The sequence below is a fragment of the Colias eurytheme genome, chromosome 20 (assembly GCF_061535395.1).
Source record: "Colias eurytheme isolate Ceu_HAF_F1 chromosome 20, ilColEury1 Martin Lab GWU primary, whole genome shotgun sequence".
Classification (NCBI taxonomy): Eukaryota; Metazoa; Arthropoda; class Insecta; order Lepidoptera; family Pieridae; genus Colias; species Colias eurytheme.
The window spans coordinates 9,784,811-9,897,071 of NC_142999.1; the positions used below are offsets into that span (position 1 = coordinate 9,784,811).

The window sequence follows — 112,261 nt, forward strand, 5'->3', positions numbered from 1 at the left end:
ATCAGTTTTTTGTCATGTATGCATGCCTTTATAGTAAAATTTATGAGTTAAATGGCAACACCGAATGAGATGTGGCAACCCAGCTTGTTTTTGAGATGTCATTTTCGGCGGTTACTTTTTTCGAATGTTGGCGGTATGAAACTTAGTGCTACGGAACTTTTACAAAAACAAACGGGAAAAGCATTGCCTACGTAAGTATTTTTTTGATATTATGTTAACATAATGTTCTTTAGCTAAATAAAAGCTGATTTACTGTGCTACAAGCTACCTTTACTTCGCAATTGGTATTGGTAAATTCAACAACCCCAATCACAACGTCTAGTCTGTGATGGTGACTTTGCCATGTTTTGTTGGAGGTTAGGGCTGCCACAAAATTTCTGATGAATATTTTATCAAGTTTAAAATAACAACAATTTTTATATTCAATCAAGATCATATAAATAAGAATTTGTCATTGTTTAAATCTTTTAGGAATGTCGTGTAATGTGTGATATTAAAAAAAAAGTTAGTTAGTTTAATGAATACTATTTTTTTTGTTTTATTATGTAAAACAATTCAAAGTTAAGAAACTAACTAGAAGTAATTGATTATGTTTTTTTTTACTTTTACTAAATTGTTCCTACTACGAAAACATTTTTATTTGACAACCCTAACCCTAACTTCTTCTTATATAGGAAATATTTTGGAAAGGTTGGTGAATTTGCCACCTTCTTAGAGAGTTAAATTACCAGTGCTAAATAATATAAAGTTTTTACTTTATTTTACGGGATATAGGAAGAGTGCAAATATATTACTTTTTAACCTCATAAACTCCAAAAATTTCATTTTTTCTTTCATATGGCAAATTTACCAGAAGTGACAGCTAACTTTGCCATAATTGTTTTTATGCTTAAAATATTATAATTTACAAAAATGAAATAGATATTTAGTAATAATGTAAATTTTCATGAAATTTACTACGTCTAGGTGCAGGTTACTCATTACATTCTGTGCTCATTACGTTTTCATACAATTATATTTTTTTAAAGCGAATCAAACTTTTTGACACATGAAAAAGTGGCAAAGTAAGCAGGTTTCACGGTACCTCATTATCTTAATATAATAACATGACAAAGGATAATCAAATTATTATAATAGAGACTGACATTTGATTCAATATAATTTTAAACCCTTTTCTCTCCGTAATATTATATCAAAATAAAATTAAAAACATAATTCTGAGCCAATACATACGCATGGAAGATTTAATTTGGGATACCTACAATCTAAATTACAATGTGGAACGACTTTGATACAGCAATGTTTATTCTTGAGTTCTTAGCTGCACTATGTGCGGTGGCGGTGTGTGGACCGTGCTTACTTGCTTGTGCAAGAAGACTTATTTTAGGAGACGAATTACTGCAGGGAGGTGGCCATATCATCCACGAAGCTGAAGTTTTAGGTTGCGATGAACCAGCCTGTCCATATTACAAGAAAAACGTCAGATATCTTTTAGTACCTGCGACGAGACGACGACAGTATAATTCACCAGCTCGGCCTTGTTCCTAGTTAATGTATTTTATTTATTATGCATTATATCGATAAATTAATACTTTGTCTTTGTTGTATAATTGGTTCCTAACAACAAAACTTCATCATAAAATACGCTACTAATGAAGTATAATATATGATATGAGATATCTAACCATTATCTAACGTAGACTCTACAAAAATTATTTATTTCCCTAAGCATAATTGTATGGTTATAATAATATCATAGCTTTAGGTTGTACAATGTACAGTTAAATTGTCTTTAATTGTTTCGCAAAAAATAAACCTCAATTTTTTTCTATATATTTATTGTGATTCAAGACACTTTATTTTGCGGGCATTAGCTCAATCTTCACAAGGACGATGTCCGATTTGTTCGTTGTCTATGTTTATTTCTGGGTCTCTCTTGTACTTGGGTCTCTGGAAGAACGAAGTCTGCTGGGCGCAATGCATCAGCTTGCACGATCTGATCGCTGGCTTGTCGCAATACTTGCTTTGTAGTTGTGTTTCAAGTTTCAGTTTCCTCGGCTTTATGCTGCTCTGTAAAAAAGGGAGGAATATGAAATTTTAATAATATTTTGTCCACAAGAGCACCGAAATATGTAATTTGTTTTTATTAACAAATGCTGTGCATGTTGTATCCCGTGGATTTTTACACAAAGTTATCAGTACATATCCTAAAAGCGAAGTGCTATGTTTTCATGCCCTACTAATATCTCGAAGGCGTTTCGTCAACATTTCGATAAAACGACATTTATTTTAAAATTACTATAAAGCTTACAACTAATAAGCCTGAGAGTATTTGAATAAGGGAATTAATTGAAATTTCGTCTCAATTTCAAGATCGAACCGCAAATTAAATGTCCTTCAAAGCAGTGGGCTTCAAAAACGATTTTCGGTTCGTAAGGGTTATTAATTTTGGAATTAATTTCCACGAAAGCAAACAACTATAATAAATACCATGTTAATATTTTAGTTGATTATGATACGAGTGGAAATTTCGTATGTACGTAAAATTATTAACATTTTTACTAAGTATACAGAAATATAAGTAAGTAGGTACTATAAACTTAAGAAAACTGGGTAAATAAATATATGCACAAGGCCTAGGATACGGTTACAGCAGACATCAGCAGCAGCAGCAGCGCCGCCAACGCGTGAAGTAGACTCGTCTTCGTGTACAAGCAACCTACAGAGCAGACAGCCGCCAGCGCGTGCCGCTGCCGCACCACCAGCATCAGCACAGTCAGCAGCGCCGCCAACGCGTGCAGCAGACTCATCTTCATTTTGCTTATTTCATTTTCGTGGTTATTTTGCGGATTTTGCTTTGTGTTATGTGTTTTGTTTGATTGACATTTATGATTTATTTCTTTCTCGCAGTTCAAACATTATGCGTGATTGCAAGGAGTTTGATAAAAGTAGGGCTAGAGCGCTAGAGCCTTGGTTAGAGCACTAGAGCTTTTTCAGAACGATTCGAATTATTGTAGATTTCATACTCTGGTAAAATAAGTACTGTACAAAACTTTGTAAATGACGATGATTTTTACCAAAAGTACCTATATTATATGTTAAGAAGTGTTTAGGTTATAAGCTGTTATAAGGTTATAAATTAATTATGAATCATATTGAATTACACTAGATATCAAATATTACCAATTCGCTCTATGAATTCAAGCGTGAAGAAATTGCTAACATAAACAATGCATTTAGAATATTAGCAGTTATAACACATGTTATCTAAAAAAAGTATATAAGATCCTAGAACTAGCTGCTATAATTGTAAATAATTTGGAAAATCCAAAAGTGCACGCCTCATAATTTTTTTTTATATAAATATTTATTAATTATTATTTTTGTTTATTTAATAACAATTAAACCACATCGAATCAGACCCTGAAAAATGAAAGGGTTCTATTCCTGAGCATACTCAAGCGTAAGAGAAAAAAAAAAGACTCGATTAGTAAAGTATTTCGGTCGCTATCGTGTTAACAAGAAAAAGGATCCGCACATACAGACACACGGACGTCCAAGACAGAACTTTTTTAAACTGTTTTTTAACTAGTTTAAATAAGAAAAATGACATCAAAAATATCATGAACGTTAAAAATAGTGTTTTTTCTTAATATGTGTGTGTATGTATTATCTTACAAGTGCAATGTATGATACATAAAGACATTTTAAGTTTGAAAAATCAGATGTTTTGCGCGAAGTGACAGTAGTACCCACCTCAACGCTTCGCTTATGAGGCGTGCAAAACAATTAACTAAATGGCTTTGTAAGGTCACCTTAACACGTAAGTACATAGTTTCTTTTCTATCCACGTGAATATGGTATATTATAGGTATACGTTTATTAGAGGGTTGGTGAACCCCTATCATGATCCATCTAAACAAAATAACGAACGAAAAATCGTGTTTCGTTAATTAAATTTTTTGATAAGTACATACTATATTTATTCACCTATGACCTAGCTGAAAACCCCTTCCGAAAACCGCGTAAATATTGATTTAAACATGCACATAAAGAAGAAAAATAATTTGGAAAATCCAAAAGTGCACGCCTCATAATTTTTTTTTAATAAATATTTATTAATTATTATTTTTGTTTATTTAATAACAATTAAACCACATCGAATCAGACCCTGAAAAATGAAAGGGTTCTATTCCTGAGCATACTCAAGCGTAAGAGAAAAAAAAAGACTCGATTAGTAAAGTATTTCGGTCGCTATCGTGTTAACAAGAAAAAGGATCCGCACATACAGACACACGGACGTCCAAGACAGAACTTTTTTAAACTGTTTTTTAACTAGTTTAAATAACAAAAATGACATCAAAAATATCATGAACGTTAAAAATAGTGTTTTTTCTTAATATGTGTGTGTATGTATTATCTTACAAGTGCAATGTATGATACATAAAGACATTTTAAGTTTGAAAAATCAGATGTTTTGCGCGAAGTGACAGTAGTACCCACCTCAACGCTTCGCTTATGAGGCGTGCAATTTATCCATGCTGATAAAAATCAGAGCTCTTCCTTCTTTTTTATTTTGATTGTTTTAAAGTATACATAATATTATTACAATATAATATTATCAGGTTGTAATTGAGAACTTTGACCTCTTATCTATTGCCATCACTAGGTACCTTTACCATTATTCTGAGCAATTTAGTGCCATAAACTTTATGGTACCTACGGCCTACGTAGTACATACTATCTCGATGACGGCCTACCGTTAATTTATTTTTAATTCGCAAACCGTTATTACCGCAAAACTTGGTGATATTAAAAGCCTTCCACTTCTTATAGTTCAGTTTTAAAATATCACCAAGTTTTGCAGTACTAACGGTATACAGCTCCTCAGAGCCTGTTAGAATATTGTATAAGCAAGGTTTTACGTTTTACGATTGTTTGTAAAATATTGTGTGTTTCTCAATTTTTGGTTGAGTTGGCTTCAGTATCTATATTTTCAATAAAGTAATTTGTAGATACTTTTTCATTTTACAGTCTATATAAAATATTGTGAATTACTCATAGCTTACAAACCAATCTATGATTATTATGATTCAATAAACTCAGTATAATTCCAAGGACGTTGGTGGAGGCGCCAGTTAGCTCTATTTAAAGTGTAGGGTTGTGTTTTATGACCTATGATATCCTTAGACCTAATACATAACTACTACAATAGAAAGATAAGCCGTCTTACTAGTGTTTTCTGCGTATATTTTATTTTCAATTAAATAAAACAAATGCCAATAAACAAAGTTTGTATGAACGATTATCGCCACCCCTTTAAATAATAAGTTGATGAGCCCATTGTTCATATTATTTTATTGACAAGTGTTTTGTATGCCAAGCGATCACAATCGAACACACGGATATAAATTGCAGGAAATTCCATAAAGCCTCTATAAGAAGTGAATTAGGGTAAAAAAAACATAACCACGCAAAAATTAGGGAAGTATAAAAATCGGCAAGGTCGTGAAAAAAAATTGTGATTGTTAATTTTTTCTATGCATATTATGGGTGCTCATTTTAAACATAATAATATGTATGTATTATCTTTGTAGAAACGAATGTGACATCGCTTATAATAATTGAATATCGTGAGCTTAAATAAAAGTTGTCTGGTAGAAATCGCTGTTGAATGATAAGGCCGCCTGATTGAGCAATATCTGTCTTGTCGCATCTGTCTGTAATAAAATGAATAAATCTTCAGAATGATTGTCCAAATACGTAAATAGATAATGATTAATGACACATCCAGTCTCGATATACATAATATAATATTAATTATTATATCAGGAAGTCACTTATTATTCTACGAGTGCGAGTATCGATGGTTTGCAGATTTTTTGCGGTTTTTCATTGAGATTTTCTTGTAGATTTTTTGTACAACCACGTGGTCGAATTTCGTTATTCTTTTTGTATGTTTGTTGTTGTTAAACGATTATTACTATACTTAATTAAGTAGAAAAAAAAGTAAATGCTGTATATTGGGTATATAAATATATGTAGTAGGTATCTCCCTGGTAAATTATAAAATTGAATAATATAAGAAAGTGCAAAACACTTAAAAAATAAACATATAAATTTAATTCTAGTATACTAATTACTAGTATAGGAATTATCTGTTGTAATCATTTGCTGACCTTGAACAAGAATAGTAACAAAAAGTGCATCTATTGAGATGTTTTGCTAATATTTACAAATACACCGAGAATCGAGACAAGGTCTTCAATTAAAGGTCACTTAAATTAAAGGTTGAGGACCTGTAAATAGATCTTATTTATTTATTTTTCAATGTTATTTTTGTTATTTCCGCTAATTTGAACTCTCGCTGGATGAATCTGGACCGATCACCTGAATGTGTTCCGCAATTTTCTATGAAAAAAGTAAAACGGATAGAATACAGAATGTGTTTGAAAATCAAGAGATATGAGAAGAATAACTTTTCGTTAATTTAATTATAGGTACCAACGACCGCGCCCAGAGCGGTATCATCAGCGCGTAAATTTCAAAGTTTTTCCAAATCGGTGATATGGTTTAGCCGTAAAAGCGTAACTGCAGATAAATTACAATAAAAATGCGTCATCGATGAACTTAGCACCAGATTTACATACAATGTAATAATTAGTTGCATTAGGCATTAAATCCTTTGTATTGAGAGCGTATCACGCGATACCGCGAATGAAGCCGTGGGCGGAAAAATAGACTTGCTATAAATTCATCTTATGAATCGAGACTCTCCATTGAATAAATAGCACATAATCTTATTCTTAGTAGCTACAACATATTGTCGTCTCTATTTCTCTACGAGCATTATGTATTTTTCCACCCCCATTCCGGTCACTTCGCCTAAATAGATAATCGCATCGAACAAAACACAATATATCGTATAATGACACTATAGCTGGCCGTAAATGGGACAACATGGCATTATCATAAAGGAAGCGAGCGATGGAGTGCGCGCTATAAAAGGACTCCGCTCGGCTATTGTTCGCGAATCACATGCTGAAGGGGCTGAAACATTGATGACAGATTAGCATACAACTCGGTAATGACTGTCAATCACTTTTAAATAGAACAGCGGCCTTGAGGTCCAAATCCTTATTGTAATAGCAGGGTGCAAGAAAAATAAACTTTCAGGAATACAAATTCAGAAGTAATGTACATATAAATTGGACACATCACACACATACATTACCTACCTACCTATATGATCGAAGCTTTCGAGTTTCGATTAAAAATATAAAATGTAATTTGGTATGACAAATAATAATAGTTTAAAAAAACTAAAAAACACGCTTTTTATAGAAACCGAACTAAAAATATAAATTTTTATCAAATTAGTGTATTGTCATCGAGCCCAAAGAAGTCGGTTAAAAACAAACAAACATACAGGTGAAGCTAATATAAAGCGTGTAAAAATACGATAAATTCAACTGCGAGTTTTATAATATTGATTGAATTTCACCGTAGATACAAAATAGATACAGACCAATTATTTTTTATATGAAATGAAGTCGTTTTATTCCAATGTATATAACTTTTGGTGTAACAAAAGTATAGACTATATAGATTTCCATATTTTATTCTCTTATGTAAATATTGAAGAAGCTTTCGAGATAAACATTTATTTTTCTTTATTTATCTTTTCTTATGAAAGTTATACAGATCCTAAGTTAACATAACTCGAAATCGTAAGTCTTTGAAATTGTATTCAAATATAGTAGTAGGGGAGCCCAAGAGGGGATTTTGGGATTTACTCGAGCGCGTCAGATTACTATAAGGGACGGTACCTTAGCTATTCATTAGTACCTCTAGTCAATATGAGCAGTTATGGTTGGTGGGTGCGCTCAGGGGCCCCGCTGGAAAATTTGAATAATCCATAATTCCCTAAGGTTGAGCTCGAATCGTCAGATTAGCGAAATGGGGACTTCTTATATTGTAATTAACCCCCCCATATATTAATCTGACGCGCTCGAATAATATTACTTTAATTTTTTACCCTTTCTTCATAGCGATTAAATCGCCACTTAAATCGTCAGATTAACGTATACTTTTTTTCAGTGACGTCCTGGAGCATGCAAAATATCAATATCTAACGCGCTTGAGTATTTCCAAGCCAATTTTTTTCTTTTTTAAATTAAAAAAAAATCAAAAAACCCTTCCCCACCGCTAAAAGTGAAAACATTATAGGACCTTTTTTTCTCGCTATGGTCTAATCTACCAATTCTAATAGGTTCCCGTGACGCTCGAGTAAATCCACATTTAGCATCCTGGGCTCCCCTACTATAGTTACTATGAAAATATTTTTATATAAGAATTAAGTAAACAAGTTTTTCACTCAACCTGTTGTCATCCGAGAGAAGTTACAAGAGTAAAACAGAATAATACTTTCTACTGGTGATACAATTTTCAAACTCAATTAAAAACTGTTTTATTTAGTGTTGACACATCACAATAATATAGAAAAATAGAGGTAGATAAATCTCAAAACACATTTGTGCATAAAGCCTGAATTCCTTTTATTTCATTATCGATTCAATAACATAGTTAACAAAGAGACTCGTCACTAATAAACATAATTAAAACAATGATACAAAAATATCGCCATTTGAATTCACTTCAAGTCAGCGGCATATAAAATTAATTATTATTATTCCGCGGCGCCCATATAATACTACATACTGACGGCGTATGTATCAGTATGACACACAACTTTGTATGTACCTAACTCGGTGCATTGAATATGCAGCGCTTCCTTACTTATTTTTGTTTGTATTGTTGCCAAAGCTAAAATACAAACAAAAAACTTCATACACACCACACCACACAAACAGTTAATATAGTTCCTTTAGGTAAAGTAACTAGATATTATGCTATATATTACCTAGATAACTAGATGGACTTCGTTTCACCTAGATTCCACGATTATTTTCTTACTTTCATCAACTGAAACAAACCCATAAATCCATCCACCTTTAAAACTTTCACGAAAAGATAGAGATAAATAGATGTGATTATGTGTTGATGAATATTTTGATATAATAATATAAATAAACAAAAAATAGATGAGAATGAAAAAGGTTCTTCTGGAGCTTTCCGCGAATTTTCAGGTTTATCTTGGAACTGTAATAAAAAAGTTAGATTACGTTTTTCCAAGTGCTTGTGTACTTATAGAATAAGTTGAATTGCCTTAGCAAATAGTAATAGGAGTTTTATATCATTAAAATATGTCGTGCTTCGAAATGCTGAAACGACTTGTCAACATATTGGCCCCTTGGCTATTTTTATAATTATATTCTGAAAAATCTTAGAGTATGTAAATATCATTTTCTCGTTAAAAAATTTAAATCATAGTACTTACAAATATATAAGTAATTGTGAAAGAAAGTTAACGGAATATCTTCCAGAACATATTTCGCAAACTATAATTATAACGGGTGATTTTTTAAGAGGTATAGGATTTGATTTAAAAAAAAAAACACAAAAAACTTGAAAATGTTGATGTAATCTATAATGGAATTGATAAAACGATCAATATAATTTAATGTTTGAAGATGATTTCATGCAAATGATGGCCACGGCTCCGGTTTAGATGGCCCATTCGCATTTCGGCACACTCTCTACAACATATCGGCCGGTATATCACGAATACTTAAATGCTTCAATATTGGCTACCAGTGCGTCAATCGTTGCTGGTTTATCCCTGTAGGCATTAGAAATAGTCCAAAGACGTTTGATCACGCGATCTAGGCGGCCAATCGACGGGCCCAAAACGTGAGATAAACTGTTCGCCGAAGACGGCTCTCAATTGGGCTATTGTTTCGCGTGCCGTGTGGTATGTGGCACCGTCTTTTTGAAACCACGTGTGAGGCATGTCCAATTCTTCCATTTTGGGCAAAAAAAAATAAAATCGCCAATCGATGAAGTGCATCGCGCACTTCTTAACCGACTTCACACTCTCTTAACCGAGCATGCATTTTGATAGTAAAATTCAATAATTTGCAAGCGTTGTTCGTTCGTAAGTCGATTCATGGTTAAATTATAGACCAAACTGAACAAGTTTGATAAAGACACAAGACACGGTTCACGCGTGATCTATCAAAAACAGTATTGCCAAAAAGAAACCAGCAAAAAAATCACCCTTTATTATAACATCTATACTAGCGACACATCTAAGAACATTCGTTTCTACTCTAGTTGGCATCTTCATTACGAAACTGATGATATTACTTACTTGTAATAGTTCTCCTTCTTGATACAGTGATTAGCGCATTGTAAATTTAACTGAGCGAAGGTTTGACCATAAGTGGAGACAAAAATCAAATGGCAGGTAATAAAGATTTAAAATGCTCCATACTCTATAAAATTACACACGGTATTTCAGTCATTCAAATCACATCATGAACACGAATAGTCTAAACGTTTTAAAGAAAACCTTAGAGCATTAAGGGGGCGCATAAAGCAAAATAACCAATCTTCTATTAGATGATACGTGTAATATGCAAGACCAAATCTAAAAAATAAAATATATATCAAACTAGATGATATGTTCAACGATTCTGTTTAATCAAAAACATAAAATATTAAAATTTACTCGATAAAAAAAAATCACCAAGTTAGCTCGAATTTTCACACTTTTACGTTTTCTACTTGACATGGTAATACTTATTATGATTTTTTTTCATAAACAATTATATTAAAACATTTGCAAGATATTTGTCAGAGCATTTTGTGTAATTACTTTTAGTTTTGGTTTTATCTGCGATAAACCACTTTTATCGTGACAAAATCAAACGTTTATCTCGAGAAAAAAAGGGCGCCAAAAAAAGCACCGTTTTCACTCATAATCGAATTAAATACTTAGTTTTATAAAATGTTTCACAGCCCAAAATAAATATTTGAGCAACTAAGTATAATTATTGCTACCTTGTGTCGTGGAATGAAACATAAAAGATGAAAAAAAATATCCCCTTACCTTGTTGATATAGACGCTAGCAAATGCTAGGTAGGTACTTTGAAAACCTTCGCAATATATTTCACAAATTAGTGTCTTTATAAATCCATACTATTATAAATGCGAAAGTAACTCTGTCTGTCTGTTACTCAATCCTTAACTACTGAAAGACTTTGCATGAAATTTGGTATAGAGATATTTTAATACCCGAGAAAGGACATAGGATAGGTTTTATCCCGGAAATCCTACGGGAACGGGTTTTTTTTGAAAACGCGGGCGAAGCCGCGGGCGGAAAGCTAGTACTGAATAATACGGTCTACAGTATCTACCTAGTTGGAGAGCGGGCTTGAAGCGGTTTACTACCTTGAGAACTTTTATCAATTAAAGAAAAGCTGCGTAGGCGGGTTGCTACCGATATAAAAAATAATGAGCAAAAAGTAATGATCAAAATTGTACATTATATCATATTTTTATCAAAGGAGTGGGTTTCCCTGGGTGGTAATTCCAATGATAGGTAATATATCAACGGGCAATATTATTTATATTACCCAAATAGGTAGTTACTAACTAAACAATTTCTTAAAATAATAGCCATAGGTATAAATATTGCTCGATGGGAAAGTTAAAATGGTAATATTGAATCTATCCTATTATTATAAAGCTGATTATATGTAATTAGTTTGTTTGTTTGAAAGCCCTAATCTCAGGAACTACCTACGTGTTCGAATTGAAAAATTATGATTTTCCTCATAATTTAGATATTTATACAGTACTTAGTAGTATTTGCTATGAAACTGTATAATAAAAAATAGGTAATGAATAAAACTTGTCTTGGTATTTAAAATTTAACAGGCATTAAATATTAGCTTTAGAAGTTAGATATAAGCTGTTCCAATAGTAGTTATCAATTACGATAGATGTTCGATTGTTATATTGTATGTAATGGTTTGTATCCTGGTTTCATTCGCGTATACCTAGCCAGCGTTTGGTCCACTGTTCCTTGTTCACTCTGTGGCCACTGTTTTGTCGGATTTCGGCAGAAGCGCGCGCGTGTGCCGTAGCCGCAACTTTCGACGCTCGCGATCCTAGCGCGTAAACTTTTTTTTTTATCACAGATTAAAAAAACTTCCGAAAAAATTGATAGACAATAGAATCAAAAAATATTACGCAATATTTCGAAATAGCTGAGTGAATTTTGTGACATTTGTGATTGTGCCGAAAATTTAAATTACAAATAAGGTAATATTGTAATTTATATTCTGTTATTGATTTAATTTTGTAATATTATTGAATTTTTTAAATTATTTTGTGTTAATTAATTAATATTTAGTTACTGATGTCCTATATTATTATACTTAATAGATTTTATATTACCTTCGTATATTTTTTTATTATTATTTGTTTGATATTCAAGCATTATATCTAACTAGATTTATTATATATTCTATACAAAATAAATTAAATTTTAAAAAGATAACGCTGCAAACGATCGTACCTACCTGTAATTAGAAAACTAGCGAAGCAAAGTTGATCTCCTGATAAGTTATCTCAAGTTTTGTTTGTCCTTGTAAACCGCGCATTCTACTGCATTTTACAAATATTTTTATATCATATCTTTTTTTACAATTATAATTAGTGATTAGGTTTTGAATTACTAACTTTATTTTACACATGAATTTAATATGTTTATTCTCAACGTTAAATTAAGATAATTATGTCATACCTTACAAATTTCTAAAGGAAAAAAAAATCGATCACGACGCGGGATTCTAATTTCAAAGTTCGAACATGCGTATTGCGTCTCCCGCCAATAATATGTCATAATATATTATTATGTTGAAGACGTTTTACAGCGTTTTACAAAAAAAGAAAACAATAACAATTTTCGTCTATAATACATCTATAAAATTATTATTTATGTTTTATCACTTAAATTTAATAATAAACTATCGAGTAAGTGTGTGTGGACTGTGGACGAGTCCCGGGTCGTCATCTAGTGACTGATGTAATTTTTCAAACATTTCTAATTAAATTAAATAATATATATATGTACTTAGGTACACATACTAACTACCCAGGTAAGTAAACATGTCTACAACCTATAAAAATATAGGTAGGTAACGAATTTTCATTCGAAAGAAGTAATCATCAATTTTTTTTAAATTTAAAATTGTATACTTAAAAGTTGAAACTAATTAAATAAAGAAGCCCTTGAATTTCAATCACCTTCTCGGTCTAGTAGCTGATAATATCAAAGCAGCGTAAAATCAGGTCGCAGATTCGAACCCCGGTGAAGTCATAAAAACTCCTAATTTGTCATAGGTACATTGAAAGAGATCAAATACAATTTTTTCCCCGTCAAAGAGCAGTAATTCCACAAAAGGAAATTTTTAATTAACAATTGATATATATTATTATGTATTATAATATGACGTGGTTATTTAAATAATTCATTGCATCAAGTAAAATCTTAGGGTAAAATTGAATAATAATTAATTAAACACTTGACCGTAATTTGAAGCTTACTTCATTGAGAAGGCACCTAGCTTTTTCCGCCTATTTTGCCCTCTCTTTCCGTTGTATATATGCTATCTCTCTCGCACACCTCTCCACCAGGTGGCGGGGCGCACGATAATGTGCGGGCGCTGGATGTTTTTTCATTGGCGTCTAGCTTCCGCCGCGAGAAGGTTGTCTACAAGACTACAACCTTGGTGCTATTAAGTATTGCTTAAAGCAAGTGCTAAAAGTGTTAAAAAAGTGTATCCCGTCGGATCGGTACAGTGAGTTATTTTTACATCTATTCTAATAATATTTTACTTAAAAATGAGTAAAAATCTTTAAAGTCAACGGTATAATCGTTGGACTTTATTTAAAATGCTGAGGTTTTTAATGAATCCTTCAGCAATACTTTATTTTTCAATATGCTTAAATACTTAATAGCATGAATAAAGATATTTAAAATTAACGATACAGCCGTTACATTTTACTTGAAATAGTAACTTTTCTTTTGAAATATTTCATTATGCAATATGTACTAATTAATATTTGAATTTTTAATACTGTGAGTAAAGCTATTTTAACGGTGTTACCGTTCGGCTTTACTCGAATCGTTAATATTACTTTTGTGATTATTTGATATTACTAGATATATCAAATACCCTCTCTTGTATATAGATATTTTTAATTATTTATTTCATTTTTAATAATGTGTTTTTATTACAAGGTTACAAGTGAATTTTTCTTGGAAAAATTACAATTAATACCTACTTAGTATGGATATGAGCCAACTCAAAGCTTTACAGGCATACAATCCATTGCTACGACTTTATTACATTGTCGTTATCGCTAGGAACGGTTCGGAATTCCTATAATAGTTTATTACTAAAAATTATCGAACGAGATGAGTCAGCTCCAAGAAGTCACGACATGTCAGAACATGTTGTGATATTATTTTATAAATCGTACGGGAGTTACCGCTCAACTGAATAATGATGGATTCGCTCATGTATAGTAGATACGTACCATGAATGTACCACACATTCAAAACTATCCGTAGTCTATACGTGTCCTTTTATGAGTATTATTCTGATCCGTTTTTATGTGAAAATAGACATATTACACACGGCTAATTTGATTGAAAATTACGTTTCCTATGTTTCAAATGATGCAACTTTTTTGTTTAAACGAGTAAGTACCAAAATTTTACAATTAAATTCTTTGGTTTACTGAACTTGTGCTGAAAGGGTTATCGTATAATAATTATCGAGATACCTTAATATAAATTAGATTTAGATACATTTATTTCAAAGGATTTACAATTCACTTCTAACGTTTCAGAATAATATTATAAACTTGTACACCTTGACAAAAAGTAAAAAATTGCGGGTGAGTGGAGATTATTTTGTTCAATTAAATATAACGTCCTACGACGGTATGGTTGCGTTCGTAAGGAATGTTAACGGATATAAAGCAACTAAATGTTACATCGATTGCATGAACAAAAATAAATATGAATCGAAGTTCATTTTAAAATTTAGTGAATTGATTTGAATTATGAATTTATTAAATAGTTAGTTCTTTTTTATATAAACATAATAATTAATTACCATTGTCAAATCAATTCTTATTAATTCATCCTGGACAGTTGTCGCTAACATTGGAAAATAAGTTAAAGGACCTTGTTAATTGCTATATCATTTAAATGATTATTTACTGCTAATTTTATATTAGCAATAAGGTGTATTCTTGCTCGAAGCAGAATACATAAATGTGGCCACTACTCCTCGCAGGGGTTAGCCAGGTCAAATCCACCCTCGCAGGGTGTCTCTTAAGCATTTTTTGGCAGGCCCTACTTATTTCTAGTTACAAACATCCCTCGCGCAGCTGTCGCTCGCAGGGAAATGGTGCAAATATATATCGGCCCTCGCGGGGCTTTGATTACAATCGTCCCTCACGGAAAAGATGGTGCAAATATATATCAGCCCTCGCGGGGCTTTGATTACAACAGTACCTCACGGAGAAATGGTGCAAATATATATCAGCCCTCGCGGGGCTTTGACTACAACAGTACCTCACGGAGACATGGTGCAAATATATATCAGCCCTCGCGGGGCTTTGATGGCGATTGGTGCAAATATACAAAGGATTGATCATTAAAATGATCATAGATATTTGCTTTCGTCAACGAGGACCCACGAAAGAAGTTTTAGATATGACCGTATCGGATCTTCACTCTTCTAAGGTAGGTAGAAAAAGGTTTTGAAATCTTCTTCACAGTGGGCAGTATAAAGGTTAGAGACATCAAATAATGGGCGCATGAAATTGATACTTCGTATCCTTAAAGTTTACGCTTCAGGAATCAGGAAACCACCATTGGTTTACCAATTATGGAAATTGGAATTGAACAAATCGTATTTACCAATGTAAAGCCTATTCACAACAAAGGAAGGCGAGTCGGATCAAATATCATCTCGCAGATGATTTGTGGCGGTGGTTTCGAGGATTGTCACCAAGCCTTGTGTCAACGGTATGTTTGGTATCGTCATTCAATGGCACTAGCCGACCAATTTTCATATAAAAACATCGGAAGAGATTTTTTAATCGCAAAGCGATTGAATGTAACAAATGACGATTGATTCAAAATCAAAGGAGAATGGGCAAATTGGGCCTGAAACTTGGAGTAAGACCAATACACACGAAATATTGTTTTTGTGATAGATCATTACACATACCTAACGAAAAAAATAAAATAAAAAAATAAATCGACCGGGTTCTTGTACAGTCAAGGCAAAAAGTTTTATTTATTTTGCGCACAATAACGGTGTTTTTAATTCGAGTGAAGTAAATATAAACCTAAATGTCATTGGAGTGACTGAGTTTAACCATAAAAAACGTCTAACTACGTTGAAATATAATAAACACGGTATAGGTACCTGTTACAAAACATAATATTAGTGTATTTTGGTTATTAGAAGGCTTCAGATTAGTACGTCTTTGTAAGTGAAAGTGAATAGGAGTAACATAAAGATATTGTCATTGTCTTGCAACAGTTATTAATTGCAAAAAATAGTATACACAAAGTAATAAAACTTGATGTGACTGTACAAAAACCCGGTTGATTATTTTTTTATATATATTTTTCCCGTTATGTATGTGTTATGATCTATTATAAAATCAATATCTCATGTGTATTGGTCCAACTCAAGTGTTCAGGCCCAACTTCCATAGTAAAATGCCCATTCTCCTTTCAAACGATTGATTACGTATATTTGACCTATCATAGGCCTATTTTAGTTGCCCGGTCTTGTAGGCAATTTATTTGACTCGTTTTTCAACCCATTTGACTTCATTATTGCACCCATGAGATTTTTCTTCAGGGCTCAAACAATAAATCGCTGAGGGATTAGGATAATCGTTTGTTAGACAAGTTTCTTGTCATCCCACCAGGATTATTATATTGTATAATAAAGTTATATACAACTATTTACGTAAAACGTTTAAGTACTCAACGAATACTGAGAATACTGACTGTTGAGTTACATAGGATAGAGGATAAATAACGGAAAGTCAATCTATCCAAACAAAAGCCTCTTATTATTAGATATTACTTGGAACCCCTACCCTAACGAGAAAGCTCTGCCAAATGACTGTTCATTTCTTTGCTTTGAGGGGGGGGGGGGGCAATAAATGAAATGCAGTAGGTACAGACTATACGGCTTTTAAAATATAAGTCTGGTAAGCGAACTAAACTTTGCTAGTTTTAGTTCTTGCTATATCGCTGTCCGTGGCTGCCTCGCGTGTTTACGGATGAATAAAGTAATGTCCTGTCTTCGCATCCACAGCTAACTGTCCTATACTGTCATAATCTTAACACAGATTCATTGGACATAGCTCCCCACGAGCTCTGTTCTTCATTTTTGCACTCGCACAACTGTGGACAACACGAGAGCAATGCCTGCATTGGTAGCAGTTACAATCAAGGGCTAGCAAGGTAGGCTAGCCATATTACGGATGTTGGAACAACCGACTATATTTAGGGCAATTTTCTTTGTCCAGTATAACGTTTAGACTGTCGTAGCATTCCTACGGAACAAAGATGGGATCAGATCTGCATCCTTAATGAAGTTAATCGAAAGGAGATACTTTCAGACGACGATAGTATTCAAAATCCACCATATTCATGAGCATAATAATGCATAGTTAAGCTTATAATCTCTCTTGCCATTATCCTGCAGCAGAATTCCTTGGCGATAATTTGTTCTCGTAATGCTGGGGCCACACTAACGTCTAACGTCTAATGCCCTTTATCGCGATAATTATTCCGATAATTTTTAAGGCGTTAAGTGGGTGGCTACTGGCTACACTTGAACGGTCAACGTGAATGTCGATTGTTGGCGATAAAAACAGCGTTAATTTTTACTAAAATTCTAGCAAGATGGACGTAGTGTGACCGCTTCATTGCGTTAATTCTCGCGATAAAGCTATCGCCTCGCCAAACGGCATTGTTAATGCCGTTGTTAATACTGGCTACACCTAAAGTTAACGTCCATTATCGCGTTAATTAATGGCATTTCCCGTTAGTGTGGCCCCAGCATTAGAACGAGCGAGGTTGTTACGATAATATGAGAAATCCTGTCAGTTAGAGACCTGAACGACGCGATAGAGTACCGCTATTTCAGTAGTAGTAGCACCTAGAAGGGTGAAGGTATTCTGGAAAGCGGAACTGAAGGCCCGGTCAGCAGCACCAGCCACCTAATAGACAGTGTTCAGTGCTGCACCACTATAATCTGCAAAATGACTCTGACGGTATGAAAATGTGGAGTACATTTTCAAAATATCAAATGATATAGTTTGAATAAAAATCCTATTTGCCTCCGTCTACCCAAAAGACGTACGGAGTAGCTAGTAGTAGTTGGTTGAATTATAATAAGTATAGTTAAAATCTTTTATTACTGACTGGATAAATTTGGCTCTTTTCCTATCTGACGTTCATATAGCTGTTGACTGCCTAGTGTTATGCACAAACACTATTATAAATAAGTCACGTTATGTAGTCCCGAGACTTTCGGTATATAAGTTCTGATGTAAATCATAATTATATCTTAAAACTGAATTGATTAAAAGTAACGTACTTAGCTGTAGTAATTGCAATTTTGGGACACAGATAAGCTCTTTATCATTTTAGTCTCTTGAGTTCAGTATATTTGTTTCCAGTACAGAGTTTATGACCTATCAGTTTTAAATAAATAATTCATGCATTGTACTGAAAGTACCAGCCATGTTTAGATTATGATTGCGACGTTGGCTCTAAACATTAAAAGATACCGCACGGTTTAGTTGGATGTTAAAAATCTGTATTATAATTTAAACCATTTACCTGTTTTTGTTATTTTATTGCCTTATTCAAGGGGTGACCTTTTAAATTTACTTCTGACCCCAAAAGTAAGGACCAAGGTCTCTTCTTGTCCGCTTGTAGCAGGTTGGGTTAAAACTGTGTGAGTTGAGACATTTGGTAATTCTATGTTAAGATGATTCAATGATGCTTCTGCAGAGTTCTAATTGAATAAATAAAGGTTTGAGTTTGAGGTATTTTTGCCTCGTCGGGATCAGCTGTTGCTTCATTTTGTAAGTAACATCTAAATGCGTAGTTGAAAGTCGTTACTGGCGCTTTCGCAGATTTACGCTAAAGATAGTGGAAATTGTAGTAACTTTAACTTTTCAAGCCCAAAAAGGTTAACTAAGGTACGCTTGAACCTATCTCATAAGTTCTAATACTTTTAATCATTATGATTAACTTTTTGGTTCTTATTTGATTAACTTTTCATCTGGGATTGTTAATATATTATATAATATAAAAATTTGTGTGATTTATTAGTAGGTATACTATCTGCACACCTTACTCTTTCAAATAAAGAAATAAGTAATTACTTATGTATTCAAATTCACATTGGCGTCACATTGTACACCAGGTGGGTAACAAACAGGTCTCAATGAAGTAAGCTTCAAATTACGGTCAAGTGTTTAATAGCTGTGTTTTACCTGAAAATAAAACACATATTAAATACTTACCTATATTTGAAGCTTACACTTAACGTCCACCTGTTGTGGATTTCGACTCAATGAAAAAACATCCAGCGCCCGCACATTATCGTGCGCCCCGCCACCTGGTGGAGAGGTGTGCGAGAGAGATAGCATATATACAACGGAAAGAGAGGGCAAAATAGGCGGAAAAAGCTAGGTGCCTTCTCAATGAAGTAAGCTTCAAATATAGGTAAGTATTTAATATGTGTTTTATTTTCAGGTAAAACACAGCTATTATTGCTGTACACTTCTTTGAATAATATTGGTACCGGTTGTTTTACACACGCCATCTCATAATATTAAGAAATGAATTAGGAGAAAATTATATTTGTAAAATATGATAGACTAGGCAAACGTCCCTGCAGCACCCGGGTTCATCTGGGATTAATACCTAATATGTACCTACAATAAAATAACAAGAAAAAAGTACATAGTTATTCTTCTATTGGAAAATATTTTTTGAAATCAACTCAGTACTAGATTTACTAGGTACCTATAAATAAATTATAATGTTTCCTCTCTTAGTATCTCTTGTGCAGGATCAGAATTACGTAACTATTTCAACACAGTAACGGTGCTCTCACAATCTTGAGTAACACAAGCATTATTCAAATAAAATGACCCAAATATTGTGTGCATTTGCAATTCCGTGGCTTCAAAAACATGATCCCCGAGAAGATGCGTTGGACTTCGTTCATAAATCCATATCGTTTTCAGATAACTACCTACTCACTTTATCACTTGGAAAAATCGCATTGCTGTAACTTTGTGACTTACACCTACGTACCAACATGGTACCAACCTATATTTTGCATACTTTTACTCACGAATTATTATATCTAGAAAGATTCTTATCTATTTGTAAAGTAAAAAAAATTCGAATACTGAATTAAAAAATATGCAGCGCATGATTTGTAAACGCAAAATTCTTTTGCACCATTAACATTTTCTATAATTTATGGTTCATATTATAACGTCGACGTCGTAAATAACCTACATGTAGTGGGAATTGGGATACAATTATGTTTTCACCTTGTTTACAGAGGTAATATTTGCCTGCCAATATGAATATAAATCGCTAGTAATATCACCTTTCAGCACGCAATTTACTTGTCACTGTGGATTGATAGTCGTTGGCTGATAAACACCATTCAATGATTCACGTTTGGACTTTTGGTTATCACTATCACTGCGTAGCTGTAGCGCGTATAAAACAAATTCGCTTTCTCTATCCCTATATCCCTATGTATATACTATACTGTATGCTTAAATCTTTAAAACTGCGCAACGGATTTTGATGCGGTTTTTTAAATAGATAGAGTGATTCAAGAAGAAGTCTTAGTTTATAATTAATTAGGTTGTAGAGAAAGCGAGCGAAGCCGCGGGAAGAAAGCTAGTTTTGAAATCATTATCTAAGCCACAGCGAAATTATGTGATGTCAATTTCAAAGCTCATATTTGTCACGATTCTTCTTTATTACAGAAATAGTAGGAAAATATTTACAATAGATATAAAGATACAATCGCATTATTGCAACATGACGAAAAGCTTTCGCACTGAAACTTTTCCTTTTATAAGTTCCCGCAACCTTGACTTCCGAGTGAAGATCAAAGTTATTATCGAACTTTGATATGTAATCCTACGTTATGTTAGTATAGTATTAAAATATTATCTGTGGTAATTAATAGGACCTGAAAATAGAACTTATTATATTATGAAGATGAAAAAAATATTTGAAACTACATTTTTAATCATATTTATTTTTAACGAACATTGTTACTTGTTAGTGTAGAAAAACATTTCTAAAAATTTTAAAAACAGTATTTATTATATGTTCTTCTTCTTGGTAACATTATAAATATATATACCTAACGATCGATAAAGCGTAATATGAGAACCATTTGATGTAAATAAAGCCCGATTACGGACAAGCGTCGACAGCTATTCAAAATATTTACAAATCAATAACTTCATCGGAGAGCAATTACTTAATTGCCTGCTGAGCTCTGTGTGTGTACACACACACACACACACTAGTGAGATCAATTTGTTTTATTGAACATAAATGTAATTGGAGAGAGTAGGAACGATGTAAAATTAAACATTACCTATACTTTAATATGATGTAGTTACTAGTGAGGTGTAGGCCTAAATTAAAACGTATATGTAATAAAATTATAATATAATAAAATCTGTTCATATATTCAATTAAATACTAAGTACACAAAGCTTTTCTATGCTACAGTCCTGTGAATCTTTTTCATCCTCTCGAATTTTCTTGTCGTGCTTTCCATGTTGTGCTGTGGCATGTGTCGTGAGCAAAGCCAACGAGTTTTATATCAATCGATCTCTTCACTGAAGCTATCATATTTTCCCTGTTGTTAATTGGCAGAAGAAAAAGTAAAGATATAGACTTTAAAATTAAGATTTAAAAAGCGATGTATTCAGAATTACTTTGCTGGTAACGTATGTCTAAAACACTTGATTTTGGTCGTAGCTATTCCGAGATGTCCGTAAAATGTCTACAATAATCACTATGTAGAGCGATAGAGCAACACAAAGTACAAATAAAAACACATGAGGTTTATATAGAAATTAGATATAAACACAATTAGGTGATAACTGGCGCCTCCGGGAGGCACGGGCCGCACGGGCCACGGGCTGCGTCATCCCTCAGATATTATTTTTAGATAACCTTATCACGTCGTTAACGTTGTTATCACAACAGTCAGCTGTTTGAAATTTGATAACGTAACATTAATTGAAATATTTGGAAGTGTTTGACATACAATAGAGATAGAGCTTTATAGAGCTTTCGTAGCGATGTAAACCGCTGCACTGCTAACAATGATTGTCACTCATTTAAATGCAAAACTAGCCATTTAGATCATTTTATCATCAAATAATCCTTAATTCTTAAAATAATCCACTTAAATTTAAATATTAAAATGTTTATCAAGTGGAAAGCTGCACTATGAAGAGTAGCTTTTATAAGTTAAGGTTCAGCATCGTGACCCTTAGACCGGGAGATACTGACACAAAATTTCGAGTCATTTGTAACAGGATGGCGGTTCTACAGGGGTCTTAGTACGCAATGACAAAAAGAAAAACGATAGTGTGAACGCTGGTACCGGCGGCTTAGTCGCGTAGGCGTTAGTCGAACTCATTGGAAAAATAGCGAAGTCAAACGATTTGTAACACAAAAATTTTAGAATTTACCGATAGCCCATAAAAAGAAGTAGGCGGTAGTGTCATGCCATACTTTTCCAGTGTGACTTACAGCCCGCCATACCGACGCGAATGTGTTGATTTAAAAAAAACAATTCAACCATTTGTACCAGGCTAACTTTTGCACAGGTAACCATCGTCGTGCAGCCATTTACGAAAATCGCCATGCCATACTTTTCGGACGATTCCAAATGGTCGCCATACTGCCGAAAATCTGCAAATTTTTTTTTCGCCGAACCATTTGTAACACCCTAAATTTTTTTTTCAACAACTCCTGAATGATTATAAATAGAAGTGTGATAATGCCATACCTGTGGGAGGTGGCGAATGTGTATAAGATTTTTTTTTATTGTATGATTTTATTTGTATTTTGAACGATTTGTAACAGTATGGCATTAATCTTTCCTATAAGTTTGAGGTTCAACAAATATAAATACAAAATTTCAAAGATCTAGGTGGTAGAAATCTTCACTTCTATAAATTAATAATAAATTTATTTATGAAGTATGGCAGCAATTTTTCCCCCTACTAGAAGTATGGCAAATATAATAATGATCACATTTTATCAAATACTCTCCAAAAATCCAAATGCAATACTGGTACAAAAAGTTTGGCGAAAAAAAAAATTTTTTGCAGATTTTCGGCGGTATGGCGACCATTTGGAATCGTCCGAAAAGTATGGTATGGTGATTTTCGTAAATGGCTACACGATGATGGTTACCTGTGCAAAAGTTAGCCTGGTACAAATGGTTGAATTGTTTTTTTTTTAAATCAACACATTTGCGTCGGTATGGCGGGCTGTAAGTCACACCGGAAAAGTATGGCATGACACTACCGCCTACTTCTTTTTTATGGGCTATCGGTAAATTCAAAAATTTTTGTGTTACAAATCGTTTGACTTTCGCTATTTTTACGACGAGTTCGAATAACGCCCACGCGACTAAGCCGCCGGTACCAGTGTTCACACCATCGTTTTTCTTTTTGTCATTGCGTACTAAGACCCCTGTAGAACCGCCATCCTGTTACAAATGACTCGAAATTTTGTGTCAGTATCTCCCGGTCTACTTTCATAGTTGTGTGTCTAAATACAAATTGTAAATTTAATATTCCAACAGATAAAAATATGATGATTCTGAATTTCTGTAAGTGCCTATTGCAACCGGTTAATACTTTGCTACCTTGTCAATCGCAGTCAGATCAATCGCAGTCAGATATAGATATATAATATAAACTAACAATACTATTTGTTTAATTCTGTTTGGTTATTTTTAGATTTTAATATACTGACTTTAAAGTATTTTTTACTTTTCGCTACGCACTTAGAATATCTTAAAGTAGTCACTAAATCGACGTATTTATTGCAGACGCAGGCACCGATAATGTTCATCAATCGATAGACATTCCATCACGCGCCACCTCTGAGCTGACTGCTAATGCTGTGAACCAAAATGGAAATGCTGTCAACATTCGCTCCCGAATACAACACGAGTACCACAGATTACGCGTTCGACGCCACTTTTGCAAACGCCACTTTTAACAATGCCACGTTCGAGAATGCCACGTTGGAAACCACCTCGAGCATTAGATCCCACAAACATGTGTTCATGTATGTGGTCAAAGTGGCATACGCTATCGGCATAGTGGGCAACGCGGCGGCGATAGTGGCGCTGAGAATCGGCGAGAAACGAGTCCGAAATAGGAAACATTTGTTGCTGCTGACTTCGCTAGCTGTTAACGACCTGGTTGCGCTGGTAAATAATTTTTATATATTTTTAATAATAGTGCATAAAGAAATCGCAAGCTTGGTCAAAAAAAAAATATCATGAGAATTCGATTTTTAAACGCGGAACAACAATATCACTTTTTAACACAGCTTTTTAACCTACTCAGTAGCTCTTGGCTCGAATATCATACCATAAAATTGCTCCGTTCCGACGGGAACGAAAGATAAACAAATAAAAACACTTTCGCATTAATAATATTACTAAGGATTCTAGTTTAAATGAACTCTTCGGAAAGTTATTTCAAAGAGAAAATTCATGAGCAACCCTCATAACTCATTAAGGATGCTACATTCGATTTACTTTCTGTATTAAGTTTAAGAATTTTTAAATTAGCCTCTTTGAGATACTTTGAAGCCATTCAGTTGAAGCTTATTATAGGCTGGAATGGCCGCCTCCTGTTGACATTAGAAAACCCGTTTTTGTCACAGCTTAGCGACGGGAGATAAGTGAAATAATTGGCTGCATGGGATGCCCCATGCAATATTAATGAGCTGCAAGATTTTAATTTAACGAGACTAATAATTCATGCCTTGCAATCTGGGTGCATCTATGAGGCGGTTACAGGACTTTATAGAATTATGAGCTATAAATGATGTATTATTATGATAAACGCGATAATAATGTATACTCATATTACTTGCACATATTAATACGAATTACGAGCTTGGTTTTATCGAAGAGGAAAGCCAATAATCTGAATAGTCACTATAATAAGTAGGTGAATGTAGCCGCAGCGATGAGTTACGTCTGTAGTATACAACCACAAAAGTATAGGTATTGCATATTGCCAGAATAATTTAGTACACGTTCTGAGTTTTGAAGTTCATTCAGTAATAATTGATAGTAGGCGAATTATTCAATATTACAAGCGTCTTCTTCGACAAGTGACAAAGAACCGTCTTTCGGCATTGGGTTAACATCCATGGTGCAAGCAAATTGTAGATTAATGTAATTGAAACTATAAAAATAATAATTATTTATACTAACATAGTTTTAACGACTTTACTAACAAAATACAGATGAATAATCACAAGTAAAATAAGAAAATTCAATAACAAAAACTCCTTTACTGATTTTAACTAATTGATTGCTACTTATATCTATCGATCTACCTTCAATCCCATGAAATTCCCAGGTGGGCATGCTAAGCGCGCTCTTAGTAGCCGAGCAGTTCCCATCTCTGAGCAAGACGCAATACTACTGCGCCGCGCGGGTCGGCCTGCGCGTGTTCGGCATCGGCAGCGTGTGCATCGCCGTCACTATGGCGCTCGAGCGGTACCTGGCGCTCACCAGACCCTTCCTGTATCAGAAGGTAGGCTGAACATTCATGCATGCATGCATTCAATTTAACATGTAAATCTTTGTAAGATGAAACATAAACCCGCATTTTTGCAGCCATTTCAACAATCAAATTCCTTCTATCATCGGTAGGTTTACATATTAACTATATTATTCAAAACACTTTTGTTCCTGCAAGATGTTCAAATTTTATCGAAGAATAATTAATAGGAACTGCTGTCATACTGCTGCTCAATCATTTGTTTGTTTGAATAAACATTATAGTTATTAAAACAATGCCCTTGCAATTCAAACTCTAACCTTATATTCTGTACTCCGAGAGCTTTCAAGAGCCATACAAAGCTTCATTGTTAAGGTATTATTTACATTCAACTCGATATAGTTCGCCACTGAAACATTATTTTAAATAGTTATGTGAAAAAAAATTAAGAACCTACAAATTTTGTGAACCCTGGTCTGTGTATATTGTAGCCAAATAAACTTATTTTTTATTTCATGTCTGTATCTAGTCGTACAATTTGATTGCAAGTTATTACAATAAGCTATCAGCAAACAACGTCGCAAGTGCAAATAAACAACATAAACTTTACGACCCTTGTTATGTACAGGAGCTGACATGACTTTCAAACACACCCTAGTTTCAAGCCAGTATTTTTGCCGATACAGTAATATATTATCTGTGCTCATATCTTGAGTGCAAATGTCAAATTTGACAAGCAATAGTGAATCGATTCACAGCTGGCTACACCGCTTGATTCATAATCGATAAAATATTTTCTGTTTGGAAAGATATTGGAAATGGATATGGAAATTAGAAAAATAGTTTGATAAAGTGTCTAAGAGGGGGAAGAGGAACTTTATTTAGATTGATCCTGCATACTAGCTCTAACTACTAATTTTACATCCGGATTTTTTGCGAATAAGCAACAAGTACCTATACACACCAATAACTAACTTTTTAACAGAGGACCCTACCCTCGCGTTTTACAATATCCATACATACGGTTAAGGCTTGGCAAGGGGATGGCTAATACCACTTGAAAATTTTAATATTTTACCCTTGACAAGACCCGAGATTACCTACCTACTGTTTAGTAGACTGTAGAGCTATCTGCGTAAGCGAATTCGGTCATAACTATTAATCCTTTTAAGTTATTTTAGCTTAACTAGATACAGTTTGATAGTCAAGATTTTTGAACTGATTTTATATATCAAGGTTATAAGGACTAAACAATTATATCCCTGTATGGAATCAATAGCTTTATTATGCTTATCATCTCATACCATATAAAGCTGCGTAATGTTGACATGACTATAACAAAAATATCGCAAACGAAATTGCACATTGTTTCGACCACGAAGGACCAAGGTCACTTCTTGACGTCATTCTTTCGTGCTTTATTGTTTACAAAAACATTATCCAAGTTGGACATTATTCTAAGCACACATATTTTAAATAAAAAAAAACTTATGACGTGTCGTCGAAATCAGACCTCAAGATTGAATATATTTCAAGTTCTAGAATCTAGATTTATGACTCCATGCAGTTACGAAAATCTAATTCAAATAAAGTCATTTCGTAATTTAATGATTGCATATTTGCAGGAAAAAACAAAATAATTTAATATTTTCGCTAAGGGAAAAACTTTGAAAATGTTTTATAGTATTTTATTAATTATTATCATACATTGAAACAAACGAGGAAAAGTGTCACATATTTCAGGTTGGTATTTTAAAATGAATGACGTCCAAGAAATTCAATTTTTATATACAAATGGATGTACTATTTTATAACATGACTTTGCTAAACAATCATTATAGAAATTTGCGTAAAATTAAGTGGTTTACCACAAAAACTGTAATTTATGTGTGTATGACATCATTATCCGCCTGCCATGAATAGCAGGACCTAACTCAAGCTCAAAGAGCTCAAGCTTTTTAAAATTTAATTTGACACACATTAACCATTATACCACAGAAGTCGTTAGTCTTGTATGTGGCAGGGTGCCTGTGGATTCATACCTAATATAAACGAGAACACTTACGACAAGAGCTATTTTGCGTAAATAACGATAATATTATATTCGTGATTACCCTAATGTTCTATACCTATTAGATTATCATAGCCATTCAACAGGTTTCGTTTGCAAATCGTAAAATTATAATGTATTTCTGTTTAATAACTTTACACTGTAAAAACCCAGCTATCCTTATAACTTTCAACACTGCTTAACCAATAGACTGAATTTCTAAAGATAAACTAAATTTATTGACTATACTATATTTTATTGACCGTTTTCCTCTTCACTTGGCAATATTTTCTTTGATCTGGGTCACGGTTGATACAGTGAATTCAGACGTATACGATACCTAAGCTAAAACACCTCTGAAATACGACGCTGTCAGTTGTCACGTGCTAAAAGCTTTTCTTTGAGTAGCCGTTTAGTTATTTGACCTGAGACTTAGAGTATAATATTTTATACTTGAGACTTATATCCATCTTAAAAACAATACACGTGTCCCGGGATAACCGGCGCGGCGGCGAAAATTTTATAAAAATTCAACATTTGATTTAATTTGTCTTAGTTAAGTAGTTACAAATTATTAATTTTTTTAAGTTTAGTCAATTACCAGAAAGTTAAATTATTAAGTTTTATGTTAAAAACTTTTCATTCCAAGGAAACAGAACACTACAATGCGGTCTTCCTCGCGTTGGTTGTGAAACAAACAATAATAGACTCATTATTTTTGATACCGATATCTTGGCCATCTGTTCTGGTTTTGCTAAGGGTCTGGAACCTGTATAAAAGGAAGCCGCCGGTGAAGCCATCCAAGTTATAACTGATTACTGAAGGCAATACGACACCAAGCGTTGTTCACTTTATTAATGTGGTGAGCTGTTGGCAGCTTTTTATTTGTGAAGAACGCTCAATAATAAATAATGAAATATAAAAGTACATTTCCGACTGATCCATGACTTATCAATGATCACTATGTTAGTTTTTGAATTACTGGAAGAGGTCCATCAGCCTGGGTTTCTTGTTCTTGTGTAATTTTTTTGGATATTTTGTACTTTCATAATATACCTACCGTTGATTTGTTATCAAATTGTTAGGTACTGTCAATATTGAATAACAGTACGCAAGCAATTCATTATGTGTTTTCTTTGAACATGATTGAATACAACATATTGTAGGTCACATCCATAAAATCAATCCAACAATATGCAAATAGCGATACCTACAGCGAAAGTATTTCTATTTTCGACCAAACCCGCCTAACCCCGTCAAAACAAACGCATAAAAGAATGCGAAATGTTCCTATTTATTGCTCTCTATCATACTTACATCGGTTTAAATTGATAAAGCGCACGTATTTTTCTGATTTACATGCAGTATAATAATATATTGAATCATGAAAATACCTGCTTGTAACTGATACTGCCTATACGGAAGCACTTTTAGCTTATTAAGATTTTTTGAAGTAGATTTTTAGTTTTTTATCTTATTCGATAAAAAAATATTGTTGGCATGTTAATCCATTGTAGGCTTGTATGTTTTTAAATCTAACATAAGCAAGTACTTATGCACTTGACTTTCTCGCGATATACTTATTTCATTTTTATTTTCTCTCTCCTATTCAGTTAATACTTTGTTTGTTCTTGATATCAAGCTATCTTTAACTGGAATATCTATTGGAATGTGCTACATTGTGGCTAACAACAATTTAACAGGCTTGTAGCTGCAGAGGAAATACCAAGAGGCTAATTGTGTAGCGGAAGTTCGTGGCCCTGAACTTGCCTTCTTAAGATAGGCCAGTTATATTATTATATTAAGAAAATGCTTTGATATGTTATTTTTCCTTATAAAATTAATATTAACCAGCAAAAGTTTTTGTAGGATAGCGTATAAAGGGTAGATAGTTAAAATTAATTAAATTATTGTATTATATAGCAATAATATAGATAGGTCATCTGTTTCTAGGATGACAGGGACGGTAGGTAGATATTTTTGATAAAAATCGAGATAGGGCACAACATTGAAACTAAGTGCTGTATGCATATTGCCTTCATATTACATAGTGATAACTTACAGCTTCACAACTGAAAGTGAATTTACCTAACTCATATCAACCAATTCGTAGATATAAATAGAGTCCCGTTATCGATGGCACAAATCCATCAATCATAGGACCGCATCTCGTCACCTACTTCCATTGATTGGCGACATGTTAGCTTAATGGCTGGTTCACACTTTGATTAGTGTGAGTGCAGGTGATTAGTGCGAGTGCAGGTGTGTAGTGCGAGTAGTGTCCAATTGACTGCGAGTGCAGGTGATTAGTGCGAGTGCAGGTGATGGCTGGTTCACACTTTGATTAGTGCGAGTGCAGGTGATGAGTAGTACTACGTGTGGACAGCGACTGTTTAGTGCGAGTGTTTAGTAGGCTGTGTAGTAAAGTGAATAGAAGCGTGTTCTATTTTTTTGCGAGTGGACTGCGAGTAGCCACGTCCCGCGCGCCCTCCCTTCCCCCTCACTCGCAGCGTGCCTGCAGTCGCACTAATCACCTGCACTCGCAGTCAATTGGACACTACTCGCACTACACACCTGCACTCGCACTAATCACCTGCACTCGCAGTCAATTGGACACTACTCGCACTACACACCTGCACTCGCACTAATCACCTGCACTCACACTAATCAAAGTGTGAACCAGCCATAAGGCAGGTCCACACAGAGCGAGCAGCCTCGCGCAGCGCGCGTGTGTAACCGCTTTCCTCGGCGCAGACCACAGGCGCAGACTATAGAGTACTTTTATTAGAGACACGTCTACATTAACCGAGCAGCTTCACTCGGTAATTCGCTCGCAAATATGTAATGTGTTCGCTCGGCTGCTCGCTCTATGTGGACCCCTCTATTGCAGATAGATGACTGATGCAACGCTATATGGGCCGCAGGTTGCGTAACCGCGAGTGACAACGCGGGAATCGGGATTCCATGATAGATATTGTTCCGTTTCGTTTTATGGTTCCAAATTATGGTTATTGAGTCGCGTGTATCTATTAAACAAGTAATGGGACACTATGATTATAATTCGAATAGATTTTATGTGAATTAGATTACCTACTTGCGATTGCAATTATGAAACTTTTTCAATTACTGGCAATATTATTCGTGTGTCGATCACTCTCGAGCTTTTCTAAATGATGATGAATGATGATGATGACGATCATTTAGAAAATGGTTTTAAGTTCGTATTTCGCTTTTTTTAATTGACCTACCTTAATAATGATTAAAATTGATTGTATACAGGTTTAGTGCTTCAGTTAGAAAATATACTGTATACTAAATAATACCTATTCAGATAGCAAACCAGTTGCATGTAATTCACGGCGTGATCAAATAAGCTCTTTTATTATCTGTGTGTTGTGCTTTCCTTGATAAAAAAATGATCTTATCCTACGTCTCCCTGCAGCAAGTGACCTACTTCGTGATCCGCATGACGCTGCTGGTATCATGGCTGTGGGCAGCCCTGCTCACGTGCGCGCCCGTGCTCGGCCTGGGCCTGTACTACGACCCCGTGAAGCGATGCTGCGTGCGCTACCGGAACGCCACGCACGGCATGGACTTCGCGTATGCTGTGTTTTATGTTATGTTCGGTGAGTTGGGGTAAAAGAAGAAGTTAGAATAACTAGTCTGGTCATAAGTTCTGTCATTATGTTAGATTTTCAAATTTTTTATGTTTAACGCAAATTTCTTTTTCACGTTCGATTTTTGATTATTTTACGCGTTAAAAAACGACACACTTTATTAGAATAACGTATTTGTTACAATGTAGTGGATGCAAAAAGAGGACAGAGTCGCTGTTCTCGCTCTGCATCGTAGCGGTTACGCGCCAAGAGAAATTTTCAGTTTGCTTTAAAATTTACAAATAACACAGAAATTTTTTTCTTGCACTATAAAACGATTTAAGTAAGATTCAAGAGTAGAAGATAGGAATAGAAGTGGTCTTTGTCGTACGATTTGGACGACAGCAGTGATAAATGCAGTAAAGGTGCGAATAAGAAAAAGTCCGGTCCGAAATCGAAAACAGTTAGCACTGCAGATGGGCCTTAGCAGTACCACAGATAAAAGGGTGTTGAACGAGGACCTAGGACTATGGGCTTATTGTAGAAAAACATCGCATCTTCTTAACACACGTCTGAAGAAATTAAGACTGGATAAATGTCGCGCTTTACTTAAACGATACGCGAGATAAATGTATCGTGAAATCCTGTTTTCAGATGAAAAAAATTTTACAGTGGAGGAGTGCTGCAACAAACAGAATATCAAAGTGTATACCCACAGTAGTGAAGAAGCGTTTCAACGTGTATTTCGAGTCCAACGCGGCCATCACCCCTTATCAGTAATAGTTTTCCTGGGAGTGTCTTATTTTAGCCTAACAGAGGTGTTTTTCTGTGAAAAGGGTGTGAAAATAAGTTCCAATGTTTACCAAAATATGGTCCTGACAAACCTCGTAAAACCTCCTTCTCAGACCATGTTCAAAAACAGCACTGGGTATTCCAGCAGGACTCAGCACCTGCCCACAAAGCCAAGAGTATCCAAAATTGGCTGGCCGCCCATCAGATTGACATCATTCGTCATGAAGATTGGTCATCTTCTAGCCCGGACCTGAATCCTCTGGATTATAAAATCTGGTAATATTTAGAGGAGAGAACCTGCGCTAAATCCCACCCAAATTTGGAGTCACTCAAAGCATCCAATATTAAAATAGCTGCTGAAATAAACATGGCCATGGTGCGTGCTGCGATAGACGACTGGCCGCGGAGGTTGAAAGCTTGTATCGCAAAACATGGATGCCATTTTGAATAATTTTTATACGAAATTATTAAGTAATATGTAAGCTTTATTGCCACATATAAAACAATAAATATATAAAAGTAACTTTTTGTTTATTCAATAAAACATATGTGACAGAACTTATGACCAGACTAGGTATAGATACTATTCATATAACAGAATTCAAGTTTGAATTTGATAGTTTTATATTGGTTTTATAGCAATAAAATGCTTAATACTTATGATTGTTTTTCTATGCTTTAAAAATATCGCAATTCTAGCTTTTTATAAGGAATAATGCAAAGATGTACGCTTTGATATTGAATTTGTCTCTTGATTACGTATATGGAAAAAGTAGATGGAAGAGATCAATTTTTACCAACTCGAACGGAATAATTGACCTAAAAAATAAATTAAAATTAATTTTCAAGATGATACTTAAATTATTATTTTTTTGCCTTACACAGTATTTCTAGTAACCTTTATAGAGATAAAACCTCTATTATTTTGATGCGATGCATAACGCTCTACGCCGCGGGCCTACAACAACAATTTTATATTCATGATACGATCTATAGAAAATAACCGATGTTACAATAATGTATGCATTATCCATTATGCATAAACACCGCTCTTCCCAGGGAAATCACGATTTTACGATCGATCAATATCATGAACTACGTCTATTTTTACACCGATTAATATTATAATATTGCTAGGATAACGTGCATGTACTGATATAAATATTTAATACTTCGTGTGTGAATTTCCTGTCTTGTTTTAACGTTCGTAATTACAATGTACCCACTTGAATGAACAAAAATAACTTTGCACACCGATGGTAATTATTTGTGCACTTACATTTTTATTTTTAACCCGATAATATATTCATGGCTGTTTCATAATCCAATGAAAGAATTATCAGATTCAGTTCCAAGAAAAATATTACAAGAGATTTTTCAAACAGTATAACTCAAGGCAAAAGTAAATAATATTCAATGTGAACTCAGGAATTGCCTACAATATATTTAATATAAGCATTTCTAGTATCTCCCATTTTATTTATCATCATCTTGTTATGTATACATATCGCAGTCATCTGGTTGAATCTGCTATCTGATTCAATGACTATAGCGTTTATTGAATGACGAGTGACGACATTCAATTGAGTGCCTAGGACGCACGTTGACGGCGTAATAAACATACCTTATGTAAAACGGGGCGCGAGAAGATAGATTGTTACGATAGGTCCACTAATTTTATTTTTTATATAAAATGTTACGTTGGTTATGCTTTTGCTCAATTTATGCACAGAGATGAATAACAAAAAAACGGATGTTTATGTTACTTTTCGCAGGGCGTAGACAATATAAATGGAGGCGTTACATATATGTTTTGAAACAGCAAGTTCCACAGCTTTCGATGCGTCTGTAACGAATAAACTAATAGTACCTAAGTATCCATTTTGATTACTTAGATTAATTCATATTATATATTCATATATATTAATTCATATCTTTTATTACATATTACATATCCATTCATATCTTTTATTACATGTAAGTTTATTTATTAAAATATTAGCGTATTCATAATATGGTATTAGCATTATGGTATCTTATATTTTGTGTACTCCACGAATTATATTTCTTTATCACTTTGTCCTTATTTATTATTATTATCCAGCACATAAAGCAGCTGACATTCTGGATGTCATAAGGGGTCACTGAAAATCAGTGCTGAGGTATTATGCCTCAGGTATCCTGAGTGGCTTCCTTTTTTAGCGCATGCAACCACACATATATTTTAGTCCGTTTTCTTATGGGAAAACCAGTCAAGTGCGAGTCTGACTCGCCCATCGAGTGTTCCGTACTTATTTGTCCTATACCATGTTATCTTGTCTGGTAGGACCTGGTTAACTGATGCACACACACTTTCGTCTTTATAATATTAGTGTGATTTTTAATCATCTTTAAATTATAAATGAAGTCAGGTAACATTGTAAAAAATAAAGATATATAATAATAGAACGTTTTTGTATTAATAATAATGACAACCACCTCCACAATTACATAATTCGGTACATTTGAGCTGGCGTATAAAACACTTCAATCTGGAATTGCAAGATTTCACGCACCGACATCTTATCAATTCAAAGCTTCTCTTTTCTTTTTATTTCAGATGGGCAAGGAATATTTTGATTTTTTTAGGTCCCTTAATATATACAGCCTGTAAAACTTGTTTAAGCGCAGCTTCTGTGGGAGGCAAATTTTCGATTTGCCTGTCCGTTTTTGTTAAAAATTTGTTTGCGACCCTCATTAACTGTCACAGCGGGGTACAATGTGAAAAATAAACATGTACTTACTCATAATAATTATAAAAAAATATAAGTTCAAAAAAATATAAGTTCTGGATAAGAGTATCCTTAAAATATCATGACCGTCCTACCTATCTTACTAAGTGCCATTCGGATATGTCTTCCATACCTCAAATGCATGTGTACCTATAGTTCTTTTAGACCTTCTAGCTTTGGAACACACGATATAGTAGTAGTAGCCAAAATAATGTTAAGAACAGTCGACAGATATGGCTAGTACAGAATATCATGTATTCCAAGCTAGAAGGTCTAAAAGAACTATAGGTACACATGCATTTGAGGTATGGAAGGCATATCCGAATGGCACACGAGGATTTGAAGCACTTTACAGTGGCAAATATGCAGACAGTAAAATTGAAAAATTTGTGATTACAATGCATGATAGGTAGGACGGTCACGATATTTTAAGGATACTCTTATCCAGAACTTATATTTTGCACGCCTCATAAGCGAAGCGTTGAGGTGGGTACTACTGTCACTTCGCGCAAAACATCTGATTTTTCAAACTTAAAATGTCTTTATGTATCATACATTGCACTTGTAAGATAATACATACACACACATATTAAGAAAAAACACTATTTTTAACATTCATGATATTTTTGATGTCATTTTTGTTATTTAAACTAGTTAAAAAACAGTTTTAAAAAGTTCTGTCTTGGACGTCCGTGTGTCTGTATGTGCGGAGGATTTTCTTGTTAACAGGATAGCGACCGAAATACTTTACTAATCGAGTCTTTTTTTTTCTCTTACGCTTGAGTATGCTCAGGAATAGAACCCTTTCATTTTTCAGGGTCTGATTCGATGTGGTTTAATTGTTATTAAATAAACAAAAATAATAATTAATAAATAATTATTAAAAAAAAATTATGAGGCGTGCACTTTTGGATTTTCCAAACTATTTTATAATTATTAACATATTACATACATGTTTATTATGGGTACATGTTTATTTTTCACATTGTACCCCGCTGTGACAGTAAATGAGGGTCGCAAACAAATTTTTAACAAAAACGGACAGGCAAATCGAAAATTTGCCTCCCACAGAAGCTGCCCTTAAACAACACACCTTAAGGGCAGTTTTACAGGCTGTATATATTTAGGGATCTAAAAAAATCAAAATATTCCTTGCCCATCTAAAATAAAAAGAAGAGAGAAGCTTTGAATTGATAAGATGTCGATGCGTGAAATCTTGCAATTCCAGATTGAAGTGTTTTATACGCCAGCTCAAATGTACCGAATTATGTAATTGTGGAGGTGGTTGTCATTATTATTAATACAAAAACGTTCTATTATTATATATCTTTTTTTTAACAATGTTACCTGACTTCATTTATAATTTAAAGATGATTAAAAATCACACTAATATTATAAAGACGAAAGTGTGTGTGTATCAGTTAACCAGGTCCTACCAGACAAGATAACATGGTATAGGACAAATAAGTACGGAACACTCGATGGGCGAGTCAGACTCGCACTTGACTGGTTTTTGTTTTATGTTATTGCTTATTTTTCGGGTCTATAAGCCGTCCCCTACGCTGCGCTGACGAACGTTCCTGTACTTTCTATAATTTATTTCACATTGAAAATGGTAAGATATATGTTACATGTTAATGTTTTTATAATCTGCATGAAATGGCCTTTCAGACAGTATTTTTTTATAAACCAAGTTTGATACAAAAATATAAAAATATACTGGTTTGTTTGGATTTTGCCACTGCCAAAAGTTTATTATTTTAAAGATTGTGACATATTTTGCTACGGAACCCTAAAAAACTGGTATGGGGAATGAATCGGGCATCATCTAGTTACCTGATGACGATACCAAACTCGACTCAAAGGGCCAAATGAATCCGCCAGAATTTTTTTTCCGAGCGCCGGGCGCTCTGTTCTATATCCCCCCCTCCCTCCCTTCTGCCGGGGAGTAGACACTGGCTACCAGGTGATTTGGGCTTAGGTGGACGAGTACAACATTCGAACCAAATTTCATTGCTTTACTCAAAAATGTATACCTTTCCATACAAGCATGCCCATAAGAAAACGGACTATTTATGTCTTCTATTACATATTATTTAAAATTTACAATGCTATTTTATATGTGTGTTGTGTGTGTTGGAATAAATGTTTTCTTTCTTTCTTTCTTTCTTTATATATGTACTTATAAAAAATGATTGTGTTATACGGCCAGGCACACTGCTATGCGCAATACTGGTGTACTGCAACCTAGCGGTGATCCGCGCGCTGTACGCGATCTCGGGCCCGCGCGGCGGCGGGCCGGTGGTGCGGCGCGTGTCCAAGTCCAGCTGCCGCGCGCGGCGGGGCACTGCCGCCGGTGGCACCGCGCCCGCACACAACGCCGCCACCGCGGAGGAGGTCGCCTTCAGCCGCCTCATGGCCACGCTCTCCGTGCTCTTCATGATCTGCTGGCTGCCGCAGATGGTGAGTGCGCGGCTCTATTGTAGGTGCGGCTGTTGTCATTCACAGTGTTTGGAAAGATGAAAAATAATGCTTTATGAAATAATATTGCGGAGTACTTACATTCTTTTTTCAGCTTTTAATCAGGAAACATATGAAAGTTCATAGAAAGAACGTGTAACTCTAATCCTACTTTTATTATAAATGCAAAAGTTTGTTTGGATGGATGTATCATGTATGTATGTTTGATTCTCTTTTGCGAAAAAACTACGCGTACGGGTTCGGTTGAAAGTTGAAACTTTGTGAGAACTTGTGAAAATTATGTTAAAATGTTGACAATTTGAAACCATGGCACAGCAAGCATAAGTAGGTACCTACCACGCATACCTTGGGTACAGCGTGCCAATATAAACAAAATGCAATGCATTACTATATCCATGCTCATATTATTCTACTAAAGTAACATCTATATTATCATCTCGATTGCATCGCGAAAATCCGATAGCCAATATTAATATTATTCTCAAGGCCACGGATTGATCACCATCACTCTCAAGCGGAATACCAATAAAGGTTCCGTGTACATAACTGAACGCGCGTGGACTCACAAATCGATCGACAAATAATAATAATTGCTCCTATCATTGGTGATTAGCATCCAGTTTAGAACTTAGTTTTAGTGGCGCTCGCTACAGCCTACAACATCGTAGATCTTTGAATTGAATTGAATCGTCTTTTTTTGATATGATAACATTTTACTTACTTGATGTTGCTAATTTTTAACGAAAGACTCTACATATCGTGAGTTCATATTCATTTTACTTCTGGTTTTATAATCATAGGTATATTTATTGCCGAATATAAAATGTTATAATATTATAAAAATAAAATGGTATTCACAAACATTAAAATTTATTTCAAATGGAGTTTAAATCGAGTACCTTAAAATAAAGAGAATTCAGTAATACAATTACAACTGATGCCCTTTCAAATTAGTCTGAAATTCCAACTGAACTCGACTTCAGGTTCAATGCACATAGTTATGATCTCAATAAGAATCCTGTTGACTGAACAGTTCGCTCTTTCATTGATATCTGATATGTGATGTGGTTTCATTTAAATTATATAATAAATCTTCATCAAACAATCAATCCTTAAGGGCTTGGTCTAGTAGTGCAAACAAATGCATCCTGTCATCCTATATGTAAATAATACAAATGTACTAAGGGAAAGTTGCTCCACTTAATTTTTAAAAATTAAATCATTCGTATGCATAATTTAATATTCGTAATAAGTAGGTATCAAAAATGACAATTTGAAACAATTTTCGTGAAAATTACACCGGGTGATTTTTTTTTTATCAGTACACAAAATTTGCGAATACTTTCTATTGATATCTTCAACTTCATGTTTATATAACTGATCAACTTTTATAAAGAAATTTGGACGAAATATAAAAAAAATAAGCTTTCCATACAAAATGCATAACTCTATACATTTTTTTCGACCTAAGTTTCTAAGGGCCGATTTTTCAACGAAATTTCAATCAGTCTTCGCGTCTTCTACAGATTTATTATATTATGTGTAATATATAGATTTATATTGATAAACCTAATAAATCTTTTGCTAGCATTCTGATGCTTTATCGGTTGCACTGGATTTATCTCTTTTTTTTCAATCGCTTGAATGATATAGGATGGGTCCTTGATGGGCATCGAATGCTGAAGTCTCGAATCAATCAATTCTGACAGTAGGCAATTTATGTAAAATCTTCATAATGGTCCATCATTTTATTTTGCCTAAACGTTACATACTTTTTTATATATTCTATTTTTAACGAATTATTCACTCCAGTCCAAACAGCAAATAAGCAGACTTCTGCTTCTGCAACGTTTAGTTATCCCTGAATTTAGAAAAAATAGTCATGATTCTTATCTATGACAAAAGTATTATTTTTTGCATTGTATTTCAAATATTAAATTTTTTTTTTAACCGCATCTTCCGCATTCATGTCTTTTGCCGGAATTAGACATTTAACTTCTACTAGTCCCATTTTCCCTTTTTGATATGGGAGTATATAAAGTAAATTTTTTAGATATTTCTCGTTATACTTTTAAAAAGTTATTATTGTCATTTTGCTCATTAGGTAAAGTAATTTCGATATCAGTTTTAAGTTTTTTGATACCTGCAATACATACTTATCGATTACACCCTGTATACAATCCACCATCCACATTCATAATGTTTTCCTGTCCTCCTCTCCTTTACGCTGTTCACCGATACATTTGAAATGAGTAAATCTGCTACCACTGAAGGATGTTTCAATGTGATCAGCAAATTTTCACCACTGTTGTCGATTATTTGTTTTTCATTTTTAATCAGCAATTGGGAATCATCAGTTTTGTTTTTTGCAGATTGGTGATGTACCCTAACAATACGTCGAAAAGGGAAAGCATCAACGAATTATCGTTTTCGTCCACTTTTTTTATTCTTCGCGTTTCTGTTACTTGTGTTTGTTTAGTTCTCAACACCCACTGAATTTTCTATGTTATTGTGATCTTCCATTACATCTGAGTTTTGATGATGTGATGATAATCCATTCGTTTTAATATTGGTACTTAGAGTTGGTGGACTAAACTAGAAATGGCGGACTAAATTTGTCAGCGCGTCTGTAAGATCAGAATATAAAACCAACATCCTGTATTTAAGTTACAAAATTAATAATCAAACAACATGCCGCTACGTTGAAAATGACTAGAAGAAAAAATTAAAACACCTCGGCATATAATTTTGGAGTAAACAAATCATTTTCCCCGTATGGAGATTTCCCCGGATGAACTTGGGAAGTTCAAGTTCTCAATACAAGTTTATATTATATTTCGTATTTCTCAAACGAAAAATAAACATTTTTGGAACTTCAAAAAAAATATATTATAAGAAAATTTATGAGCTTACTTTAGTTTTAAAGAAATATACATCCCTTTACTGACACCCCGTAAAATAAAGAAATTGTTGCCAATCATCTTTGCAATCTATTTGGTTTCATTAACTTTATGTTCGAAGATAATTTTTTTTTCTAGTAGTTACACGCGTATTTTTTCGTTTATTTTCCATATCGAAATCAAATGTTTAAAAATACGAATATTTGCACAAAACTAAGATAAAAATAATCAATTAACAAAAATATTAAATTTAATGAAGTAGAGCAACTTTCACTTCGGTATGAAGGAAAATCGAGCGTAGAGCACACGTCAGAACGCTCCGGCCCAAGGAGCGCGACTAAAGAAATTCGCTAGGATTTTTCCTAAATATTTTAAATATTATTTTAATATTAAAGAATTATCAAAATTAAAAAAAAAATTTTTTCAAAGGATTAATACTCATTGGTCTTCAACCAACTCGAATAAATTAATGGAAAAAATAACTTTTAGCAGTATTTATCAATAGATTTTGTAAGGCAAAAAATGGGAAATTTAATGAATTTATAACGTTCTAATTAGGAAAATCATAAGTTTTTCGGCAATTGTATTCAGCAGATTTTAATAACGACTATATAAGGATAATAATGCGCTGATCAGATTGTGTAAATTGTAATCGGTTGCAACGTAGTGAGTGCACAAACTTAGCTCGAAATGTCTTTGGGGGAAAGAGACTTATCTTGAAGGCCTGATTAAGGTAACATAAAGTAACTTTATAAATGTGAAAAAATTCACGCGCATTGCGTATATAACACTAATTGATAAACAAGAAAAAAAAATTCAGTTTATCATTTCATTAGCCGGGAAAAAATTGTCAAATAACTTGTTGAAAACGCAATTTTGCTAGACTGCAGCCTTAATTCATATGCAGGAGAATTTAGAGCACAGCTCTTCAATCAAATGGCAATGTACGTACATATTTACCGATCTACCTATTTTCACTATCATTTTCAGATAAACTATGTCGCATTCTACAACCTTGCTTGTTACTCTTGTTAGTATACAGCAAAAACATCCATTACAATTAAAAGGTGCTATATAATCGTCGCGTGTCGCAACACAATACAGATCCGTACATTCCGTCAATAAATGATAACAATTGTCACTTCTATTATACATTCAGCTCACATCTGATAGCCGGCAAAAATATTTCATTGTTTCAATAAATGGCAAAGAATAAAATTCTTCGTTTAGAGTCGAACAAACGCATATCGTTGACCCGTGTAGGCTCAATAAAAATAGATTTGACACTTGATGATTCGTCATTAGAATATTGAAAGACCTACGAGTAGAGTTTATTTATTTTAAAGAGGTATTTTTTTGAAAAGCACTACTTAGTGCATCTGTTTTGTTTCTTCGCTAAACCTGTAGGACTTAAGCATTCACTTGCAGTCCATTTTGTCTTTCTTTGATATTTTAACATTCAACGATTTCTTATGAAATCGGTTTAGCGGGGACTGGATAGTGGAGATATTGCTAAGCTTCCCCTAACTTTTCAGTCCAATATTATTCTAATCAGAGGGAGAGAAAGTGACAACATACGAGCGATGCTACGGAATGAAGCTACAAATAATATCTCAACCAAACAATAACAACCCAAAAGCTGCACCCACAAAACGTCTTCCACTTCAACACTTAATTTAATTAAATAACAACAAAGTCATTATCTTAATTTAGTAAATACAAGATAACGAATTGTCAAACATTAGCACTTTCGATTAGCAGTTGAAATGGTGTTTTCCGCAAAACGAACAATTAGGAATGTGGGCGGGAGCGGGTCACTATCTAATTGACGGACCACCTGCCGCTTGATGGCTCGCAATGTTATTGCGTATTGTCCACCTCGTTACAACTGATGGATCAATTAATTTTCTCGTTTCACTTCTATATTGGACCTAACCTCCTTTTGGTTAACTCCGATTGATGATAATCGCGACTTGACAGCGGTTGTAATTACCTACGTATTAAATTTACTAGGAATTAATTGTGGAATTTAACAATCTATGCAACTGATTAATATGAAATAGCTATTGAAAAAAGGAAATAGGGAACAATTTTTTCAACATTATATCATCTAATGTTACAAAAAAAATTTACACCAAACTACCCGCATATAATTTAAAAATACAAATCACATCATAAATAGAAAAAAAGATGTGTGGCACTCGGGGGCTGCCGCGGTAAAGCTATTGCATAGCATGCCTGTGTGTCGGAGTGGGGAGCATGAGGTTTTTTCGTTACGGAATTTCTGGATTCGGTCCCCGTGCTCAAGGCCCGCGATAGAAGCTATGCAATAGCTTAAACACAGATCGACTTTAATGAACACGTAATGATTGTGGATTAGGTGACGTCAGCGCTGTACCTAGCGCTGGGCCCGGCGCGGTGGCGGCGGCTGGACAGCCTGGGCGCGCTGTCCGACGTGCTGATGTTGCTCAACTACGTGCTCGACCCCGTGCTGTACGTGCTCATGCGCCAGCGGCACCACTGCTCGCTCACTAGGCTCTGCCATAATATCGCGCATTGCTTTAAACGGGTAAGTCATTTTCTGGAACTTTGCGAGTCAGTTCAATAACTATTGGCATCAGTTAGTATGTTTTATAAAATATTAATTGACCATTTGCAATGAAGATGCGTACTTACTTATCTAAGTACTACTTGTTAGACAGCTATTCAATTTTTAAACTTATACAGTTGATAAAGTTCCTGTTTTGTTAATTAAGTAGGTGTACATATTTATTTTCTCAAAAACGTACCGTCTGATATTTTAAATTATTTTGCAATTACATATTACGTTTCCATATTCGATTTATAATTAAATTCACACTTGAAATTAAATTCATGCGAAAACTGCATATTCGCAAATGTAGAGTTCCCAACAGATGAAAGTATAGGTAACTCTTAATTATTATTGAACATCCACAGGCAAATTATAATTATTGATAAGGTATAAAACAATACCGTTACCCATATGGACTTGTAACATTTAAAGGGAATTTGTATGCACACAACATACAAGCTGTTCCGGTGTAGTTCCGGAGGTGTATTTTTAGCACCTACTCGGTGTGCGGAAGTGTCTTTATTTCAATTAAACATTAATTATTTATAACTATGTAACGTATGTACTATGGCTGTGAATGCTGATTTAACACGTTAGCATTACTATGTCCATATTCTTATATTTAGGTGTGATATATTTTACAAAAACTCTTGGTTAACTAATTTAAATTTACTATATTGTTATTCCCTAGCCAAGACCATATGAATGAATCACTTCTTCATTATTTTCTTTCCAAAGCGATGAACATAGAAATTGATCAATTTCTTCATTCTTCTAGAACCACAAGACGTCCACGGATTCAATGAAGACATCCTGCTGCCCGCAGGAGACGCTCGTGATCAGCGACAGTTCAGGGGCGGAGCTGCGTCCTCTACGCGCCCCCCCCTGCTCCCACCCCTGTGCCCATCCGTGTGCCCCCTGCGCCCCCTGTACCACCCCCTGTGTGGTACAGGGGGCCCCCTGCGCTACCATCTTCAACGTGGACGACTGACACACAACCAACTACCCGCATTTACCACGATTCACATATTCCGATAAAACTTTCGACAGGAAAAAGAATTTTGTCCGCCGTCGCAGTGGGAATCCGATTGAACAAAATTTCCCTCCGACGTTCAGTGATATTTAAATTTTAAAATATTAAACTGTCTCATAGCTCTCTCACCCTATAAAAAATACCAAAAAACATCTTGTTTTTGAATAAGTTTCTAGTCTCCCCAACGAAGCATTTAGCTGATAGAATTTTGTCATGTGATCTATTACGTTGTAGATAGACAACAGAATGATACAGATTATAATATTTTATTAAAGAGCAATAATTAGTTACCTACAGAGACGTAATATGTGACCTATACCTACAATTTTTGTACCGAATAACTAGTGAATTAAAAAACGTTGAGGAGTTAAATAAGCGTGGGACGTCCACCCACAAGATGGACAGACGACCTGGACCGAGTGGCAGGGAGCCGCTGGATGCAGGCCGCCGGTGACCGGGCGTGGTGGAAAACCCTGAGGGAGGCCTTTGTCCAGCAGTGGACGTCCCACGGCTGACACGACGAGCAGTTAAATCACTCCATAGACCATACCTCATACATAACAAAATAATTCTTCTCAAATCTGAGATTTTTTACCTTAAAATTAAATATCATCTAGGTATCTAAATAGTAGATATATCTGGCAAACGAATATACCCAAACACTCCGTCCGAAGTGGGATCACTCTGCCATTTTCACATCTACAAATTAGATTATCGCCTAGGATTAAGACAAATAAGTCACAAAATGTACAAATTATAAAAATATTTTTAAATATGATATATTTTATTACGTAATGTCAAATAAGTTACCAGTTAAAAACCTAGTCTTAAAATTTAATCATATTAGTAGGTAGGTAACTACGTAGATTAATAATTCACATGGCGATTAGTACTTACTTATTACTGTACCAAAGTGGTTTTTCAAAACAATTTTACTAAATAGAAATTGATACGTGAATAATTACAAAAGTACCAATCCAAATCTTACGACTTGTATAAAAAATTGATCTACTCCTTAGTCCTTACTACTCGATACACTTGACCGATTAAAGCTTTAATTAAGATTTTATATAAAAGGAATCTCTATCATAATAATATTGTTTAAGCTAGATATTAGATTATTTGATGTGATCGGTTTATCATAGGTGTAATATGAATATCAGTTACGTAAGATTAATTTCGATATGACGTAATATTCTCGTAAATACCACTAAAGCCTACATATCCATTTATACCACAGATTTATACCGAACTACACCATTCGAACTTGTAACATAATATTATGTGATTTTTTGTGTTATAATAACACAGCTTTGAAAATAGAATAAATTGGATTGCTCTGGCGGGTCACGAGTGGCCGAGTTGGTCAGGCATCCGCCCCGGAATGGCGCGAAAGGATGCGGGTTCGAGTCCCGCCGAGCGATCTAATTTTTTCTATTCTTTATAAATTTATAATTCCACTGTTTCAAACATGTTTTAAAGATATTTAAAATTTTAAAATACCTATACTACTTACATAATTTTAAAGAAAAATAAGTCAAAATAATTTGGAAAATCCAAAAGTGCACGCCTCATAATTTTTTTTAATTAATATTTATTAATTATTATTTTTGTTTATTTAATAACAATTAAACCACATCGAATCAGACCCTGAAAAATGAAAGGGTTCTATTCCTGAGCATACTCAAGCGTAAGAGAAAAAAAAAGACTCGATTAGTAAAGTATTTCGGTCGCTATCGTGTTAACAAGAAAAAGGATCCGCACATACAGACACACGGACGTCCAAGACAGAACTTTTTTAAACTGTTTTTTAACTAGTTTAAATAACAAAAATGACATCAAAAATATCATGAACGTTAAAAATAGTGTTTTTTCTTAATATGTGTGTGTATGTATTATCTTACAAGTGCAATGTATGACACATAAAGACATTTTAAGTTTGAAAAATCAGATGTTTTGCGCGAAGTGACAGTAGTACCCACCTCAACTCTTCGCTTATGAGGCGTGCAATATTATACCTATTAATCTGTGCTATTAATAATCAAAAATAAGATTGAAAAAATGTCATGTTCTGTGCACTCGACTGTGCACTCGCTTAACCCCCGCGTAACTCCGATATGGAACTTTGTTCCAAAAATTCATAATAATATACCTACTTATATTGCATGAGGTGCACCATAGTGACTTGTATGTATAGAAAGTTGTTGGCTTGTTTTATGACACCAGAAAATCATATCATATTACCGTTCATAATAATTATTAATGTTAGTATAGTATTGTAATAATTATAAATGTTAGTATAATATAAGTATGTGCTTATAAAATATATTTATAATATAGGTATTTAGCTTATAAGTGAGTAGGTACTTTGTTTTTCACTAGACGTGGTCGATTTGAATTATCATTGTATGTAATTAAATTTTTGTGCCATAACAAATTGTGTTTTATTTGTGTATATTCAGGATGGTTCATGAATATAGAACGAAAGAAAGAAAGATAATTTATTTGACTCCACATTAATAACAAACACAATTAACACAGAATACAATAATTAAAATTAAAACAACACAACACAATATACGGTCTGTTAAAAGTTGATAAGACTGTTACAAATTAACAATTTACTTTAGATATTGATTTTATTCAAAATTTCCCCACATTCGTCACTATAAACACGACACTACACACAGACACTATAAACACGACACTTTAAACACGATACTTCACACACGACACTTTACTATTTAGTAATTCTATCCAGTAGGTAATCGTTCATTCCAGTAATTCAATCCAATAATTCAATCAGGTAATCATTCAATCCAATAATTCAATCCAGTAATCGTTCATTCCAGTAATTCAATCTAACACATAATTAATAAATTACACATAATTCAATCTAACATATTTTATTTTCTTAATAATATACGTGCTAGGGTTTCGCTTTTAAGACTTAAATAAAAATAATACCGATATAACATACTTCGTGAGTTAGGTACTGAAAAGTTCGGTACCAAGGAGGAGGAAATTCATGGTCGGTAGGTAGGATACCTACCATTTCTAAAAACATTAATGATTGGTTGAGTTGTCAAAACGTTAGGAAACCTCTCGCTTGGACCGGTTTTGGTAAGCTTCTACTAAAATCAACCTTATGTATAATATTACTAGATTTCCGCCCGCGGCTTCGCCCGCGTTTTCAAAGGAAAACCCGCATAGTTCCCGTTCCCGTGGGATTTCCGGGATAAAACCTACCCTATGTGTTAATCCAAGTTACCTTCTATATGTGTGCTAAATTTCATTGTAATCGGTTCAGTAGTATTTGCGTGAAAGAGTAACAAACACACACACACACACATCCTCACAAACTTTCGCATTTATAATAATTAAAACTGCTTTTTACATTATCTATGATTATGAATGCGAATGTATTATAGTGTAAATGTAAAGTATGTAATTTTACGATATATTTTCTGAACCGCTAAATTGATTTTGAAGATTTTGATAGTAGAATGGATAAAATAAAATAAAAAAATTATTAATATTATTTATTATATTATCATTTTAAATTATTAATTACTAGCGGTCCGCCCCGGCTTCGCCCGTGGTACATATTTACGTTTTCTCTACATAAAAACCATCCTCGTACTTCAAGGAATATAATAGAAAAGAATTATCGAAATCGGTTCAGCCGTTCACACGTGATGCCATGACAACGCGAAACGGGTGCAGACCCGCCGCCTTTTTATAGCTCCCGCCGCGAAGCGCGTCGAACGCGGCAACTGATACACAAAAATAATCCTTATGGCTGCATGATTCTGTATTCACGCGCGATGACTTATAGCGTATTTCATGTATAACTTTGGTATTTCTACACCGATTTACATGATTCTTTTACTATAACCTGCCCAGGAGTATGAAGAATAATTGTGCCAAATTTGGTTAAAATCCGTCGTGTAGTTTTTGTTTCTATAACGAATATACAGACAGACAGACAGACAGACAGACAGACAGACAAAAATTTTACTGATTGCATTTTTGGCATCAGTAGCGATCCCTTATCACCCCTTCATAGTTTTTTTTTTAATATATTTCATGTACAGAATTGGCCTCTCTACAGATTTATTATTTAAAGGGTCAATCAATTTTTAAAGGTCCCGATCATAATTTTCTCGTATTTTTTTTTTAACTTAATTTTCAGCATTTTACTATTTCATTTAGAAGATAATTCTTCGTAGATTAAGATTATATAGGCAGCAGTGAAGTTGAATTAATACATTTGTGGATTTAACTTCACGAACCGATCTATTCACGGGAAATAATGTCCTTTGGACAACTTACACAATAGTACTTTTTTAAATGTTAAATTCCCTTCAGAATTAAAATAAATTCTTCTAATATTAATCCATCAGTCCTCGGAATCACAGACACAATAGAAAATCTATTGTGTCGCGCCCCGATCGGGCCTTACGGTGGTCAATGGGTTAAATAATAAATAATATTTTGATATTTGTTCTATTTACACCCAAAATACGAAATATTTTTATTAAAATTGAAACGAATGATGTCTTTTGAACAACCAAACAATGTTTCATATATAAAAAAGTTTCAGTAAAGCGGAAATAGTGATATTTTTTACAAAAAAACTATTAAGGCGAGGTTGTTACGTATCGTATTATTGATTTTACTTAATTAAAATGAACTGATTCTCGATATAACTGAATGAATGAAGTATAATGTGATTTTCATATGGGGACATCTTAGTCGTCTTGATTTTTGAAATGTTAAAATTACAATTAAACTAGACATAAAATCGCGTAATAAAAATGTGTTCCCGAAACAGCCGAGTAATAAACAAAACATGAACTATTTAACTGTTAAAGTATAAGTTTTATATAATTATTGTCCTAGGGACAACCAAATTGTCCATGGTACAACCACTTTAGTTGGCCAAGTGACTGGTTGTCCGCGGGACATTTTTAAAATTTTGACCCGCCAAGCAAATACTATTGTTATTTTATATATTAATCTCAGCTCACACTAAATTATAGACGAAAGCGCATCTCGTGTAGTATAATTGATAACAATGCATCAAGTACTTATGTTTTAATCACAGTTGTCTGACGGACTGACAATAAAGCCACCCCACACTCACCAACGTTGCTCGGACGACTGTTGCCGTGATTTTATACAAATCAAAATGGCGTTTGAGCCCGACAGTTAATTATTGTGTTTAGCTTGTTGTTTAGGAATCTACCGCGCACTCTGTGTTTTGTTTCCATAACTAAATTACGGTTGTCTGTGAGACCTGTGCCATGTAGATGATTTATGGGGACATAAGTAAAATGCCTGAAAATCGTATTATATCCAATAAAAAAAAAATTATTTGTATGTTTTTATGTCAATAATCATTAACTGAAACAAGAAGTGCATTTGGTATTTATGGTCGTGATAGTATGTGTTCGTGATGCGAAGTTTTTTAATGCATTGTAGCTTGGGGACAAATGTGACAGTACTGGAAAATTGCATTTAGTCCCTGGACAACCATGAAACTACGCACAAATTAATAAAACAAGTAAAATATTGTTTACAATAATGTTAGAAAATATTAAAAAGAATATAATTTAAACCAATTTAACTCTTTATGATTTCATGTTTATTAATTATCGTTCAGGGACATGATGCGTGTACCGTCGGACCATTAAAAGTTGATCGACCCATAAGTATAGATTTCTTATTTTGATTTAACATTTTTAAAACATTATTATTATTGTTTGATTTATTATTAAAGAAATAGCACTAAACCCGACCTTTTATTTTATTAACTTTATTATTTAAAAAGTACTCACGTTTTTCTGATATTCCAATTAAACATATTTTTTTAAAGCACTTATAATTAATAGAAGAAATATTCAAACGGAATAAACAAACTTAATTCAGTTGGTAAACAAATTTAAAATTACATATTTATACTTTATTCATATATTTTTCCTTTAATAACTTAATGAACATAAAATTTACTTATGATACATATTTATTTACATAACTTATCGATAGTTCAACACGCAATTGATACCTACCCATCCCTATTTGTCACACACACATCGATATAGTATCTATAGCTCATCTGCCTACGATGCGCACTAAGCAATTTGTGCAATACACGCGCTCTATACTATTGTATTAATATAATATACTCTAAGGATAAGTATTCTTTGCTAAAGGATGCCTGAGATTCTACCATATTATGACGGCGCGGCGTATTTCCTAATTTCAGCACCACATTCACCACCCACCAAATGTTCCGGATAGAACTAGTTTTTAGACAGACTCTAGCAGCGGATAGCATTATGTACTCTCAACTTGCTCTCAACTCTGGCTACCACACTGGCTACATTTTGCGGCTGTGCCGGCTGTCAATTTTGACAGTCAGATATATTATAATCTGTGACTCATTCTTTACAAATTTGGCAAAAAATGATAGAGTGCAGTGCATAACATCGTTACTCGTTAGATAAAAATGTACATAAAATATGATTGACATTTTGAATAAGCATAAGCGTATACGTATTTAATTTAATATATTATATTACTCTAAGTACTGTTATAGAGAAAACGAAGACATATTAAGTCGTTAGCGAGCACCTATCTTGCGCCGGCAAGATGTCGAAGTGGTAAGCATTTTGTGTGTAAGAGTTTGGACTTATATAGGAATTGTTTATTTTTTTTTGTAGGCCGATAAAATATTATGATTTAATAATAAAACAATATCAATTGTACGCATAATTAATATGTTATCGTGCTATAAACAAAATGTATACAGTGTTTATTGTGTGTCAGGCAATCGGAACGGAGTATTCACGAAATGCTAAAAGATACACCACCCTTACGCGAATCAAGTGACTCCATAACATCGGGAACGGAGGCCAAATTTCCTACTTCGCGGTCCATGACTTTTCCACCTGCTTATGGTAAGTAATATATTTGGCTCTACATAGAGCTACTATAAATACAAATTTATCATAAAAAAAATTTCTTTATAATACTTAATTATTAATAACTGTCAAAATAATTCATCTTTGCAATAAGTAGATATTTATAATGAAAATAAAATTTACTTATACAAAATATGTAAAATAATTTTAATACTAACATGAATTCATATTAGAATTCGTTTTGTGAAGTATTCAATATTGTTGGTATGAAATTCTAAAAATAATATAAATCTATTCCAGTTCCACCCGATGTATCTCAGAATGGTGCAGCAGGCAGCAGCACTCTACTCCGCTCGGGCTCCACCAAGCTTGAGAACATCAAGAACTGGAGCGTCTCCACATACAAGTGCACCAAGCAGCTGCTGTATGAAAAACTGGGCAAGAGCTCCCGGACTGTAGATACTGGTAAATCTTATTAAAATATAATTGGCTCTTTATTCAAAGGGACAAATACCATAGGTGGTATTGGTAAAATTTTAGTTGTCACATGTTCATGATATTGTTAATTCCTATTTATATTTATCATGATCATATGTATCATTATTAAGTCTTAATTATACCGGATAAATATAAATAAAAGTATAAGTTTTTGCTACACTCGTAAATTAAATTAAATAAAATCATTCAAACAAACTAACAAATTCTTCAGCTTTATAATATTAGTATAGATAGTTTACAAGTTCACTCTATTAGTTAGCATTCTAACTTCTTCGGTAGTGTTATATTATCTGTGTGTGTGTGTCAGAGCTGGAGGCGCAGATCGAGGCGCTCCGCGAGACGCAGCGCAAGTACGTGCACGTGCTGCGGCTGAGCGGCGCGCTGGCGGCGCAGCTGGCGCAGGCCGCCGCCACACAGCGCGCGCTGGGCGAGGCCTTCGCCGACCTCGCGCAGAAGTCGCCCGAGCTGCAGAACCAGTGAGACACTTTTATAAGCTTTTAGCTTCACTTTTAAATCATAATGCAAAATTATTGAGCATGAATTAACATGTTTTTAACAGCAGGTTTTTAGGGAAGATTTGATAGAATACTTTCGAAAACACATTTCATATGAAATTAAGCGAACAAGAGTTGTTATTATTATGAAAGCAATAAATATAGTTAAAGACTATGTTATTATCATAATTTTGATGATTACAGACAAAAACCATTCACCATATATGTAGAGCGTGTCAAATATACAAACATACATATACACATTCGAAGAACAACCCTCCACAGTTGGTTAAAGAACAACGAAACTTTGCCAACGTTATGGAAACTAGATAATATTTCCAATAGAACAACATAATGTTTTGTTTAGGTTCCTGTACAACGCGGACACGCAGCGCTCGTTGACGCGCAACGGTGAGACGCTGCTGGCGGCGCTGCACTTCTTCAACAACTCGCTCAACACGCTCACACACAAGAGCATGGAGGACACGCTGCTCACTATCCGCCAGTACGAGGCCGCCAGGTTGGCAGGACTAGTGTTCTTATTTATATCAATTCTTTATTTATATAATCTAAATTTTCGAGGGGCAGTTGTCATCACTGGAGGGCTCGTACACGTCATAATTTTCCAGGCAACACATTCGCTTATAGCGAAAATGGATGATTGCAGATGAAATGAAAAAAAATCTTAATTTTACCAGAATAACATCATACTACAAACAAGTACCAATTTTTATTTCTAAAAATTTATTTGCAGCAGCCTGGTCCGGTTTTTAAAGTGAACTATAAATGTATATGAGAGTTACAATATTTTTATTGAAGTGAAACTTCTTTATCGGGGTTGGAAAAAAAATTTAGTGTAACATTTTTTCGTTACGCGTGACATTGTTCCGTTACGCGCCATCTTTTTCTCATCCCGACCACGCGTGATTCGACGTATTTTTGTAAAGTTGCATATACATATAGTAAATTATTTTTTGAAAAATAAGGTCATAAAGAAGTTTCACTTCTTACGTGTGTATACTAGTATACGCACACATTTTTTGAAATGTTTGTGTATATACAGGGTGGAGTACGACGCGTACCGCAGCGAGGCGGAGGCAGCCGAGGCCGCGGGCGGTACTGGTGGCGCGGGGGCCACCAGCGGGGCGCTGCGGGCGGCGGCCGAGCGGCACCGCGCCGTGTACGAGCGCCTGCGCGACGACTCCGCCGTCAAGCTGCGCCTGCTGCACGAGAACCGGGTAACACACACACACTGTCTCCTACTACTGACACACAGAACATACCTCCTGCAGCAACACACAGCAAACGCAATCACAGTCATTCACGTAATTTACATTGACAGTACACAATACACATCGCTATCCATATTCTAAACTCACATAATATATAATACATTGACGACACAACATTGGCGTACTTCTAAATAAAATTACGTTCTGCCCACACATTCACACGTATACAGCCTACACATGATTGTAAAAAAATTACATTAATAAACAACTCGATATTTCAGGTAAAAGTGATGAACAAGCAACTACTACTGTTCCACAACGCGGTGTCCGCGTACTTCAGCGGCAACAACGTGGCGCTAGAAGCCGCCGTGCGACACTTCAGTGTGCCCGCGGCTTTGCCCGCACCACACACTAGCGCAAACACACATGTTGCCAACGCCACACCACATGTTGCTAACGCCACGCCACACGTAGCTAACGCCATGCCGCATCTTGCCAACGCCACGCCGCATCTTGCCAACGCCACGCCACATCTTGCCAACGCTACACCACAGCTGCCAACAACGGCTCAACTCGCTTCGCCTTCGCCCGCGCCGCCTCGCTCCGCGTAGAGATAAGTATACAAGCATTAATATTTGAATATTATGCTTTGTGTTCGACAATCGATTTGAATAAAATTGTAATACTAATACAAAAAAAACATGAATTTTGTCAGAAATGGTACGGCCCGGTTTGATTTGTGGCTAGGAAACGTGTTCCAATAAAAAATTGTTTGGATATGTAATATGGCAGTAAAACATTACCAATTTAGATGTACTATCGAATATTATAAAGTAAGAATGGTCGCTATAGAAGCTGCAAGTAAAAAACAAAATTAAACTGCCAACTGCAGCCAACCTCATGTTTAAAACATAATTTGATACACTATTTGCCATCTAAATCGGTCAAATAAAAATCATATTATAAAGATTATTGTTTAAGCTAAAAGGAATGTAAAGTATACAAAATGTAAGGATGTAACCAGCGTGCGTATAGCATATGGCATGTATGAATTTGTATGCAGATATACAGTTTCATACAATAATAATCTGTTTCGCATTAGTATTAAACTATTTAAAGAGAGAAATTTTCCGAAATACGACGAATCTATCATATTAACATAGTTCTTAGCTTGTTCTGAGCTAAAAGAGTGGAATGCACATGAAAGCAACATAAACAAAATCATAGAAATCTAAATAACAAGACACATAGAAGTGCTAAAATGTCATAATTCGTATGAAAACCGCTGTCGCCAAAATCAACACATTCAAACCGAAAGCTAAACAGTACACACAAGTAAACTATGCCTTTTATTGGACAGCTTGATTTTAGTGAAAACTAACTTATCTATTAAATTAAGCTTTTGAATATGTATCCTAACGCACGAATTTACGGTTTATTTTAGAATAACATCCCTAAGTATATGAGACTTTTTGCTCCAATACGAACAAACGTGATAATAAGAATGGTCGACTGTGTCATTCATTGTTATTTCGATTACTATGGTGACGCTCGTAATACTTGTAAATATTCTATAATTTTAAGGAAAAACGGCATTATTTCTAAAAAAAAATATATTCCGATGAAATATTATTCCTTTATAAGTATAATTACAACTTGTGGAAGAATTTCCGCAATGGGAATTGCTGAAACACACCATGTATACACTCATACGTCTCCAGAGCAACTGAACAGTGACGAATGCACTGGTGTTGTGCAAATCACCTGAGTGGCGACAAGGTCACGCACGCTTACGACTTCTAGTGTCTTGTTATTTAGATTTCTATGAACAAAATTATTTATTTCATGGTGTAAAACGTAAGTCATTGATGAGTGTATTTAATAAATCATGTATATTGGTCTCAAAATTACATTTACTTGCTTCAATCTCAATGGTGCTGGCGCTCCACTCTTTTAGATTTTAACGAACGTTGCAATAATAATATAGAAAAATAATTTAGTCTATATCTGACAAAAATAATTGACTCTTTAATATTTATAGATAAGAGATACAGATAAATGGAAAAAGCTTTATTTTTTGGTGTGATATTTTTTTTTATTAGCATAACGGAAATTCGGCCAATGATTAATTTTAAATTATTCCATAATATTTTACTTTATTTTTTTTGCGTATTTTTACGCTTACTTAGTTCATTTATATTTGAACATAAGGATTTTATTTTAATTATTATTATTACAAGAGATTATTTCAAAAAAAAGATCATAAACACTTCATAATTTATTGCAGATCTAAACAAATATATTATTAAGCACATCACATTTGTTAAACATATTTAAATAAGATGTAAAATTTAATCATAAAGCACTCCAAATGCACAATTGAATGATTCCACTAGTCATAAATCATAATGTATTTATAAATTATATTTACAGTATTTTTAATAATCCTAATGTTATTACAAATTTCGAATATGGTAACATTTTTTAAATAAGAAGTTCGTAAAAACCAATATTACTCAGTATTTACACAGCCATATCAATTTTGTGTAAATACAAAAAAAATCATGTCTCAATGCTTACAAACACTTATTCATCAGAACCATGCAACAGCTTACTGCCCTAAAATATATTTCTAGTAGTAAAGATTATGTAAAAACAATAAATTTAAAATTTACCCATAAAAATATGGAAACTTATGTACACCCTTAAATACATAGGTATGTATGTACTTAAAAGTATTATTTTTTTATGAGTTTATCATGTTTGTTATTTCACAGTATACTTTGTTGTATTTATTGTTTTCCAATTATAAAATATATAATAATTATAATATAAATAGGTGCATAATACTGATTATATTATATAAAGTTAAAAATAGACAATATTTATAAACTTTAATAGCAAATCTAGAGATGTTATCTGTAGCTAGTCAAACGCATTTTATTTTTGCTCTCCTTGTACTATGTACTTATAAGATCCAGTAGTTTTAAGGACAAATATCACTGACTTGATACACTATGCCACATGAGGGTTGTCTTTAAACATGTTTTTCTCTTCATCTATAGAAATATGTTCAGATAACTTGACATGTTTAAAGACAATCTCTGATATTTACAGTGCTTAAACAATGTGTAAGAAATTGTGTGTAAATTGTATGAATAGTGTAAAATAAATGACAATTTTGAAAGTATTGTATTTCATTTATATTCCTAACTAGCGGTCCGCCCCGGCTTCGCCCGTGGTACATGTTTACGTTTTCTCTACATAAGAACCATCCTCGTACTTCAAGGAATATAATAAAAAAAGAATTATCGAAATCGGTTCAGCCGTTCTCGAGTTATGCGCTTACCAACACATTTTGCGATTCATTTTTATATATAAGATAAGTAATTGTAACTACTCCATAGCTTGTTTAATGTTTCAATTTGTAGCATCTCCATTTCTGTGAGAATTAAAAGACACTGAATTAATACTTAAAATCTAGGCAATTTAATAAAATTGCAGCAAAAGAAACTGATTTTAAAGTAACTTTTGATTTCTGGGTTAGCTACAAAGAGGTTAGCTATCTCTGAACTATGTATTGAAATGGTATGATATTGTGATGAATTTTAAAGATAGACATGAATATTAATTAGTAGTCAATTAAACATAGTTTCAGTATGCATCATTTATTCGTTTGGTTCTCAGCTTCCTGTTCAATATCACTCGCTGTAGATCCTGAAGAGCATGAATTTTTCAATCCTGACCTTGTGGCCTTCAGTTATAATCTCAAGCTTTCACAGCTTCTTTATCACCAGAGTCTTTCTGCATTTCCTCTGATTCTGCTTTGAATTTTTCCTAAAATTGATAACAGATGGTTAATGTTTAACAACATTAAGTACACACTTTCATGAAGAATTTGTAAAATTTTTACATATTATTGTCAGAAGAAAAGGATATTTCTTTATTACAATTCAACGAAATGATACTGTGAACACATAAAACATAACACAACTAACTTCATACAAATCAATACTCACCAAATCATAAATAACTTTGACAACAAGGGAACAGCTAGGGCATGTTGCTACTTCTTCACCAGCTATCAGTTCCTCCTATAATAATTATTTAATGTACATTCATTATTCATACATAAGTACTGTATTTTTTACATTTGAAGCGCAAACATTTTTTTCAAATAACTTATTAGAACTAACCTTACTGATTTGAAATCTGTCCCCGCATGGACACGGATAGTAATACATTTCCTCGTCTTCATCATACTCGAAATCTTCAATTTCTACCTCGTCATGAAAGACAGTCATTCTCAAATCTGCTCAAATGATTTTATTTTTTCAAGAATCAATCACATGTGATAAACGAAATCGTTATCTATTCCATTGACAATAAATTACCTACTGATGTCAATGTCAATCCGCAATCGTCCACAGAGCTAGTCGTAGACAGAGATTGCATAGATATCGTACACAGCACAGAGCAAGTAATATGTACACAGTATAAACTAGTTTCTCTGTATAGGATAGGTGCTAAAGACTATACTATACAGGGTGTAATCGTAGTGTGCACAGGCGATTTTTCCGTAAGTATTACAGATAACAAAAAACTTTAAACTGATATCGAAAGTACTTAACCTAATGAGTAAAATGGCCGGAATAAATTTTTAAAAATAAATCGAGAAATATCAAAAAAATTCTCTTTAAACCCTCCCATACATTAAGTATGAAATATGAATATCCCATATGTAACATTTAATATGAAAGATTTTAGCTTTCTTTTTCTTTTTTGGTTTTCTGCTTTAATTACTTCGCAAATTTGAAGTGGCATTTTCCACGCTTTTTCCGGACATTTTCACGCATTTGCCGGATATTTTCCGGACATTTTCACGCATTTTCCGGATATTTTCCAGGCATTTTCCACGGTTTTTCCGGAAATTTCCAAGCATTTTCCGGATATTTTCCAGACATTTCAGAGCATTTCCCAGGCATTTTGCGGTTATTTTGCGGGAATTTCCCAGGCATTTTCAGGGGATTTTCCGAGCATTTCACGGGAATTTTCCGGATGTTTTCCAGACATTTTCCGGACATTTCCCTGGCATTTTCCGGGGATTTTCCAGGCATTTTCCACGCTTCTCCCGGACATTTTCACGCATTTTCCGGATATTTTCCGGATATTTTCACGCATTTTCCGGATATTTTCCGGGGATTTTCCAGGCATTTTCCACGGTTTTTCCGGAATTTTCCACGCATTTTCCGGATATTTTCCAGACATTTTCCAGGTATTTTCCGGACATTTTCACGCATTTTCCAGATATTTTCCGGACATTTTCACGCATTTTCCGGATATTTTCCGGACATTTTCACGCATTTTCCGGATATTTCCCAGGGATTTACCAGGCATTTTCCACGGTTTTTCCGGAATTTTCCTCGCATTTTCCGGATATTTTCCAGAAATTTTCCAGGCATTTTCCGGATATTTTCCGGACATTTTCACGCATTTTCCGGATATTTTCCGGACATTTTCCACGGTTTTTCCGGAATTTTCCACGCATTTTCCGGATATTTTCCAGACATTTCCCAGGCATTTTCCGGTTATTTTCCGGGAATTTCCTCGCATTTTCCGGATATTTTCCAGACATTTCCACAGGCATTTTCCGGTTATTTCCCGGGGATTTTCCAGACATTTTCCAGACATTTACAGGCTATGTCAGGGAAATGTCCGGAAAATGCCTGGTAAATATCTGGAAAATACCCGGAAAATGCGTGAAAATGTCCGGAAAAACGTGGAAAATGTCACTTCAAATTTGCGAAGTAATTAGAGCAGAAAACCAAAAAAAGAAAAAGAAAGCTAAAATCTTTCGTATATGGGATATTCATATATCATACTTAATGTAATTTAGGGTTTAAAGATAATTTTTTTTATATTTCTCGATTTATTTTTAAAAATTTATTACGGCCATTTTACTGATTAGGTTAAGTACTTTCGATATTAGTTTAAAGTTTTTTGTTATCTGTAATACTTACGTAAAAATTGCCTGTGCAGTGTGCACACTTAACGATTACACTGAGGGTTTATTGTACTATATTACTTGCTCTGTGGTTTATTGCTCTTAGGATTACACCCTGTATAATAGATACTTTATGGTAAACCGTAAATCTAATAAACATTACCAGTATTTTGTTGATTTTAACAAGATTTTAGCTAAGGATTAGTGTAGTAAACGATTTTTATCGGTATTGAAATTGTATTTTTTATTTGGCAGCATGTAGGATAATATTATAATGGCAAACTTGGAAAAGACGTCACTGGTCACGTCATACGTCAATCGTCATTCATTTTCATTTTTGTGGAAGAGGATGATCGCAGTGGTCTCGCTCAAATAGTTTTATTTTTATTCTTGTATAAAGTGGTAGTGAGTGAAAAGTGCATATACGGTTCTATAAAAAGAAAACAATTTAACTCAAAAATGTTTAGCTGGCTTAAGAAAGAAGGTGAAAAAACAGAAAGTATCGAAAATGTCGTGGAGGGTCTCAAAAGGATATACAAAACTAAACTATTGCCGCTCGAGCTGCACCATCAGTTCCACGACTTTCATTCGCCCCAACTGGAAGAGCCGGATTTCGATGCTAAACCTATGATATTGCTCGTCGGACAATACTCGACGGGTAAAACTACTTTTATCAAATACCTTCTAGAGCGAGATTTCCCCGGAATTAGAATAGGACCCGAGCCCACTACGGACAGATTTATCGCTGTTATGTTCGATGAGAAAGAGGGTGTAATACCCGGTAATGCGCTCGTAGTAGACCCCAAAAAGCAATTTCGACCTCTAAGTAAATTCGGAAACGCCTTCCTGAACAGATTCCAATGCTCGACCGTCGCGTCGCCGGTGTTGCGGGGCATTTCCATCGTCGACACGCCCGGTATATTGTCAGGGGAAAAGCAGCGCGTCGACAGGGGCTACGACTTCACAGGAGTTCTAGAATGGTTCGCGGAGCGTGTCGATCGCATTATATTGTTGTTCGACGCCCACAAACTCGACATATCTGACGAATTCAGGAGGAGTATAGAGGCGCTGAGGGGTCACGATGATAAAATTCGAATTGTATTGAACAAAGCTGATATGATTGACCACCAACAGCTAATGCGTGTGTACGGAGCGCTCATGTGGTCATTAGGGAAGGTGTTGCAGACCCCAGAGGTGGCTAGAGTGTACATCGGCTCATTCTGGGACCAGCCTCTGAGATACGATGTTAACAGACGTCTATTTGAAGATGAAGAGCAAGATCTCTTCAGAGACATGCAGTCCCTCCCCAGGAATGCTGCTTTACGAAAATTGAACGACTTGATTAAAAGGGCGCGCCTCGCTAAAGTTCACGCGTACATTGTCAGTGAGTTGAGGAAAGAAATGCCATCTATGTTCGGCAAGGATGGCAAGAAGAAGGAATTAATTAAGAACCTAGCTCAAGTGTACGACAGAATTCAAAGGGAACAGCAGATTTCGCCCGGAGACTTCCCTGACATCAAGAAGATGCAGGAGCTGTTAGCTAATCACGACTTCACCAAGTTCCACCCGCTGAAACCCAAGCTGCTGGAGGTGGTGGACCACATGCTGGCCACCGACATTGCGCGCCTCATGGACTTGATCCCACAGGAAGATGTTAATGTGGTCAACGAGCCTCTCATCAAAGGTAAGTCTATATGCTATAATATATATTCAGAAAATAATTATAGGAGAAATACTTTTTTCTCAAAAGATTTTGTTTATACATGCCTGCAATATAAAGCTATTGAATTAAAGGTTATAAGAACCTTCAGTAATTAACATTAATTATTATATTCATTAGTTATATTTGAAAACCTTTACAGTTGATAACAATTTGATATCAATTGTTCAAATTAGTATAAAACATGTATAGTAACATTATCAATCACACAACTATTTAGAGGAAGTGTGTATCATCAGTATAAATATATAATTAGCACAAATATACTATTTAACACATTGGCCGCGAGGCTGACTTATTACTTTGCACATAATGTTCGCACATGAAGTCATGTAAGAACATTATCAGTTGATATTATACAAGTGCTCTTATCGTTGATAACAGTGCAGGATACAGTTCTAATAATATATTACTTGCTGAAGGAAACTTTGAGTCAATTTTCTTCATTCATGTTTCTTTTCTATTTTTTATAACAGATTTCTGATACTCTTTTATATTTAATTTATTTTTAAAATGATTTAGGAATTTTACACTTTCACTAAAGGAGTTACATAATTACTTGACTCAAAATGAAACTAGATTTTTATTAGTCAATAACTATAATACATAGCTTATGAAAAAATCCTGTTTAGAAATTATTAGAGCCTTTCATACTTTTTACTATTTACTATTTAGCTATGTAAAATAATGCATAACATATCTATGTATTTTCTAATAATTTAAAATGATAATATACTAAGCTAATACTGAAGTATTGATTTATTAAAAATAAGTTTATTATTAAATAAATAAAAGTGAATATTAAAATTAAATAGTTTTATATCAAACAATAACACAGCACAGGAAGTAGCGCGGTGGACATTTAGTTGAAATTGCTTTTTAATAGCGCCTTTGTTGCAGTGAAAGTTATTTATCCGAACTTGTTTTCACTTAAATAAAACATTTTAGTTATTTTAAACATTTTGGCGTGTTTTTGAGTAAAACTGTGTATCTTATTTTTACCCGACTGCCAAAGAAGGAGGGTAATGTTTTTCGAGTGTATGTAAGTATGTATGTATGTCTTTTCCTTTGTGACCACCTGTAGCCTAAACGGCTTGATGGGTTTTGATGTATGAGGTATCGTTAGATTTGTCTTGATTACGGGAGTGTCATAGGATACATTTTATCCTAAAAGTCCCACGGGATAAAGACATAATAATATTTTTTCTAAATTTCCCTTTAAAAAAATATGTATGCGGTATCATTAGATTCATTTCAATCACTCTTTTTTTAGTGTGCAGTCGGGTATTTTGTTTTTTTAATAATTTACTTGTTAATTTATTATGATTCCCTGAAAATTTTATAATTAGTATAAAATGATGTATAATTACAAACGTATCATTTAAACATCAGTGTTAATGAAGAATTTGCGATCTTTATTTAATAATAATTTCGATAAAATAAATGTGATGTAGAGCACTTGAAACCATGAAGTGTACATGGTTTCAAATACGTCTAGTTAGCGCAGACCGCTACTTCTTCCTGCTGTCCGCAAGTAACCAGGCGCGTCCGCTGCACTGTGGTTTGTGTCTCAACATCCTATATACTTTTATCAAAGAAAAATCGCTTAAATCCTCATAATTAAAAAACAAATATCGTAAGATATACCAATACTTTGCGAAGGTAAAGGATTAACTTGAATCCATCGTAAAGTTACAACCATAACTACAATGATATCTAGGTATGCTAACGAACCTAAATAACGGTGTGTACTAGAAATCCAATAACAGATTCATTGACCCGAGACTACTGCTGCAAGTGAAAATTTGAAACAGGCCATAAATTTGAAGGCTTGGGGTGTGTAAAACCTGACCTTTTTTGTTCGCGATGCCCTCTCCGGCATTTGTTCTCATTCAATCGCTAATGAATGCTTTTTCCAAATGGTAATTATTGAACACAAGCGAGACTAAGAAACACACCTACACCTACTTAAGCGAGACTCCTATTTTCAATCATATTACATTTTTCTTCTTGACTTGAAACTAAAAGCTATGTGTTTAATGTTATTTTTCGAACTTTATAACACCTTTACCACTTTATGTATCACGCAATCGTATCTGAGATTATTTTTTAACTATTCATGAATTAGGCTGTTGAATTCGTTGGCTTTATCCTTGGAACTGTAAGTACATATAGCATAATGTACAAAACAGCAAAGTTTCTGGTTGGCTGCTTGCTGCTCGACATTAAAATCATTAAAACGTCTACCTATTGCCTGTTTCTCTCATTACTAACGACATTAGAGCGTGTTCTACAGGCCGAGCCCTGTGGTTATTATTTATATGTATTTCCATATTGATAATACCTATAAGATATTAGTGCGTTAATATGTGGGTCCTACCTTAGGTGCAAGTCGCAACAATGCAACGGTTTTATGAGATTTATCTGAAACAGATCATACGCTTCATTTAATAACAGGAGAGCACGTTGTAGAATGTTAAATAAGTACATAAAATTGTTTCCTGGTTGTATGCAGGACATGATAGTCTGTCACTGTTGCAGTGAATTTTATTATTTGCATATTATTATATATTATACAAGAAGTATAATTATTTACGTTTACTTTGTGAGGTGCGTAAGCAATGAGTCATTTTAGCGTTGCTCAAACAGCACAGTCGTAATTTCCACTTGGTATAAACGGAACCTAGACACATACCTAGCACAGGCCACAGATCCCATGTTATTTTCCATCGCGCTGATAATTATTATTTTATACATTTGTCACATTTGACTCATTACTCCAAGAATCGTGTGTCGTGTTTCAGATCGACACACTTGCCTTATAAACTGCTTACTAACGACCTAGCTGTAGTAACTCTACATGTAATACAAATATTTGATTTCAAGTTAAGCCTTTTATAGTTGATAAATAGGTTTTAAGAGGGGAAAAAATGAAAACTATTCGATTGGTTGCTCTAATTCTGTAAATAGGTACATTGAGTACACTCAGATTCTGAAACAAGGAAAACTAACGAGATTTAACAGTAAAAGTAGAATTTTACAGGGAGGTTTATATAAATATTTACCAAGATAACACAATATAATTTATTTACCCATTTTCTTTAATTGTTACTTAATGATTCTCAGAAAATGACGAAAATTCTATTACAAGTTAATTCATTCAACCATTTAATATACAGACGAGTATGTTTAAATTATTTTCAGTAAAAACTATCCTATACCACACCTATACTAATATCTACTCCTTTAAATGCAATCTATCGTGCTTAAAGCTTGTTTAATCCCAATCTGCTTAGCTGTTTTACCTTGAGCGACAGATATGCACGGTGTAATTTTCTCCTTTATAGCATTCAGATGTGCTCAAATTGATAATATAGTTACGAGAGACAAGTTTACAACCGTGTTTACGATCTCGTTTGTCATCATAAAATCATTAATAAGCTCTGATGAACTAATCTTCATACATATACAGTCTATTAGTACCTAGTTCTGGGGTCGGAGGTTGATTTGCAACTCTACATTATGGTTTAAATCATTAATCTAGGAAATAACATGTTAAGTGTGTAGGTATATTAGTTGGAAATGAATCGTTTTTAAGATGTGTATACTTATCTTGTTATATCAAAAGCATGTTTCGTTAAAATTGAAAAGATTACGTAATTGTATAGTTATCAGTGGAATACAAACGTAGCGCTTATAATGATAAAAATGTATGTAAATTGTTCGTCAAACGCTTACTCACTGATATGGAGATGCGGGCTCACCTGTGGCCTTGTTTGCACTTGAACTACCCAATATCGTGTCGGCAATATTATTGAATGGTATCGATCAGTTTTACATGATATACGTTATAGGTTTTGATTGTACATATTTTGATGTTGCTGTTTTTCTTTCATTTGGGTACAAACAAACATGTTACACAAACAAGCCGTATAAAACTGACGAACTCACCATGATATATTTTGTGTGAATGATGTCAGTTTTTTATCACTTCCGTTTGCATTAAATTTTGTAATGTGCTCTTTTAACTTAAGTTTTCCAATAAATAATTGCATGGCCATGTGACTTCAAGTGCATGCATATATTTCGAGTCCTTAAACTGTATCACATTAATTTTAAATCGAATCTGTTGATGAAAAAAATTATCTAATTGAACAGCTTTTAGGTATATAACTTAATAAAATGTATCAATAATAATAATTACAAAAAAGCTGAACGTAAAACGAAAAATTCTAAAAGAGCACATTGCATAATGTATGAAGTTTATGTGCTTTATCCTATATTGTCCAGTCGTAGCTAGTGAAGCGTGGCCGATTTGAGTGCATAGATAAATAACTCACAAAACATTAGATGCATGCAATAACATAACCCTTTCCCAAAGGGGAGCCGGATGGGCCGGTGGCGGCGGCCGTCGCGCGAATTCACGACCGGCGCGGCTTCTTGCGAGGTAAGATCATTGTCACCACGCCCACAGTCATTGAGTCTAAGGCATAACATGATCAAGAGAATACCACTGGTAACATAGAGATTGACTTTGATTTATTGGGTTTCCAATTGCTATACCTAGACCAGAATTTGTACATTTGTAGTTAACAAGACTTAATTGTTATGTACCTCCTCATTAAATTGTCATGAGTATGGCATCTGGCACTTTCTTCTTTTACACAATATTTCGAACTTTATTAAACGTAAATAACTTAGTTTAATTAACTTGAATATCAATGACTGCTGGGTTGCAAAGGTATTGGTACGTGTTGTGTTGTCAATGATCTTCCCTCTACGATGCTGCTATTCGTACCTTCGTACTGCCACTGTTTATCATAGGTACTCAGTGTTTGTGTTACTTGACCTTATATGTTTAACTCCAATAGTGCTTGGGATAATTTTATCATTTTCATTTAAGATGGCTATCTTCTCTGTGTAAACGTGACCTTCTAAAATCTTATCATTTAATGGATATTCAAGATCTCACAAGAAAATTTAATATTTACGAAATCGTCATCATTATGTTCATACAGACATAAACATAATACCTTTCTTATTAATTATTTTTATTCTGAAGTCCTAAAGTCTCAAAACCATACGTATTTTTCTCAATAGCATTCGTATATCAGATAAAAGATATATATGTTGTAATTAACTATTGCAGAGTTTTGAAACGTTTTTATCATTCATTTTACCGTCAGTTACATCTACTTCGAGTACTTGTGTTGCGTAGGTATGTGAGGAAAATATTTAAGTCTTATCTCTAACGTTACTAACGAGGTGTGAGGGCAAGCCATTTGTGTAATCACTAATCATTAATTAATTTACTAATTTTTATAGTTGTATAGTATAAAATAAAATTAGCTCAATAATAATTTGACCATAATTAATTTTTTAAAACAAAGTCAAATATTCCTATTCTAAAACGTTGTTTGACATATTATATCCTATGTTCTCATTAACTGGACGTTTGTGTTGTTCCGTTTGGCCGCTAATACGGATCTTCATAACTAGTTCTTCCTAATTTGTAACAGACCGTGCCTTGTGTACTTGTGTAATGTATCGTTGCTTCAGAATTATTGGGCACGTCCATTAATACTATGGCTTTTCCCTATTTCTGAAATGCTTTTAATTAGTATGGATTGTAGAATCTTTCATGGTGTCTAAGACTATTTTAAATCCTGCATTTACGTTAGGTATTTCGAAAGAACGAACTACATTGATTATTAACACTTCTTCCCTTGTTATTATTTATGTTTAAAAGTAGAATATAGAAATAGGAAAATTTATGAACAAGTAAATACTCAGAAATGGCGCTAAGTTATGTTATCGGTTGTTATCCGCGACTTAACTGATTTCGTCGATATTGTTCAACAAGAGAGTGACGAGTGTACGATATCATATAACTCATAACCACTTGTGTTAGTAACAACTTACAGTACACCTCATTAAGTTCTATGAAAAATTACATTAAGTATTTTGTTTTCAAGAAGGACGTAAATACCTACCTACAATTATCTACGTTAACTTGGATAATTTTCTTAAAATATTTCGAAAAATGAAACGCATGTGTTTTGTATGTACAGTCAGCGTCACTAATAGTAATTGCACTATTACATCGCCGAAGTAATGTATACAATGAGAACGAGTGTACTTTCTCCTTCGTGTGATCGAGCAGATTGCGGCGTGTACTCCCGCGCTGACTGATTTATTGTTAACGCCCACAGATTGTTTACACTTTACTATATCAACTGGTCCTATTTTGCTGTCGCATTTGATTGTGTCTATTGTTTCTCGGTCTCGATTCAAGGGTACTTTCTCTAAAGCATTTGTCATATCTGTCAAGCTTTTTAGCTGGTACAGGTCATATTTATATCCAACATTTGAACATACATTTCCAATAGTTTTACTGTATCGGCTTAATGGTAAAATCATATTTCCAACTAGCTTCCGCCCGCGACTCCGTCCGCGCGGATGTCGGTCTTCGCGTGGATGGTATATTTCTCCATTTTGAGTAACTCTGACAATGACATCTTATAATTAATATCTATGAGACCCAAATACGTATCAATTACGGCTAGGCTTATAATAATACGCAACGTGTGTTCGCGGTTCTACAGAACAACGTCTATGGATAAAACTGAAAAATTAAGATTAATTTTTTTTCTACGTATTTTTCCAGGATAAAAAGTATCCTATTTTACGCCCAGGATAATAAGGTATAATTATACCAAGTTTCATCGAAATCGAACCGTTAGTTTTCACGTGATGTCTTCACATACAGACAGACAGACAGACAGACAGACAAAAATTTTTTTAATCACATATTTGGGTTTGGTATCGATCCAGTAACACCCCCTGCTATTCATTTTTTCAATATTTTCAATGTACAGAATTGACCCTTCTACAGATTTATTATATGTAGGTATAGATGTATATTGCATCAGCGAACTTGTACGTGGATAAAGTTTTACTTACCAAGCAGTTCCTGTAACATGTTACGTAATAAAAATATCAAATGCTATTCCTACATGGGTATGTATTCTATCGATGTTGTAATCAATTTCGTTACACATTTGATAAGTGAAACATAATTAAACTGGTTTGGTAAATGCATCTGTTATTCTAATGAGTGATTGCAATTTAGAAAATGCTGATAGACTAGTACCGTGCGGACTACGGATGGTACCGACCTGACCACATGGGAAGTGTCGCAAACGCCTAGGTCGCCGGCCACTTACAAAATGACCGGTTACTAACTACTTGTGGAATAATTTCGTGATACCTGAACCGTAAATGCAAAATTGCATGTTAGGTACATTGAGCACATGATAAATTAAGTGTTGCTTGTCAATTTATCTAGAGGTACTTGGGTAAGACACGTAAGTGAGTAGGTAGATTACGCGTGTTCCTCCAGGTCCCGAAATAATTCAGATGCTTTTAAGGAAGGTATAAATTAATTTATATTACAACTAGCGGTCCGCCCCGGCTTCGCCCGTGGTACATATTTACGTTTTATCTACATAAAAACCATCCTCGTACTTCAAGGAATATAATAAAAAAAGAATTATCGAAATCATTTCAGCCGTTCTCGAGTGATGCGCTTACCAACACATTTTGCGATTCATTTTTATATATAAGAAGAAGATAGATATACCTAGTGACTATTTGAGGCCTTTGCTTTCATTTTTTCTTACAAATTTCACATCGCAATACATATTTTAAAACAAATCATTAAAATTCATTTTCATATTACCCAATAGTGTTAATAGTGAGATCAGACATGATCCATATCACACTGTTGCATAATACAAACTGGTGATGAGATAATGTCGTATGGAGTCACGCACGTTCTGTTTAAATTAATGTACTTTACACCGCATTGGCGCGAGCTAATTGTCCTACGGTCATTGTTCGCACGTCCGCCGTGACGTCACGCAGCAGCCCATTGAGCTCCATTGTCCCGCTCTCGTCGCCACAAGCACACGCATTGTGCAGGCCCCACCCGGATGACTCCTTTGTGCACTTTGCTGCCGCCTGCCAGTGTACGCGAGCTATTGATACGTCTGTTATGGATCTATTTACAGCCCCATTCATGTTTCGTATCCTTGACGTACTTGACATTAGTCTTTGGTCGGAGAACCGGCAAACCATTAATCTTAATGCAGGAAATATTATCGTTAGTTCATATAATAAGAAGTATACCATTTATCATAGCATGATTGAAAGCATCAAATCGGTTTTGGACACTTTAGTTACAAATTTTAATTTAAACATGCAAATATTAGGTTACTTAGGTATGTATGCAACAGGCTGTATCAACAATCATAGACATTTTCGTCGCTAGGCATGAGAATTTACTTATCTTGCCAAAATACCTGCATGTAGCGGTATCTTATTGCACAGTTCTCTGAATAAACCACTAGAAGTCTGAAGTCAACTCCTATGCTATCCATCTAATCAGATATGACGAAAAATAATTGATTGAACGTTACAACTGTGAGACAATCTTCCCGCGTTTCAAGTCGCCTTCCCGGAGAGGATCACTTACCGCTTTTGTGTTCCGTCTGCGGTTCAATCGTATGCTTGCTATTGACACGCTAACATGCTCTATTTGTGGGCTCCATTCATCGCTAATGTTTCCTGTTATTATTGTACTTGACATTTATCACGAGTATATTGTATTCAGCTTTGTGGCAAAGCGGAATCTAGAAATTTCCTCGAATAGGTAATACCTTTTATATTGCAAGCTAATTTGTACAATTCCATCTAACTGCTATCATTCTTCTGGTGTCAATTTTCGCTTGAAGTTACCTAATCTAAATAAATAACTGTTCTGAATGACAAACAGTATTATTTATACATAATTAAGTTTCATTTAGTTACAAATATCCATATTAAAACATCCGATAAGCAAGGAATACCGGAAGTGGGATGTGCCACGCCGCATACCGCGTAAATTGCTCGACGCTTGTCTCACAACTTTGTATTGCACGCCTCATAAGCGAAGCGTTGAGGTGGGTACTACTGTCACTTCGCGCAAAACATCTGATTTTTCAAACTTAAAATGTCTTTATGTATCATACATTGCACTTGTAAGATAATACATACACACACATATTAAGAAAAAACACTATTTTTAACGTTCATGATATTTTTGATGTCATTTTTGTTATTTAAACTAGTTAAAAAACAGTTTAAAAAAGTTCTGTCTTGGACGTCCGTGTGTCTGTATGTGCGGATCCTTTTTCTTGTTAAGACGATACACAAAAAAAAATCCACTGCTTGGCGGGCGGAGTCTAATAGCTCGCTATCGCGAACGCCGGTGTGCGCGAAGTCATTCATTGCAAACTCGCCGCGCTGCCGCTGGCTGACTCGGGACAAACATGTATGGAGTCGTCATACAGTTATAATATTGTTATACATTTATTCAATTGTTGATTTATTGGTTTTATTTTCTTGCTTATAAACAAATAATCTTCTTTCCAACAACTACTTAGACATTATTAATAATTATTATTATTTCGTAATGTTTACTTTATTACAAAATAATACAGGTTATAAATAATCTTTAAAATAACAAAAAATATTGTTACTCTGAAAAAATAAAATGGTACTCAATAACGCGGACTACTGAATTGATTTAGATAGAATTTGATGCTGACGTAGATATTACATCATGCCCAGAAATGAAAGGTACTATTTCTGAAAGAAGTTATAAACCCTAATTCTTCTCAGTCAAAGTCAAGAGTGGAAGATATCACTAATACAGTAAAACTGATGCAAAACTTTGGATGTTAATTTGTATATTTTTTTGTTAGTTGTTACTTAATCACGTCAAGACTACATTACCAATTTTGATAAAATATAGCTAATTGCCTGGATTTACACATAGGATACTTTTTATCCGAACTGAACACTTCTGTGGGATAAAACAGGATTCACGATATAACCTAATTCCACGCGGGCAAAGCCGCGGTCGGAATGATATTTTTTTAAATAAAAAAATTGTTTAAAAAAAACACAAAATATATTGACGCATGTATTTATTTTTTGCACTCTATTATAATTGTAATTATTCATTACAAATAATCAAAATAAAATAGCCAGAACAAAGTTAGGCCCTGGTAGGGTAGGTAGGCAGGTACAGCAATGTGAGACGAACACTGGCTTATTTATACCAATAATAATGTATTATAAACATTAAATTAAGTTTACTTTCTAACAACAAAAATACATAATATTAGCTAATGTGAAAGCGAATCAACCAATCATCCCACAAAAATGAAATGTGCACACAAATATTCATCCAAATCGGTTCATGTCATTAGGAGGAGTGACTGCAGCGCCATCTTCCGGGCCCAATTGTGTTTCCAGATCACCCAGGAACTCAATTTAATATACTTACACAAAATTTTTCGAAATGAAAACTCACATTACTATGTAAATATGAATATAAACCTGTTTTATTACTAAGCAATTTCCCGCACAGGTGTAGTAAGTATAAATGAAATTAATATCAACATCAAATTCTTTATACAACATACTTATCTACCACCTTCTAAGAAATGTAATTCTTGAAATTATTTCGTATTTTTTTAAATATAATACTACTACATTGAGCTCCTGTTCCATATTATGTCCGCCATACTTCCACTAAGTTCACCATGATTTTTTATTTCTTTGCACTTTGTTGCTTTTTGCTAAAAATGGAATCATGCGATAAAACCAGTAGAACGTTGATAACATACATTTTTGACTGAATAAAGGTACTTACGAAGGAGTGGGTTCACATTGTGAACAATCAGTGGGTTTATTTTCCTTCTGGATTCCGGATTTCTGAAAAGATTATCTATGCTATAAATGAAAAAATCTTACACATTCGTTATGTACTTAAAACAGGGGTACATATCAAACATCGTCTATAATACAATTATCATCAAATTTAAAATAAAACCAACTTACTTCATTAATTTGTTCCAATTGTAAGCATTCTTTTTCCTCCAACCTTTATGTTTCTTCTTCTTATTTTCTTTATTGTCCCCATTTGTCTCATTTTGTCTTATCGTGTTGTCACCCTTTTTTACGATTGCGCGAGCGACACAAGTTCCCCGTGTGACGGCCGTAGCGGGAATGACTCGTGCAGCGATCGGGGTAGGAAGGTACAGGGCGGCTCTCGCTATATTGGCTGGTCGCGCGCTAATTTCAAGTATTTCTTGTTTATTTCAAAACCATCGCATATTTCAAAATTCTAAATCGGTAGACGTATAGGTTGTATATTTTATAGTTAATATCCAAAAAGTCGTAACTTTACGTTTGTTATTTTGAAGATGCCAGAGATTATAAAAAAATAACAATGAGAACTTTGTATTTTTTTTCTATCGAGAAAATATCATGGAATCATGTTTCTAAAACGGTAGACGTATTGTGTTACTATTGAACTTTCTTGTCAAGAATTTTCATCACGACAACTTTAATAATATAAAAATTACGAAGGTTTAAAAAGGGCCGTAAATGTTAGAAAAATTAATTCATCACCTTAACACGATAGCGACCGAAATACTTTACTAATCGAGTATTTTTTTTTCTCTTACGCTTGAGTATGCTCAGGAATAGAACCCTTTCATTTTTCAGGGTCTGATTCGATGTGGTTTAATTGTTATTAAATAAACAAAAATAATAATTAATAAATATTTATTAAAAAAAAATTATGAGGCGTGCACTTTTGGATTTTCCAAATTATTTACAGTTTTACTGACGGAATGCCTTATTACGGCCTTGTTATTGTAATGGCATAACTGTATCGTTAGTTGCACTACAATATATGTTATTAGAACAGAAAATTATTCTTGCTCCACTTCAATGCTAACAAGGATCATTTTCTTTGAAATGTTTACAAATGAACTACGCTCCGAAATTAAAACAACATTTCTTAACATTTCTAGTAGGTAGTATTACTAATTTCAGTTTGCAATGTTTGGAAACATTGATATCTTTAGAATCAATAATCTCTGAAGGCAATCTCGTGTTTCGTATTAGTTGATTGAACACATATGAAAAGGACTTGACTCGAACGGTTAATTCAATCGCCCCATAGCAAGAAGCTATTAAAAGAAAGAGTTGAAGGTCGCGCTTTCGAAACAATTTGCGCACCATATTCGCGTAGTACAACATTCGTGTCGGCGGTACTATAATGAGTCACTGCACTTTCCACGGCCCATATTCCGGGTTCGCTGAGGCGTCCATTGTTGTGCACTTTTCTGTAACGGTCTCCGCTTGCATCACCAGTCGGCAGTCAGTCACTCACTATCGGTGTCAAATTGTGTTGATTGTAGATAACGTATAATCGTAGAACGTTACTTCATTCTAATTACTTGTTGGACATTTTTTTTACCAGTTACGATGATTCTAGTTTCAAAAGAAGGTCTCTGTCTAGAGTTTCTACGATTTTGGCTTTGGCCTTTTATATATTTTAATACTTTTCCTAGCAAACCCTATTTCCCCTTTGTGAGGTTCTTTTGTGAGATTCTAGTGTAAAATTTTCGAACAAAAGTGCAACATTGTTGTCTTGTCCATATTCAAATCATAATAATTCCGAAGAAGAATACGCTCTGTACGTAACGGCTTATTTTTTCCCGTCATCGGGCTCGGGAAGTGCACGCGAGTGTGACACGTGTATTGAATATACTTGAATGTTTGTCCTTCTGTTGACGTATCAACAGAAGGACAAACAGACGCACGTGCTTCAGGGAACAGTAATTATATAGAACTAGGTAAATAGGTAAGCTAGGTAAATATTTGACCGATATTTTGTTGGAGTACTGTTAAGTATTGGATACTTCGTAATTTTTAATAATTATTCTATGCTAACTTTCCTGTATTTTTGGTACATTCGCACATTTGTCTTTCGTAAAAGTGCAAAAGGCCTTACACGGCTTGTTTGTTCTGATCCAGCATCTAGATTGAAGACGTTATTGCATAGGATCTTCATTGAACGTTGACTTTCCCAGTGCGTGTTTTACGTAACGAGTTTCATAATGCAGTGGTCGTGTTGTGGAGCAGTTAATTTATTGGTTTACGTGTTTGTTTCCTGCTTACCGGCTACCGCTCGTATCCGCTGCACTTGTTGCCAAGATTTTTTTGATTTGAATTTTGAACTAGTTTGATTATATTTGCATACTGTCATGTAATATGAAGAATTATACATTTTATTGCATGCGAATCTTAATGTTATAAAAGTCTGTGAAAATGTCTAGGTAATGATAAAATTTTAAACATCTTCATCAAACTTCTAGATTTTGTGATCTTCCAAACTCAGATGAAGTATCAACAATGCGTTCTTTACCTACTTTAGTATACCAATAATATTGTTAATAATTATAATCTACATTCGTAACTAAATTGTCTGGTCCGATGCGGTCAGGCGAGCCACCAAACGCGTCACACTGAACAGTTGGACTTTCGCGAATAATTTCACTCTGCGCGTGTCCTGCATCGCAACGATCCTTTTCTAATGCAAGCGTTATTGCTAATTGAAATCGCTTTCATCACCTTTTTATAGTCGAGTTCAGTTTATAATGCCTTTTTAGCATTTACTTTACGATATTAACTATTTGTAAAAAATGCAATTAAACGATTTATTTTAATTGGAACATTTACATTTTATGTAGTTTAAATTATTTTGCATTGCTTACATCTCTACTACTTCGGCTAACTACATGTAGGTATTTATCCACTTAATCTGAAAACTTATTTAGGTATAAAAATAATAGATCATTTTTAAGGTAAAAATTGTGAGGTTTCATGTCTCTTAGTAACAAATGATTTCGGTCATTTAGATCATGACGCACCCAAAAGCCGTATAATTACTGTTAAATAAAATTTCAATGTCTTGGGTAAACTGTGTTATCACAAATTGGTGCTAGGTGTTTGCGCAGGCGCAGCTATCGTTGACGCCCACCAAACATTAGCTCGTCTCAATGACAAAGATAAAATAGCTGTATGATGATATAAATCGTTTAATGAACCACATAAAATATACATTTCTTCATTATCACCTATCATGGATTAGTAAAACACTGTAATTCAGGTAAAACATCAAATTGCATGTTGATAATATTTTAAAAAATGCCTCTAGAAGTGGTGATTACATTATGCAATTGCCCAAAATCACACGTTGTTAGCCGGTCGATTACTCATAATTCAGAGCTCGAAATGGTCACGAAGCGTCCTTGCTCCAAGTGAAGGACGATTGGTAGCAGCTGGTGGCGACTGGGCGAACGGAGCGTGGGCGGCGGATGCGTTTCCTTCTCAGCGATCCACACCTCTATCCTGCGACCTCTAACCATTCCTCCACAATTGTCTTGTCTCCGCTCACCACGACAAAACGATTCAATAAAACTGCGCGCAATCTCCGCGTCACTAATGCCCTCCGCAATTACCATTCCATCTGTCTTGCATGCATATCGTTCGCGTTTGTCAATAAACATATTTGTTGATACGCCGTCTCGAGTGCTTATTTGTTCAGAAAAATCGAAAGCTCATTAAATATTGAATCAGTGCATCGTACTTTTAGTAAGTACCTAAAATGAGTACTTATCGTTAAGTATATTTTCATTAGTGCTGGTCATATGATTGATAATTCCATAAATCGTCTTTTCCTTTATCGCGTTTAATATCAATTAGCCTATCTTGGTAACCGTCGACATGAGATATGATCTAGATAGCGTGTGTCCGTCGCCTCTTACATCACTCAGCTTGCAGCGGACCGGTTTCTCGCTTCTTGCACGTTGCATTACATTTGTACACATATAAGTATTTTTTATATCAGCATTATATCATACGGCTCGTATTAGAAACAAGCGGTTAAACTCCTTTCATATCAGTTGTAATTACATTTTGCGTTTATTAAACAATTAAGAATTTCAGGAAACATTAAAAAATGTCCTTGTGTTTAAGTGATTTTTGTAATCTTCCATTAAGAGCAACAAAACAATAATTGCTTATGTGGGTGCTAACAGATACACGTATACGTGCCTCGTGTACTCGCGAACGTTGGCGCATTTTAAACACTAACGTAAACAAATAATATCTTGTAGGTATTCTTTATGATCTTGATCTAAGTTTTAATATTATGAGCCCTTTTAATTTCCATTTAAACAACTTACATAATTGAATCGATAAATTACTTACTCCGGTTGCTGTGCACCATTTAATTGGATTATTTTCCATTAGATTGATATCGTACGTACTTTTAGCATATTTCTATAATTATAAATCTCTTATAATGTTTTCCGTATTACGTAGCTACTAGCTAGTAAGTTATAAATTATAATAACGTGGTAAGTGCGAGCGAGTTTCCGCGAAGTTGCGCCGCCTTCGAGTGGTGAGATGGCGCGAATGATGCCAGCTTGGAAACATTTCGAGTGTTCCTATCGCTGCTTCGTTGTTACTAGAGGCCACTTGTGAGTTGTGTTATTCTTGTAATGGAAACCTGTAGAGTTTTCTGATTGTCTCATGTTGATATTAAACTTAAATATCTATCAGCTATCTCCCACGATTATTTTAAAACGAAAAATATAATATGTACCCTACACGACCTACATGATTTTAACGATGCAATGGTTTCTAGAAAATCAATAAATCTATTATTTAAATTGCATTATTTTTTGTGAATAAAGGTTTTGAATTTATAGATCATTTATTGTAAGATTTAATTCTATCGCGTGCGAAATTAAATTCTAAGCACGTTTCCACAAATCGATTCATAGAAGAGAAATATTTTTACATTCTCCGTGTTAGGAATTTTCGTTATATTATTAAATGCTGTTGAGCCAAAAATTGTTAATTCTTACGAACTGCAAAGGACGTCATATTCATTATAACCAAGAAACACATTTGCATTATAATTTCAACCTTAGTTGATTTAATCCTCATATCTGCTCTTTAAATTCACGTTCAAGTATAAGATTATGCTGATGGAGCATGAATATGTATGAGGTAATTGCACATGAAATATCAACTGCATTGCCGTTGGTTTGTTGTGGGGTAATTACCGTCGGCGTAATGAGTCAAGTGCAAGAATGTCGCACCTCGCAACAATACAAATAAAATGTACTATCAATGTTACACTCTTCCGTGCTTCAGTTTCGTTTTCAAGTGTGTTACGTGCGAAATTTGCTGCCTACCCGATGATATGTTACAAGTTTTTGGTGTATTTGCAAACACGAACTGAATGTCTAATTCGGGTTGATCGTTTATAAAATTTTCACGAGTAATGGTAAAATTTATTGAACAACGATATGGTTACACAAACACGATTCTGTTAAATTTATCTAGATATACTTAGATACGATAAAGACGAATTAAACATGACGCATTTTAATTCTTACTACATATATCTAAGTAGGTATATAAAAATAAAACTAAGATTTGTCCAAGATGAATAGGATTTTAAATCGAGTAGCATTCAACATCAGAGCTATTCGCTATCAGACGAGACGCGCTCTATATACCTTGTACGGTAAATGATATTATTACCTTTTGTATCGCGCTACTTGTACAGAAACTATGAAACAACTAAACTCAGTTATTTTTAGACCCGTATCAAACGTTACTATTCGTATGATAGCTCTATTAGCTGTATGTACATGCGACATTTATCGTCCTTGGGTCGATGACGAATAGGTTACGCCTATCTATTTATATCATCATGATACATGTTTTCTCCTTTAGCATTTTATTTTTTTCATCCTCTCAATCAAAATAAAGAAACCTTTGAAAAAGTTTGGCCTTCGATGCTTTTCAAGTTAGATACTCCTCTCCTGGGAAGCTTACAATTCCAGAATATTTTAAAATTATTCAGGACCTACGTTACTTATTTACTAGGAGTTAGGACACTGGTAGTAACAACTATCATCCATACTATCCATACTTACTAATATTATAAATGCGAAAGTAACTCTGTCTGTCTGTCTGTTACTCAATCACGCCTAAACTACTGAACCAATTTGCATGAAATTTGGTATATTTTGGAGATATTTTGATACCCGAGACAGGACATAGGCTACCTTTTATTACGAAATATGTACCACGGGCGAAGCCGGGGCGGACCTCTAGTATAATATAAAACAAGTTAACTAGGTATACAATATCGATAAGATTGTTTTTATTCTGATTCATTCTTTAAATACCAAAGTCACCGTTACCTACCGGACTATTACTTGGATCTACTTTATAATCTGAAAAGAATGCAATCTAAATAAAAATCATAGTTTACGATGAGTCAATGGTGACGTAACACAAAAATGCAGCAAGCGGCATCGATCGGCTGCGGCCGGCTGCACTTCCGGACCGGGCTAATTATACGCAAATAATTGATTTGCTGTTGCGTCTGGACATTCACATTTATTGCGCTATTTTCGTGGTTATTTGGCGACAAATTGAGGTTAATTGTTGTTTGTTTTTTGAAGAAAGGCTTCTAGGCTTTATAATATGCAATCAGTATCCTTTTAAGACTTTTGGTTATTATTTTAGCCAATAATAGGAAGAAGTAAAAAGGCTTTACATACTTACACAATTTACGTGTATTGATATTTAAAAATCATTGATGCTTGTTCACCTCACCCGTATTCTAAGTAATATCTGCGATCGATTCGTTTATTTGTTATTCATGAATAGCTGTGAAACTACAGAAAATATACTTCGAAAGATCTGCTCGGTACTGTCGGAGCACTTTCGGAGCATGACTGTAACAGCTAAATCAATAATTTAAACTTCTTTCTAACTTGTGAAGCGTGATAGAATAGTAGATACATATTTTTTATGGTTAATCCAGAACCTCCTTGTAACTAAGCGACTTATTACCAAACATATGCACTATAACGATGTAGTAATGTATGATATGTATGTATCCAATTTCCAATTAGTAATTGACCAATATCTGTGGTCCGTTAATCATACTGCAGGCGTCCCACATATTGATAACTCAAAGTACAAGGTTGACATCAGATACGCCGCGGATATCTTTCTTCTAATAGATATTAATTGGCCTGTTATGCCGTCTAATAGATGCACGAAACGCAAGTTGGCCTTTTTCATTTATATATGCATATGGGCTATTTAGTTGTCTATACTTGCGTAAACTTTGTATCAATTCTTGATAGTTATGATACAGCAGTGTTATGTGGGTCATTCCAAGGATTAGCCATGCTCTCATTGCTAATGTTTTTGTTAATAATTACGAATGACGAAACAAAGTATACACAAGGGGTCAGCCACGGTCCGGCGCTCGGCAAAAAGTGTCAAACGGTGGACGGTGCGCCTGCGTGACGGAAACCTTCGCTTTTTGCGCTTCCGGACCCACTGACCCACATTGCTCGATTGATGACTCGATCATTGCACATGATCACTTGTGACGATTCGAGCTGTTATTGATACTTATAGGCATACAATTGACCAAGCGTTTTGTGATAGAAAATAAACGTTATATTATTAGGTACCTAGGTAATCGAGCATTTTATGGATTCTGCCTCAAATATTCTTCATTAAAAAATATAGTACCTTGGTCAGTTTTACACGTTTACAACTAAAAGTGAGAAGATAAATTATACCCTTGTAGCGTATCTTTTTATATGTAATAACATAACCGAGTTATTTATTTAACAGTTAGGTCATTATAGTATTGCCGCTAGCTGCAGTCACCTTGCGAGATAAGCGCTCCATTTATCACTATTGTGACGACTCGCCTCACCTCGAATTAGGACATCGAGACGACTTATTGTCCATCTTATTGCCACTTCTATATTGGATAACCACATAGATAATTACATATTATAATTAAGCTTTGTCTGAATATTAGATCAGTATGTCTAACATTCTAGATTGTATGGAAAATGGTCAACATGTGGAATTTTATCAGGTCCTTATAGACGGCAAATTTCGTTTATTTTAGCCGCGTCGTCGTAAGTGATGCCTTAATGTGTTCTTGTTGCAATAAGAGTATTATAAAGAACCGCTCTAAGTTTTCAATTAAATAGTTTTATAAATCGATACAATTAATTTATTAAAAAGTCAATAGATAAATATTGTGAATCAGTGATGTTATTCAAAAGGAATCCCCATATATGCCAAGAAAATATTGAAATCACATCAGTAAGAGTTATATATGAACCCCAGAGCACAGCACAGTGCAGTAAGTTACGTTGAGTCAGCCGAGACCCAATTTATGTGCTTAATCGAATCAAACGACTCGATCACTTGACTCAACACTTACTGTTTTGCGTTTTTTATGGCGTGCACTGAGGTCGTTGGTAGCAGAAATTTATTATTATATTTAATGTTTTGTAGGTATTATTGTTCCATGATTTTTTTTACCAACTGCAGATTTCTTATTCTGCAGTTGGTAAAAAAAATCATGTTTGTCATGTTAATTTCATCATTTGATTTGTTAAATTTCAACGGGAGCGGGGAGCTGATGACTTCCTTGCCCGTGACTACATTTGCTGTATGGTTTGAAACATCGAAATAACATCATGTAAAACTTACTTAAACAACAAATAAAAAGGGAACAGTAAAATATCTTGCCACTGCGAAAAATCAAAAAATATTTGAAAGACGCCAAGTGAATGATAAAGACGGCAATGTCCTTTATGATATTTCGAAGAAATGCAAGTTCAGTTATTTATTTAGAGTAGTAAGTAGTAACATCACACGCATTGGCAAACGTGGAGCTATGCGATCGGCTGTGTTCAGGTTCACTGTTAGAGCCGCCGCGCGCCGCGCGCTGTGCGTGCTTCACATGTAGAATTAACAGGACCAACGACTGGACTCACGCTCACTGCGATCAATATATAAATAGGAATACTAAGTTGTTTGTTTAATTTCGTATATTTAGAAATTAAACATGCATCTATATTTATTGATAAACAATACTTTTCTTCTTATTGTTTACATAAGTGAAGATGCTTCGATTCGCTGAAAAAGGTCCTTTATCCATCACGAATGCACTAGAATTTACTTTCACGAATAGTTTCACACAATCGATGCTAAGCATCATATCAACAAGTTGCGTAATGTAAGGCTGTGTGCGCATTACAAAAATAAGTTTTTGTGAACTGCACTATTGTTTTTGTGTTGAAGTTTCGTAAGCAGTCCCACGTTTTATTGTTGTTTCGTTGCCACCTCGTGACGCGCGCGGTGTCGACGACATGCAACTTGCATATTTCAAACAAATATCAAATGGTTAGGGAGCCAGGTGCAAATTTGGTTAACTATTTCCTCTCAAGAGATAATTCGTCAGACGCATGAGAGTATAGTACATATTATAAAGCCTCGTGAACGTCAGCTGGCGCTCGGTTGGGGGAGTGAGCGGTTGTAGCCTCCCACGCACATAGGAAAAAAAATACATTCATTCATTCATTTCCTCTCAGCTAAAAATTTGTCAAATTGTAGCTAACCCAATATCTCAACGAAAAAAAATAGTCAGCTGGTTACAACATGGTGTATTATACGTCAGCTGGTGTCTCGAACATGAAAGTTAAATTTAAAGAAAAATTTATTTTCCGTTATTTCCTCTCAAACAAAAATTTACCTGATGATAGCTTATATGTAACTGTGGATAAATATATATGTCAGCTGGCTGTATCTTGGTGGAAAAACCGTCAGCTGATACGGGAGGCTACAACCGCTCTTCCCCCCAACCGAGCTCCAGCTGACGTTCACGAGGCTTCATAATACTATAACTTTGATGCATTTTACTAATTACCGCTTGAGAGGAACTTGGTCATAAAATCTGCTGCTGGCTCCCGGACCAAAATTTTTACTGTTAACAAACAGTTTTTAAAGTGAAACTTTTATTACATCGTCTCAAACTTTTTGGTCTGTGTAGCGCATGTCGCGTGACGGTCGAACCGTACGATAATTATCGTACAAATACGATAATTTTGTGCCTAAGTTTCACTTTTACCGTGGTTTCATAAAATCACACATTTTTTTTTCATTACTTCATATCATACAGGATAAAGCAAAATCCTGAAACGACATACAGACAATAATCTTTAATAATGATTCTAGAAATTTGATATTTCTCAAGTCCAAATATCGCTCTAATCGAAACTGAAATAAGATCTATGTAAGTGGAAGTGTGTCGTCGTTGCACAAGTTGCCGCATTTCGTTTGAAATCGTTTCGGATAATCTGTTACGTCATTTTAATTGCAAGTAGATCATACTGTGCATTTACTTTTTGCTCTATCAATTCGGATAATCTCTCGGTTACTTTTAAAAATACGTTATCAATTTAATTTTAATGATAAAACCATTGTATTGTAAGTGGGAGGAAACGAAATTTTCCGACATTCAATAATAAAAAAATGAACGCCGTTTTTACTCTGATATCGTTATCATTATCGTCGAGTTACTCGTAAAATTATCAGTTTAATTAAACACAATTTGAAATTCATTTATTACATCACAAACATATGTTGCAACCATCTTTACTAATTATTCTCTATCCCATAATGCGAAAATCGAAGAGTTTTGCAATATTGACTAAAAGTAAACGGACTGGTGGAGTAATGGGAAAATATTTTTTTGATGACCAGTTAATTTATGTTTTTTTTAGTTATAATATATGTACAAGCAATATTTTTTTTGTTATATATAATATAGTTAATAAACAATGTAAACAGTTTAGAAGTAAGAAGTATCTGTCCATCAAATAACGTATTCTATTTTCTAGTTTAGCGTATCATTAATAGAGCATACTGACATATGTGTACAATGTTTCCAGGCGGCGCGTTCGAGGGCGTGGAGGACCAGGTGTCGCCGTTCGGGTACGGGCGCGGCGAGGGCGTGGACGCGGGCCACGGCGACCCCGAGTGGATCTGCAGCAAGGAGAAGCCGCACTACGACCAGATCTTCCAGTCGCTCGGGCCCATCGACGGCAAGGTCACCGGCGCCGGTACGCTCGCCCCGTCCCCCTCCCGCTCGCTGGCGCTGGCCCGCGTGCTGGCGGCCCGCCCGCAGCTGCGCGGCCCGCTCGCCGTGGACGCCGCGCTGCAGGCGCTGCTGTCCTCCTCGCACACCTGCTCGCGGCTGGCCGAGCTGTGCATGCGGCGCTCGGACGAGGAGGGCTTCGCTCGCGTGACCGACGTGCTGGCGCTCGCCACGCAGAACTGCTCCACCATCTCCCAGTTCCTGATGAACGAGTCGGCCGGCGACGGGCTGTCGCGGGGCGTCTCCATCCACAGCCTGGCCGACACGATCGGCTCGGACGACAATAATCAGCCGGAGGAAATCTCTCGGCCGGGGTCTAGAAATGAAGACGTCGCCTCCGACTCGGATACGACGGAAAATGACATAATTCCCGCCTCCAGAGGAGTCGTCGAGTCCGTCTGTTTCTATGTCAAACTCGTCTTCTATCTTTTCGTCAACTTGATAATGACGCTGTTTTTGATAGATTTGACTTTCAAAACCGTAGCTTACATATTGACGAATAAGATGTATTTCGAGTTCACGGTGTCGAAGTCGGCGGAGGGTTGGCTGGAGCAGGCCCGCGCGGTGGCGTACGGGCCCGAGCTGCAGACTGTGCGGATTCATTCCGTCTTGAATCTCCTCAACCGCAAAAATATTATCAATATTCTTAAATATTTTCTAGACGACTTCAACTGAATCGATATAAGTCTATTAGAAACCCTTCTCGTCTGTATGTTCTCTGTGCTAGATTTAAGCTTAATATTGTCTCTAACAAATTATGTGTTTTATACCCCCGTCAATATTTTTAGCCCCTTTTTAGTAGTCTTTGCCAAGTATTTTTTTATTTAAATTACATAATACTCTGCATCTTAGTCATCGTTTACTTATCTTATTTTAAGGTTTTGCATTGCTAATTAGATTTTTAATGAGTTGGTTTTCTTATCTTCTTAATTCTAACGCTGGACGTATAAAAAAGGTCGGACAGATTCTCTCTAGCCTGCGTTTTAAAAATATAAAAATACAGCATGTCTTGTTTCGTGAAATGTGGTAAAACCGTGGTGATCGAAAAAAAATCCATAAATCACGTTTCATAGATATGAATAATTCAATAATTTGGTTCCGATATTGCACATTAGGTTCATACATTTCCAAGAAATTCTTGATAAAAATTTGTCCTTAAAAAATTTACTTGTACTTGTTATTAAATTTGAATGACATAGTTTACCTAAATTGACTCGCACATAAACTGTCGCGGCCATTACGGGTCTAAGTATTATTTTAGCGGGTCAAATTCAAATTATTTGCAAGAAGTGTGGTATACAGTCCGACCTTTTTATACGTCCTTGATTTTAACGCTAATTTTCTAATCCTGTATTTCTTTCTATTCATCTTATTGCATGCAACATTGCCGATATCTTAAAGTGATGCCGTAAGATCCGATACCTATTAGATATAAGCTACATTCAAATATTTATATATGTAATAGCATTCAACAGTTTCGCTGAGTTGTTTTCTTTTTCATAGTATCATAAATAAAAGATATACATCAGTCAGAATCGACATTCGAAATCGAAAATTTAACAATAATTCCAAAAGTTTTCAAACTTCGGTCAAGTGAATGGTACATTGGGACGACAATAAATCTCATTTTGCAACCTTGTCCGCAGTCCGGAACATTGTTAAAATTGCAATTAAGTAAATTATTTTTTTACTGTATGGTCGTGAAAAAAATTCCAAAAGTTCTGCAAACTTGGGAAAGTTTTCGATATAATATTTCATATCACGTATTAAATTTGCAACCAATCTAAGTGTACCGAAGTTTGAAAACTTTTTGGTCTAAGATCCGAACATAAGCCGATCTGCAACGGCGTGATAATAGAACGAGACCAATTTTATAATAAATTTAGTGTATTTAAAAATGTAATAAAAATGGGTTGACTGGGAAAATCCTGGACAGGGCATTTTTAATGAATTGAAAAAAAAAAAACATTTTTTTTAATTTATTGCAGTATCAAGATAATAAAAAAAATTATAATAGACTTAAAGTATGAAACCTACAGAATGTGCAGTCATAGTCGTTTTCTAATAATTACCGGGACAAACGGCTAGATTGGCAGGTATGTATAAACAGGTATGTCGGTACCAGTTACTTTCACTTGATAGGATGATGAAAAAAAAATTATGTCAGCGCTGTTTTATTACAAAATTGTTTTATTATCTCGATACTGCAATTAATAAAAAATGAAAATAAAAGATTTTTCAATAATTAATTAAAAAAATATCCTGTCCAGGATTTTTCCAGTCAACCCATTTTTAATACATTTTTTAATACACTAAATTTATTATAAAATTGGTCTCATTCTATTATCACGCCGTTGCAGATCGGCTTATGTTCGGATCTAAGACCATTTGGAATTATTGTGAATTGATTGGCTTGACTGACTGGCGTAATATATAAGTATCTTCACTTGATCTGAATAAAGAAGTAAATTTAAATGTACCCATTAAAAATTAATATTTAAACATTAATGTCTGACCCAAATGTTCGAAACGGCCGGTAAGGTATCGGGTCTCCCGGCATCATCGCTCTTGGCTCGTAGTTCTCGCGCCTCAAGTGTCCCTCTCTCAACAGCGGCGAAGACGGAGATGGTGAAGTCGAAGCTGCCCAACTCGGTGCTCGGTAAGATCTGGAAGCTGTCCGACATCGACAAGGACGGGTTCCTCGACGAGGAGGAGTTCGCGCTGGCCATGCACCTCATCCGCGTCAAGATCGACGGCCACGACCTGCCCGCCGACCTGCCGCCGCACCTCGTGCCGCCCTCCAAGCGCAACTAGACCGGCCCGCCGACCTGCCGCCCGCCGACCTGCCGCCGCACCTCGTGCCGCCCTCCAAGCGCAACTAGACCCGCCCGAGTCTCTACTGGGGACACGCGACTCCCTGGTGTCCCTGGTGGCACCCGGAGCTCTCGCGCCCCTAGAGTCTGGCCGATGGCTCTAGGGGCTCTAGGGGCTCTAGGGCTCCGGTGTCGCCGGTGGGCGCCAAATAACTGCAGCCCGCGCGGTGCCACGCATTGTGGCGTTTAGACTTTCAATTTTGGGCCGTGTTACTTGGCGCCCACCGTGTCGCGTTTCGGCCCCTGCTTACTCTTATTTTTATGAGTTTTCTCGTAATCAGTAGATGTATGCACAAGTATTGAAAATTTAGCTTTTTTATCGTTCCGTTTCCCGCTCGATGGAAATATTGTTGAAGCAGTGGTCGAAACGCGAGCGCGGTTCCCGGTGAAAAGCGATCGTTATATGTTATGTGAATGTTAGTGAGCCGCGGCCCCGTCGATTGTTGGCATAATATTGGACGGATGAGACTGTCGCTTCAACATATTTCTTTGTGCTAGATATCCTTATTTTTTCGATATTATTTGTGTGAGTTTGCGTCGCTCGCGAGAGTGAAGCCGACCGAATGTTGGCCGTGTGTGACACATTGGTGTGCAATACATTCTAAACGACATTTGCGTCAGTCCGATCATTTTATACGAGAAAATAATGAGACAAAATAGTTTTATAAAAGTTATTTTATTTTAAAGACGGTCGCCGATGTAATTTTATTATAATAATTTATATTACTTATCTAGTTAGTTTTTACTTAATTTATTCAGTCATGTTTTCATTTGGTGCTTTAAATTTTTTTTTCGTAAAATTTATTTACGAGTGTTATGAAAATTATTTAATTTTATCATTCTCTTATCGTGCACGATCATTGACTTTAACCGATATTGTTTTAATATGATTTGTTCCTATTACTAATGTGTGTATTAAGTAATCCCTGAATTCCAAAGTCCAGAAGAAACTGAATATAATGTTGTTACGTTGAATCAACTGAAGTGAGTTAATGTTATTCTCTGTGTACTTAGTATAGGCCTGCCCTGAAACCCACAAGTAACTATAATTATTTGCAGCATTTACTATGAACTTGAACGATTCCTAGTGCCTTTTCATTGAAGCTTATTATTTAAATTTAGACGTTGCAATCGTAAAATATCGTTATGTATATTGTATAGTTAAAAGCTTACATCTGTCTCTATCCTGAGGGGTCTATATGTAAATATGAAAGTTTTTATGGTTATGTTTTTCGAATGTGTGTTCGCGCCTTTTTGAGCGCCACTGCGCTGTTAAAGACACGACATATTTTTACATTTTGCTACTGTATGTACATAATATAACTATGTAAATGTATTTATCATAAATTATACACAGAGTGTAATAAATAGTTAAGAATTCAAGTTGCTGTTTCATTCCCTAATCTATTACCCATACTATAAAATATGTTCGTCGAAAAACTTGACATCATGGGTGCCGCCAGAATTTGTGAACTGCATTGCTCAATATGTATTAAAATACAGAATAATTAATTTATAAGTAGATAACAAAGTTGCGTGTATAGGTAGTAGCTTTCCTAATGGACCCATAAAGTAAAGTAATACCACGTAATACTGTTGAAAGGACCCGTGGATCCTGGGATTAGCGCGTTCAAGTAAACAAACATACAATTAACTCTTCAGATTTATAATATTAGTAAAGATATTACCTTCTTGATTTTGTACATAATACAATACAAATGTATGGATTTTTGTAGTTTAGAATAATTAACGCTCTTGACTCTTGTATTATAAATAAAATGTGTATTAAATGTCGAAAATAGAGTGAACGAAACAATTTCGGATTCCTAATGAAACAGGCATTTTTAAACCCCTTTAGTTTTGGAACAGAAAAAAGGGCAAAACATAAAATTTGAGTTTTAGCTTTGTGTAGAAACTATGAATGGGGCCCCTTAAAATTATGGTTTGATATTCGATAGTGAATTTATCTAGCAATTCTATGAAAAAAACAGATTGAAAATATTCCTTCATTTGGCGTCACAGAACCAGAAAGAGTGGCAAATGGTGTAATTTTATAGAAAGAATGATGAATATCCCGAAAACCGAGGGACTTATAAATTTTAATATAAATAACGTGCGTTTTCTGAACCACCACAACATCCTCTTCCTCCAGTTACTAGATTAGCTATTCATTACGCCACAGCCTGTTTACGCATACTGTATAGCATTACAATACAATATATAAATTACTAGCTTTCCACCCGCAGCTTCGCCCGCGGAGTCAAAGAAAAACCCGCATAGTTCCCGTTCCCGTGGGATTTCCGGGATAAAACGTAAAAAGTAGCCTATGTCCTTTCTCGGTAACCAAAATATCTCTATACAAAATTTCATGCAAATTGGTTCAGTAGTTATGGCGTGATTGAGTAACAGACAGACAGACAGAGTTACTTTCGCATTTATAATATTATAATATGGATTATAATAGTGATAAATAACAGTAAAGCGCGTCACACACGGTGAAGATACTATGTATAATATTTTATCTTAAGATACTGTTATATTTTATATTACAGTATCTTAACGCATCCGGTATCAGCGTTCGGACCATCATTTTTCTTTTTGTCATTGCGTACTAAGACTCCTGTAGAACCGCCATCCTGTTACAAATGACCCACAAAATTTCGCGTTATTTGTAACAGGATGGCGGTTCTACAGGGGTCATAGTACCTACGCAATGACAAAAAGAAAAATGATGGTCCGAACGCTGATACCGGATGCGTTAAGATACTGTAATCTTATATATAAAAATGAATCGCAAAATGTGTTGGTAAGCGCATAACTCGAAAACGGCTGAACCGATTTCGATAATTCTTTTTTTATTATATTCCTTGAAGTTGAATCACTAGGGGATCACTGAATTAAAACACTCACTCACTTGTAAAAAACCAAACTATATTTCTCTCTCTCGGGGTCTTCCACGCAGGCCTTCACAGGCCTCGGGGTAACTGTTCGGGGCGACGGCCCCTTTCAGTGGTGGCAACGCCGCCTGCAACTACAGGCGGGGCACTGGGTGGGATCTAATGGTCCGAGGTGTCGTGTCCGGGAAGTGTTCTGCTGCAGTGCGATCGAGCCCGCGTGGTATCGCGGGCGATCTGCTAGCTGCTGCAGGGAGGAATGTTCGTGGGTGAAGCCACCCGCCGCTTAGCGAGGTCGAGCCCGCCGGCAAGGTGCCGGGGGGCGCCCATCAGCCAGCGGCGAGGAAGCGGTCGTGTCCTAGGAGACTAGGTCACGTGGTAGGCCTCTTATGTCCGGCGGTCTCCGATGGTATGGCGCGATGCCCTGCAAATGCTGGGATCGTGCTCCATCGGCGCGCGCGAACATAGAGGAGCTCAGGCGACGAACGAAGTCGTCCAGGCTCTCCATGCGCAGGTCCCTGGAGATGACCTGATTCCGTACGAAGCGTGGTGCTCCGGAGATGGTACGGAGCGCTAGCGACTGCTGCGCTCGCAGCGACTTGCGGTCCGTCTCGTTGGTTAGCGCGAACCACGCAGGGGCCGCATAGGTGAGTCGCGTGCGAACGTAGGCCTTGTAAATGCACAGCTTCGTACGGAGAGGCAGGTGAGACGCCAGCATGGGGCGGAGTATGTTCCGCACGGCGCGCGTCTGGGCAACCACGTTCTTCACATGGGGCCGCATCGAGAGTGTCTTGTCAATGGTCACACCAAGGTACTTGGCCGTCGGTGACCATTCGACGTTCTCGCCCATGAGAGACACCGGGGGCGGCAGAAGGCGCGCCCGCCCGATGGAAATCGCCTGAGTTTTCCCCACGTTGACCTTGAGTCTCCAGTCCTCCAGCCATGAGGGAAGTGCATCCAGTGCTCGCTGCATCTTTACCGATGCATGCTTGGCGTTCAGCGAGGTGGTAATAAACGCAGCGTCGTCGGCATACAACGCTAAGATGGCTCCGCCGGCGACTGGAATGTCGTCCGTGTATCTGCTATAGCAGACGGGCGACAGGCAGCTTCCCTGGGGCACACCGGCTCGGATGGGGCGCTCTGTGGACAGAGCATTTTCAACCGCCACTTGAAAACGTCTGTCTTGCAGGAAGGTGGCCACAGTCTTAACTACTCGACGCGGAGTAGTAGACGTGGACAGCTTATAGATGAGTCCGGTGTGCCACACGCGGTCGAACGCTTTCTCCATATCGAGGAATACTGCAACCGATTGTTCTCGCTTGTTGTAGGCGGCAGCGAGGTGGTGCAGTACTCTCGCCACTTGTAGAGTGGTGGAGTGTTCGGCGCGGAAACCGAACTGTTCGTCGCGTGGCTGAAGGTGGGGCGAAATGTGCAGCAGCAGTAGCTTCTCGAAGACTTTCGAGGTTGACGACAGAAGGGTGATGGGACGGTAGCTCTCGGGTAGCATTATATTCTTGCCTGGCTTGGGAATCAGGATGACTCGGCCGAGCTTCCACGGAGATGGAAAGTGCCCGGTACGGAGGATTCCGTTGAAGAGCCACGTCAGCGTCGCGATTGCTCGCGGAGGAAGGTGACGCAGCGCTTCATTGGTGACCCGATCGGGGCCGGGGGCTTTGCGTAGTTTGGTTCGTCGAATCATCCTTTGAACACGTCCAGGAGAGAACACGACGGGGTCTTCTGTCGGCGGAATCGGCGGTTCGAAGTAATCCTTCACATGTCGCTCGATGGTTTCTACGTGCTGCACATTCGTAGTCGGGTTAGGCATGAACTGCGTCTCCAGGTGGTCTGCAAATATCTCCGCTCGATCCTCGGCGCGGTAACGTGGGGTTCCGTCACCGGCCATGAGGGGTCTGATCGGAGGGGGCTTCCTGGAGAGCTGGCGGCAAAGGCGGTGCATGCCGGACCAGTCATCGCCGGCTCGCTCGATGGCGGTGTGCCAAGATTCGACTGCTACCGTTTCCAGTGCGTCTGAAATCTTGGCTGCCAGAGCGTTCAGCCGCGTCTTCATGATCGGACATCTCAGGTTTTGCCACAATCTACGCAGCTTCCTCTTCTCCTCTAACATCGCTTGTATGTAGGCAGGAAGCTGAGGTTTCTTCCGAGTAGATGCAGCGTCGAGTCTGGACTCTCGAAGCGCATTAGACATGACTGCGCTGAGGTCCGTGGCGAGTCGGTCGACGTCTGCAGGGCTCTCCACTTTGAAGGACGGCGAGTGTTCAGCCATGTATTCAGCGAAGTGTCGCCAGTCCTGGCGATGTTTCGGAGAAGGTAGTGATGTTGTCATCGGGGTCAATGTCAACGTCAAGAGGACGGCTTGGTGGTCGGAGATGAGATGGTCATCCAGAACGTCAAGCGACGGTGCGGCGACGAGGCCTCGAGCAACTGCTATATCGATGACGTCCGGAGTGTGGGCTGTACAGTACGGGTAGTGCGTTGGGACCTCTGGTCCTAGCACCTCGTAGCCGTGGCGGTCTGCATCGTCCAGGAGGCGTCTGCCGTCCGGGGTCACGATGTTAGAGTTCCACGCCGTGTGTTTAGCGTTGAAGTCGCCAGCGAGGATCGTGGGCAGCGGCGAGTCCAGCAGGGTTCGGACATCAGCCACTGCGAGTCGATTCTGCGGCGGCTTATAAAAAGCAAACACGCGGGTGGGCTGGCGGTCAATACAGATTTCCACGCCGAGGGCGTACGACGACTGCAGCTGTGGTACTGGCAGCAGTTGGTGGATGAGATTCCGACGGACCAGGACTGCTAATCCCCTGTAAGCAGTCCCAATCGGCTTGGTAAACGAGACACACCTCAGACCAGTAGACAAGTTGAAGGTTTCCGGATACTATGTCTACCGGGAGGACCACACCTCGACTATATTTCATATTACCAGAAAAATACTTATGAAATATTAAAAGTATTTCTATAGCGCGAGTTAATATGCGAGTGAATACACCTAGCGGCATCTGTTGGCCGAACATTGTAACTTCAAACTATGATTGAGTAAACAACTAAACATTCCGCCCACCGAGGACTTGTCCTCCATAACAACATAAATACATTAATACTTATATGTGAACAAATTATACAAAGAAAAATGAAGTTACGGTCTTAACACTACAATACATCCTCTGTGAACCTATTACTCGATACAATACAAAAGTATAAATAATAAAAGTAAAAAATAAAACCGAAAATAACTTCTCAACATTACCTAATGTAAAACAAAAAAAAACTTATTAGACGTGCTCAGATCTGCCGCCCACCGTGAAATAACTTGGATACAAAAAAAATAATCATTTAGGCAATACACAAACTTTACTTAAAGCGCGTTTAAGTAGACCGTTCTTACATTTCACAGTAACTACACGAGTGATTTTATCTGGGCCCGGGTGTTTGTCGACGATTTTACCTAATGCCCATTTACAAGGCGGCAGCTGTTCATCTCTTAAAACAACAATATCGCCAATATTTGGTTCAGGAGTTTTAGTGGTCCATTTTTGACGATGGGCCATCGTTACTAAATATTCTTTGGACCATCTTGTCCAAAATTCATTAACCATTTTCTGTACTGTTTTCCATCTTTCTAGGTGAGATATGTTTTGGACAAGATGATTTTCATCTGGGATATTAATGAGGGGTTCTCCGACTAGAAAATGGCCTGGTGTCAGGGGTAGGGGATCGTCTGGATTGTCATTAAGTAAAGTAATAGGACGCGAGTTTAAGCAAGCTTCGATTTGGTGAAGTACAGTAGTAAGTTCCTCGTAGGTTAACGTACTATCACCTATGACCTTACGCAAATGTGTTTTAACGCATCGTACCCCTGCCTCCCACAATCCACCAAAATTTGGCGAATATGGAGGGATGTAATGCCACGTCGTAGATTCGTAAGACAACAAATCCACTAATTCATTGGGATTTTCTTTACGTGCCTCCCGTAACATGCTTTGCAAGAGTTTGTCTGCTCCTACAAAATTGGTAGCATTGTCGCTATATAAATCCTGGCAGTGACCTCGCCTTGATGTAAATCTTCGGAATGCAGCTATAAATCCTTTTGCCGTCAAATCAGAAACTGCTTCCAAATGAATAGCTCGGGTCACCATGCACACGAAAATACAAATGTACCCTTTATAGGCTTTGGAACCACGACCTGGAGAGAAACGCATTAATATAGGGCCAGCGTAATCAACTCCGGCAGATCGAAACGGTTTGCTCGGATTTAATCGAACATCTGGGAGTTCACCCATTATTTGCGTTTTCTGAGCTTTAGAATGACGTAAACATGTGATACAACTTCTATAGAATTTTTTGACACGGTCTCGTGCTCGTAGAATCCAATATTTTGCTCTAATAACATTGAGCATGAGTTGAGGGCCTCCATGGAGAGTACGACTGTGAGTATCCGAAATTATTAGTGTAGCCAAATGACTTCTTCCGGGAATAATAATAGGATGTTGTTTAATTCTTCCACCAACTCGCACAATACCTTTTTCGTCCAAAAAAGGCGTGAGTTTGTGAAGAACGCTCTTCTTTGTAACGTAGCCTTTTGATGACAGATGTTTTATATCTTCAGCAAATTCATGGTGTTGAACTTGTTTGATACACATAAATAAAGCCTCGTTCAATTCATTAGATGTTAAGTACTTCGGTAATTTAGATTTTTCTCTATTAAAAATTCTACGACACCATGCCATGACTCTCAACATTTTAAACAACGACGAAAATCTAATCCACTCAAAATCTTCTTCCTTCCGATGTTGAACACAAAATGATTTAGTATTTCTTTCTTCTTCTGTATCTGGTATAATCGGTTGATCGATATCAATTGTAGAATTACACAACCAGTCAGGACCCTTCCACCAAAGTGAGTAATCCTTTAATTCTGTAGATTTAAGACCACGAGAGGCGCAGTCCGCTGGATTCGATTCCGAAGGTACATGTCCCCACTGATAATAATCTAAAATGGTAAGTATTGTCGATACTCTATTGCTCACAAATGTAGCCCAACGAGATGAGTGACCTTTCAACCATGCAAGGACTACAGTTGAATCCGTCCAAGCGTAAGTATTTTCTTTAATTATACCCATGACTTGAGCGACCTCAGATACGAGTTTAGCTGCAAGTGTCGCACCGCAGAGCTCTAATCGTGGAATGGATATTTCTTTGTCGATAGGTGCAACTTTAGTCTTCGCTGTGATTAAGGTAACATGCACAGATTTGTCAAGTTTATTAACAACTCGTAGATAAATTGCTGCTGCGTATGCAGCTTTAGAAGCATCCGAAAATGCGTGTAGCTCCATATAGCAATCTTTGCTTGTATTAAGCCAGCGTGGAATTACGATATTCTTTAGATCATTCAACTCTTTCCTGAAATTAGTCCATTCTATCAATAGGTCTTCTGTCAAATTTGCATCCCAGTCTAATCCTGCTTTCCATACCTTCTGTATAAATATCTTTGCTTTAACTACTACCGGTGCTATCCAACCTATCGGATCATACAATCGAGCTATATCAGATAATATTTGGCGCTTCGTTACAGGATGTTGACCATCTGGTAAATTAATTGTATATTCGAAATTATCAGTCTCTCTATTCCAAGATAATCCGAGAACTTTAAATTGATTATCTGATTTGATGCGTACGGAATCATCACTCATTTTATCTTTACCAATTTTACTTAGAAAGTTGGTGTCATTGCTACTCCACTTTTGCATTTGAAAACCACCAGACTTCATTAGACTATTCATTTCATCGTATATGTGTAAAGCTTCATCTAGATTTTCGCATCCGGTCATTAAGTCGTCGATGTAAAAATCACGCTGAGTAATATACGATGCAGTAGGGAACCTGAGCTGCTCTTGTTTTGCTAATGTCTGTAATGTCTTAACTGCTAAATAAGGAGCACAAGCAGTTCCAAAAGTTAAGGTCAATAATTTATAATGCTTAATTGGTTGATTTGAGTCATTTCTCCACACAATCCTTTGATAGTTGGTGTCTTCGTCTTTCACCAATATTTGTCGATACATCTTAACCAAATCACCTATGATACATACACGATGAGTTCTCCACCTCATAAGCAGATGTCTCAAATCTTGCTGTAGTTTAGGACCTATGTGCAGATCGTCGTTTAAAGATACATCATTGACACCTTTCGATGACGCATTAAATACGACTCTCACCTTAGTAGTGTCCTTTTCCTTCCTTACTACAGCGTGATGAGGTAAATAAACTGCCTTGGGGTTATCGATATCTGTCTCTTTAATTTCTATCATATGATTTAGTTCCAAATATTCACCTAAAACTTTTCGGTAATCTTCGTATAATTCTAAATTTTGTTTAAGTCTTCTTTCTAACGCTTTCAATTTTCTTACTGCTATGTCTTTTGAATTTCCATACATGCATTGAGGATCATCACTAGTGAATGGTAGCTTAACTACAAATCTTCCGTCTGAATTTCTCGTAGTTGTTGCGTCATATAACTCTTCACACTTTATTTCACTTGGCGATAATTTTCTTTCTATACTGTCTGGTTCTGCTTCCATTTCAAAAAACTTCTTTAAAAGCTCGTCGCTTCTTTCTTGAACATGCATAGTTATACTTCTATTTGTTAATCTTTCTGAACTTTGTGGAAGCTTACCCGATAAAATCCATCCTAATGTAGTTTCTTGCGCTACTAGACCCTGTGAATTTTTAAGCACACCATTAAGTAAAATTTCACTGTAAATATCCGCTCCTAAAAGAACGTCTATTTTACCTGGAATATTATAACTTGGGTCAGCCAATGTAAGATTATGTACATCTGGCCAACTGGGCGTATGCAATCTATGAGATGGAATATGAGTAGTCAACGAACTTAAAACGTGAGCATTTACTTGGATTGTGGTAGACGGGTTGTGATACGATTCAATGAATAATGACACCATGTACTTACTCCTAGATAAACCCTCACCAAGACCTGACACCAAACCATTTATGGGAATGCGTGGAAGTCCAAGTAATTGTACAGTTTTCTCAGAAATGAACGATGCTTGTGAGCCTTGATCAAGCAACGCTCTCACTATATGTTTAACACCATTTCTAGAATACGCTTTGATTATGGCTGTGGCGAGAACCACATCATGATGACTATCTCTAGTGGTATGGGCTGACACATGAATGTCAGTTGACAATGGAACGGGGTTCACTTTCGAAAAATGGGCTGAAACCTTAGTCTCAGTTGATGAGTTTGATGGAGATGATTTGTCTTGGTTCTGTGAGTGCTGATTATGCGTAAGAATCTCTTGCGCATTATCCCTTTCGCGATGAAGCAGCGAATGATGTCGCCTTCCACATTTTTTACAACAGGTTGAATGGCGGCATTTCTTAACAGTGTGAGTAGATGAGAGGCAATTGAAACATAATCTTTTGTTTTCTACTGTGCTTTGACGGGCATTCACTGGCTGCTGAAGAAAGCTTTTACAGCTGTATATAAAATGTGACCCTTCACACAATGCACAAATGTTGTCAACAGATTCCTTATGTTGAATGGAACTATGAAAAGATTTATGTTTAACAACGGGAGTAGTCTGCTGAGACTTTGGTGTATGCTTTACAGCTTCAAACTTTTCCAAAGTTCTAAACCTTGTCTCCAAGAAGGATAAAAGTTGTGACCAAGTAGCCAATTCCTCTGGATTCAATTGACTGTCATGATTCTCCCATAATCTGTGAGTTTCCGCATCCAACCGAGTAACAACAAAATAGACGATAAATGTATCCCAATTATCAGTTTTAATTTTCATGTTGTACAGTGACGTTAAACAAGATGATGTAGTATCAATTAAACTCTTCAATCCAGTTGAAATCTCATGCGTTATCTTCTTTTGTGAAAAAAGCCTTTTCATAACAGTATTAACATTATATTTCTTATTGTCATAACGTTTCACCAATTGTTTCCAGGCTTCCAAATAATTTTGATCCGTTGTAGCATAATTATTCAAATAAGTTGCAGCTTCTCCGGTTAAACTGGATTTCAAATAATGAAATTTTTCAACATTGCTCAAAGATGCATTATTCTGAACAATAGAAATGTGCATGTCATGAAACGCTTGCCAATCCTCATACTTTCCACTGAATGTTTGTAGCTGTATGGTGGGAAGTTTCACTTCTTCTTTAGTTACACTAGGAATATTATTATTGCTTTTAGGTACAATTGCACAGGCATCCTTCAAGACACATTTAAACGTTGTGTAGAACTCCTCAAATTCTTCATATAAATCATCCGAGAAATACTTAGTCTTAGGCTTTTCCGCTGCAGATATTGAAGCAATAATCTTCCGATGACCAGCTTTAAATTCTCTCCATAAGTCTTCCAAATTCTCTAAACGAGTCTCAATATATGATGGTTTAATTCTTTCCTTTGGTGACTTCCGGAAGTTCAGTTCCGCCTTCTTCAATTTCTCAAAAAGGTCATATTGAATTGACATATGTGCTTCCATATTTGTCCAAAATGCAATCTTCTATGTGACAAGCAAAGTATAAGAAATCTTCTAAGTTCAAAATATACTCGACGAAAAAATTTTAAGTCCTTGACATAAACTCGATGAAAAATTCTAAGTCCCAAGCACAGACATCGAAATTTTTCTAAGTGTCCATGAAATTATTGCAAAATTTTCTAAGTATCGGATCACTGCAAAATTTACTAAGTCCAGAAAATATTCTAAGTGTTTGAAGAAATGTTCGTAAATTTTCTAAGTCTTTTATCACTGCAAATTATTCTAAGTCCACAATTTACCAGTCCAAAGTCCAATTCCGGGGTTTCGGCACCAATGTTGAATCACTAGGGGATCACTGAATTAAAACACTCACTCACTTGTAAAAAACCAAACTATATTTCATATTACCAGAAAAATACTTATGAAATATTAAAAGTATTTCTATAGCGCGAGTTAATATGCGAGTGAATACACCTAGCGGCATCTGTTGGCCGAACATTGTAACTTCAAACTATGATTGAGTAAACAACTAAACAACTAGGATGGTTTTTATGTAGAGAAAACGTAAATATGTACCACGGGCGAAGCCGGGGCGGACCGCTAGTATAAAATATAACAGTATCTTAAGATAAAATATTATAGTATCTTCACCGTGTGTGACGCGCTTAATACCTAACACTGAAATTGGTAACATACAATAAAAATTTATTGAAACATTTCCTGCGTCAATTAATTTGCGGCCGCTATGAACGTTTCACTCGCTTTCAAATATTCCAAATTCATTAAATAATAAATTCGCATTTGAATCGAGTTACGAGATTTTATATTAAAAATACTTTAAACGCATAGGGAGTGTAAACTGCAATACACAACAGACAACACATAAGTCAATGAGAATTAGTACTTTCGCATTTATTTATATGTATGAAATACGGAAAAATATATAATGTAGAATTAACGATTAACTACAGAGGATAATTTAAATAAAAGACTGCTTATTATTTTTTTGGATATATTTATTCAACACCAATTATCATAGTCTTAATATCTAAGTATAATTTTGATGACCTGAACATTTGTCAGTATAGAATATACACAATATGAATAGTTTCATAATTCTATTCACTAATCTGCACGATATGCAGTGATTTGTTTGCCCTAACTAGTATACAGAGTGTAACAGTCCACAGATTGATAAATGCAAAAGACGGAACATTTGTTTATTCTTGTAATAAATAAATCCAAAAGCTTCGAAATATGTATTAAATAGTGAGCGCTCGAAAGAATAATTTAATATGTTACATTCTCATAAAATAATATATTTTTTGTAGGAAACTAAATAAAAATAGGGCTAATTTGGGTTGCGACGGGGCAAGTCCACACTTAGCCTGATAAAACAATAAATGTTTATTGCGCCGGGGCGGGAGGGTTGCCGCCGGGACCGCCGGGGCCGCCCGGCGGGTGCATCTGCCGCCTCAGCTGCTCCACCAGCTCCGGGTTCGCCGCCTGCATCTGTTGAGCCAGCGCTTGTCCGGCCTCCAGTAAAGCGTTCACTCCTCCGGGAGCGTTCGCTCCTGCGTTGTTATCCATTAGGCCCGAAATGAGATTCTGCATATTGGGATCTGACAAGAGCTCCGTGGCCATATTTAATAGTGACGGGTTTTGAAGTAAGCCGCCCAGATCCATGGCCGGGCGGCCGCTCTGCGCGAGCTTCTCTTCGGTGAGGCGCAGGTTCTCCTTGTAGGACTCGTTGTCGGGCTCGAGCTGCACGGCCCGCGCGAAGGCCGCGCGCGCCTCCACGTGCCGGTCGAGCGCCGTGAGCGCGATGCCGAGCCGCCCGTGCGCCTTGCCGTAGTTGGGCTGCAGCGCGAGCGCCGCCATGCTGTCGGCCACCACCGACTCGTGCTCGCCGAGCTTGAAGTGCGCTGCGGCTCTGTTGCAGAAATAGACAGAGTTACGTGGATCTAACTCGATAGCGCGGCTGTACTTCTCTAAGGCCTCCCGATAACGCTCCGCTTTCATGCACTCGTTGCCTTCGTTTTTCAACTTTTCGGCTTCAGCTTTGATGGCGCTCGCGTTGCCGCTCTGCTGCCTGACCAGCTGCAGGAGATCCACTCCCTTTGAAATATCATCTTGAGTCAACTCGTAGGCAGTTTCGATACACTGCACGGCGACTTCTACGCTTTCCCGGGAGTCGACGTTCAACGCGTCGCTTTCAAGTTGTTGTTTTAAAAAGTTAACTATCCCTGCCACCACTGTCTTTACTTCCGACATGTTTTTTAGCTTTATTTATCTGATTTTAAATTACAAAGGTTATTGATAGATTAAAAACGCTATTATTGTAGCGATACCGACAAGGAAATTGACAATTTTCTCAAATCAAAATGACATAACATACGTCAGAATGACAATCAAATTCATGGATCCTGCGTAGTGCTTCCCTATCAAAAAAATCAATAAGTTGATATGTGAGTTGATAGTAGAGTTCTACGTTTTCTAAGTACACGTCATTACTCATATCCTTCCATTTGGATTATTAATTATTCTCACTATCCCCCCTAAGGTGCCTTATCTGTAGGTAATAAACGGATGAACCGATTTTGATAAAACATGACTAATTATTGTAATTCACATTGCATGCCTTTTCGTTTGATATGCCGCTTGAGTATATTATTTGACCACATTCAATTATCCATTCCCACATTTACCGCTATTGTATAATTCAATAAATAGATAAACCGAATTGGATAAACTGTACTTCACCCGTTATGCACTTTCATTTGATATGTCACTTGGGTGTATTTGACAAAATTCTTTTTTTTATTCCCACTTTTATATCTACATCCAATAAATGGATGAACCAATTTTGATAAAATATGTCTAATTATTTTTGACAGGTCGTGTACTTTCATTTGATATGTCACTTGGGTATAACTGACAACCACAGACATAGATACATGTCTGTGCTGACAACATTCGTTTTTTTCATTCCCACTTTTACCCCTACTAATAAATGGATGAACCGATTTTATAGGAAATAAAGGGTTCTAAAATATTACGATAATGCATTTTGTATTCCATTTCATTCAACATTTTGGTAATAAAAAAAATTGTTATGATCTATGCCATATTACTTGCTCTGTGGCCAACACGATAAGCAAGTTTTGCGCCAAAGAGTATATTGTATTTTGCGTACTCGCATCATTTTACTATCCTACAACTTATTTGTCGGTTTTTTAAGTTACTGACTTAAACGGGATACACCACAGGGATACACCCACGAATACTTTAATAATTGTAAATTTTTTATGATTTTCAGTCATTAGTATAAACTATAATCCAAATAAAAACCAAACCAAAAGTAATTAAAATCTGTACAGCTGTTCTCGAGTTATAAGTGGTTTATCAGACACTTGTTTTTAATTTCGATACAACAAAATTGAATCAACATTCCATAGAAAAATAATTTCTAACAGGGGTTTAGGTAGGTCAAATGAAACACCTTCATTTACATACAAATAATATGATGCATTTATTTCATTAAAAAGTTATTCAAATAGTTCGTTTTCTTTTCTTATTAGAATCAATGTTTTTGTTTTATATAATTATAATATGCATTTAAAATCTATCGCCTTTAAAGTTTATTATAAAACAATAATTGTATGCAGTATGATACAAGTTTCAAGTACAGTGTGTACAACAAAAAACATCGCGTTCTATTGTGACAATATTGAAATCATTGAAATGTTTCATATTGGTTGAGATAGCTGTCATATTGGTTGAGATAGCTGTCATATTGGTTGAGATAGCAATTTAGATGGCGCGCGGTGTGTCCCTCACACGAATAAAACTAAATGAGTAGAATAAATTCGATTGCTCTGGCGGGATCACGGAATTGGTAAAACGTTCGCCCCGGTTTGGTGGCAAGACGCGGATTTTTTATTATTTAAAATTTAAGTTTTAAACAGTTCTATTTTTGGAAACAAATTAAAATTTGTAAGGAATTTGATGGACAATACTGTTTTATTAATAAAAAAGCTTAGATGAATTGTTTTTTCTTAGTTAAACTTAAAACTAAATTAACTTACGATTACAAGGCTATAAGCCTATAAATAATCCATAAATACATTTAACACTAAGCGCAACTGAAATATGTACATTTTCAGTATGATGTGAATGAGTAGTATAAATGTGAATTTGCTAATTCGAGTGTGTTAGTTGGAAGTTGACATGTGTAATAAGAATGTAAGTGTAATTGAAGAAAGATAATGTGGTGTAAAGAATCGTTTACGTATAAGTGAGTGTGTTTGAGTAAGTGTGTGTGTGTGTGTGCGTGTGTGTGTGACTATAAAGTATTGCTTTGTGTATGTGTTTGCGTGCGCGTGGCTGTGTGTGAGTGTGTGTGCCCTACGGCGGCAGGGGCGCGGCGCGCGTGTTGGCGAGCAGGCAGGCCCAGTCGCGCAGGCGCGGCGCGCGCAGGAACGCCTCGCGCTGGTCCGCGCGCGCGCCGCCGTCCGCCGCGCCAACCAGCGCGCCGCCCGACCACGCGCTAATGTTCACCGCGCACGGGCTCGCGTGGAACTTGAACGTGATGCTCTGCAGACGCTCCCTGATATGAACACGTTTAGGTCATGATTGAGAATAACCGGGACAGTTTTCAGGAGGTTGGAAAGTAAAAAAAACAAAGAAAGTAAAATAACACATGGTAAATTCCACGTAAACAATGTAAGCGTCAACTATAGAGACACTGGTGCGATGCAGGATGTTCTCCTGACTCACTTGTAGGGCGGCAGGGTGACGAGATGCCGCAGCTCGTCCCGCAGGCGCGGCACGAGGCCGGGCAGCGCGGCGCCGCCGCCGCACACGAGGATGTTCTCCGCCAGCGCGCGCCGCGTGTCGATCGGACTCTGCACACTCATACGCATTATTGTAATCCCTAAACTAAGTGGTCAGCCTGAAATTGGCGATGATGGTGTAGTATGTAATTAGAATATATGAAATTTCCACCCCACACATACTCGTAACTGATGATTTAAATTACTATCCGGTACTGTTTACTTTTCTCATTTAGATCTTAGCCAATCATATTATCAAGTAAACTTGACCATGAATTATGAAAAGTACAACACTATTACAGACAACAACATCACAACTAATACTAATTCTGGACAGAAAATGTCAAAATAAGTCCACTTTAAAGGATTATATAATCGACTAGTGATTATATAATCGATATGTCCGGTTTGATATTTGATAAATGCTTTATTTACTTAGATGACCTTTTATTATTTAGGTGATATTTGCCATAGAAATGCCATTTTTCCGGCTAGCTAAACTTAAAAAATCATTTATGGGTCGAGGTTTACGCTTTTACAACAGAATTCCCCATTACATTACAGAATTAAGGAATATTTGGAAGACGATAAAGACCCATGGAGGGTTGTCGCGTAAAAACCACAGGACAGTTCTTTGGCATATTATGTAGTTAGGTAGATATAAGTTACATATTATGTAAATTTATTGACATTATTTAAAAGAGCAACTATGGAGTTTCTTGCCGATTCTTCTCCATAGATACTGCTTTCCGAATCGGTGGTAAATGTTAAAAATACTATGTAATGACGATTCGAAAGTGCTACTAAATAGTAGTCTAATTGAATAAATGAATGTTTGAGTTTGAGTTTGACGAAAACCCATGGAGGGTTGTCGCGTAAAAACCACAGGACAGCTTTATTTATTTATTTATTTTTTGTAATGCAGTAACATGTTTTGTAAAATTAAATTGTAATACTGACATGATTTAAAAGAGCAACTATGGAGTTTCATGCCGGTTCCTCTCCATAGATACTTTCCGAATCGGAGGTAAAGGTTATAAATATGTAGTGACGATTCAAATAGTACCAGATCCCACAGCAGGATTAGTGGAAGGGTGACCAATTTCTTAGCAAAACGCTAGCTTATGCCAATTTGTATCGATAGCGGATTCTATTCTTTAGCGTTTATGCCATTTGTCTTGTCTTTCCCCTTTTTTATATAGTGGGGAAATCGTCTCGTCTTTCCCTGCTATTTTACAATATCCAGATTTTTCTGATAAAAATGAGTTTGTTCTTCAAACTGATGCGATGCTACAGATTCTGGTCGTGTGCGAAGTGTCGTGTTTGCAGTGTCTGTCTGAAGTGTCGTGTTTGAAGTGTTGTGTGTGCGTGTGCGGGCTCACCATCTGTATGCACTGCAGCACGGAATCTTGCAGCGAGGCCAGCTCGTTGTCCCGCGCGAACAGCGGCTCGGCGGCCAGCGCCCGCGCGCGCCCCGACACGCGCAGCGCGCCCGCCGCGCGCACGTACTCCGCGCCGCGCACCGACCGCAGTGCGGCTTCGTTGCCCAGCTCCAGGGACAGCTTGCGGGACGGCACGAAGCAAGTGCGCACTGGGGGGGGGTCATCGAGTTTACTTTATCAAAATATTAGAAGCTGCATCCGCGTATCAGTGCGGAACGATTAAATTATTGATCTATTTATGAAAATTTCTACTGGTAGTATTACTTAGACTATGTCCGGTCGATACTATTTGAATTAAAATACCGGTTCAGTTTTTTTATACAAATAAATAAAAAAAGATGAATTTGACATCTATCTACGTGAAATGGTATCAATAATAGAAGTTTATTAAAAATAATTTCAAACACACACACACATGCACGCGTGTGCACGTATGAAGATTATCAAACATATTAAGACACATAAGAACGCCAAGTAATATTTGACATTATACCTTTAATATCCTCGAGCTCCTGGTCGGTGAGGTCGAGCTCCCTGCCGTTGTCCTCGTCGAGCAGTCGCGCCAGCTCGGCGTGCAGTGTGCGCGCGCCCAGCGGCTGCGCCTGCATCGCGTGCACCACCGGCACGCCGTGCACCACTGCACACACAACACGCTACACTTATACACACACACACATAGGTACATGCTTACACGCACACATATAAATAATTACAGACACACACACACACACAAATGTATCGAATAGTAAAACATATTATACTGTACAACTCGGTTACAATATCTGTGGAGCTGGCGTCGATGACGTCACGTCGCGAACGCAACGAAATTGCTAACCGTACTGACGCGCCGCGGCGGCGCGGGGAGGTAAAGAGAAACGGGAAGGGACTCCGCATTCCAGCGAGGTCCATAGATATTGTAACCGAGTTACATACAAAACCAATGTATTTTTTGTCAAAACATATAGAACCAATTTAGACATCAACAGACCATAATTATAGAGAAGTTGACATCAACTTTCTTAGTTTGTTTGCATATGAAAACGTTTACGTAAAAGTTATACTGATTTGAATAATGTTTTCTGATTAGAATTTAAACTACGATTAGAAACTATAATTTGAAATAACACAAAAATGCATGTTTTATTTCCTTGTCTTGGATCTACATCTTGATCTGCATGCTAATTATGTCACATACTCAAAGTATATTATCATAAAGATGTACATAATATGTTGGCAAATCAAATAAATAAATAATAAATATGATTTATTTATTGGAACGAAGTTCCTTATCCCGCGGTACGCTGGCTAGGGAGGCTAGGCGAGAATAACGAAAAATCGTCACGACACTTTTGTTATAGTGCGTAGCAATATACTAAAAGTGTATTAGCATTCCTTCATTCATTTCATTTATCGTTTCACTCCTAAATATTGTTAATTTATTTAATTATAGCTCCTATTATACTTATTTCAAAACGAAATAAGTATTACTGTCTTTTTTGCGTGCAAAAAAATTTATTATTTTTTTATGAGAATCGGATATCTGATTAATTAACCATTTTTCTCTAAATATACACAACGCATTTTAACGGTCCTGTGTCATGCTATTGCGCATAAAAGTTTTCTCTTTATTGTCAAGATTATCAATTTTTAATAATTAGAAACAATTAGTCAACTTGAATGCCCTCGCGCGCGTATGCATTCAAGTTGACTAGTGAATAGTGTTTGTTTACATAGGAGTGGCAACGTCGCGTGAGAGCGGCTCTCTGAATATAGCTCACATACACACATCAACAAAGTCTAGGGATATTTTGTATTTATCAAATATCTAAAAATCTATGAAGAATTTAGTGATATTGTAAATGGGAGAATTATAGTTTATTTTATGGACTTTAATAAAAATAAAAAACATTTAATTTTTTTTTCATTAATAATGTTAATTTTTGTCACCGTGGTGGAAACTCGGATTATAAGGATCTTCATTTCTTGGTAGAAAACTTAACATTTTGAATAAAACTGGGATATCTTTTTTCAAAAATCGAGTCATAAATAATCAGTGTTATCAGCATTTATATAAATCGAAATCGTGTTGTGTTGTTAAATGTTCTTACTTAAAACTGAATACCAATGTCTTATTGCGGTATGAAGTCCTGTGTTCTTTAGTGTTCGTAAATTTGTTGATCCGTAGGTAAATTTGGCCAATTTTATTTGGCAAGACCTTAAAATAAGCTAAAATTCTACCATTTACAATATCACTAAATTCTTTATAGATTTTAAGATATTTGATAAATACAAAATATCCCTAGACTTTGTTGATGTGGTATTTCATAGACCCATAGTAAATCTTTTGTAGGTTCTCCACGGCGTGAATGAGCTTGTGTTTCTGCGGCTGTGGCTGCATGTGTATGTGCGCGCGAGATGTCTACCGCGTGTGTGTATGTGTGGTGTATGTGCGTGTGTGTATGTTTGGCGTGTGTGGATATGTGTGTGTGTCTCACCGGCGACGACCTCCGCGTCGACCGCGCCGAGGCTGACGACGAGCACGATGGGTGCGCCGAGCGTCGCCGCGCTCAGACGCGCGCTGTCCCACCATGTCACACCCGACACCTGTTTCGTAGATTAATTAATAAATTAATAATTTACAATATAAATATATTCACAAGTCAATTATCAAATATAATTCTTTTTATACAAATAACTAAAACTTCTTCAAATATAAAAAATTACAATTGAACCAAAATTAGCCACAGTCCTGCGCGTGAAGCAAAAGAACTACTATGAAAAAATATTCAGAGTGCCGCTCTCAACCGACGTTGCCGGTTATTACCACCGGCCGCATCGCATGACAGCAGCAATTGCGCGCGACGTTGCCACTCCTATATAAACAAACACTGAATACTGTAATATAAACAAACATATGTAAACAATCACTCTGAATAATGAAAATTCCGGGATTTTATAATTATTAATAATTTATATTCATTGAATTTGTTTTGAAATAGCCTGTAATAAATAAACGCTAACGCTATTGTATTTTTATTGTCTTATTTCGAGTGAACACGTATACAATTTTGACACGAGCCGCCTCTGGAGGTAACAAACCAAAAAAAAGAAAACGAAAATTACAGTCAAATTGAGAACCTCCTTTTTTTGAACCAACAAAAAATATTTTTTCTTTATTTTATTCAATAATAATTAAAAAACTGACCTCATAATGCATGAAGAGTACTTTAGCCAGTGTCTCTCTGAACTGCGTAGTGGTGAACAGTGATTCAACCACCACCACTTTGCGCTCCTTAGGATTGACCAGCACATGCCTGCAATATGAACATCATAATATTATGTAATATAACAACATCAGCCCATTAAATTGTATGAAAAAGAAACTACAGTAGACCCGCGGTATTCCGACAATCGCTTTGCAGGGCAGTGCCGAAGTATTGAATCTGTCGGATTATAGAGTGCTGCCTCAAACGATCCCCCTATAGTCCGAACGTTTTACGAAAGAGCACCTTTTAATTCGACAAATTAAGGTCCTAATGATAAGATAAGATGTTATAGGTAGTTCTGCTTCAGATTTAGGTACAAATCATGCTCCATTATGTTTGTCGAATTCAGTTAATTAAATAACAAAATATCTTCGAGTAAGCAAAATAGTGGTGGCACGTTTTTGTACACATTCAATCATTCACAATCGACGCAAAAATTGTTAAAAGATTCAACAATAATTATAGACATGTTGGATTACAATGGGCGGCGGGTAAGGCAGTGTGTTAATATGACTTTCTGAACTAGCTTTTATATCATCACATATTTTATCATCCATTATTTAAATCAACTACAAAGAAAAATTGGCAATCAATGTAATTTTTAAATGACTTGATTTAAAAAAAATATATAGAAAATAACAAGAATCGTTGCGTTAAATAGCAAATACATTATACAAAGTTTGCAACATTTCTTCAATTAACCAACAGATTCACTAAGTACCTAAAATACAAGAGATGCAGCATGTGCACCAGGTTGTCGTACAGCTCCTCGGTGGTGCGGTAGTCGTGCACGCGCTTGTTGCGCCGCTCCGTGGGGCACCAGAACTGCGACGGGATTATGCATCGCGGCGCGGGCTCCCCCGTGAAACCAAACCTGAAATATACATGCAATACTTGTTATTTATTATTGACAATTAATAAACATTGGGTTCATTTTCTAAAATATACTGCTACTTTCTAAAATTTACCAAATTAAAACACATAGGCATACCACTACATTAAATTATGAGCTATTACGCACTGTCGACCAGTCACTGGCGACTCAGTCGCCGGCGACTGTGACTTACTATAGTTTAAATAGGGGCTTGCGCACTTAGTCGTCAGTCGTCCAGGAGTAAGTCCAGTCGCCGGCGACTGGTCGACAGTGCGTAATAGCTCTTATACATACTCAATCTGGAGCACACCATGTTATAGATAATTCTAGCTAATCCATATACTGTCCACATCCACATACTACTAGTACATAATATTATCTAAATAATTGAAATATACTAAGTAATAATGAAGTTTCTAATACTTTATTTACGGTTACGGTTAAAAAGAATTGTTATGCTACGGCCACACTACCGTGATATGCCAATAATTATTGCCACAACTTTAACAACACCTAGGTGTAACCACGACTTATGGCCATAATTCTACAATGCCAATCAATATGACAAATGGCGGCAGGCAATAGCTCCGGCGGCGGTATTCTTTCGCACATCAAAGAAAATTACCGCGGTAATTATTGCGTATGCGGCCACACTACTGTTTGTCCAGTGTGCAATATGAGCTCACCGGCGACACACGTATCGACCGACATGGAGTGGTCAAATGAAAAAGCGCTCGATGGCGCTAATTTTTGGAATTCTTGGAATTCTTCTCTTTGGGATACCCGACAGAAGAACTATAAAAATCGCAGTGTACACAATGATGCGTGGCGTCGGATCAAACAAAATTTATCATTTCCAAGTACAATAGATGATTTGAAAAAGAAAAAATCATTTTGAAAAAGAAAGAATCCTTGATGAATTATAACAGAAACTATTATTCGACCAAGCCAACTAGACGCTCGGGTGGAATGCGGCCTCCCCGCCCGCTTACCGCCTCAGGTACCGCGTTCGCCTTAGTACGGTTCGCAGCATCGACGCATTCGTACGTTTCGCATCGCTAGTTATTTCTGTACTTTTTATTATTAATCGTTAAAGCTTGTTGTTGACTGTTAAGTTTTTCGTTGTTTTTTGTTTAAGTTTTTACTGTGTTGTTATTCATAGACAGCCCTCGAAATGGGGAAAAATAAGACTATTCATAGCGGAGAGCGAACAGTGATATTATTAATTTTTTTTTTTTGCTATCTGTACCCGAGACATGGGCGGGTGACGTCACAGTTGAAAAGGGTCTAGTTGGCTTGGTCACGTAGTATATTATATTTTAATTATTAACTAATATTTTTTTTGCTGCGGTAAATGCCAATAATTACCGACATATCTAGGTAAACTCTAGTGTAACCACATCAGTTCATGCAGTAATTTAGACGGTAATATAATGCCATAATTATTGCGGTAACAGCCCGGTAGACGGTAGTGTGGCCGTAGCATTAAGGAATGAGTACTGTAACGACACAACGTTAAATAACGACACAATATATTTAAAAAATGACAGATGAAATGGTTGTTCCAGTCTTTTAATTTTTATACATTGTATTTTTATGTACTCACTTTGTATAATCCGTGCCAAGATCTAATACTACTGCTTGCTTTTCTTGAATAAGTGCTATTCCTTCATATAAAGCCATTTCCAGGCCTTAATATATACAGCATCTCACGGGTACTATATATTTTAAATTTTACACAGTTTACTTCAATAAAACATATTATTTTAATAGAGGAAATGAAACCAGGGATAAATGACAAAACTTTAACTGATTTTCTGAGTTTTTCTTAAACAGCATGCGTCAGCGTCAGCCGTCACCTGTCTGCTGTCACTTGTCAGTTGTCACCTGTGATTGTCACTTAAATTTGATCTTAATGTTGCCAGAACACTTTTATATAAGGCAATGAAATAACCTACTCTTGAATCACAGAACAGTAAAGTAGATAGAAGTGTGATGTGGGCGTGGCCCACGTGTCACTTGTAAGGTAAGATCACATAACTTGCTCTCAGTTGTGCGCAGAAAAATATTCGAGTCGGTTGTCAGCTGTCAAACCTTTTTTCCATATTTATTCCTCAGAACAAAGAATCCTATGGAACTGCCGTAATTGTTCAATTTGACGCGGAAATAATAATGATATACCCATCTCTTTCTCACAACAGTGGTTTTACCTTAGAAAAAGCATCTACACTCTTTTTATTAGCGCCCTCTTCATTGGCATCGATGTACCTTTGCTGCCACGGACGCCATCTTAGTATACGGTTTTGTTTACATGTGAGAAGATGTCATTGTGAAATTTTTATGATTTTCCAGTGTTTTTCGACCATAATCGAGTGTAATAAGTATAATTGAAAATAATAATAGGTACCATGAAGTGTTCTATAGTAGGTTGTGGCCTATGCCAAAGCAAAAACAGGCCGAATCTAACCTTTCAACGGTAAGTGGCTAACATTTTGTTAAATTGTTGCTTATATTAAAGTGTATTTATTATCAAGTGTATAGAAATCTTTTAATCATTTTACATTTAATCATCTTAGTTATTATGAGCTGTAGAAACAACAAGTGAACTGTAGAACTGTAGAACTGTAGAACAAGTGAACGTCCCTAGCCCGCCATGTTTGTACCCCGATTTGTTTACTTAGGTATGCAGGAAAAGTACATGCATATGGCAGTTCCATATGATCGTTGTTCAGAGATTTATTCATTAGGAGTTAGGACGTGTTGTTCGGTATTAGAGTGCAAAAATGATAGCAGACGAAATAATATCAGCAATGGAGGCATTTCATACCATCGGTAAGTCTTATTTTTATTTATTTTACATATAATATTTTATGCTTAGATTAGTTACAAAATAAAATACAGATGGAGCATGACAACCGCCCGTCGCCCTTGTCAAAGAAAATACGAAATCAAAAGCAAATACGTCGCTGCTCCAGTGCTATAGCGCATATAGCAAAGAATATACTAGCATATAGTGTCATGCAATACGTCAAAAAGGGTTTGCAATTTTAGTAAAAAAATGCTGTCTTGTGTTAATAAAACGCTGTAAAATTTGTTCCCGAAAACAAAAAAAAAGATAAAACATCGTTTCACAGGTTTTCTGTAGATTATTTGGCTGATTCATTTCTTTATACGAATAATAATTTTACAGATACGAAGGAATACAAAACTTCAACGTATGTTGCCAGTATTTTGAAAATGAATTTGCCATTTTTATTGGTAAAACGGTTAAAAGATCTTCAGGGTAATGCTGTTGGATTTTTCGATCGTGAAAGTGATTATTTGTAAAGTGCACTAAAGGTTCATGATCATTATTAGATTATTTTAATAAGCATAATACATTATTTTGTTACTTTTATAAAGCTTAAAAACGCCATGGTCGTTTTCGCTAGCGATTTAATTTATGTGAACTTCATGATGGATATGATGAAAATAAAATATCCCGTATTCTCGACTAAAAACTACCGCTATTTGCATTCATATATTTTGAAAAATAATATAATTATTATAGTTAATATTGAAAAATTTTTATTTATCGGGGTTGGAAAAAAATTTAGTGTAACATTTTTTCGTTTCGTTAGGTGCCATCTTTTTCTTGTCCCTACCACGCGTGATTCGACGTATTTCTGTAAAGTTGCAAATGATTTTTTGAAAAATAAGATCATAAAGAAGTTTCACTTCTTACGTGTGTACAAAAGTACACGCACACATTTTTTTATGTAATTTATTTAATTAAATATTTAATACAATTATTTTGTCCATATATAACTTTAGTAGGCAGGTACTTTATATAATAAAAGATTTTTTACAATATTATTAAAAAAATATATCAACAAACCCGAAATAATATTAAAATAAAAATTAAAACTTGACTGCTAATTTATGTATACAGCCTACGTCACTACCGCCACTAACATAATAATTCAGATGATTGCAATGAAACCTCACAACTCAAAATCGGTCCAACGGTTTATACTGCAGGGCGTGTCAAAGAAATATTATACATACATACATAAACTTGAAAAACATAACCCTCTTTTTTCCGTAGTCGGGGAAAAATTTGGGAAATTTTTCAATATCTGGTAACATTACACGCACACAGAAGCACCGTGTACGTACAGTGCAGCGGCGAAATGATAGCACACATAGCTTTATTGAAAATGACGATAAATCATTCGGTTTAGTTCGGCAACGCTCCATCTGTCTTTTATTTTGTAATCTAAGGGCGTATTCAGAAAGAAAGCTTGAAACTTATAAGCGCTTATAAGCGCTTATCGGCGCTTGTCAGTGCTGGTAACCCGCGCAGGAAAATATATGAACATGACAAGCGCCGATAAGCGCTTATAAGTTTCAAGCTTTCTTTCTGAATACGCCCTAAGATTTTATGTTATAACTTCGCTTGTAATTTGTCAAAATTGTATACAAATATCTAGACAAAATGAACATTAATCTGTAAGAAATTAGTACTATTATAGATTGAACAGCAAATAAGACTTTCTGGAATATTATTGCAATAAACAAACGAATGTCGCTTTAGTGATGCTTGTGGCGCATATCGACAGTATCGATACTTTAGAAAAGACAAA

At 35.8% G+C, this 112,261-nt stretch overlaps 7 protein-coding genes across 7 annotated transcripts; 3 read left to right on the forward strand and 4 right to left on the reverse strand.

Annotated features, from left to right (window-relative positions):
* Positions 1 to 1,857: 1,857 nt before the first annotated feature.
* On the reverse strand, positions 1,858 to 2,816 carry LOC149899887 (uncharacterized). Its single transcript, XM_090113709.1, has 2 exons — positions 2,724 to 2,816; positions 1,858 to 2,070 (listed from the first exon to the last, which is right to left on the reverse strand). Exons 1-2 carry the CDS (start codon positions 2,814 to 2,816, stop codon positions 1,876 to 1,878), a joined length of 288 nt encoding a protein of 95 aa, XP_089969835.1. The 3' UTR covers positions 1,858 to 1,875.
* Positions 2,817 to 11,987: 9,171 nt separating this feature from the next.
* LOC149899888 (prostaglandin E2 receptor EP2 subtype) lies at positions 11,988 to 44,038 on the forward strand. The gene is made up of 7 exons (XM_090114060.1): positions 11,988 to 12,232; positions 24,166 to 24,552; positions 25,721 to 25,897; positions 31,357 to 31,540; positions 37,286 to 37,536; positions 42,835 to 43,023; positions 43,826 to 44,038. The coding sequence occupies exons 2-7, from the start codon at positions 24,250 to 24,252 to the stop codon at positions 44,036 to 44,038; spliced, it is 1,317 nt and encodes a 438-aa protein (XP_089970186.1). The 5' UTR covers positions 11,988 to 12,232; positions 24,166 to 24,249.
* A 6,549-nt stretch (positions 44,039 to 50,587) lies between these two features.
* Positions 50,588 to 54,452, forward strand: Arfip (ADP ribosylation factor interacting protein arfaptin). Its single transcript, XM_090113703.1, has 7 exons — positions 50,588 to 50,748; positions 50,915 to 51,045; positions 51,310 to 51,474; positions 51,815 to 51,983; positions 52,369 to 52,521; positions 53,065 to 53,239; positions 53,515 to 54,452. Exons 1-7 carry the CDS (start codon positions 50,738 to 50,740, stop codon positions 53,842 to 53,844), a joined length of 1,134 nt encoding a protein of 377 aa, XP_089969829.1. The 5' UTR covers positions 50,588 to 50,737; the 3' UTR covers positions 53,845 to 54,452.
* A 2,169-nt stretch (positions 54,453 to 56,621) lies between these two features.
* On the reverse strand, positions 56,622 to 57,649 carry Dph3 (Diphthamide biosynthesis 3). The gene is made up of 3 exons (XM_090113704.1): positions 57,430 to 57,649; positions 57,253 to 57,327; positions 56,622 to 57,070 (listed from the first exon to the last, which is right to left on the reverse strand). Exons 1-3 carry the CDS (start codon positions 57,535 to 57,537, stop codon positions 57,002 to 57,004), a joined length of 252 nt encoding a protein of 83 aa, XP_089969830.1. The 5' UTR covers positions 57,538 to 57,649; the 3' UTR covers positions 56,622 to 57,001.
* A 1,903-nt stretch (positions 57,650 to 59,552) lies between these two features.
* Past1 (putative achaete scute target 1) lies at positions 59,553 to 87,192 on the forward strand. The gene is made up of 3 exons (XM_090113981.1): positions 59,553 to 60,921; positions 82,731 to 82,901; positions 85,548 to 87,192. The coding sequence occupies exons 1-3, from the start codon at positions 59,697 to 59,699 to the stop codon at positions 85,748 to 85,750; spliced, it is 1,599 nt and encodes a 532-aa protein (XP_089970107.1). The 5' UTR covers positions 59,553 to 59,696; the 3' UTR covers positions 85,751 to 87,192.
* Positions 87,193 to 98,214: 11,022 nt separating this feature from the next.
* Positions 98,215 to 99,616, reverse strand: LOC149899892 (small glutamine-rich tetratricopeptide repeat-containing protein beta-like). Its single transcript, XM_090113915.1, has one exon. It carries the CDS (start codon positions 99,491 to 99,493, stop codon positions 98,627 to 98,629), a length of 867 nt encoding a protein of 288 aa, XP_089970041.1. The 5' UTR covers positions 99,494 to 99,616; the 3' UTR covers positions 98,215 to 98,626.
* A 1,243-nt stretch (positions 99,617 to 100,859) lies between these two features.
* On the reverse strand, positions 100,860 to 109,479 carry Arp10 (Actin-related protein 10). Its single transcript, XM_090113736.1, has 8 exons — positions 109,243 to 109,479; positions 107,484 to 107,636; positions 106,702 to 106,810; positions 105,992 to 106,100; positions 103,990 to 104,133; positions 103,437 to 103,645; positions 101,999 to 102,126; positions 100,860 to 101,828 (listed from the first exon to the last, which is right to left on the reverse strand). The coding sequence occupies exons 1-8, from the start codon at positions 109,317 to 109,319 to the stop codon at positions 101,627 to 101,629; spliced, it is 1,131 nt and encodes a 376-aa protein (XP_089969862.1). The 5' UTR covers positions 109,320 to 109,479; the 3' UTR covers positions 100,860 to 101,626.
* Positions 109,480 to 112,261: the final 2,782 nt, after the last annotated feature.

What these genes read in the sequence shown, in the direction of transcription:
- LOC149899892 (XM_090113915.1), bottom strand. Translation starts at nt 99,493, where the DNA reads ATGTCGGAAGTAAAGACAGTGGTGGCAGGGATAGTTAACTTTTTAAAA.
- Arp10 (XM_090113736.1), bottom strand. Translation starts at nt 109,319, where the DNA reads ATGGCTTTATATGAAGGAATAGCACTTATTCAAGAAAAGCAAGCAGTA. An exon ending in GGAGCTCGAGGATATTAAAG is followed by an intron (nt 103,646 to 103,989) that starts GTATAATGTCAA and finishes ACCCCCCCCCAG; the next exon opens with TGCGCACTTGCTTCGTGCCG. An exon ending in TGCTGCAGTGCATACAGATG is followed by an intron (nt 102,127 to 103,436) that starts GTGAGCCCGCAC and finishes ATGAGTGTGCAG; the next exon opens with AGTCCGATCGACACGCGGCG.
- Past1 (XM_090113981.1), top strand. Translation starts at nt 59,697, where the DNA reads ATGTTTAGCTGGCTTAAGAAAGAAGGTGAAAAAACAGAAAGTATCGAA. An exon ending in CAACGAGCCTCTCATCAAAG is followed by an intron (nt 60,922 to 82,730) that starts GTAAGTCTATAT and finishes CAATGTTTCCAG; the next exon opens with GCGGCGCGTTCGAGGGCGTG. An exon ending in CGGCAAGGTCACCGGCGCCG is followed by an intron (nt 82,902 to 85,547) that starts GTACGCTCGCCC and finishes CTCTCTCAACAG; the next exon opens with CGGCGAAGACGGAGATGGTG.
- Arfip (XM_090113703.1), top strand. An exon ending in GACTTTTCCACCTGCTTATG is followed by an intron (nt 51,046 to 51,309) that starts GTAAGTAATATA and finishes AATCTATTCCAG; the next exon opens with TTCCACCCGATGTATCTCAG. An exon ending in CTCCCGGACTGTAGATACTG is followed by an intron (nt 51,475 to 51,814) that starts GTAAATCTTATT and finishes TGTGTGTGTCAG; the next exon opens with AGCTGGAGGCGCAGATCGAG.
- LOC149899888 (XM_090114060.1), top strand. Translation starts at nt 24,250, where the DNA reads ATGGAAATGCTGTCAACATTCGCTCCCGAATACAACACGAGTACCACA. An exon ending in TCTGCTGGCTGCCGCAGATG is followed by an intron (nt 37,537 to 42,834) that starts GTGAGTGCGCGG and finishes ATTGTGGATTAG; the next exon opens with GTGACGTCAGCGCTGTACCT. An exon ending in TCGCGCATTGCTTTAAACGG is followed by an intron (nt 43,024 to 43,825) that starts GTAAGTCATTTT and finishes TCATTCTTCTAG; the next exon opens with AACCACAAGACGTCCACGGA.
- LOC149899887 (XM_090113709.1), bottom strand. Translation starts at nt 2,816, where the DNA reads ATGAAGATGAGTCTGCTGCACGCGTTGGCGGCGCTGCTGACTGTGCTG. An exon ending in CGCTGGCGGCTGTCTGCTCT is followed by an intron (nt 2,071 to 2,723) that starts GTAGGTTGCTTG and finishes CCTTTTTTACAG; the next exon opens with AGCAGCATAAAGCCGAGGAA.
- Dph3 (XM_090113704.1), bottom strand. Translation starts at nt 57,537, where the DNA reads ATGACTGTCTTTCATGACGAGGTAGAAATTGAAGATTTCGAGTATGAT. An exon ending in ACAGATTTCAAATCAGTAAG is followed by an intron (nt 57,328 to 57,429) that starts GTTAGTTCTAAT and finishes TAATTATTATAG; the next exon opens with GAGGAACTGATAGCTGGTGA. An exon ending in TCAAAGTTATTTATGATTTG is followed by an intron (nt 57,071 to 57,252) that starts GTGAGTATTGAT and finishes TATCAATTTTAG; the next exon opens with GAAAAATTCAAAGCAGAATC.